Source organism: Hippoglossus stenolepis, chromosome 15 (assembly GCF_022539355.2).
Source record: "Hippoglossus stenolepis isolate QCI-W04-F060 chromosome 15, HSTE1.2, whole genome shotgun sequence".
NCBI classification, from domain to species: Eukaryota; Metazoa; Chordata; class Actinopteri; order Pleuronectiformes; family Pleuronectidae; genus Hippoglossus; species Hippoglossus stenolepis.
In genome coordinates, this window is record NC_061497.1 from 3138974 (window position 1) to 3251813 (window position 112840).

The window sequence follows — 112840 nt, forward strand, 5'->3', positions numbered from 1 at the left end:
GCTACTACATAGCTATGGGCACTCAACGTACAACCCGCAAGCCGCCTAATACCGCCAGGAAGTCAAGAGTCGCCCGGCCGGACGGTGGGTGCAATATTTATAATAATAGGTAGAACTTCAGCAGGAGGGGGAGTCACGTGGCTAGTGCACAGGCTGGTCCCAGCCTCAAGGCACTGGAATTCGCCAATGATGAGGAGCCGCTCCCAGTTTCGTCCCTCCTTTGACAGTAGCTGGGACAAATCTTCACATTCTGACAGTGTTTGGTTTGGTGTTTTAAAACAAGCCTTGAATCGGCTGACAGCTTGTGAGCTTTCAGTATGGCATGCGCATTTTCTAGACAAAACAACGCCTTTCCTATCTGTCCTTCAGACCCTAGTGGCAGCTGCTTGAATTCTTTCTAAGGGTATGTCACAGTTTTTTAAGAAAACAGTGCATTCATCTATGTGTGATTTTTGAAATAAAGCTAATGGAGTTTATGCTGTAATATAGTAAGTTAGGTATGAGAACAAGTTAAAGTACAGTGTATTGTCTGCCACAGATGTACAGTCTTCTCAAACAGGCATTATCAGACAGGTGCAAGACTGAACTGCGATGTGACGCACACACCCACACACAACAATCAACTTCAAGATTAAAACCAGCCAGCAACGGCTACTATCAGTCACTATCTAAAGGCCGCACATTTTCCCACATATTCAGCCCAAACTGCCCCTGCCCCACCCCTGTCCAACATACTGCACTTGTTTAGAGTTCAGTTTCATTGCCATCTTCACAGACACATATTCAAAGAAAAACATAGATTTTAGTCTTAACAATATTCAAAGGAAAACATAGATTTTAGTCTTAACAAATATTCAAAGGAAAACATAGATTTTAGTCTTAACAAATATTCAAAGGAAAACATAGATTTTAGTCTTAACAGTAACTGTTGTGTTGAATTGCAGCCATGCAGAATTGGTCTGACCTGTTCGTCTGGGTGTAATCACTCCACAGATCTTTTGATCTTAGTGTGGTGGGTTTGACCTCCTAGTTTGTCAAGTCTGTGTATGTTGCTGGTTTACATTATCTGTGACAGTAAGTGTGGATGTGGTTGAGGACCACTGGGTGTCCATTTTGGCTTGTGGTAGTGGCAGCTCACCCTTGTTGGGTCTTTGTGTTCTGTTTGTGAATGGCAGCAACTTTCTAGGTGGTCTACTTGTGCCCCTTTTGGTATGTGGCTGTTGCACTCCACTTTTGTGTTAGTCACCTGTGTAAATGTCTTTTAAGGTACATGAAGTAACATTTGTACACCTCATGGTGGTAGCCATTTTGTGTCAAGTGGTAGTGGAATCCACAATGAGCAGCAGGCACACACTACTTGTGTGCCTGCTGCTCATTTTTAATCCAGCAGCAGTAATTAGTTGGCCCTTCTGTATTGTGAACTGTTTGTGCCACCTCTCTTCAGCAGCTGAGACGGTTTCTGTTATTTATCAACCTGACTTGTTAACATCAGCCTCAGTAATTGTTAAATGCATTGCAATGAATAAATAGAATACAGTCCTTAGTTAGTGAATTTTGATGAAACAATTTATTCATTGTTTTGAGGGTGGGGGTGTTGCGGCTGTTTGTGTTCCTGTTCTGTGTCCCTGTTTTCTCTTGTCTCTCCTCTAGCTCCACCCTGATTAAACCGATCAGTCATCAATGAAGGGCACCTGGCCAGTGGATTGAGGTTCTTAAAAAGCTCCTGTGTCAGGATCCAGAGAGAGGCTTCCAGTGTAGGGACTGCTGGTGCTAAGCCTGGGAGTTTAACATTGTGTGTTGTGTCGTTTGATGGTAATAAATCCCATGGTTTGGGCTGTTTTAAAGGCTTTCTGTTGTTGATTTGTGTCAGTGATCTTACATGTTATTCGCCTCATAGCCCCACATAATCGTGGGGTGTAACAGTTATGATCGCATTCAGTCTTATATTTCAGGTTTTTAAACTGCAAGATCATTACTAACATTTTACTTGCACCTGACCCTCGGCTTGGAAAAAACTACATTCCCCAACTATATCAAAATACAGTTTATTAGTAATGCATACATCCAGGGGTACTGCTCATTCAAGCATTAGAACATTAAAAAGGCAGAACATATTTATTCAAATTTCACATTTTCACAGATTTTGTGTGAATTCAGCAGTTAAATGTACTATTACAGTAGGTACAGTATTCATTCAGATCTCTATCACAAATCTTTGAAATTTTAAAACATCCCGCTCCATTTTTTAATGTCACAATGCATCTAAGGATGTAGGGGTTACTGATCTGTAGACTGCATTCTTAATTATATACTGGTCCAAGTACACACACACACACACACAGACACAGAAAGAGGGAGAGTTAACTCAAACTGCATTGTTCTGCCGCAGCCCCCTCTGCTCTGCAGCCTCAGTTGGTTAAACAGCTGCTGGGGCAGGTCTGGCATGCTGCAGCAGGGAGGGGTGCAGGGGCGGGATGCAGCAGGAGTTCAACAGTCTGCTGGGGCTTCCTCCATAGCTGGAAGGCAGGGGGCAGCATTAGTGTCTGGCTGGGGGGGCTGGGGTCCTGAATAGGCAGCTGTATTCACATTGTGTGCCAGTCTTTTTACCTTTGGTTCTTTATGGAGCCCTTAAACCTGAGACTTAAGCCTTTCTGAAAGACCATTATTCACTTTGAATGCCTATAAAACTGTATTCTACTCACTTCTTACTCTCTTCCATCTCTTTGGAATAAAATACGACTTTGTCTATTGTACTTAGAAAGTGAATATTTACGCTAAAAGTGTAACTGATTTAATTCACTTAATAAATGCCTTAACAGACTGCATTTGTTTGTACTATTCCACGTTTGTTTGGATCCAAAAAAATAGCAAATGTTCAGGATTCAAAATACACTACAATAAAATGAGTTGTATTCAAATAGATTACATGTTTGACTAGATACTGTTACAGTTAACAGCCCCACTTGACTTAACAAAATATTTCTACAAACAATTGTTTTATTTTTCTAGATTTTTCATCTTTCTTCAAAACTCAACCTATAGAAAATGTCCACTTGTCACAGTAGTAGGTTGACATCTGGCAAAAAGAGACACGGATTGAAAACGACAATAAAAACGTGGAAAAAATCTATCCATCGATCTGTCCCAGTGCAAATCTATATGTAGGGTTCCTCCCCCTTTCTATTGCCCCAGTTGACCCCTGTGCCCTTTCCTTTTCTTCAGTTTTAACCCCCACCTGTTCTCATTCCCTCGTTCCTCCCAGCTCCCTCTTTCATCTCCCATCTGCCACTGAAGCTGCTGCAGGAGTCGGGGCTGGCAGAGGAAAGGTTGGACTGAAGGACAGCAGATCTGTCTCGCTGCTTGGATGAGATTAAATTATTGTCACGGCCACATTTGTGCCCCAACAAAAAGAGTAATTACACATCTGCTGCTAATCCAAACAGTTAGATTTACTTCATCATATGTGTTGTTTTAGGGAGCATTTATGGGGATTTGCATAAATGACTTAGTGACAGATTTAATTTGTTCCATATGTATAAGGCAATGATCAGATTTTTTTGTATCCTTATACAAAATGTTTATTAATCCACCAGCCCGTAAACAACCAGTGCAGAGTCTGTTTGTGATCCTTGTGTATCTATGGTACCTTATTGACTGAGTCTGTGGAGATACACAAAGAAACCATGAAAACACATCATCACACATTAAACTGCATTTTACACATTGTGTATTTTACAGCTAAAGGTAGAAAACACTTCAGTTGGTTGTTAACTACAACCAGAGACTCATGCTCTTCTAAAGGATTGTTATGGTTGCTGAAACCCTTTCCCCTGTCACACCATTTTTCATTGTTCCTAAGAAGTTTAACATTGTTTGTTAGAAACAGGGCTTCTATCGGTACAGACTTGGTTAAGAAATCAAATATGCCACACATCATGCCTCACATTGCCTACTGTGGCTCAGGAGGTAAAGCGGGTCACCCTCTAACCAGAAGGTAGGAAGTTTAATGCCAGTCTTCCCCATTCCACATGCCGAAGTGTCCATGGGCAAGATACTGATCCCCAAATTGGCCCTGACAGCTGTGCCGTTCACATAGAAAAAGTGCTGCCTGCAGATGCACAGTATGAATGTGTGTGTGAATGGCAAAAACAACCGTACTGTAAAGCACTTTGAGTGCTCATCACACTCTAAATAAATACAGACCATTTACCAATTATGATGTTATTATCTCAACCAAGGTCAGGTTTTCACCCCTATTGTTGGTTTCTAAGCATCATTGCACAAAAAGAACTGCCCAGAGCATGAATCTTGGTGGAGGGATGTGGTATGGATCAGGGTAGAACCCAATAAATTATGGTGTGGATCCAGATCTGGGGCAGATCCAGGATTTTTTTTTTTCTTAAATATTGCAAGGGCATCGTTCAACATTTTACCTTTTTCCTTGGGAATAATTAATGGATCTTGATGACTTTCAATCAGGCACATTTAGAGAACTGATATCTTGATTGAATTTAAGGGGACTGTTGGGCCATGGCATAGGTATGAGTTCTACTGAGTGCCATTCTACAGTAGTAGATGTCATGTACTCAAATTGCAGCATTCAGGTGGTTCAACAGTAACAGTACTGTATCTATTACCTCCAGAGGGCCTTATCAGCTATTTGGCTGGCAGATCTCTAAACTAAGAAAGTAACACTGCAGACATCATTATGGATCCAGTAAGAGACCCTCAATCCTGCACAGAACAGAAGTGGCTCTGATTTAATGTAAATGGTGGTAACTGATATTTTTTGCTGCAGTTGAATATTGATCATGGGGTTAAGAGTTGATAACCCTTAGTTATTATATATTTAGTAATATGTGGCACAAATGGGCTAATGTGTATATCAAATCAATCAACCAGTTAAAATCCAATTTTATATAGTCCAATTTGTAAAGTCCATAATCGAAAATCATTTATCTAATAAAATTGTGCATCCTCTGCCCTTAACCCTCAACAAGCTTGAGAAAAACTACCCCCCAAAAAATACTTAAACAGGGAAAAAAAAGGTAGAAACCTCAGAGAGAGCCACATGTGAGGGATCCCTCTCCCAGGACGCCCAGGACGTGCAATAGATGCCACGTGTAACCGAACACATCAACATTACAATATTTTCTACATTGATTAGAAGAAACAGTTTTTAAGATAATGGAAAAGTGTGTCAATGTTTAAAGTATTTAAGAAAATGTCTGTTAGTGATGAAGGGAGCAGCAATGGCAATTGTAATGGAAGAGTTATTGTCAGTAATGGTAGAACATGTGAGTAGGCATATTGTATAGATGTAATGAAGCTACTTAATGATAGAGTTAGTGGAGAGAAAAAAACTTTAACGTTATCCCTGTAGCAGGTGGCTGTGGTTCAGGAGAATGAGCGGATCAAAATGTCGCTGGTTCGATCCCTGGCTCCTCCATTACGCGTGCCGACATGTCAATGAACACCAAATTGCACCTGGCAGCTGTGCTTGCAGTGTGTAGGTGATGTGTGGTAGAAAAAGTACTGCACACAGATGCACTGTCTAAAACGTGATTCTGGGGACCTGTTAGCGCCACTAAATTAAATGCATGGCTGCAAAACAAAAATTCAAATTTATTGATTTAAATAAACTCTCTAAGTTGCAAACATTATTTTGTTGAGTTATGAAAATATTGTTGATAATTACATCAACTTAATATTGTTTGTAATTCCAGATCAAATTTCTGCATTAATTGATTTGAAATGAAATTTAAGTTGTATTAACTTCATAAAATCACAATTTACCCACAGAATAACTAGAAAACTCAACATTTATCAGTGAAAAGGATAAATGCGTGGGAGAAGAAACACCAGGAGCCAAAAGAGAGAAGAAGAAATGCCAACACCTAAAGATAAAAGCGCTTTGAAGGAGAAAGCGAATAGCATCGTGGCAGATCAAGCTAGCACTCAAAGCCAGAGCAGCCCCGGATTGAGCATGAACTCCGAGGACATTATTTGGGCGATACAGGTGCTAGTATACATGCCTGGACGGATTCAAACAGTTGAGACTGTGTCAGAGGACATGCAGGCTGAAAAAATAAGATGAGAACATTCAAGGCAAGTTTAATTTCATTTACAAGTAAATAAAAAAAAAGCTATGTATTTAGGCATTTGTATTAATTGTATTGGATTGATAACGTTGGACAAAAAGAGAGCGAACCTCTTGTGAAGAGACAAAAAGGGGAAAATCCCAAATGGTTGCCAAGAAAATGGCCACAACGTTCTCTCTTTGTAGGCAAGAAATCATATATGAGGCTCATGCAATCAAAGACTTTATGGAGTGATGCCCTGCATTAGTTGATATAACTCAAGTAGGTTTGTTTGTAATATAAGTCTATGTATTTTGAATTTAAAACAGTGATATTGGTTGTTTGTTAGCCTTTTTACTACATTTTTGATTGATTTTCCGATATCTTCAGGCAGCCATTGGTTATGCAATATTTTAATGGAAATCAGTCTGAAGTTACTTAAACAAGTTATACTATTAAAGGTATATTTCAAGTCTATTACAACTTGGGTTGAAGTCCATTTTTTTAAGAGGATAGTTCACAGAAAAATGAAAATTCAGTCATCATCTACTTACCACTTTGCTGATGGAGGGATGGGTGAAGTGATTGAGTCCACTAAACATTTTTGTTTCAGTGGTAAACAGTGTTGGAGCCAAATCAAATACAATTGAAGTAAATGGTGATTAATTTTTCAGATGTAAGAAAAACATCAGGAAAAAAACATAAAATGCCTCCGTACTGCTCCTGTGGTGTCATCCAAGTATCCGCAAGCCCTGACATTCATATACGACCTGAAACGGCATCATTTACACCATGTTTTTAGCCTAAGTGTCCTGTGATATCCTCCTCTGGAGCCGCGTTCACGTTCACACGCACACACACTGCACACAAGCTCTCGTCCAAGGGAACGTATGGGGTGCGCGTTAGGATCACTATATCCGCTAGCATCACGTCTTCCGGTTGTGGACTTTTAGTCTAAAACATGGTGTAAATTATGCCGTTTCGAGTTGAATATGAATGTCGGGGTTTGGAGCTTGGATGACACCTCACGAGCAGTAAGGAGGCATGTTATGTTTTTTTTCTGTTTTATCACGTTTGAAAATTTTCTACACTTCAATTGTATCAGATTTGGCTGCAACACTGTTTACCCCTGAGACTCCAAAAGTGTTTTGTGGACTCCAACACTTCACCACCCCTCCATCGACATAGTGGTGAGTAGATAATGAGTGAAGTTACATTTTTCGGTGAACTTTAAGTGGGCCTATTTGGTCATATAACATGCTGTTTAAATTTGGTGATAAAAGAAAAAAGCATCTGTTATCTTACAATGATAGAATATTTGTTCTCATTTTTATTGATGCAATCTATTTAGGCCATTTTAATTATTGGGTATGTGTGTTTGTAAAAGGGTTAAAATAGAATAAATAATGTCTCTATTGATCAACTGAATTCAGTAAGAGTGACAGTGTAAAAAGTCTGCAGTAATCATCTAGTTCATTATCTTGAACATGCTAACGTATCTTTTCATTTGCTTTCCAGTACACCGAAGAGTTTGAGGCAAGCCTTGGTAGGCATGTGATGAAATATGCCATCATCGATGATCAGCAGTTAACCCCTGAATCTCACCACAAGACAGCAACCATCGCGGTTGAGGGAACCAAAGGAACTTAATCTATATTCTTTGTGTCTCAGAAACTGTTCCCGGATCTCGATGGACTGAAACCAGTGCCAAAGTGCCAAATCTCAAAACACTATTTTGATATGTTGAGTTGACTTTTACATTTACACCTTGTTAAAGCCTTAGGAGACAAATTGTGATTTGTGAATATGGGCTATACAAATATAATTTGATTGTACATAACTGCAGGTCAAAATAAAAACAAGTTAATTGCAAAACAATTTTGTCGTGAATTAATTGATTTCTTCAAAGCTAAAAGAAGAAAAACTGTTAAAAAGTAAAAACTACTGAAGAAAATCAAATTGGAGAAAATAAAATTTTTAAATGGTTGTCAACTTAAAAACTAGTTTTTTTCTTAAAATTATTAAAATTAAGAAAAAAAGATCAATAATGTGGAAAAAGTAGTTGGAACAACTTAATTTGAAGCAGTATTCAACTTTAAAGTTTGTGTTTATTGTAACAATTCTTAAGTAAGTAGAAATTAAAAATACCTTTCATTGCAGAGGAAAAGCTAATTGACCTAACTCAATGTTGGTTGTTGGTTGAAGGTAATTTCTTAATAAGTTGCCATGACTCAAAAAAGATCAACGCAAACTGTTGCGTAGATTTTCTTTGTTGAGACAAGACATTAAACTGTACCGTCAAGAGCTTAGAGTGGTCATTAGGGTTGCATTAACGGGAATATACGGGAATTAATGGGAATAAACTGGAAACTTTGGGGTAATTTATACTAACTGTATTTACCGTGTCATATACAGACATAAATATAAACATTTTGTTTTGTCATAAGCAGACATGCATGCAAACATTTCTAATACAAATTTTAAAAATGACATTTTTGACTTAATCCATTTGTGAGTAGAACTCTACCGTCTCTATGTGGATCTCAGGATAGAACCCAGTCAGTGAAAACCTGCAGGAACGATGGACTTAAATATGAAAATCTGACCTCAGCAGTTTCCTCTATGTGACAGTATGTTGGAGATGAGTATTGGTGGTTTCTGAATATATTTTTACTTTAGAGGAAATTTGGTTTACAATAGCTAGCTACATTCTTTTCAAAGAAACACAGCATGTGCTGCATTCCATACATCTTTAAAATAGAGTTTTGAATGACGTTTTTATTGCTCAGCCTTTAATTTGCGGTAATTACTTTTATTTTTGATAAGTAGCCCAACTCGCGCTTTTTTGATGGACCCCAACAGCCGCGAGTAATCGAGGTGATGGTGTACTTTTGTGTGGAGATACATACATCCTACTCTCACTGCTGTAAAAAGTTAGCCTACTGTATACAAATAAACTTGGTATTAAAATGAACATGGCTTCAGTGTAACAAGTAATCAATATGCTAGGTAATGACAAAGACGTTCAAAAACAACAGAAAGTCATAGGTTTACGTTTCTGGCAGACAATGTTCCCAACTAGCTGCATCCAGGTTCCAGCTGAGCTAGGCTTGCCTAGTCTTGTTTTCAACTACATTTAAGTTCCCTGTTATAAGCTAACATTTGCAAAAAAAGTGTCAAAATTTCCCAAATTCCCGAGCTTAACTTCCCATGGAAAGTTTCCGGACAGTTTCCGGAAATGTTCCGCCCCTTTACAACCCTAGTGGTCATCAAGACTAGAAAAACTCTATAAATACAGACCATTTACCATTTTAATAAATGCATTTTGACTTTCCACGATTATTTCCACAACTTTGCGATTATTGCATTATCTTGTTCTGATGAGGCTGATGACACAATGAATGAAACCTGCTAGTCAGTGTCAGTAAAAGATCTTTGATCATATTTTTTTAAGTGTAGTATGTGGCCTCTAACACTCACCCCACTATTTATGTTTCTACATGGTCTTATCTAATTATATATTTTCTTCTCTGAAAAGCATCTTGGTCATTTGTCAAATCAACTGACAGCTCGGTCAATCTCTAGATGTCTAATTGTAAGTAGTAGGCTAAAGGGTCTATTTGTGTTGTGGCAATGGGGAAAGAAGGAGACTTCAGTGTTTGGTGGAATATGAATTTGATGAATATGAACTATAAATATTTCATTGTGTAAAGGCACATATTGAGTGAAAAAAAGATTAACAGGCCTTAAATGGTTAAAATACTGGGACATATGGGTCGTCAAAGGAAAGTACAATATATCTTCCTGTATAAGCCGACTGTCTCTAATGTCTGGAGGAGGGATAAAGGAACAGTAAATTGCCGAAGTCAGCACAGATGGCCCGAGGAAACGAGAGGTAAACGGCCTAAAAGGTTTCAAAACACTGATTTTGTGACCTGTGACCAGGGACAGTAAAGAAAAGTCATAAGACAGTATTTCTGTCTGTATTATAATTAGCCGGTGATTTGCTTGAATGCGACTCCAGACTCCTCGTGCCTCCTTTCACTTCTGTAAATCTGCTCAGTGGGGAGGTGCAGGGCCGGTGCATTGTTTGGTACCCGACAGTGTTTCTGCATCCAGCATATTAATGAGATCAACTAATCAAGCAAATGACATGCATAAATTTGAGGCTGCATATATACACACACACACACGAACAGAAGATCACAACCCACCACACACCCATTCCACATCTCCCATTGTCCCACAGTCAGACAGCAGGCTGGGCTTCAGAAGTGGCCACAACAGCCCAAACATCTCCCTCGAGGGCCTGCTTGGGTCAGATTTGCACCCCCACCACCTCTCTGTTTCCAAATGTCCTTGGGGAGAAGAAGGATCCTCAAGCTGCTGTGGGCTGGAGATGAGGCAGATGCCGGCCACTCAGGCTAATGGGAGGTCTGAGGGGGATGACATGACTCCTTTTCGGTTCCCATGCCCCGTGGCACGCTCATGTCACACTCCTGCAAGTTAATACAGATGATGACCAGTGAGGGTGCACTGTCCATCTGCTCCCCTGACACAAAGGCACACACACACACACCCTCCTTCACAGAGAGATGCAGCAGGTAGCAGGTGTAGATGGAGGCAGGACGTACATTTGGGTGCACCTCTCCCGATGGAATAGAGGGGGATGATGATGTATGGGCTATGTGTGTGACAGGAGATGTATAGAAAGATTTACACACAAACACACGCAACTACAATTCATATATTTACAAGTTTTAAAATGCTCTTTGGCATGTAGACATGATTTGATGTGCAAACAAAGACCGGAAATTGAATTTCTGTTTAGTTTTTATCCCCCACACATTCGAAGACAAACCAGATATGGGGATCTGGTTCAGTTGATTGTTCATTCATATCATTCTCAGCCCAATGATATAATCTGTCCACTCTAATCACAACACTTTCCTCATATACAACATTCATCATGATTTATATCCCCCACATCACCAATTCTATAACAAAACTTTGACTTTAACACTCTCTTACTGACCATTCCTGTTAAGCAGTCCACGAAACCAAATAGGTGTTCTCAAAATTCTGATGTAGGTTATAATAATTAAATAGATAATTTAAAAAACCCTTGTGTAAGTAAATATTCTGCTAAGAATTTTCAAAATTTTAAATTATCAGTTTATAATTTGGGAAGATGGGGGATTATTTGCAATCTTATAGCTGGGGATTGTACCCACTTATCCAGAGGCCTATTTTCACCATTGTGTCATGTGTCCTGTCTATATATTATTTTGTTATATTAAGAGGAGGATATTACATTTCAAAGTCAAGGGAATATTAAAAGCATGTTTGATTTGACTAAAATAAACAATAGCAGAGTAGTTTCCATGCCATAAAACAACAAATCAACATTAGGGTTGGATATTACTTTACTGTAAACTGATAATCATACTCTAATCTATGAGTAAATATATGGAATCATGGATCACATATTTCATTCTTGTGTGGTTGATTTGGAGGAATTGCAAGCCAATTATATGGCCAAACTAAAAAACATGTATTCTCATTTTGTCTGGACGTCCTCATTGGAAGTATTTGGTTCCACTTGTAGAAACTGCTCAGGACTTCTAAGGTTTGACATACACGATTATTGACCATTAATAACCGACAGAACTGTGAGTCTTCTCTGACAACACTTTGCTTAGTTTACATACAACTGTGTGTTTCCTCCCTCCTTTGTCCACGTTGTCGTGCAGGGAAGCGTGTCAGGATATACAGGGGGCCACTGCAGGCACGCGTCCCTCTACCTCATTTTAATATCAATAGGCCCCACCTCCCATCCTCCACCCTGCTGCCATCACATCCATATATATGCACATAATCACACACCACACATGCCTGTTGTGTGTGAGATGAATAAATAGCAGTTGCTATAAATAAACTGTGGCGATCTTGACATTTCTGATGTGTCGCATGTTTTCGTTCACTCGAGGAGTCCTCTGGATTCAGAAAATCTGGATCAAACTCACATCCATGTCGTCAGGCAGCATGTGTTGGGTTGTAAAAGTGGTTAAACCAAACCTTTAGGTGACCGTCATCATATACAGACAAATCAATGTAATCAGTTATGTATTATAGGACTCTTAAAAACTCATATAACATGAATTGTGAAGTGGCTTATTGTTCTGTTCAATTATAGGACACAGCGTCTTATATTAGTCCAGATATGAGTCGTGGTGGTTGGATCAGCTCTTCTGTCTAAATAACAGTTTAGGTGTGTTTACTCTGAACCACATCACCCCTGCTGCAGGCGACAGGTGCTGGAACCGACAGCCGACCGCACTCCTTCCTAAATCAATAAGGAGTTATGGTAGAGTGTGTGTGCGCGCGTGCTTATGGGGGGGGGGTATAGACGCTTTGCGGAGACAATAGCTGGGGTTGGAGCCCCACAGGGTCGACCATGTGCCGTTGATTACCATACAGCTGTTCCTATGAGGTCCAGACAAAAGCAACATGATAGTCCAAAGCCCGCAACCCCCTCAACCCACACTCACACAAACACACACACACAGACACACAGACACACACTTTCTTGCCCCCCCCTTCTTCAGACGCAAGAGGACAACAGAAGAGGCCCTACTATCAGTATTCGCTATAGACGCACAATGTGGACCTTCCAACTCTCCACCACCTCACACGCGTCCGAGCAATTATAATGTTGGATGTAAAGAAAGGAAGGCGATGTGCCATTCTTCCCTGCTTCCTTCTGATCTTTGTTTAGAGTGTAGGAAAGACCCAAAGTGAAAAACACTTTCTAAACAATGATCTAAATAGCTGCGAAAATTGTGATGGAAATTATTGTTTGATGAAATGCAGGAGGGCTTCATAAACGCTGTGACATGCTCATTAAGTTCACCCCGATGTTTGAATAATGTTTTTATCTCTTGGATGAAAAGTTTTCATCTTTATTGTGGTAGAATCTCACTCCAACCACAGGATCGGGCTACTATTAAAAACGTTCTTCAATCTGACTTCACTAAAACCTGGACACTTTGTTGACCATATAAGTTTAGATCGAGCCTGAGTGACGCAGGTCCATCCCCCACACCAGGCCCATAGTTAATTAAAATTCATCTAATTCTCCACATATTTGCCCTACGCCAGCTTCTAATGCATATTCCTAACTGTGTCCAGATGTACTGTAGGTTGCCTAAATCCCCAGACGGGCCTCCTGTGCCAGGCTGCTCCCCTGAGGTCTGCCCCGGCTCCACCTCTTTGTCCGTGACGCGCAGCATCGCTGGGTATAAATCCACTGTGCGCCTTTACGCACCAGGACCAAAACAAGTGTAGTGCCATCAATAGGACGGAGGAATTGAAGAAGCAGGAGGATTTAAGGGACATCAAGAGGATCATATAGCCCAGTGTTTAAACTTTTTTCTTTTTGGAGGGATTTGTCCTCTACTCTGAAGTGTTTTCCTCTGCAACTTTTGGGAATACCATTGCACACAACGAATGCGGACATTCACTTAAACAGGGAGCAAGAAATGGCACATCTACACATCAGATACCTCCTGGCTCTGGCCTTAGTGCACACAGTAAGTTGTTTTCTGTTTCTGCTAAAATAACCTTCTCACTATGTCTGTCAGTACACGTGTCTGACATCATCTCTCTGTCACTGCAGGTATGTTCCTCTGGTGTGTTTGAGTTGAAGATCCATTCATTCAACACGGCGCAGCGCATCTGCAGGAGACACAGGGACTGCCATATATTTTTCAGAATTTGCCTAAAACACCCGGAGGATGTGATCTCCGCAGAGCCGCCTTGCACCTTTGGCACCGGACACACCAACGTTATTAGGGCCGACCACACCTCCATCTCCAGCAGCGCACCCATCCGGGTGCCTTTCCACTTCAAGTGGCCGGTAAATGGAACATCTTTGTTACGCATGTCTAAAAGTGTTTTTATTTAAAATGGCTTACTGCTGTTTTTAAAGACCGTCTATGCAAACCATCGTTTATCTACTGCTGAATTGATTCATGTTGGATAAATGGTTATTTCTTTCCGTTCCAGGGAACATTTTCGTTGATCATTGAAGCTTGGAACGCAGAATCCCCCACTGAATACACGGGTAGGTGGTGCTGTTGTCCCTACTCTCGTAGTTGGACCGTATTTAATATAGTTACCCTATTACGCACGGGCTTATTTGCAAGATGCAACTTTTTAAAAAACGTTCTTTTCCCCACAGACAACCAAAACAATCTCGTGAGCCGCCTGGCGACCAAGAGGAGACTGGCCATCGGGGAGGACTGGTCCCAGGACGTGCACTTCGGCGAGCAGAGCGAGTTGCGCTACTCTTACCACGTCTTCTGCGATGAGTACTACTTCGGAGACGGCTGCGCAGACTACTGCAGACCGAGGGACGACACGCTGGGTCACTACACCTGCGACGAGGAGGGCAACCGCATCTGCCTGGAGGGCTGGAAGGGAAACTACTGCTCTGAGCGTAAGTGCTTTTGGAGTTCCCTCGAGCAAGGCACTCAGATCCTGTACTAGTGGTCCACTGACTGGCCTGATCTGTGGAGGGAGCAAGTTAGAAATGTATCCTCCCCTGTAAAACACCAGATTCATCCACACACATACAAGTAGATTTGGACATCTACAATATAATTTAAACATCCACAATATAATTTAAAAGCCTACCTCTTAATTCTTTAAAATATTTTTTATAATTTAACTTTATTTTTTAATCTTCACAAACTGTTAATTGCATTGATTTAGTAAACCTGTGTTATAGATACTTTAAATAGAATAATTAACTTTGTTTACATCACACCCTTTAAAACAACGTTACTACTGGGAAAAAACAACAGCTCAGCACTACAGTTAGACATAATCAGGTAAATAAATATACACAGTGTGAATATGATAGAATATGATAAGCAACACTAAAAAGGATGAATAGAGTAAAATAACAGGTATCCTTCTAAGAACCGTGACAGCTCTCTATAGTCAGTATAAAAACAGTGTAGATAAAACATTTTCTTAAAATGACATAAACTTCCACATAAAGGAATTGAGAGCCTTAAGATAATGAAGACAACAAGTCAGATCACAAAATATTAACACAAATGGACAATCCCAATGTTTCCTCGTCCCATGAATTCATAAATCAGACTATGGATTTGTCAAAGCATGAGGATAAAAAGTGTGTGTGTGTTTATCTTACTGCTCAGATACTATCTGGTATTTGAGGTGCTACACTGACACTTTGAGCAGGGATGTTTTCAAAGTATATAGAGTCATTCCTCTCCCTGAGTAATATCCTGTAGTGTTGTGTTTTATTCTTAAAAAAGAGACTCTTCAGTGTCCCATCTGTCTTTTGTTCTCTATTACAATGAGAGAAAGAACTGTGGCCCCATCAGATATACACATTCATTTTTCAAGGTGATCTGGGTGTCTTTGTGTGTGCGTGTGTGTGTAACGGGAAGGAGATAAAAGAAAGCATTTTTCTCCGGCAGTGTGCCTACCAGCTGCTTGGCTTAATACTTAACCAACAGTGAAGTCTGGAACAGGAGTGGGGTCAGACAGGGGGGCCAGTAGTGTGTTTGTATGAGAAGGCGTGCCCATTGTAATCACACACCCTCCCTCTCCTCTACAGCCATCTGCTCGGCGGACTGCAATGAGAAGCACGGCTACTGCGAGGCCCCAGGGGGCTGTACGTGTCGCATGGGCTGGCAGGGCCCCTCCTGCACTGAATGCGTCCGCTATCCAGGCTGCCTCCACGGGACGTGCAACCAGCCGTGGCAGTGCAACTGTCAGGAGGGCTGGGGGGGCCTCTTCTGTGACCAGGACCTCAACTACTGCACCAACCACAAGCCCTGTGCCAATGGTGCCACCTGCACCAACACAGGACAGGGCAGCTACACCTGCACCTGCAGGCCTGGCTTCGGAGGCACCAACTGCGAGCTGGAAACCAATGAGTGTGACAGCAACCCCTGCAAGAACGGAGGCAGCTGCAATGTAAGTAAACGATAAGGTTCACTTATACAAAAAAAGAATGAGAGGAGTCCATTAGGACAAGATAAGATAAAGTTAACTGATCCCATTCAGAAGCACAAGAACAGATACAAAGATAACTAAACTTCAAAAGTGATTCATGCCAAAACAACAATGCTAAGGGTTACAGCAGGCAGTGTGACTGACTTACATCCCAGTAGTTATGGTAGGCCTCAGCTGGGCAACACAGAGCAAAACTCTCTCCTTCTCTCACAACTCAACACAAACGGAGCAGTTGCTATCTAACCTCACAGTATAAAAAACTTAAGACAGTTAAAATTGTATATATTTCCTCATTAACATGTAGGTTTTTCTTCCATTCCCTCCTCAGGACCTGGAGAATGACTACTCATGCACCTGCCCTCAGGGCTTCTATGGTAAGAACTGTGAGATCATCGCCATGACGTGTGCAGATGGCCCCTGCTTCAACGGTGGCACCTGTGTGGAGGCGATGACCGGAGGCTACACCTGCCGCTGCCCCCCCAGCTACACCGGCTCCAACTGTGAGAAGAAGCTGGACCGCTGCAGCAACAGGCCCTGTCTGAATGGTGAGTGGGGAGAGGAGAGGCCCCTGTCTGGCGACCCCTTGTGGCCAAACAGCAAAACAGCCGTTTTCTTTTGGCTCAATATAAAATAAGATTAAGATTGCAATGTTACAGCAGCAGAAAGACATCACATAAGTAGCATGCAGTACTTGGGTGAAGGAATATAAAGAAATAGAAATATACAGGAATATATAGAAAAAATAAAATTGGAATTAAACCGGTATATACAGTGTAAAGAAATATATTATGTGTCAGAATATGTACAGTGAATAGATTGCACATAACCGTTTAAGATAAGATAAGATACGATTTATTTGTCACGTACACAATTATACATGGTTGGATACATTGTCTTTGAACGCTTGGATGCTGACCTCAGTATTTCTCTCTTCTGCAGGAGGCGATTGTCTGGATCTTGGTCAGAGCATCTTGTGCCGCTGTCAGGCAGCCTTCACCGGGGCCAACTGCCAGATCAACATCGACGATTGCGCCTCAAGCCCCTGTCAGAATGCCGGAACCTGCCAAGATGGTGTGAACGACTACACCTGCTCCTGCACCCTGGGGTACACCGGCAAGAACTGCAGTGTACGCTCAGACGCCTGTGGCGCCCGTCCATGCCAGAATGGTGGCACTTGCTTTACCCACTTCACGGGACCAGTATGCCAGTGTCCTAAGGGCTTCATGGGTCCAAGTTGTGAGTTCACGCTTCAGCCCAGTTTCAAGCCAGCTTTGCGCCAAGCCTCCCAGCCATCCTCCGCCACCCTCACCATCTCCTGCATTCTGGCTGTTCTGGTGCTGGTTCTGGTGGCAGGCATTATCTTCTTGAGGAGGAGGAGGAGACTGCAAGGGAGGAAGCAGCTGAACGACAGTGCAGTTTACAATGACCTGGAGACGGTCAACAATGTGGGAGGAAGCGAGAGAGAGGCCTTCCTGGGACCAAACGGCATGTTTAAGATAAGTAACAGCACAGCTCGCCTCAGCCTCTCCCTCTGCCCAGACGGCAGATCTGGGTACAGGCACAGCCCCGTGGAGAGCAGCATGGCCAGAGGTGAGCGTCCGGACTTCATGTGGAGGGACGAGGCCGGCCTGGGCTCTGGAGCAGGCCTGAGATAAAGCAGAGAGTAAACATGGACGTGGAAACAGGGGAAGGAGAAAATTAGCACTTGTTACGCCTCTCTCTCTTTGTGCACCGTGAGCATGAGCACATGACGTGAGCGTGATTCATTAGCTGAATACTGCTCTGCTCATGCTGGAGATAATATACCGTTAAAAATGTAAGAAGAGGCAAAATATTGACAAATGAACTATTCTGATATGTATGTTTTACAAAGATTATAAAACTATACAGGGCAAAGCTCTTCCATGTTTAAGACCCAAAGAGACAAATAACGTAACCCACTTTTCATAGGACCTACAACACAAACCAAATACAGGAAGTCACACCTTTGGAAAACCTGCCCAAAAAATATGTTTTAATGGGTTATTGTCTTTAATATGTTCACTTTGTTTAATTGTTGTTGTTTTTTAAACAGGGAATGTTTTGTTTCACTTTTCAATCTTCCTTTCAATCCCCCATTTTTTCCTTATTGTGCGTACCATCATTTTTTATTCTTTATATTATTTATTTATTTGAAACCTTGCGTTTATCACTTCACTTTGATTGTCACAGATGTAGAGATATATATTTATATGATGCTGAATGAATACCGATGCTTGATGTTGTTGTATGTCAACTGTTCTATGAGCTGTGCAGGCTGGTGTGAAATATCCCAAAGATATTCAGAGCAGGGATATAAAGGAAAATGTGATTTACCACACAAGAGACAGCCATTACTTTAATTTAAATATATATAGCTTATATATACTACTGATCACATTGCTCTTTCATGTGCCATTTTGATTTCATGCCAAAGTTTGTGTTATGTTCCATGTTTTCATTCACATTATTTAATTTCATTGTGTGGTGGTTGTGATGTGGAATAAAAGATTCGCTTTGAAGTGATTCTGGATTTAAGTTTCTGTTCCACATGATGGAGTCATTGATGAAGGAAAACGAAAAGAACATTTCTTCACCATGAACTCATCCTTTTATCTTGGGAGTCAATACTGAATTTATTTGTTTGGGGCAGCTGTGGCTCAGGAGGTAGAGCGGGTTGTCCTCTAACCAGAAGTTGGCTGCTCGATCCCAGTCTCCCTCATTCCATGTGCCAAAGTGTCCTTGCGAAAGATACTGAATCCTGAATCCAAATCTGAAGTGTGTGACAATGTGTCATAGAGACAGTGCTGCACATATGCAACGTATATGTGTGTGTGATGAGTGAATGGCAAAACTGTACTTTGAGTGGTCATCAAGACTAGAAAAGCACTAGGATATATAAATCGAACCGAACACTCAAGGGGCATGAACAGCTCTGTGCATAAACATTTATCATCATCATCAACAACATATATAAGTACAAATATTTAAGTCAGGTGTTCTCAAACGTTCGTGCTTCAAGGACCCCTCATACTCAAACAAACTAGATCACAAACCCCCGTTCAGCAAGATGTTATGTTTTTTATAACAGGTAGTGTATGAAATGCAGGATCACAACAGTCATGCATTCTCTCAATATGTTACTTATGGATGAAATTATAGTGAAAATAATAAACTAATTTCCCTATGAGTCAGGGACCCCCTGGAACCCCTCAGGGATCCTCAGTGGTCACCGGTCCCCACTTTGAGAATCCCTAATCTTAATGATGTCAGGAAACTTCCTGTTGAGATGAATTAGAAATCTGGAGTAAAGCTGGAAATAATAAAAAACATTTATCTGCCGACAATAATAACTGACCAAAGTAAAAAGTTGTATATCCTAGTTCTTCTACTAAAAGCATTTCTCAGGAGGAGATACAAACCCTCTTCCAACTGTGACTTAAAGGTTTCTCAGAAAGTCAAGTTGTGTACTTGGTGCTGAGGTCACTGGGTGCTGTTGGCATGTGTTGATGTTCTGTCTCACAAACAGTTTAGGTTCGGTCACATTATCAACTGATCTGATGCAGCTGAGCACTGAGCTGACACACCCACATAATCTGCTGTGATTTCCTGCCCTGACACTGACTTCTCTTGTTTCTTTCTTTCCTCTGGTTTACAGATGAGTTAGAAATAGGGACGCTTATTATTTAAAAGCTGTCAGAGTCTGCCAGTGCTCACATGAAGATGGAAAGTTGTGGTGTCAGATATAGGCTGCACATAATGTACATGGCATTGGAATTTGTTAGCATAGTGCCAAATCACAACATACATTATCTCAAGGCACTTTACATAGTTAGGTTGACAAAATGATAGAGAATAGATAGTCCCACAACAGAGCACCAGAGACACAATTTCTGTTCAATTCAATTTTATTTGTGTATCTCAAAGTACTTTACACAGTGTCGTGGCAATTTCTGCAATCCCACCTTAACAACGAGGAACGAGACACAATTCTCTTACAGTATTGTCACACTTTAATGCTCAGAGCATGGTGCATACGACAAAGGTTAGTTTGTAATATGCACCCGATGGGAAACAGTTCTTTGTCTTAATACATTTGGCTCATCCCTCCCACTCTGGTTGGGTTTGTTACAAAGTCAAAGGTCAGGATCTTCTGATGACATCAAGGCAACAATGCCTTAGTTAAAGCAATCAGGCCAAGATTCATTCAGTTGTACAGGATACAGCATGATCAAGGTTACATTGTATGAGATTCAATCATGATCAATCAAAGGGGAAATTAACATGATCATATTGTGGTCAAAATGTTACATTTCCTTACAGTCTGCCAGTGCTCACATGAAGATGGAAAGTTGTGGTGTCAGATATAGGCTGCACATAATGTACATGGCATTGGAATTTGTTAGCATAGTGCCAAATCACAACATACATTATCTCAAGGCACTTTACATAGTTAGGTTGACAAAATGATAGAGAATAGATAGTCCCACAACAGAGCACCAGAGACACAATTTCTGTTCAATTCAATTTTATTTGTGTATCTCAAAGTACTTTACACAGTCAGGTCGAAGGTCGAGACCTTAGAATATTATAGAGAAACACAAAAGTTCCCTCTTTGGTGACTGCGGAGAGGAATGTTTAAGAAACCTCCAGACACCAGACTCAATGTTGGCGGCCATCTGCCTCCACCGGTGGGGTGAGCTGAGAAAAATGGAGAAGAGAGGAGGGGTGGATGGAAAAGAGTGGAGAGAGAGAAGGGAAGACCAAGAATAGTTGTTTAACAGTTCTGTCAGAATGGTTGTTACAATGAAAATAATAAGAGTGATATTTAGCCTATAAATATAATGATGATATCAATGATAGCAACACATAATACTAGTAACAGCAATAATAATAATAATAATAATAATAATGATAATAATAATAATTGTTGTGGTTGAATAAACTTTAGGTTTACAGATGAGTTAGAAATAAGGGGTGAAAATAGTCGTGTAACCATTATATTTCAGCTGTCAGACTGGTTATTATAACGAATAAGAGAGAAATATTTGTAGATGTAATATTTTTATGATAGCAACAACAGTTAATAATAGTAATACTACTACTACTACTACTACTACTACTACTACTACTAATAATAATAATAATAATACTAACAACAAGAATAGTACTACTACTACTAATACTACTAATTATAATAATGATATTATTATATTTAAATTTGTTACATGATTTATGGAGATAATGTGATCTGATGTATAAATAGTTCCTCAGTATTTGTGGTGATGCTCTGTGAACAAACAGCAGCAGCAGTAGTCAGTCAGCCTGTCTGAGCTGTCGTCGCCTCCCAGTTCTCTCCCCTCCTGACTGAAAGACACGAGGAACCAGTCAGACCAGTCCCCAGCAGACATGGCAGAGGACCGGACCGGCACGACGCCTTTGACGGGTGACGAAGTATCGCCATCGGACCCGGAGTCGCACCAGGACCAGGGGTGTAATATCCCGAAGAGACACGCACGGGTCACGGTGAAGTACAACAGGAAGGAGCTACAGAGGCGGCTGGACCTGGAGAAGTGGATCGACGAGAGCCTGGATCGGCTGTACGCGGGTCAGGTGCGTGTCCGCGGGCAGGAGGGGGGGGAAGCTGCTGAGGCTGCTGGTGTAGTATCATCTAATCAGCAAATAACAGTCATCAGAATAGGTTCAAAGAGTCAGGCAGGAGGTGGCCCATAAGACTGTCACTGAAAAAAGGATAATTCAATCAATCAAATATTGTTTGTGTAGCCCATATTCACAAATCATATTTTGCCTCATAGGGTTTAACAAGGTGCACAATCCTCAGCCCTTAACCCACTAGAGAGAGGACAAACTACAAAACACCCTTCTACCAGGGGAACAACGCAGAGAGCTCAGAGAGCCACATGTGAGGGATCCCTCTCCCAGGACGGGCAGAATGTGCGTGGAGCAGAGCACATCAACAAAATAACATTTACAAAATTCATGAGAAAAGACAGTGAATTGAAAGTTGTTTGTGCCACAGTGAGATGACAGTGTTGAAGCTGAGGCCTCCTGTGATATATGAGGTGTTTACCGCAGAGCAGAGGTGCTTCTCCTTACAAGGCCTGGGATGGTGCACTCCACAGCTGTCCCCTTCTTCTCTGGGTCCATGTGTCTGTCTTTGGGGGTTTCTGCCTTACATGGACAGTGTGGAACTGAGACGAGTGTGAATGATGAGGAAAAGGGACAAGGAGAAGGTTATGGCGGATGAGAGCAGCATGTATATGTCCCTGGAGGAGGTGGACACTGTGCATGTGGCTGCTGAGGCAGCTGCTGGGGGAGTGGGATCTCTCAGGGGGAGACATGGGGGAGAAGAGTTCCTTTTTGGACTAAGGAATAAGGCAGCTCTGTGAGAAATAAGGACTAAACAACTTTCATCAGCCAGTGATTTATTCACATCGACCTCTTACTCAAAACATTTATTTTATATGAAGAAGCTAATGGTCTATTTAGAATATATTCCTCATTGTTTTATTAATCTGTCGTTTTTGTTGTACACAAGTACATAAAATAATGACTCAGACTTGCATAATTATTACCTCTGTGAAGGAGGTTAGGCTTTTACCCCTGTCTGTCAAGATTACACAAAATCAAATGGACTATTTTCCACGAATAGTGGATGGATTGGTTGTGGGCCTAACATGAACCCATTCAACTTTCAGTGTGAATCCTCATCGGGGGGCAGATCCAGACATTTTTTTTATCCCTTTTTTTAACATTGCAAGATACAAAGTTTTTCAATATTCCATTAAACTGGATAGTTATGAGTGTGTGCAATTTGTTGCTGATCTAAATAAAAATCAGGATCTGGTGAATTTCAATGTGGTGTCATAAGGGGACTGTTGGGGCTTCAGGGACTCTACTGTGTGCCATACAAGAGTCATGTTGTGAAACTAAAAAGTCCCACCCATTACTGCTCTGTCTTACATGACTCCCCTCATCTCTGTCGGACATTTTCTCTTGTATGAATACCTCATTTCTCATGAATTTGGTAAATGCTGGTATTTTGTCGATGTGCTCTGCTCCACGCACATTCTGCCCGTCCTGGGAGAGGGATCCCTCACATGTGGCTCTCTGAGCTCTCTGCGTTGTTCCCCTGGTAGAAGGGTGTTTTGTAGTTTGTCCTCTCTCTAGTGGGTTACGGGCTGAGGATTGTGCACCTTGTTAAACCCTATGAGGCAAATTGTGATTTGTGAATATGGGCAATACAAACTAAATTTGATTGATTGAATGATAATTTTTTCAGTTACAATCTTATGGGCCAATGCCTGATTCCACAGGCAGAGCAGTGCAGTGGTGTGGAAGGCTGGGTGAGACTGTCCCTTCACTCAGCTGGGACAATGGCTGTTTGTCCACACATAGCAGGCCCCTGTTACTGTACTGCGTCAACATTGTTGCTATTCAGCCCCCAGAGCCTAACAACACAAATGATTGACATGAAGAGGGTGCAGGCTGAAACCAAAGAGGACATTATTTTTGGTAAATGTATGAGGAAGTACTTTTCTAACCTGCTTACACAGGTTCAGCATGAGACACATGCTTAGTTTCTCTTTGTGCTTTTATTTAGTTATTTATTCATCTTGTCAAGCATCTCTAAGTTTCCGGATATTCACAGGATTTGTGTGACTTTGTGATCTCTGGGGATCTGAATGACTTATAAAGCTGCACTAACCTTCTCAGAGTCTCAGACACATGAGGGCAGCAGAACCAGTGATATTCTTTTTATGTATATCACACATGCCTCCCTGTCAAGACCTGTTTCATGTAAGCACTTGTCTTGTTTCACTTTACTTGTGACTTTATTTAACTCTGTCAGTCTTCACAGTAAATTCAGCTCTGACTAGCTCTCATCACTCTTGGTCTGTGTACCACACAAAACGGTCCCCCAACATCAATCAAGCAATCACATTTTATTTGTATAGCCCATATTCACTAATCACAATTTGTCTCGTAGGACTTATGACATGAACTAGTAACAACAATTCTATTGTTACAGGACCTGGCACCTTCATTACCCACAACTCCAACTTGAATATTTGCTTAAATAATATTGAAATATGCTGAAATATACTTGAAACCTATGTGATACATTTAACATCTATAATTTTCCATTTCATGTGTCGATGCAGCTCCTGTGGGTTTAAATATTTCAGTTAGTAAAAGTATAACATGCCACAATAGTCACGTTCTTGAATACGTGGGAATAAATGGGGAAACTGCATGAGGAATTTTTAAAGACTCAAGTGGCAGTGGGGAAATGTGTGTTCAGAGCATCCTTCTTTTATGCTGACGTGTGTGTTGATCTTGTGTTTAATTCAGGAGGGTGACATACCAGAGGAGGTAAACATTGACGAGTTGATCGATCTGCCGAACGTCGAGGACAGAGTGAAAAAGTTACTGGTAAAATGAACCGGGTCATTCAAAAAGTATGAGACGGTGCTGATTGTGTGATAGAAGATTTTCTCAATGATCCAACATTGTTAAATGTTAAGTCTTCAGTCACAGAGATCTAGCATTGGGGTTTTTCAGGTTTCAGCACCAATTTTTATTCAGAGAGTCACTCAATCATGTTTGAAAGTGTTGTTTTATACGGCACTTACTGCTGAAGTGACAATATGTGTTTTATTGTAGAATATTGATAAATAAATATGTATTTGTGTTGCTGATTTCTTACGTCTCCTTTTTTTGAACAGGAGCTTCTTCAAAAGTGCAGTAACAACACAGAGGTACGTTTCCAAGCCAAGACACAAATGTTTACCTGCATGTATAGTATACACACAGAGGGGGAAGCTGAAGCTGCAGCACCTGACTCCTCATCACACAGGAGGGTTAGGGTTAGGTTAGCAGGGAGGCTGCTATCTCAGACACTCTGATAAGGTGCATCATTAAAGTATGGGTCTGTTGTAAAACAGCACTCACACACAGGTATGCAGGTTTGGGTAGCAATAGATTACATCATAATTACATCATAATTTCAATAATAAGTTACTATAATCAGCCCAGATCAATTTAATTTGTCAAGGCTTATTAATGTATCATATGTTGGTTAGCTTTATGGCAAGTACATTTTTTTCATGAGAACCACTGATGTTTATTAATGAGAAATGTGCCTGTAACAAGGGGTTTTGTTGACAAGTGCTCCACCCTGTGGCAGGGAAAAAGAACAGACAGTCAGTTGAGCTGTCACCTCAAAAATGGCCTCCGCCCGTCACTTCAGCTTCACACACATGCAGCACAAGAAGTGCAGTTTTAATAGTTTTAACTGCCATATAAGTAGTTTTCAGTAGCTGACTAGATTCCAAAGTAATGTGACCCAACTCTGTCTATATAAACACTGAAACTGTTTGTTCTGTTTCAAAGTTTATTCCAGAGTTTATCAGAAGTAAATGAGGCGTCAGGAAACAGAGTTAATCAACCTAAGTTGGCATCTTAACAGTTTCTGTGCTGAGCGTCAAATAACTGTAGCCTTATTTTCACTTCAGATAAACTTTGAATTGTACTTTTGCAGCGTGAGGACTGTGGGTTGTTGGTGAGAAAAGTTTGACTTCAGGAATTTCTGGCCACAGTTTTCAGTCACACTTTAGGCAACAAAACTACTACTTGGTTAGGTTTAGGAAAATATCTTGGTTTGGCTTAAAATAGAAAATAGTGTAAAGTCTCTCTGGCTGAAGGCAAATGTCTCCCTTTACTTACATTGGAAGGCCATTAGAAAATGGATACATTAATATTACAGACAATAAAACTTGTTTCAGTGTTCATATGGGAATATGAGAATTTTTCTAAGACAGACTTGTTCAACTCTGGGCTTGTCCTTTGAGAGAAATCTACATCATGTGACTTAAGTTTGCTCCTAAAGACATGAACAGACGGTAAATTAGTGTCAACTTGAACGGCCACAGCCAAGACAACGCTTAACTTTATTACCCCAGATGAATGTCTCTCGAAGGAAAACAAAAGCAAGCGATTCCAGGGCGGAACAAATATTTGTCAGTATTTGGCTGATTGTTTTGGCCATTTCTTCTCCTACTGCAAAAAAATCTCACCATGAAACACAGTCAGCACTAATAGATGTGAACCAAAGGGGATGTTTAGAAAGTGTTGTGTGGTGTATACATACAGTGATACACTGTGACTTTATTTTGACTGTGTTCATAAGGAATTATGAGCATTTACAACAGTTAGATCACAACACAAAATAGAGTGGGAACTTCCTCTACTGGGCCCTAGGGCCCCCTCCTGGGAGCCAGCTGCTCTCCTAGGCCTTCTTCCATCTATGGACATAATATCACTCAAAGTCCTTCAAAAAAACAGGGTGGAAAATAACTTAACATTACTTCCACATTGTAACTGCTCTGATAACGACTCTATGAATGTTGCTTTAGACATTTAATCGTGGTTTAATTAGTGATGTAAACAGACAAGAGTGACACAGGGCTTACAGTCAGTGGCCAGTGATACAGATGCTTCCAGATGTTTCCATATAAAGTATTAGCACGAAACTGAAATACCTCCTCGGAAAATGTCCATGTGCCTCCTCTGCAACAACATGCTTTTTTAAAAAAAAAACACAGCTTCTTCATTTCTATAGAAATTTACCTTGTGTTTAATGGTCAAAATTCTCCATTCATACATATATTATAAAAGCCATAGATGCGTTGGAGCATGTCCACATCTAACATGCATATTGCAGAAACCGTCAATCTACAGTATTGTATCATGTTTATGAATGCCTTTGCCAGTTGTTTATTCAGTAACGTTTAGTAAGTACAAACTGAACTGTCTTAGTTGAAGTTAAAGAATATATTTAAATTGAAGCTAAACTCCAGAGGATAATCTGTAGATGTGTTGAATTGAGACTGGTGGTGAAAGAGAGGAAAGAGAGAAAAAAGGCATCATTGGCCAAAACTGTTAAAAATAATTTCCTAAATAAGCCAGGCTCGGCCTCTTCCTTCATTTCTGTCAGACATTTTCTTCTGTATAGATATTTTAAACATTAATACAACTCAATACAACATTTATGTTAGACACCGTTTTTTCTCATGAATGTTGTATTTATCGTTTTTTTGTTGACGTGCTCTGCTCCACGAGGCATCTGTCTGTCCTGAGGTTTCTGTGTTTTATTATTTTTTGGCAGTTTTTCCTCACTTTAGTCAGGTGTTAAGCACAGGGGATGTGGCAACTAGTACAGATTTTTAAGCCCTATGAGCTTGTGAATGTGGGCTATACTAATACATTTGGATTTTAGCAAACAATTGCCCATGCAGGAGTAAATAGTTAAGCTTTGTGGGGACTATTTTTAGCGAGTTTCAGCAGGACGGAGATCGACTCAAAATAAACTAGTGTGAGCGTTCATGGTTATAAAGGACTATATCACAATTGTAGGACACACTCAGTGTTGATCTTATTTACTCAACATGAATCGCAGTTATACACAGAGTATCTGCTGAATAGGCTTATTGGAAAGCTGTTGCCTCTGCTCCCTGTGACACTTGTGATCTTCTGCAGACTTTCATCCAGGAGCTGGTGAGAAAGCTGGAGGGCGTTCAGAAGCAGGACGAGCTGCAGAGCGAAGGCATCGAGCATCCGGTCATCTGTCACAGCCACTACCGCCACGAGCCCTACCACTTCAACAACTCAAAGCAAGACTACCACCAAACTCGAGGCCAAAACCAGACCCTCTGACAAGACCCCGACCAAAACACACACAGATGAGAAGATCAATACCACCAATAAAGGTCCCCTGAGGAGATTAGCAGCAGTATGTCCCATTGTGTTTACGTGCAGATCCCCGTTTTGTTATTGTGCATGCAAGTAATGTACTCACTGGTCTTCTAGCATCCTCTCATTGATAACACAAATCCAGGATGTTCCCGCTCTCAGCCAAGCAATAGTCTGGCCCATACATCTAGTAAACCCACAGGTGGCAGTTCTTACTCTTCATTGTTGTGAGGATTGAACAATTAGTGAACTTAGAGCTGCAGTTTTCTTTCGTCTCTCCAGACTGGCTGTTTCACCCTGTTTGTCAGTCCTTATGCTAAGCTAACTGCAGCCTTATATTTAATGAACAGATATTCGAGCAGTATCAACCTTTTCATTAAAGTCTTGGTAAGAAAGCAGATGTAACAATTCCTTTAAGCATTTATTTAAAAAACAGATTGCACATTTCCCATGTGTGGATAATAAGTCAGTAATCATACAGGAAGAAAAATATCAATTATTCACATCATACATCTCTCCTCTGACAGTATTTCCCTGAAGACCAGGATTTATTTCCAGCACTGAAACATGCGACTCACACGTTTACTCGACTGAGAGTAGATGAAGGGACGAGGGATCGAAAAAGAGAATGTACAGCTCTTCTTTTTCACATAACCTCCTGATACATATTTAACATCACGCATCATTTTATATCACTGTATGTAACAATGTAACACTGAGCTGCACTGTGGCACACTAACAGTATGTTCCACCTTCCACTGAACACACGTTACACAACTTTAACACAGCTCAATTAGATGCACTTATGTTAAATTATAAAAGTTATTTATTGTCGTGTTACAGGAAAGAGACATGGATTCTACTTGTACATCTACTTTACAGTAAAATGTAACACTGGCAGTAATCCTGTTTACACTGTAGTTTTTAATGATACTTTACTGTCATTCAATTGACTGGAGTTATTACTTCATTTTCAGTTTTTCACTTAACTTTGATTCTGTAAAGAGCTTTGAGTTTCTAATTAAACTATTTCTTTCACTATGGGTGTGTTTTTTTTCTTGCTGTATTCTACTTCTGTGAATAATATTTGTGGGTTGTCACAGTTTGGCAGACTATATACCAGAAATACCAGTTTAGTAAGTACAGCTGTATAATTCCTCCTCAAGACTAATGACATACATACATTTGTTTCGCACATTATTCCTCTCTATACTCAAGCATACTCGAAGAACGTATATATATATATATATATATATACACATTTACATTCTTGTTGACGGTATAAATATATGGGACATTGTTCGTATATACTTATACAGTGAATGGTAAATATTTAAAGTGATACTCATCTGTGGAGGTCCCATGAAATCTTAATATGTGAATTAAATATAAGGGCGGCTGTGACTCAGGAGATAGAGCGGGTTGTCCACTAACCAGAAGTTTGGCGGTTTGATCCCTGGCTGCTCCAGTCTGCTTTCTGAAGTGTCCTTGGGCAAGTTACCGAACCTGAAATAGCTCCTGAATGAATGGTGTGTGATAGAAAGTCGCAGCATATACAGGTGCATCTCAATAAATTAGAATATTATGGAAAAGTTTGTTTATTTCGATAATTCAATTCAAAAAGTGAAACTCATATATTATATAGATTCATTACACACAGAGTGAAATATTTCAAGCATTTATTTCTTTTAATTTTGATGATTATGGCTTACAGCTAATGAAAACCCAAAATTCTGTATCTCAGAAAATTAGAATATTGTGAAAAAGTTCAATATTGTAGACTCACGATGTCCCACTCTAATCAGCTAATTAACTCAAAACACCTGCAAAGGTTTCCTGAGCCTTTAAATGGTCTCTAACGCCGGGTTCACACAGGACGCGGAAGCGCAGCGCCACGGCGCGCCGCGCCATTCTCAAGCGCGCAGCCGCCTGGCGGTTCACACAGGAGGCGCATTTCTCCGCGCCGGTCAGCCCGCGATTCTGCTTTCTCCGCTTGTTGTTGTACCCGTTGAATGTCGGGGTTCGGGGGTAAATGATGATGGTCTTCATAGCCCCCCCCCCCCACCCCTCTCTTTCTCTCTCTGTCTGTCTGCTTGTGTGCTTGTAGTGGATGGGCAGAGGGGGACATTTAATTATGTGATTGTGAAAATTGTGAAAATTAAAACTCCAGGACAACAGAAGGGGAATACAAAGTATGGGAATGCATATTTGATAATTTATGTCGTATAAAATATGTCATTTATATCGTTTAAAATCATTTTTCAGTGTGTTTCCTGGCGCGATACGCTCGCGGCAAGCGGAAAAAATAGACTCGACGCCGAAACCATCGGTGCAGGGCGCGAGGCGCCCTTGGCGCTGCGCGGCGCTTCGCAGCCTATGTGAACGGCACAATTGAGTAACGGGGGCGGAAAGGAGGCGCCTGGCTTTCCTTGGCGCGGCGCGCCGTGGCGCTGCGCTTCCGCGTCCTGTGTGAACCCGGCGTAAGGCTGCTTCAGTAGGATACACAATCATGGGGAAGACTGCTGACTTGTCCAGAAGACAGTCACTGACACCCTCCACAAGGAGGGTAAGCCACAAAAGGTCATTGCTAAAGACACTGGCTGTTCACAGAGTGCTGTATCCAAGCATATTCATAGAAAGTTGAGTGGAAGGCAAAAGTGTGGTAGAAAAAGGTGCACAAGCAAAAGGGATAACCGCAGCCTTGAGAGGATTGTGAAGCAACGGCCATTCAAGAATTTGGGGGAGATTCACAAGGAGTGGACGGAGGCTGGAGTCAGTGCATCAAGAGCCACCACGCACTGACGTATCCAGGACATGGGCTACAACTGTCACATTCCTCGTGTCAAGCCACTCCTCGTGTCAAGCCACTCCCGAACCAGAGACAACATCAGAAGCGTCTTACCTGGGCTAAGGAGAAAAAGGACTGGACTGTTGCTCAGTGGTCCAAAGTCCTCTTTTCAGATGAAAGTAAATTTTGCATTTCATTTGGAAATCAAGGTCCCAGAGTCTGGAGCAAGAGTGGAGGGGCACAGAATCCAAGTTGCTTGAAGTCCAGTGTGAAGTTTCCACAGTCAGTGATGATTTGGGGAGCCATGTCATCTGCTGGTGTTGGTCCACTGTGTTTTATCAAGTCCAAAGTCAACGCAGCCGTCTGCCAGGACATTTTAGAGCACTTCATGCTTCCCTCCGCTGACAAGGTTTATGGAGATGCTGATTTCATTTTCCAGCAGGACTTTGCACCTGCCCACACTGCCAAAAGTACCAATACCTGGTTTAATGGCCATGGTATCACCATGCTTGATTGGCCAGCAAAATCGCCTGACCTGAACCCCATAGAGAATCTATGGGGTATTGTCAAGAGGAAGATGAGAGACACCAGACCCAACAATGCAGACGAGCTGAAGGCCGCTATCAAAGTAACCTGGGCTTCCATAACACCTCAGCAGTGCCACAGGCTGATCGCCTCCATGCCACGCCGCATTGATGCAGTAATTCATGCAAAAGGAGCTCCGACCAAGCATTGATTGCATATATATATGAACATACTTTCAGTAGGCTGACTTTTCTGTATTAAAAATCGTTCGTTTTATTGGTCTTATGTAATATTCAAATTTTCTGAGATACTGAATTTTGGGTTTTCATTAGCTGTAAGCCATAATCATCAAAATTTAAAGAAATAAACGCTTGAAATATTTCACTCTGTGTGTAATGAATCTATATAATATATGAGTTTCACTTTTTGAATTGAATTATCGAAATAAATGAACTTTTCCATGATATTCTAATTTATTGAGATGCACCTGTAGTAGCGCTGTATGGGTGAATGTGACTTGTGGTGTAAAGAGTGATCTATAAGCACCATAGAAATACAGACCATTTAACCACATACATGTTTCTGTTTTTCTTACCCTTAAAACCATCTGCAGCTAAATCTAAAGATAAAAAAAAAAATGTAATAAATTGAACTTATTTTAAACGTTAGAAAGAAAAACATATTGTGTAACTATAAGTGTGACACATTTAAGTCCAACATTGTTCTCAGCACACATGTATAAAAATGCAGGTTAAGAACCATAGGGAAATAGGACGTGATATTCAAGGGGTGGAACTGAGGGCCGGTGAGTTTACAGAAGCTTGATGACTGAATGAGACACACAGCACATGATGCATAGATATTTAATGAGTTAACCGATTCATTCATTGGTAACTGTCCAATGAGGTCATGTCTGTACTAGACTTTATATCCTGTCCTACCCCAAAGTGTACACTGTGTGGCAGTAGGGAGCCACAATGAGCACAGAACATTTGAGGTGTCCCACCTTGTTGACATGTTGCTTTGCTTGGTTACTTTTTTAAGTGCAACACACACACACACACACACTCACACACACGCATACACTCACACACACGCACACACACACACACACACACACACACACACACACACACACACATGCAAACACACACGCACGCACACGCACGCACGCACGCACGCGCACGCACACACTCACACACACACACACACACACACACACACACACACACACACACACACACACACACACACACACATGCAAACACACACACGCACGCACACACACACACGCACGCACACACACACACACTCACACACACACACACACACACACACACACACACACACACACACACATGCAAACACACACACGCATGCCGCACGCACGCACGCACACACACACACACACACACACACACACACACACACACACACACACACACACACATACAGCATATATCCTTCAACTGTTTCATCTTACAGCTCTGGTCTTTGTGTGACATTAGAGCCGTGCCGTGGCTGCAGTGACCTTGAAGCTGCATTTGACCAAAGACAATGTGGCAGCGGCAGAGTGTTGATTCTCACTTCAGTTCAGATCTGTCCACTTAAGGTCTTCCTCTGAGGAAGAATACTCTGCAGATGGTGTATGAATGGAATTTGGACTCAAGGCCGTTGACGCTGAATCATCCTCATTCTGTGCTTCAATATACTAGAAATCAGTCAGGGCACGCACACACACGTACAAGATCACATGCACGCAAACACACAAGTGTGTAGAGCTAAAAATCATAAAGCACTGCAGAGGAATGCTCTGTCCAACTCTATCTTCCTCCGCTGTACAGTTAATGTAATTACTGTAATTAGAAAGGTCCCTGGGGTGCGGGTGTAGGGGTGGGGACAGAGGGTCTTTGGCTTAGGAGGGGGGCGAAAGGACGGGACGGGCCTTTCCTCAGGAAAACATATCACCTTCCACCACAATAGGGCCCGTCAGGAAACCACAGGCAGCCACATTGCTCTCTTGAGCCACCGAGTACTTTCAGACACGCTCTCACACTTGTCAGTCGCACACACACATCCACACACTTCACAGCCTGGCAGCACGCACAGCCACACACTCCAGGATGAGATTGTACTAAAACACTGCAAAGCCATCATACCAGGTAGGTCCTCATCCTCTGTACTCACAGACCTGATTCCTATCAGTGTCCATATTGTTGTGTTTCTCTGTTGAGGTTTTACTAGTTGTTGCCTAATCAATGATAGCTGCTCATCCTTTTGTGTTGTTGACATACTGAAGGTTGGAAACTGGCACTTACTCTGGTATGGAATGTATAAAAAACCTGATTGTCTTGTGTGATGACTCTCTCTGCCTTTTGTGATATTGTAGTGACGGAGGCTCTAATCTAGACTTAAGTTCACAGCAGAACAGATACAACTATTGCATATCCATCAAAATCCTTTATTAATATCTGAGGTCTTCATTTCACCTTTTGTTTTCACAAGACAGTTTTCCTTTCGAGGCTTTAAACCTCTTTACAAGTGTTTGCCTGGCCCCCACCTCTGGGAGAGGCCAATAAACAGTAGATAGGTAGAGGAATAGGTAGGTTATGAAATTGTTTCAGCATCACATACGATGTTTGAAGACTATGTTCAGACATTAAAAAATAAAATTAAACATGCATGATACCAGAGCAAATTGCACAAAAGCTGACCAAATGGATCTCGATAGAGTTTATGTTCTCTTTATGACCCAAAGACATTAATTACAGCCATGATTTCAGCATAGAAGTCAGCTTGAGATCCGATAATTGTAACTTTATGTTCACAAGAAAAAATGTCTACAGATGATGTTGGTTTCATAATAGAGTTTCCAGGTGTACGTATATAACTGAAGTGCTGAGAGGTGAGCAACTTGGACAGAGATTGTGTGATAACAACAGTGGAAAGTGTTTGAGACACGGGGGCTGTGGTTCAGGAGATAGAGCGTCCACTAATCAGAATGTCGCTGGTTTGATCCCTGGCTCCTCCATGATGAGTGCCGAAGTGTCCTTGGGCAAGACACTGAATCCCAAATATGCAGCTTTGCTGGCAGTGTGTGAGTGATGTGTGATAAAGTGCCGCATTTAGATGAACTGTATTAATGTGTGTTTGGGTGAATGACATGACTGTACTGTATAGTGCTTTGAGTGGTCATCAAAACTAGAAAAGCTATATAAATACAAACCATATACTGATGGCTTATTTTAATGCTTCTGCTTTGGGGTAAAAAAGTGTCAAACAGCAATGTTGGAGTTTGTTAAAACAATACTAACACCCTTCTGTACGCTGAAACAGTGTGAAAAGATTTCTTCCTAATTAGATGTCATTGGATACAAGAGAGAAAAAGAAACATTCAAAGTTTTCAGTTGCAGTTAAAGCTTATGCGGCTTCAGCCCCTGAGTTATCCAAATATTCTGGTTATCTCCCTAGGTTACAGTGTTTTTTAATAAAAAAATCCCATAAAATATTATGTTTCCACAGACAGAGTTTCCTTGCTGAGCTGAATAGGAAGGATAGTGACACAAAGATGGAATTTTATAATATGACTCACTTTTGAAAATATCGAATTAATTTGCGTAACTTTGCTGAAGCCTGAACTTTAAGAATTACACAGAACAAGGGCTCCACCTCCTGTATCAGCCCCACCTGATGTGACACTGTAAACCCAATGTTATAGGTCAATAACAATATAATTTTGATGTAATTCAGTTTTATTTCATTACTGTGCACTAAAAACAACAGGCTGGTTTGACAGCCTCCAGTAAATAAACCAACATACCAACCTCTTTTACATTGTGTCTTCAACTTAATAACAACATGACCAATTATCCTTTTTGACTAAAAACAGAAATCAGTACAGTGTTCTGACAAAAAGAGAAACTCAATATGACAGAAAAGACATGATTTAGTTTTATATTAGACTGATTCTCTAAACTTGCAGCAGAAAATAAAATCAATACATTTCAACCAAGGGACCAGATCTTTATTACATTTAAGCAAAAGGTCTGAATGATAAATAAAAGAGATAAATCGGAAAACTGTCTAAAATAGTCCCATCACAGTGAATCCTATTCTGTATACACTCCTGTCAATCATATGTTGGTTAGTCTCAACAAGCTGCAGGTCAACCTTTCCTGACCAGGTCCACATGAGTGTTTGTTGATGAGTGCTGTTATATTTATGTAAGGCCGCAGTGCCGCACACGTAGATGCAGCAATATTATGAATACATATTTCCTATTTGCTTATTGAAGAGCATCACATAACCAGCATGTGAAAGGATGTTTTTGATTTGCTTATATAAACTGTCTGGTGACTGACACACAGTTTCCCACGTTTCATGATTAGATTTTTCAGTCACACAACTTAGTGTTTTCTCTAAGACAATAGAATATAAAATATCCTTGTTATTACTTCTCAATATTGAATAACTATCAATATTGAAGTAGACTGCTACAAGTCATGTTTTATCCCAATTAGAAATGAAGCACCAGATAGTGTCAAATATGTAGAAATTTCAAATACACTAAATCATATTAAAGTTAATGAGACAATCACATTTTCACTTGTTTGATCTGTTCTGGGAGACTCATTCATAATAAATGATTGTGCTACATAAAGCATAATCCTTTCTGCCATTCTGAGACTCACACATTGTTCCTGTCTTTCAGTTTTTCAAGAATCTAATTTGCAACCATGCCCATTCTGAAGAAGCTCCCGGGAAGGTCCAAGAGCTGCCACGAGTTCCCCAGAGTGAACGGTGATCTGATTCTGCCTCGGCTGGACTTAGACCTCAGGGAACTCAATGATCTGAAGGATCTGAATGACCTGAAGGATCTGAACAAAAACCTGAACCCCTTTGAGGACGTGGACCTGGATGAGGATGCGAGGAATGGAGGTGACATGGGGCTTATCATGGGGAAGGTCATGGGAAACCACCAGCTCAGGACCTCCCGTGATGGAGAAGAGGAGGAGAATGAGTTGAACTCAGAGAGGCACGGGGCAGGGAACCCGAAAGGGAAACCTCTCAGGGGGACCCTGGAGCGGATCTGTGGAGTGTCACCACTCAAAACCCTTGGAAAACTGGGGAAGGGGCTCCGCATATCGGGACGCAACGTGTGGGGGAACAACTACCCACACTACAGCCCTGGAGACTCGAATACACTCCCGCCAGAGAGGGAGAAAAAGAAAGGGCTGCGCAGAGGCTCAGAGGGAATTATGACCCTACTCCGGTGAGCAGGGGTGGGGAGGAAGGAGACTAAATGAATCTAATTGAATCTCTATTTGGATTTCTAATATGAAGAGTAAAAAGTTTTGTTGAAATGCTTCAGGTATTGTGGAGTACAAGAAGGAAAGGGGAGTTTTTTTAAAGTAAGATATCTTTGGTTAATGTAGTGTATAATGTTTACCCCTACCGTATAAATATACAGCACATGATGTGTAAACCCAATGAACCACATGGTTTTTTTGATTTAAAAGAGAAAGGATTAAGTGTGTTTTTATTAAAAGGAGAGTGGCACCATTTGATGGATGCAACAATCCCTCCATAAATTAAGCAAAACTAAATTTGGATTGAGTTTGTATTAAAGATAACATTTATATCTTCTTTATTCAAAACACATTTTCAGGTATTAAAAGCAAATAACATTCCATAACATTAACAGGGGTCAAATTAATTCAAAGGATTCCCTAGATAAAAAACTGTGACAAATCAGAGTCAAGGCCTTTTGAACAGCTGAGTTCTCAGAGAGATTAGTCTCTGAATCCCGGAGATGACACAGAAAAATGTCAAATCACGTTACCTTTGCTTGTCAGTAATAGCACTGCATATAGTGTGTTTATTTTATGTGGAGTTATGCAATGTGCCATAACAACCTGCTGATCTACGGAACCTCCTTTGTTTTCCAGTGACATGTGTACTTGCTTACTGAATTGAGCTATTTTTAACAGAGGCAGTCAGGGCTGATGTGTGATTGTAGCTGCTACTGGGCACGCACACTACAATACAAACCCCAAGTCTCCTTAATACCATTCATGCTGTGTACTGTACTGCATACAATCAATGTGAGTCATATTCAAGCCCTTGCAGCCACAGTCATTCACGTTCTTTGCTGCTGCTGTGGATGTTGTGCAGCTTCACAGGTCGACGTAAGGAGGAGCGCAGAGAGAGCCTGCCCTGTGGGGACCTGAGCACAGACATCGAGGCGGAGGCTTCCAGGCGGCCCTCCTTCCTCAGGATGGTCAATTTGGGCAAGCTGAAGAGGGAATCCATGTCAGACAAGGCCTCCCAAGAGGACGAGGAGGAAACGATGGAGGAGGAGCCGGTGGTTAAAACCAGAGAGCCCCTCTCAGGTAATAAAACCCTGATCACATACGCCTACATACATATTAAGACCTCAGAGAATCATTTTTTATGAGTAGCTTCCCTCATATTTGAGAACTTTTCTCTACCTGGTTTAGTCTAAGTTGTACTTGACAATCCGAGTAAACTCTCTGATGAGTTTGAGAGGTCCCCAGATCCCAGAGTCACTGGGTTCAATCACCAGCAGACTGTGAAATCAGGAAATGAGCACACTTCCTCCTATTCCAGGTTCCTCTAGATAGATGTTCAACCAGGCTACTGTTCACGGACTCCACAGGGAGCCTCTCTCTGAATAGAACAGTGTGCAGAATGAGCAACAAATAACCCAATTTGTCAGTCAGGCACACGCGCAGCTACTTAATAATGATGAATGAACACAGTTGGGATGTTTGGTTAATCCTGCATTTTCTGAAGATTGCAAATAAACAGATTTATTTTCCTCTTCTTGGTCTCCACAGTGCTGGAGATCCTACAGTTGGTCAACCACAGGGACCTTCTACTGGCCGACACACACATGCAGGAGTTGGAGCGAGAGTGTGAGCTGCTGTCTCTTCTGCCGACCCCATCTACTCCCACCCTTACTCCCACGCTATGTCCCAGCAATCCCCTCAGCATGATCCCCTTCTCATCCTCATCCATCGATGACTCCCTCAGCTCCAACGCAACGCTGGACTCGAGCCGGCGGAAGGTGAAAGACGTGGAGCTCCTGTATGAGGCCCTGCAGAGGGAAATGTGGGACGTAGTGCGGGAGTCCCTCCGCCAGCCCAGCGCTGGTCCAAACCTTGGGCTTGTGGTGCTGGTGATTCAACAGGAGGAGCATGCGGATGCTACGTGGGCTCTAAGAGGGGAGACAAAGCCTGAGCAAGACACCCCTCAGATCCACACCAGCCAGCGTCCCCGGCGATTGAAGATGAAGTGGAGACAGGCTGTGGCGGAGGCTGCAGACTGGAGCCTGCCGCATCAGGTGGATACGCAGGCAGGACAACTGGCCTCGTACCTGGAGCGTCTGAGGAGCAGAATGGTGGATGACCTTGATGCAGCGAGGAGGAATGCAGTGTCCATCTACCCAGAGGAGTTTTCTGCCTTCCAGGTGTACTTGGAGAGCTACCATCGAGCTGTGGCCAAACGTCTTCGCACTATCACCAGTGGGCCGCTGCAGATAACAGATGTCTACTCCCTGCTGGACTGGTTCTACAACATCTACAACAGGTAGGGTACCTAATTAGTCAGTGAACCTGGGTGCTCCCATGAAATAATAGCCAGAAAGCTGAAGTACTAAGTAATATTTCACCGCTTTCCACCAGGGATGTCTTAGGAACCATTGGCACAACCACACCTATCAACTACAGCCCTCTGGAAGCAATTCTGCCCCAAGACACAGTGGACAGACTGGAGCAGGACTGTATCAGTATTGTCAGGGTATGACATCTTGGTTTTGCTTCTCTGTTTCTTGGAAAATCTGAGCAACTGAGAGGTTTTAATTTTCTTGCTGTGATTTTCAGGACAAGGTGACAACAGAGCTTATTCAGGTTCTGGATGAAGAGGAGCGGCGATGGGCCCAGACTCTGCACATAGAGGAGTATCAGTCACACCTTGCACGCTCTGTCATCCAGGTACATCGTCATATGCCATTTTTGCTGTGAAAAGAAATCTTGGAATGATTTTAATCATTTTTCTAAGACACTGCTTTCTTATCAATTTCAGAGGCTAAAAGTGGATTTGGACAGATCCACATCTGTGAACCAGTTTCTTGGGGCAAGAGTGGCTCGCTGTAGTCTGACTGGATTGGCTGACTTCCTCTACAAGTGAGTACATGCGAACAAAAAGTATCAAATCAGAGAAACATTCAACCAAAGACTGAGAGTTAAGTTATAACTCAACTTTGTGAAAGTAGCAAACATGATTTAACTTGCATGATTTTCAGATGGCAAAAACTAAATAAACTTCACCAGGTATATAGTAGAGTAATAATGATAATGGAATAGTATTCTCTATTTTGTCAACACAGAACTTCATTTTTTTTATACTATAGATCACAAGATTTTGTAACAGAGAACAACATGCAGGGATACAAGGACCAGCACTAGACTGGTTTAAGTCATACTTGAGGATTACAATGTGTTCACGTCTATGACATACAAAAGTTAGTCATGGAGTTCCACAAGGTTATGTAATGGGGCCGTTACTTTTAACTTTATATATGCTTCCTTTCTGCAATATTATCAGACCTAATTATATAAAGTGCCTTGATTTGTGGCGCTATACAGATAAAATTGAATTGAATTGATTGAGCTTGAATTTTTGTATATAGCCTGAGGATATCTTGATTGCCACAGTGTATTTAAAGGACAGGATAATTATTGTTTTGTGTTAACATTTTCATACAACCTGCTTGTGTTAGTTTCCACAGGAAGGTGGAGATGTTTCATGACACTCAGGCGGAATTTGGAGACCGAGGGGACGGATATGTTTCCAGGACCATAGCTCTAGTCAACTGCTGCCCTCCTCTCAGGTAGACAAACAATTATAAAAAAATATTTTTCAATAGATGTAATTTTATTCTTTGGTGCGGGGAGCACCACAGTAGCTGAACCCACTGCTTCATACCTCCTTTATGTTCTCCAGATCATTTGTGGAGCGCTGCAGGCAGTGTGACCCACAGGGCGGCGAGGAGTCAGCGCAGAGAGCCAACTCGTCTCTGGACAGGATCATCAACCAGTCAGTGAGGGTGCTGACTGATCGACTGTTTGAGCACATCAGGGTCAGTAAGACATGATCAAGTCTCATCTCAGTCCGTAAAGCTTGTTTCCCTTTAACTAGACCCCCATGACTGTGCAGATAATTTCTATTGTCACCTTTTCCTGTACCGATGCGTGTTAGACTAGCAGACAGCAGACTGCTCAGTGGTCTCCTAACATTTTATTCAGTTGTGTATTTGCATAGTGAGATATATTTTCATATTCATAAATGAGTATGTCAGCCTTTGTTACTCTATATCAGGGCAAGTGAAGAAATCTACGAATCTTTTACTCAAGTAAAAGTAGCAATTCCACAGTGTGTAGCTAAATATAATCCATTATAAGTGATACAAAAAAGAGTATAGAGAAATATAGAGAAATTGTACAGATGGATGATGTTCGTGTTTTATTGATGCATATTTGATATTTAATTTATAAAATTGAACGATTAAAAACTAAATTGCAGCTTGAAACTGCTAACATAATATTTATCGGAAAATGTCACCATATTTTACCAGAAAGTCATATGTTTTATATGCAAAACATAAGTTTGACAAATAACTAGTATCTGCAGTAAATTTAGTGCAGTAAAAAGTATAATATTTTCCCCTGAAAATGTAGTGGGGCACAAGTGTATAGTGCTGGAACAATACATGTAAGCACAAGTACCTCAAAATTGCACTCGAGTAGAGTACTTCATTATATGTACTTTAATCTAACTAATCAGATCTTGGTCTGTCGTTGCAGCCTTTCTTTGACAAACTGATGAAGAGAAAATGGCTGAATAACACAGAGGCATTTGAAGCCATTGAAGCCAGCATTAAACAACACTTTAAGAAATTCAGACGGATGGACTCTCCACCATATCAGGTAACACCTGTGTGATCACATGATGAAGTTTAACATGTAGACATAAATGCAGTATTTGCTTGAAGGTCATATGTAGCCAGTGAGGGACTAATGTTATGATTGACTGACAGACGCTGGTGGGTGAGGTGCACCGGCGGGTCCTGGTAGAGTATGTCCGAGCCATCATGCGTGGACGGGTAATCTGCACATCCTCCAAGATGAGGAAGAGGATGGCTTTCCGTCTGCAAGATGAGGCCAAACAGCTGAAAGGACTCTTTAAAGATCTGGTGAGTTTGGTCCTCACACGAAACATTATATTTATTAAACTGAATCAGGTGATGCCATAAACCTGACTTGCTCTGCATCCACAACATAAAAAATGATTCCTTTTCGGGGACCCCACCTATGATAAGTGATTCCAAAATGCTGATTGTTCAAAACAGTGAACAGAGCTGGCGAAGGCGAATGCAGAGTGGGGTGGCTGTAAATGGAGCCTGACCCTCAAACTTCCTAGGTCAGGAATAATTCAGACAGTGTTGATACAGGAGTGAGCTCTAAAAAATGGCTGCCGTCATTGAGATGGAGATGGATGTACCAGGCTTACGTTAGCACTTGCCAGGGGGGGGAGGGGGGAAGGTATAAAACAACTTGGCCTGTCAGTGTGGCATTTGCCCCCTTTGTGTGTGTGAGTTCAAACAAGTGTCCGTCACCTCGGCTGACAACAGGAAGCCGCTGTGCTCAGGAGGAACTTCCTGTTCCTGTCAGCTGGCCGGCTTTGATGCGGCTCAGGGATGGCCTTGATGGCCTTTTTCGCGGAGGAGTGAGATGAAGTATCTGTGGAAACTGGGAACTTGGCGTTGGGGGTAGTTTAGTTTTTTTAATGGCTGTCCGAAATAGACGTTATTTTTAGTGAATGCCAAGTCAAAGAATTCTGCTTTCTTTTTCCTGAGTGTTTGACGGAAAAAGAGGACCTGGAAAAACAGAGGTGGAGTTTTGTTATTCTCTCAGGATATCACCTAAATGTTTGGCCTCTCACCTTCGGAGGTATTAATCCGTGTTTCCTCCTCTTCAAAACAGATTTATAATTGGCAGAAGAAGCCATCTGGATAAACAGGGATAACAAATAACAAGTGCAGTGAACTTTACATTTAGTCAGGCAAATTTCCAAAAGGAAGTCAAGTGAAAATATCAATTCCATCATTTCCAAAAATGGTAATAAACTCTTTCACTTTTTTTTAACCTAAGTTTGTTTGTCTTCTCTCTGCTTCAGGATTCAAGCTCATCTTGGTTGGACAGCATCATCTGCCACCTGGCTGACATCATTCTCCTGGAGGACACTCCCTCCATCCAGATGGAGGTGGCTGTCCTGGTGAAAGAGTTTCCAGATATACGGTTAGGCTCTTAAATAAATTAGCAGTGTTGGAATGTTTCTGTTGCAACCAGGAAGTGTCTCTGAACCCCAAAAGGTCATATACTCTTTTATGCTTACGGCTACACATTCAGATTGCTGTTGTTGGCTCGTAGCCAAACCAGAGAAACTGTAAAACTGTGGATGTTTTTTTGTGTGTGTGTCACAATGGATCAAAACAAGGAAAAGGAGCACGGAAACATATCTACATTAACTTTGCTATTTTCGGAGAGGAGCGAGGGTCTGTTTTGAGAATGGATGAGGCTGAGAGGCCTCGGGGAGGATGGGGGAGCGGGGGCTGTTTGTGCACAGATTAAGACTCAGGTGACGGTTGGCAACCTACGGCCGTGTGTGACGCATAGCCCTCTGCGGAGCAGACAGGAAGCTGCTGCCGAGTACTTCCTGTTCCTGCCACCCTGCAGGAGACAGACTGGTGCCACACTTGTAAAAACTCGTGAATCAAAGAGAGAGAGGTGTGGAAGAGAAGAGCAAAACACAGTAGTGCAGACATGGAGACATGCTAACTCACCGCTTGACTCATCCCTTTTGTTTACTTTATGGCATCCCCTGCTGGTATTTTAGGAGATCAGAGGCTGCCGCTCTTCCTTGAGGTTTCTGGGTGCTTCATTTAACTCCAGCACAGTCCATTCATAGACTGTGACTACACCTGGGAATGCATGTCAGTCCTTCCAACCTCCTTCCACTCTTTCCTCCGTATTCAGTCATCTAACCCAGGGCCGTGTCCGTCAAGCTGGAGTGTGACCTTTAGGGTTGCGTCTCAAATACGGTTACTATGATAACAGGAAGTGCAGTTTACATTGTGAAATAAATGGAGGAATCTCTGTCTGTCAGTTTTCTAGAGAAACACTTCGGAAAGGAAATCAACTATGAGCTGCTGTCAAGAAATACAGACTGACAGACAGGCAGACAGGCAGACAGGCAGACAGGAAAACAGGCAGACAGGCAGACAGACAGGCAGGCAGACTTCTCAATTTATGCCTCAAAAAACAAAAAACAAACTCCTTTTGTGCGACTAGCTAAGAAGCCACCTTTTATATAGAGTAAATATATTATAAATAATGGGTTTATCAATGCCTTATGAGTCATTTATTAATGCTTTGTATATTAGTTATAAGCCACAAATAAGAGCTGGCTGAGATTTTTTTTTTCCTATGATATCCTTCCCCTGTGGATCCTAGCACGATTCTTAGTTTCAATACATGAAACAATTGAAAACATTACTATCAATGTTATCATCCCATCTGCTGACAGATATCCCGAAACACTGGACCTTGAATGTCGTTACAACTTTTTATAAATGGTTCTGATTTGGAAAAGGACACCAAATATTCAGTTCCAGGAACAGATGCTATGACTCAGACAGATGTGACTGTTTCTCATAATCATTTGATGACAGCTAACAGACTGAGATTTCATTAACACTCGTCTACCTCCCTTCCCCTCCTCCTCCTCATATCCTTCCTCTGCACAGGAAGAAGCACGTCTCCACCCTGTTGAACGTACGGGGGATGATGCGGCAGGCGGAGCGCCAGGAGATCCTCAACATCGTCAAAGACTTTGAGTGCAGGAGTGCCCTCATGTGCCGTGACCACGCCCTCTTCTCTGACATCCCCATCACCTCAGAGGTGCACTGCATCAGCTTGGGTCTCCTCCGGCTCGCCATGACCGTCTCCAACTGGTTCTCTGAGCACCGTCTGAGGCGAAACCGCAGGATAAGTGTGAGGAACGCAGCACCTCAACCCTCCGAGAATGTGGAAGACACAAATAAGCTTCACAGAGAAGACTAGCTGTTGGTGTGTTGTGTTAGGAGAGCAGTCACAGATGGGCTGTGACGATTCTGATGAGATGATGAGATGTGCATGCACCTTGACCAAAAACTGTACCAAATATTGTTAACAGCCATTTAAGAAACTTGACCTCAGGTACTGCCTGTACTGTACACGCTCACTTACTTACTGACACTTGTGCATTTTTAATGGAATAGTGAAACGTTATAGCTCATTATCATTTGCAGTTGTTTCATTTTGATCCAAACAAATACAGAAATAAAATAAGTGACATAAAATAACCTCAAAATGTAACCTCTCCACTTCGCCTTTCATTCCTGCAAACTACTGCAGAAACAACTGCTAGCAGATGCAATGCAATATGATGTAGGATGTTTGCTATTTAACGTGTATTTACTCAAACATATATACCCATTCTCTGGTATATAGTACATATGTATGTGAGGAAATAGTGCATGGAAATGTATATGTGTCGAACTGTCACTGTGAATGAAATGGATCTGTTGCTGGAACCATAATAAAAACCCATTGACTGGGTGGATTAAACAGACTCAGCAGCTCTATTATTGGGACTGTTAATACTGTGTTAATACTGTATACTGAGTTTCATCTGAAAAAGAAAAAGGAAACGTGTTTGTCTGCATCTTGTCAAAGCTCTGTCAGGTCTCAGAATGGATTTGTTTTATTGTAGTTCTAACTTTAGGTGTTTTGTCCTTGAACGTGGGCATGTCCGACAATAAGTCTGGAGCTATGTTAAACAATACATACCAAACAGACATGGGCCAGAGGGTCTGACGCAGGACTGATGCTGTCAGTATATATACACACACATACTTTATGCCTTTGTTGTTTATCTTAAGGATACGGAAGCTTTGTTCAGTAAACTTGAGATCCTGAAATATCGGGCTCCACCATGGCTACTACATGGCACTCCAGAGGGGTCACGCACCCCGAGGTCAACAACGGGATGTTTTTCGATAAACAAAGATTTCCTGTTGTCCACTGAGGTGCCAACGGATGCTTTTATTGGAGCCAAGTTTACGTTATGCACTAGGAGGGGACTTCCCCTCTGCTGCTCAGAGTGAAGGTGCAGCAGCCACTGAGCTTTTTCAAGTCCGAGCTGCTCGTGGGCTTCTCAAAACAAAATCCGCCAGCCTCCGCTGGGGCCACTGTGCACACTGAGTCTGTGGGTCTATATCGGAAACTATATGACCTGCTGGTCGCTTTGAAATGTCAAAATAACTCAAGAGGTTCGTTGTCACCTACTGGGAATTTTCCACTGGCGGTTGGACCAGCCATGGAGTTGAGTGATTATTTCACTTGAGATATTTCTTGTATCACAAAAAAATCACCATATGGACATGGTAACACAATGTCTTTAGAGTTATAATTTCTTCTTCTTCTTTATTTAAAAATCCAGAATCTATGAATGGTAAATGGTTTGTAATTATATGGTGGTTTTCTGGTCTGGATGACCACTCAAAGTGCTCTACAGTACAGGGTTCTTTTTGCCAATCACGCACACATTCATACAAGGCATCTACTTGCAGCACTTTCTCTATCACACATCACTCACTCACTGCCTGGGCAAATATTGATTATTTTCAGGAATCTACTGAACACAAAAGTCTGTGCTTGGTGAAACTCGAACTTGCACAAGTTTCTATTTGGATCAATGAAGGCGACCAAGTTGGGGACGGAGTCATAAATCCTGCCAGTACATCCACCGACATTTAAGGTGAACCCAGATAAACTTTCTGTCTCTGGCACATACATCGCTCTGCACAGTCACATGAAGTCAAAGTAACACAGTTTGGAGTGGAGGGGAACAACTAATGTATTTTTCTCTCATATTTATACTTTCATTTTCAATTTTTTTTCAATTGATGATGAAAATGTACAATTTGGACATTCATCCATCCATCCGTCCATCCATTTATCCATCCTATCAATCCATCCATCTTACCCATCCCTCCATCCATGCACCACTGTGCTCCCACATGCATTATAATGAAAATAGAATAGACAGTTGGACAATATTAAGGATCTGAACATTTTTATGAAATGATAGGATATTCTCTTCTATTATTTTCTATTCTATCAAAATCTTAGTTATATGACCACATTAACTACTTTAACTGTGGTTTTATCTTCTTGACAAAAAAGACTAAAACTTTAGTAGATACTGTACATATTGATTCATTTTTGCATGGGTAGTCATGCTTATTTTTTTACTGAGAGTAAATTGTGTATATAAGAGATTATATTGCAGATGTGTGTATGTGGACTATTTGTGTCTCATTTTTTCTCCAGATTATTTGAAAGTCATGATGGTCAGTTAGTCAGAGATGAGCTGTCTGTCATGTTCCGTCCTGCAGAGCTTTCCTGTTTTTGACGTTACTGATTTATGGCTAAAAACGATCAGCATGCACTCTTGCCACAACAAGGGAAGGAAACATATATGTGTAAAAAAGAAAAGAAACCCTCTTCAGTATTTCTTCATCTGTTTACCTGGTACCAACAATAGCCCTCAGATATCTTTGACCTGGGAGTGCACCGCGCTCTTGTTTTTATTTTTAATACAGTACGTTCCACGAATTTGTGGGACAGAACAGGAAGACCAATAAGTGTAGTTGGCATTGAGTAAATGTTAAGTTTGGCCGTGTGGCTTCTGAGTCATATGTACATGGAGAGGATTGTCAGACATCCTCTCATATAGCAGGCTGGAGGCGGCTGCTGCATGGCTGTTTTCCAGGTATTCCCAGGCGGGGATTACCATCTCTGACTGAGGAGTGCAAGTAGGAACCATGGCCAAACTCCTGGAGGTTTCCCTCGATCAAGCTGCTGAAGGTGGAACGTCCACAGTATCACAATGCAATCCCTGGGAAGCACTCCCCTGCTTCCTCTCATTAACACAGCTCTGCAATGGAAAATCCAGCTGGTTGTATTCGCTGTTTGTTTTCGGAAGCAAGCCGAGCCCTGTCTTTGTTCACACTGTCATGCACTTTTCATGGTTGCTCTCTCTTTGGGGTGTTTGCTCGTCATACAGAATGTCGAATATTTAAAAGTACTCAATTAAGACATTATGTGGTAGCTAAGAGTGGCATTTCTTACACACCAGGTTTAAGCGCTTGGTTTTGTTTAGTCTCGGCAGATCTGCTCCACCAGCTTTAAAGCAAAGGTGGACGCATTAATGACAATACATAAAAGTCAATAAAACCTGGGCTACCATGGTTTACACGGCTTTAAACAACTATCCCTGTGCATGTTCCAAGTACCTCTTTTATTCCGGCCCAAAATTTGGAACGTAGAATATTCTATGCTAAATGCTTGGATGTCGCAGCATCCTCGAATGCACCACCAGGTGAGTTTTCAAAATGGCTCCCGCCCTTTACCCTCATTCATTCCATGGCAGTAGTGTGGACACAACTTCCACTGAAAATGTAGCACATTCTCATAAACCACTCACAAAGAAGTGGAGAGGCTTTAGTATCTACAAGGTGCAGCTTTGGTGCAAGTGGCTCTGAACTGAAATACATGGAAAGGTGTGAAACTGGTAACAAGCAGCAAACACTTGGCACTTATTTGCTGTCATGCAGATGAGATCACGTGAGAGCATTGATCATTTCTGTACCTGTGAAGTTACCTGAAGCTGCAGAAATTAAAAATTCATCTTACCATGAAGACTGGTAAACAGGAGGAAACATCCCGACTCAGGTCAAAGGTGAGACAATCCTCTTCCTACTAGAACCTTATTACCTTATTACGGCCTAACTATTTAATGTGTAAACAAAAAGTCATGCAACAATGAAAACCTGTAGTCTAAGAGGGAGGTATGTGCTGAAAATATTTCTTGGTCTAGCCCAGCGACTTCCTGAAGAATTTTGCCTTCACTGTGTGTTTGTCAGGAAGTGTGTGGGGAAAAAAAAGTTTTTCCTACACAGGTAACTCCCACGTCAAACCACAACTTGTCAACTTGTACAAATTAAACAAATATTCAAGTCACAGTTTTGACGCTGGCGTCAATCCTCTCATATAAGTCTAGTCAAGAAGCGAACTCCAAACTGTCAAAATACACTTTTAAAGGATTACTCACTATACTTTTATTCATACTTCTTTACAGTCATTCTCCTTCACACAGTTACAATGAACTCTCATCACTTACTTTATTCAGTAGGTAATGACGATTTGTACATATATAAAAACAGACTCTTGAGGAAAAAAATAAATGATCCAAATGTGCTCAAATTATGCAACAGATTCTCACATTTATTTAATCATCATTTAATCGGGCAGTTTGATTTCAATTTAAGAAGAGAGACCTGAGAACAGGAGACATTCACAATACATGCAACACAAGAAGGACTAAATCAAAACAGTAAAAAAAAGGATAAAAAAGATTTTAAATCATCACGGGTGTTAGTGTAGCTCTGTCTATTTCTTGAGAATGTCCACTAGTCCAAGCAAATCGCTAACGTGTGCTTCAAGAAAACTTTGTAGTCCAGGTACTTCATTTCAAAATACACAAGCATAGTAAGTACAGTAAGGGTATCAAGCTCTGTAGCTACAACAAAATTATATAAAAGTACAAGCATCATATTATATAGCATTCAACCAATCAGAAGCCAGCGTTGACTGCAGTCCTAATTGGTCCTAATAAAGCCATAAGCTGCAATTTAGTTATGGAACTATTTATCTTTAGCACATCAAACATGTCAAAAAATACATTTACAACTATTTTACAAATGGCTCTAACAAAGGGGAATGTAAGACTGCACTGTAGGTTTGCGGCTCGTTCTATTTAAAAGGTGCATCCTGTTCTGGCAACATCAGTGTGAGTTGAGGGGACATCTAAGGTGATATAGCCTAGTTACTGGATCATGTACAGTCATGGTGGAAAATGTCATTAGAAGCCTAACCTTGATTCAGTGGAAATCATCACTTTGTCAAACTATGTGTCGGTCGGTGAGCTGGCAGCTTGGCCTCTCACACTTTGTCCGGGTTTAGTTGAGGTGTGGTCCTGACAGTCAACACATTGCGTAGACACACATAAACGGCCTGTTCTGACATGACCGATCAGGGCAAGAGTGAACAGGGAGAACCTCCTGTCCTCTCCCATGTCCAGTGTACGCTGTCTGTCAGGATGGCTGCCCACTTGAACCAAAACAATGGCGCTCTTTGTCACTCCTGATGGGATATCCTGATTTATGTTATCCCAGCATATCCATCGAGTGCATCTTTATTTAGCGATGAGGGAGGTGCACGGCCCTGCCTGCTGGTGCCCGCTCACACTCCGGGTCAGATGGAGCAGACACGCCACCCTGTTTGTTATCAGCCGTGACATTAAATCAGCGTTCTCAGGCCTTGGCCACAGACGGAGCAGAGGAAGTTCACCTTTGTTTAAACAGGGGACTGCAATCTAAAATAAACTTTGACAATATCTTGAATCATTTCTCTGTCTTAAAATGGGCCAACAAAACATGCGCACGCGTCAGGTTATATTCCTCTAAATTCTGATGTATTTGATTTGTGATAACAGTTGTGGGTGGATGCACTGATATAAATATTTTTGCTCAGGTCTGTGCTGGCCTGATGCCACTTACACTGTAAACATCCCAACCTGCAGAGTTATTTGTTTTCCTTTGTTTAAACTATTTTGACATCTATATAATAGTGAGAAAAACAGAGGGGGTGACTTTGTTGCTCCTGAATGTCTGTATTTATGTGAGGACATCCCCTGGCCTCTCAGACCTGGCCTTATTACAGCAGGACACTCAGCGTCAGTGACAATCAAACAGTGATACAGCAGTAAACAAGATGGAAAACCTCCAGACCATGACGCTCTTAGAAAACCATCAGTTTGCCTCATTAGCCATGCTCACGTCATGTTGAGGGCTGTGATGGTCGGTCTTCGTCAATCAATGGTATGTGCACAGTCGTGTCATCAGTCTGTGTAGATGAAGGCTGCTGACTCTGCTGATCCTCTGACATGAAGCCTGACAGAACTGACACTGTTAAATTTTGTATCAACAGCAAGTGGATACCTTTTGGTGAATTATATTGAAAACTGTGATGATAATATCATTTTGTGTCCAAAACAGACGCACACTTCAGTGCATGTTTCCTCAGAAAGAGAAGATCCTCAGGAAATACACACAGTTTACAGAGCTGGAGCAGAAGGCTCCTTCACAAAGTCTTGCGATAGGAAAATAGGAAAAGTACAGGTTATGATCACAAAATAAAATTTAAGTACCAAAAGTAAAAGTACTCATTATTCAGAATGGCTCCTTTTGCTATAATGTATGTTCAACTAATGTTTAATATATTAATGTACATTATTATCTGATAATAATTATTGATGCACTAATGTTTGTATCACTTTAACATTTGAATCAGGTATTTTTTTTATTTACTGCTGGTTGGTTGAATCTAAAACAATACATGAAAATGTAATTACCTGTATTTAAAATTAGAAATTTGGTTGTGTTAAAGTGACTAAAGCTTTCAAATAAATCGAGTGGGGTAAAAAGATAGAGAAGAGATATAAAGTAAATAGAATAACTTGAGTAAAAATAATTCTCAATATTGTACATAAGTACAGTACTTAAATGAAATGTACGTAGTTACTTTGCACCACTAAGTAGTTAACCTGCCAAACTGTACCCGCTCAGGCATCCGAATCTTAACACTGTCATGTTGACTTTATCAGTGCTGCCTCTCAGAGTTGTTTGCATGGCTGATATGATATACAGCCACTTTTAATTTACTATTTGAATTTTAGTGTTATTCAATTATAATATTTTAATCAAAATGAGCAGCAGATTCAAACACTGTAGATGAGCCCCAGTGGAGTGTCATGTGTTCTCATAGAGTCGCTGCAAGTCCCACAATAACTTGACAAAAACAAGTGGCTAAAAATAGATGGGAGGCAACAGAAAGAAGAGAGTGGGGATGACAGTTGGTGACTGTGCTGTCAGATCTTTTCATGGAAAACAGGGTGGACAAACGGACATCCTCAGAGGCTGAGTGTTTGTGAGGGAAGTCCACGGTCTGTCCTAGAGGCCTCACCTTTACTCACTGGGAGGGATTTCTGTTGTTCTAACTCCAAACACAACCATGCTCAGTGCAGCTCCCGAGGAGGACGATGCAGGAGCTGCTGTTTTGATATACCTGAGCATGGTCATGTCATCAGGTGTCAAAAACTAAAACTTTAAATCATCCGTCTTGTGCCGTTTGCACAAATCTATTAGGACGTTTTTAGGAATAAATTCATGAATCAATCAATCATTACAGCAATCAGTTACTTGTCTTTGGGCGAAATGCTACTTTCTGTAGAATGCTAAATTTTTTAACCAACGCATATCACAATGAAATACCTTCAGTTGACATCAAGACACAAATTTTTCTTTTACAAGATTTTCTTTTAAATTTGTAAATGAGGCATTATCTGCTGTAAATGCAATAATTTACATAGAGAACTATCTGGAAATTGTATGAAGCTTCTAAAAATGATTGTTTCTTTTTTGGATGGATTAGAGCCAAATGTTTTTACAGATTTTGGATACTGTCAACAGCATTAAAGAAAATGACATTTTGCCATGTTTGTAGTAACGATATATGAACAAACCCCTCTTTAATAACCTTCAGAATGTAGATTTGAATAAAACTGCTAAATTTGGTGCATGTGAAAGACACTGAAGTGTAGATTTCTGTCTCAGACTATGAGAAAAAAACTAACTTTTAGAAAATGTGAAAAAGACACAGACAAAGTGAAGTGAAATAAAAATTGTATGTATTTGGTGAAATCCCTTGCAGTGTCTCGTCCTACACTTGAAATTGTTCCTTGATGTCAACATATTTGTGTGTGTCTGTGTTTCTGCCACTGAACAAAGGAGATGCACTGTTTGACCAAAAGCATTTCCGGTGTTCATGAATCTTTTTTTCCCGCTTTCTTTATAGTCATGAGCTCTCCTACCTGCCAGTAAGCTGTCTGTTCCCTACTGTGAACAACAAATTTACTGGCCCAGGCCATTTGCGAGAGAGGAAACTACTCTGCATGGCAAGGAATAAGTCTGCAGCTGAACAATGGTTCCTCTTGTGAAATATGGCTACAGGGTCTCACCTTTGGCTCCCCGTGCCTTCTCCCATCGGCCTCTTTACGTAAGCAGGTTGTGTTCTGTACCCCATCAGGAAGAGGTGTTGCAGGAAACCCAAATCTGGTCTAGGATTTAGAGTAAACTCACAACATTAGACACCAAAAGAGCACTTAGCTGATCTCTGAGGGAGGTGAGAGAAAGGCTAAACACAAGTGTGACCCTTGCACCAGAATCCACAGGGAGCCAGAGATTCACTTCATTGGATTTGATTGCCGGTCCACATTGTTTGGAGGTTATGCTGACCTGCAGGGCAACCTGTCTATTGTGTTAAATTTCCCAAATACCAATTATCATTATCATCATGGATGCATTTTAAACTGCACACAAACACAATCACCTCATCTCTTTATAAACTCTATATTTAAAAGACATTTTTGATTCAAATGAAAAAAGATAAAATAAGAAACATTATTGATCCCACATCGGGGAAATTCACTTGTTACAGAATCAGATAGAATAAAATAAAGAAAGAATCAAGAGAATATGTGCATAATATACACCTTTCACTACAGATGGAAATATTTGTAGAGAAACATACTAATGTACAGTGGCACAGGATGATTGCATGAGGGTGTAAACCTTACTTGTGCAATATGTATGAAATATACATATACATATATAGACTGTTACAGGCAGGTATTGTGTGTATATATATATATATATATATATATATATATATATATATATATAAATGCATTTGGTTTTGTTATCTCAACATCACTGTGCAAGTCTATGATCACATTAAGGGACAGAAAATACTAAATCCACTCGTGTCTCATTCTTCACTTTCATCAATGATTATTCTTCACTTTTGGCTCTTAAGAGCATTGGACTGAAATTCTTAGAGGGGAATGGAAAGGAGCTCTGATCCTCACTGACTTCTTGTGTTCCATTAAATCAGATTGTAGAAAGGATGGGAGAAAGATAGTGGCAATTATGAGTTACAATGGGGAATTAAAACATGGACATCAAAGGTTTTTCATCACTCTCTCAGACGTAGCTGATTGTGTTAGTGTGAGAAAAACTAGGATTTGCTAGGAGACATTAAAATAATGCTATTTCTGCCATTCTGCTATTTCTGATGCAATATTTATTTTTACAATAGTTTCAGTCTACTCCTTAATGTTCATAACAAATTTCAGTATTTATACAGCACTTTTCTAGTCCTGATTACCACTGAAAGCCCTTTACAGTACAGGTTCTTCTCATTCTCATTTTTTCATTCCCCCATTCACACACACATTCATACAGTATATGTATGTGCAGCACTTTCTCTGTCACACATCAATCACACACTAGCCTCACAGCCGTCAGGGGCAATTTGGGGTTCAGGATCTTGTCTAAGGACACTTCGGCAGGGGGGATGGGGGAGACTGGGATCAAAGCCTTGTCTTTTTTTCCCATCCTCATATGACCAGAAAGGAATAAAGGGGATTATTTATCTGACTGTAACAATATTAACATTCTTCTTGCAGCCCCAATGAGTTTAAATGATATAAAAGCGATCACCAACAAAAATGTGTTTTGAAAATGACCTTAGGCCTCAGCAGCCTCTGTCACCCTTCAGTGAACCCCCCTCGAGAATCCAAGTTTGACTCCACATCCTCCCTGGCCTCCTGCTGACGGTGCTCTGCAAACCTGCCCCCTCACACCTTTGACACTTGAACCCACTCATCTTTTTTCACGTTCTTCAGTTTACTGCATGAGCACTATGTGCTTTCTCCTGTTTGTGTTACACATCAGGTCGTTAACGCTGACTGGTGTGCATCACAAATATCAGCTGAGGGCATCGTGGCACCTGCATGACTGAAACACCCCCCGAAAGCTCAGCGGTGAAACCTAGAGGCCTGCGGAGCTATGGCATAACAACGTAGCAAGACTACACTGTCTGTTTATATGTATCTTCATCAACTTGTCTATTAGGTCCTTTTCCAACTAGACTTTTTAACGAAGTTTTACTGTTAATTAACGGTTTCGTATTAAATCAGATAAATATATCTCCAGTAAGAGCTAGGCTATGTATGTACCACAGGCTTGCAGTAATTAAACATCTGCATAAAAAGCTTACCCAGATGTTTTAGCTAATTATAGGCCCCTATCAAATCCTTGAAAAAGCTGTTGCTAACCAGTTATGTGATTATTTGCACAGATCAGGGTTTAATACTTTAAGTCAGGATTTAGAATCCATCACAGCACAGAAACAACACTGGTGAACATGCCTTGGGATAATGTATGTTGTGATTATAAAAATAAAATTGAATTGAAGATATTTGCATGTATATTTACTCTCAGCCGTTCAGACGGCTCATGGTCAGTGACATTAGTTGCAGATTGCTTCCATCTAGTGGTTTTTGTGAAGTATTACATGACCCCACTTGTAAACACGCTCAAGTGAATAGGCAGGGCAACTTTAAAATGTACACAGCATCTTTCAAACATAATAGTCCTTTACAGAAGGCCAAGGAATGTGTTGAAATGTGACAAATAAAAATATTAATCAAAATAGAATGTGATTAAATTAATTAAATGTGAAATACATGTATAGTTCAGTTGTTGTGATAAGTTGTAAATTCTGCCCCAGTTATTTGTGTTCATCATTTATAAACCTGAGGGCTTCCTACTTGCACATGCACTCAGATGCTGAGCACTTCTACAGCAAACTAGGTTATATGATGAATCTTTCAGCCACATATGAAGTGTTTCCAAATCTATTCACACCAAAGCTGCACTAACAGGAAGTCATCTGTTATGAATGCACACTTCCAAAGTGCTCAGACTTAATGGGAAGTTTAAGAGATTTCTTTCAATGGTCTCGACTCCAGCTCTTATTTGTGTCACATTTTCTGTTATGTGCCTGCCTATAGTGTTTAGGCAGGCAAATGTTAAATCAATAATTTAAAGAATTATATTTATCTTCATCGTCTTCTCATCATTCTGAGTAAAAACTCCAGAGGCTGCGTGTGTGAAGATATCAGCAGTTTCAGGAAAAACTCAAACCAGCACGTCTGACCCCAGCGACGTGTGTGCATGATTTTAGGCATTCACTGCTGCCACCTGATAATTGTATGAAATAAGCAGATCCTACATTCTTTTAGTCAAATCTACAACGCTGTAGTTCCTTTAACTTTTCTTGTCCTCTAGCACCATCAGTAGGACAAATTGTAAATTTTTCCAATGCTGCAAAACTAATGGCATTCTCACCAGCCTCAGCTTGAAATTCTTAACACGCAAATCTAACCTGGTAAACATTATACCAGCTCAACATCAGCAAGCTAGCATTATCACCTTATCTGAGGCTATCATTGGCACACTCCTGCTCATGTGGACTGTTGGTGATGACAGAAAGCACCAGTTGGAGCTGGACTACACCATCTAATCAGACAAGGTGGTGTTACTGCCTCCTAAACTAAAGGAAGTCTGGAGGAGGGTGTGAAGGGATCTGTCAGACAGACTGAGCAGAAGATCACAGTACTTATTAGAGGAGCAGTGGAAATGAGAGAGTAGGGATTCTTGGGAATGTGAGGGGAGTGAACGTGTAGAACACATAAAGGAAGACCAAGAAGTATTTAAGGTCCATGAGCATCAACAGAAGGCCTCCGTGTACTGTAAACAAGACTGACTAGTTTGTCAATTCAATTATATTTGTATAGCACCAAATCACAACATACCTTACAACCCCACAGTTCCCACAACGAGCGAACACTTTGAATACTGTGGAGAGAGAAAAATCCTTTTTAACTGTTAGATGGAGCCTAAAGGAGAATTTGTCTGACAGCAACTTAGACAGATTGCCAGTTGTTGGGGTATTATCAGGTATACACCCTCAGCCTCTGATCATCACATTAGAAGACCCCAAGATGGAGTTTACACAGTAGAAGGGCGTTTGGAGAGTCCATATCCGCTAAAGAACAACAATTCCTGGATCTGCCAGTTTAACTGGAGATCCACTGCAAACTTGAATGGGTTCTTCTTGGGTCATATAGCACCCCTCCACAAAATTTCATGGAGATCAGACAAACTAAGAAATTGCCATGGAAAATCACACCTCTTCCTTAGTGGAGGTAATACGATTTTGCAAATTCAGAACCAACCACCCATTACCTATCACAGCAGCACGCTGAGGTGACGATATGTCCATTTCTCTTCTCTCTGCCAGATCCCAGACCTGACCCCCTTGAAGTCAAGATTGGCCATTGTGAGTCCACACCAGGCAGAAATACTTGGACAGAGTGGAAACAAATGGGTCAACGGAAATATCATAATGTCAGAGGTTGAAAAAGAGGGGATTGGCTACATGCAGTTTTCCGTGTGTTGAGAAGAGGATGGGTATAAAGCTCATAGAGGATGAAGGCTGGGTTAGCAATGTTTGCTCTAAACTGATCCAATAATCTCTTACATCTTATACTAATTTCAACATTTTCTCACGGTTTAAGTCATGTTCCAGGAGATTGAATTACAGAGATACTCTGTATTGGACACCTCTGTCTTTTTAAATAATTAGCTTCACCTTGGCACCCACAGTGCAGACTACACTCCTCTCTGTGCAGAGCAGTGCCTCACCATCCACCGGGAGCACCGGATCATATAAAGGCAGAAAACACTGGGATGAATCAGAGACGTGGACGGTGAAACTCTGTACTTCGGCCATCTTTGGAGAGTTTATTATAATTTACGCACAAACCTGCGCTGCTAACACCGGCAGTGGGCTGTGTTGTGTTGGACATGTCAGCACATCTCTGATGTGGCGCATCTCAACTGCGTCAAGTGACATGGGGACAGACGGATAAGACCGGAAGTATGAAGATTTGGTTTCCAAAATAAAACAGTAATATTGGGAAACTGGGGCGTTGATCCACCGTGATCCGATCATCCATCTGGACGCTGATGCTTCGCCCCAACAGCCCAGTGCTCTCTTTTTCTTATGTAAAATATTTTTGTTACCCTGTGATTGTTAACACTTTTCTGTTTTGCAATATGTAGTAACACAAGAAAGAAAACGAAACTGAAATAAAACTGTGGGGCAAATGCAACATAATTAATAATAATAATAATTTTATTTGTATAGCACTTATCTAAACAAGGCTACAAAGAGCTTCACAAAATACATGGCAAAAAACGAATGAATAACAATGTATTCAATTCAGTTTAATTTTAAGCACCAAATCATAACATATTAAGGTCGAGACCTTGGAATTTATAAAGACACCCAACATTTCCAACTATGATCAGCACGTTGGCGACTGTGGAGAGAAAAGACTCCCTCATTAACTGAAAGAAACCTCTAGCAAAACCAGACTCAGTGTGGGCGGCCATCTGCCTCGACTGGTTGGGGTGAGCAGAGAAAAATGGGGAAGAGAGGAGAGGTTGTGCAGTGAAGGGATGCAAGGATAGGCGTGATATGAGACCTGCGGTTTATTTTGATTTAAATATGAGCAGCAGCATTTTGAACAAGCTGCAAACGAGTGATTAAGGTTTGACTAAGGCATGTATACAGTGTGTTGCAATAGTCCAGGCGGGAAAGAACAAAGGCATGTATTAGCTTTTCTAAGTCAGGGAGAGATATAACTGATTTAGTTTTGAATATATTTCGTAGATGGAAGTAGCAGGATTTAATGATATCATTGACATGTGTTTTAAAATTCCGTTGGCAATCGAATGCGACACCTCGATGTTTAGCTGTTGTTTTGATATTAGTTGCTAGGGGACCGAGAGGCTATAGGAGTTTGCTGACTAGCTGATCGGGACAGAAGATTATTATTTCTGTTTTGTTAGAGTTTAACTTAAGGAAGTTGAGTGACATCCATTCCTTAATGGCAATTAGCCACTCTATTAGCTTAGAAGACAGGTAGATTTGGGTGTCATCTGCATAGCAATTATATACACCATTAAAATGGCTGATGACGTTTCCTAATGGCAGAATGTACAGGGACAATAATAATACCAAGAATAGAACCTAGAGACATGGTTTCCAATAGAAAAAGAAAATTCTCTGTCTGAGAGATAAGACTCGAACCATTTAAGGGCAGTTCCGGATAAACTAACACACTGTTTTAGTCTTTTAATGAGAATGTTTGGATTTATGGTGTCAAATGCGGCACTGAGGTCAAGGAGCAATAAGACTTACCAGCATCGGCAGATATCATAGATCATTTGTAATCTCAAGGGGTCGTCAGACTGGAATTTAGTGAAAATGTTATTGTTGTCACACATAGCTAAAAGTTGGTTAATACCACCTTTTCAAAAATTTGGGATATGAACGGGGGTTTTGAAATGGGCCTATAATTCTGTGGGAGTGATTAATCTAGATTTGGCTTTTCAGTAAAGGTTGAATGCTGGCTTTCTTAAAATGATCAGGGACAAAACCAAAAGAAAGGGAGCAATTCATAATTTTGAGAAGGCCAGGGTTAATAGTACCAGTTACTTCTTTTGGGAGTGAGGTGGGTAGGATGTCAAGAGGACTGGAAGAAGAACGCATGTGAGACACAGTATCGATGAGCTCAGCTGAGGAGCTTTTTATTCACTAGAAACCGTGCATTGGGACGTTTATCCATTTCACATTAGATTTTTACCTTCTTTTTAAGGAGCTTTTGTTACTGATTGCCTATTCTAAAGGATTATCGATGTATCTTACTCGAAGTGTTTTTTATTATTTAGATTTAATGCTACATCCTCTGAGTAAGGTCATTGAATAAAAGTAAAGGACAACAACAACAACAACAACAACAACAATACTAGTACTACTACTAAAAATAATAATAATGATTATTGTCATTAATATTATTATTATGATTGTTGTTGTTGTTGTTGTGGTTGTTGCCGCTGGAATTATTATTATTGTTATATATGAAAAGTGAAACCAACTCAGGCCACTACAAGTAGACAACGAATAATTACATTTAATATGTATTAAATGATGATAACAATAATAATAAGATATGTTAATAAACATAACTGATCAAAATTAACTGAAAAGTAAAAATATGCGTGACATTTATTATGTATTTGTTATTGTTTCTATAGTAAATGTTTCATACAGCTGAATGACGCGGTAGCCATTGGGACTTTTACTTCCGAAGCACTGACCGGAAGTGCTGTGTCGGTGTCTTCTCTGTGGATGACGCTGGTGCGCATCTCACCGACCGGGACGCAGATCCGTGGACACCTCGGCCTTTTCCCCGCCGCACCGAGAGCCGCGTTTTCCCGGGAGCTGCAGCAGAGCGGAGCGGCTGGCCCTCGCTGCCGACGCGGGGTGGAGGCGGAGGCTGGTCGGTCGCTCAGTGTTATGACAGACGGAGATGACGGTCATCATTCTCATCCAGGAGCAGCCCTGTTTGTTTTGCATGGCGAAATGAGGCAGGGGGTGGAGAGACGCCACAGAGACGCTGGGCTCCGGCCAAACATCGCCGCATATTAGCGCTTCTTCGGTGCCCGGGACTTGCATTGCATCGCATCTGCTGCGCCGCTGATCGTGTTTTTTCTGCAAAGTGCACAGTGGAAATGCAGCTCGTCTGAGGACACCCCCCCCCCCTCCAGATGTCCGTTGCTGCTGCCATGACAGGCAGAGGTCTCCTCTCGACCGCGGCTCAGCCGGTAGGAGAAGAGGCGGATTGATTCGGGCCGGTGGGTCTCATCTGCGGATGTTATTATTGTGTGCGTGGAGCCTGCTGTAAATACCACCCGCGCACACACGCCGTGATTGTCACTCAGGGACAGGGGAGAAAGAAAGCAACATGTCTTCTCGATCTGCATTACCGTCTGGAAACGACAGGAGCACCGGAGACCATGTAAGTGCAATTACAGCCTATAGCCTGTATGTGTGTGCGTGTGCGCGCAAGAGATAAACCGTGCACGTCCCTCCTCATGTATGTGGCCTCTGGCGCTCGCTGGCTTTATTCACGGTGCACACCGGGGTCACAGATGCTGCTGCTCCTCCTCGCTAGGCGCAGGGACTGTGGACGTTGTGTCGGATGGAGGCTTCGGCAGCACCACATCGTTCAGGATGTGCTAACCTTGAGTGTGTGCGCAGGGGAAGAGCCGATGGCAGGCGAGCAGCCGGGGATGAGTCCACCCGCATGAGATAACACTCAGCGGGGATGCGCAGAAACCCCGAAAACCAGCCGTCACCTCTTATTATAAGGCTGTGGAGAGAGAGTGATGTCACATTAGAGCTTCTCCCTGCTGCTGCTGTGTGTGAGCGTGCGTGCGTGTGCGTGCGTGCCCCCCCCCTTCTAGAAATTGGATGGGTGGGACAGGAGCACAGAAGGCCAAAATAAATGTATAGAGAATATCTGGGTTGTTCGCATGAGGCGAGGGGATTACTGCGTAAAATGATGTGCAGTCCGTTGCTGCGCAGCCTACAAAGCGCCCAACCCCAGAGCCAGTGGGTGTCAGACAGAGCCGTACATTGAGTACAGTGGAGAACAGAAGCGGCCTGCAGGAGAGACAGAAGCCAGGAGGATTTATTCATGTGAGGCAGAGAGAATAACAGAGTCCACACATGCACTATCTATCTATCTATCTATCTATCTATCTATCTACTATCTGTCTATCTCTCTTCATTAATGTGCATCAAAATGGTGACATGACTGATTGACGTTGCATTATGTCATTTCTCTGCCTTAAACACTTCTGGCAAGATCCCCCCCATCTGTTTGTTAGCAGAGCTTTCAGCACAGAGGGATGGTTAAGCCAGTAGATTTGTGTGTGTGTGTCTGTGTGTGTGTGTGTGTGTGTGTGTGTGTGGTCTACATATATTACTCATGTTGTGGGGACCTTAATCTCATTACACAGTCACATTATGGGGACTTGTGTTCCTCATAATAATAATTGTTGCAGGGTAAGGTTACGTCCAGGGTTAGTGTTAAGTAACTAGTAGTTATTTTTAAAACGTAGTCTGCAGGAAATGAATGCAAGTCAGTGCAATGTCCACAAAAGTCATGAACAAGAGATATGTGTGTGTGATGTGCATATGTGTGTGAGTATCTACGACGTGCATGATTGATTATGAATGCAGATCCGTTCCTTCCATGAGAATGCATCTGGATCTGCTGTCACCACTCCACAATCGAGCGATGATGACAGCTGAGTAAATTGACCGGCTGAACCATTGTGTTGCCATGTTGGCACAGGTGAGGCCTCTCTCTCCAACAGCGTACAGTCGGTGGACTCATGTACTCGGCTGCACGCTGCGAAAGCCTCCAACGCTCTTGGTTGGGACTCGCCGGTCAGTTGAGTGGACTGTAGAGAGAGTCCAAATTGGCTCAGAGGTGGGGCGTGAGAACAGGAGTGGGAGATTGGGAAGGAGGGAGTGTCTGAAGGTGGGGCGTAGGGCTGCGTGGTTGTGTTTGCATTTCTGAGTGTGTGTGTGTGTGTGTGTGTGTGTGTGTGTGTGTGTGTGTGTGTGTGTGTGTGTGGGAAGCTGAGAGCAAAATGACATGCTGGGGGGATGGAAGTGCAATGCCTCAGGGCTTGGGACTGGCCAGGGACCACTGTGCCAGCATCTGCTCCCTTTTTCTGCTTTCCTCCTCCATCCCTCTCTCCACTATTTGTTTTTCTCTCCTTCTTTTCTTCCTCCTTTCCATCAGACATCCTGGTTTCTCCATCTCCTGTTATATTCCTCCCCCCACCATCTATCCTCTCTCTCTCCTCCTCTTCCCTCGTTTTGTCACATGACAAGAAGCCGCTTCATACTGTAATACATCAAGCTTTGTTTGTGTAAATGCATATTGTTGTCCTCCCTTTCTCTTCTGCTCTGCTTCCTGGCTGAAAATTAGCTGTGACTCAAGCTCTGGACTCTGTCGTCGCTGCACAACAATACTGTGAAGCACTGGGCTCCAGAATCGAGCAGCGTCGAGCAGCTGACTGTTTACAGGGCAGTGAAAGCCTCAGGGCTGCCTCATGTTGCAGTGAAAGCATCACCTTTATAGTCTGTCATACTGCATTCAGACATCCTCCAGCAGTCAAGTGGTCGAGCTCTGAAGACGATGATGCGGAACCCAAAATGGAAACATTATGTTCTAGTGTTCATGAGCTGGACAACAGCTGTTAACTAAAAAGTAAAGGGCACGTGTTCACTCAGCTCAGCATCCCTCCTGTTTGTGATAGTCATATGTTACTTTCTCCGTCTTTCAATAAATAATATTGTATGTAACACTGGGCTGCTTTCCGTCACTGTGTTTACCAGTGTGGTTTATGTCAGAGATGCACACACACCTGTGAGACCAGTCGCTGCTCAGTGACTCCGGATAATGTCCGGACATTTTCCGGAGGGGCTTTATGCGAGAATGCAAATGTCTGATTGAGAGTCCCCAGACATTCTCAGGGGTTTCTGCGGTCAGCCCCCTAGTAAATACTCAGCAGAGTTTCCAAATGAGCCCATGTGAGAACATGGCAGGAGATCCTCCAGAGGATTCACCACTAGTGACGTGTTAATGACGCTTCTAACACAGGGCGGATTTGAAACAGGATGAAAGGCTGAAAAAGTGGTGCCATAAACGTAGAGGACCCTGAATACGATGTCAAAAGAGCTTTTGGTGATAATGGTCGATGCTGGTGTCGATGTGCTGTAAACAAACTCACATGATCTCAGCAGTGGAGTTAGGTCCTGCCTCTGCCTGAAGTGCCACCCTCACCTGAACACTCTTCACTGACACAGGTCTGAGTGAAGAATCTCCTGCTAACTTGTTCATGTGCGAACGCAACCTCCAGAGAATGTCCAGACCCAGTTTTGCGGACATTCTCCGGAGGTCATGTGTGAAAACAGCTTCTGTGAGCAGTGACACAGTGTGACATGAAGTTCCCTGGACCTATGTCCAAACACTTCCACATTCTTCAGTGTGCAGTGTGTATAACCAGTCAGCAGAGACAGAAGGGGCTCGCCCACATCATTTTACCTCTGTGGACCATCAGTGCTCCAAGTGTACAGGCAAGCCTCCTGGAGGTCCTTTGCCAGCCCACTGCTGCTGCTGCTGCTGCTCTCTTTAACCCCCCCCTCTCTCCCTTTTTCTTCCAGCATGTGTCGCTGGGGGCCAGCCGCTCAGACAAGGCCACCAGCCAGTCCAGCCGCTCGCTGGGTGCCCGGTGCAGGAACTCCATCGCCTCCTGCTCCGACGAGCAGCCGCACATCGGCAACTACCGTCTGCTCAAGACCATCGGCAAGGGAAACTTTGCCAAGGTCAAGCTGGCCCGCCACATTCTGACGGGCAAGGAGGTGAGACACGGGGGGCTCTGGGGGTCCAGGGTGGGAGGAGGGAAAGTAGGGATGGATTAGGAGATGCTGAATGAGAAACAGGTGTTTGTTGGGTGAGAGAAAGGCAAGAATCAGCTGATGTCACTGGTGTCCTCAGGAAGTAATTATCTTACCTCCTTATTGAACCTCCTCTGAAATGTCTCTGTTCAAATTTTTTTTACCGTAACTTTCAATAGAAGAGATTTTTGTCCATTGTCCAGTTACTTACATACAACTTTAAAAAGCTGAATACAAAATGATAACCCAAATACATATCACTTTCTAATAAGTGGACTTAATGAAAGATTTATAGATTGTAACTAATTGTTTTTTTAAAGCAATTTAATGAAGCTTTATAAATCAGTTATAAGCCATTAAGAACAACTTTTGGAAAGCCACGCTGTAAAAGATTTCTTTGACTGATGGCACCGTATGACCACTTACCTTCCTAATGGATTAGTCAAATTTGTTACGCCACATATGAAGGATCTGAACTGGTGAAAGGAAGTTACAACCTCCCTGGAAATCCTGTATTATCTGTTATATAGAGCATATATCTGATCTATAAAGCATTAATTATGTTTAGTTTATTGTCTTTGAAGTCATAAATTGCAGAATAAACCCCTTTTATAAAAGGTGGCTTCACTGAAAGTGGTACACAAACATGTATATTATGTGTATTATTTTGACCTGGGTTTGGCACTATTGTCTAAAATACATTAAATAATGGAGTTTTTTACTTACAGGTTTTTTAGTCCATGTCTCCATGATGCCAGAAACACTTTGAAATCAGTTTTTCTATTGTTTTTCTGAAGTTGGCAGTGAACCATCATTAGCCTAGGTTAGTCGTGCCAATGCAAGTCAGTGGGGATTAAAACCCACTCAAAATGGCTTTACTACAGCTTGTTGAAATAACTGTATACACGGCCCTCAGCCCACATTCACCTGCTCTGGTAAACAATTGAATAATCTCCTCTAAACTATATTTATCTTTATTTTTGGATGTTGAGAAATGATTGTTGGATGTGGATCAGTGACATCAGTGGGGCAGGCTTCTGAGCATCGTGCAGGGAGGTGATTCTAAGCAAAGGCAAATGATGATGTTGATGTGCTCATCTGAAACTTGGTCGATGTCTCTCTTCCAGGTTGCAATAAAAATCATTGACAAAACTCAGTTGAACCCAACCAGCCTACAAAAGGTGAGCTCTTCCTCTTTACACTGACTGATTGTTTATGGTGGAATATGTGCATAATTTCTTCAGGTTCAAAATGAAACACACTCCACACTTTTTAACACCATCTGCCTTCATCAACAGCAGCAATGCATCAAAAACGCGGTTGATTAGGTTATGTTGATGTTATTCATCCAAGTACTGATTTGCCATAGGGGATTTGTAGAGGTTAAGGTTTATCCTCAGCTGTTTCCCCTCAGAGGGGGGCAGGAAGGAGAGAGTGGCTCATGGAGAGGGGGCAAATTGGATGTGATGCTGTTTGGCAGGTGCTAGGGATTGGATGGGAGCAAGAGGAGACCCCTGCTCCGGAGATCATCTCTCGTCTCTCTGGGGTAATCGCTGCCCTGAGAGGGGGTTGACTCATGTCGGAAGCTGTGGTCACCTAACCTATTCAGTTTGTGTGTTAATATTCTTCCGAACTACACCTTACTTTGGATAACAAAGATGCTGTGGTAATTTCTTTGTGTTCAATGTTTGGTTAAGAGGTGTCTTTGGAAAAGCTTGCGTACAGTGTGTCACAAGGAGAGCTTTTGATGGGCTGGCTTCTTTTTTCCTGCTGGTCAGCAGGTTGAGTGTTGAGCCTGAATAGTGGGGTTGGTTGTGCATGAAGGTCAGAGAAAGGCGGAACAGTGGACTCTTCACCAACTATCAAGGGAAACCTCACAGTGGTGCACACACACACTAGACTCAGATGCAGAAGCAGGAGTTGTGAGCTGTGTATGAATTCAGGGGCTGCATCCTTTTGTAGGACGCGGTCTACCCAGCCCATTTAGGCTGCCTCCTTCGTTGGCTGTTTAGACTGCGATTGTTGAACAGAAATGAGACGGTTTGTTCTAGAGAGGCTTTCCATGATCAGTATCACCAGCTTGTCCCCCCCTCTTGCCTTGCCTTGTTGCCTAGCAGTGGAGCTGAAGTTGGACATGACGAGAAAGATACCCCTCGGTTTTTAACATGTGCACTATTAGCCGTTCAGTTGAATTGAAGCCTGATACTCGCTCCCCTGCACCATTACCTCTTTGGAAAAAAAAGGTTTGTAACTGAAACGCAATGAATCCTGGGATAGGTGACACTGGGAAGGATTCAGGAGCCTGAGTTTCACTGGGATTGAAGGACGCCTTTGAAATGGGACGGCCTAGTCATGCCGCTGTGACACAATCGGTCTTCAAATGCAACCTCCGATGGTTGCAGCCACGAAATTGAGAGCTGGAGAATAGATGGGTAGATATCCAGACAGAACATGGCTGCATTGAGGTCTGATCACATGCTTACTGGTCTCACATCGTAGCTCCCAACCATAGGAATCCAAACCTTTTCTGCTCTGTCATGTGCCTCATGCAGCTGGATCACACAGGTGAACATCTAAGCTGCGGTGAAGGAATACATGTGAATACAAGCTTAGAGACACGAAGGGTGCGGACAATTTAGTCAACCCATATTTTCTGGTAATGCTGCTTATATGTACACATACGGGCCAAAGAGTCTGCCCCCCCTCCCTCTTATCTCTTTCTACCTCGCTTGGCCTGCCTGAGCTCCTCTGCCTGCGGGCGAGAAGTGAACAGACCAGAAGAATCAAATCAGGGATGAAATAATTGTGCTTTATATGTGCGTAGTGTGCGTGTGATTCTGTTTGACTGGAAGACGTCTGTATGTCCTGCTACATATGGTAAGAACATCAGTGTTTCACCCCATGAGGTGAAATGTAGAATGAAAGTAGCAGAGGATTTCTGGACCTCTTGCTAAGATCCCTTACCTTATGTGGCCACTGGAAATATTTTGTGCCCACATAATCATCTCTATTTTTCACTTTGCTTTATTGGAAGAATGATTGTAAATATGTTACAAAAAAAATTAGTTTTCCTAGAATAAACAGCGATTAAAGAAAATAATCTTTCTGATTATATTTGAGTTCCTTTTTTGTAACTAATCTTTTGCTAAATCTCTATATTGACAGTGCAGCGGTAGCAGTGACCTTGAGTAGTTATGCTATTATCAAGGCTTTAGTCCATAAATGCAGGTTCCAATTGTTTTCTTTTTCCCACAGTTGTCCGTTGCCATTTTGATCACTGGCTTCCTGTAATCCTGATACTTTGACTCATCATATTGCCCCTGCTAATACCATGACAGAGAATTGATTTTCTTTACCTCACCTGGCCTGAATATTAGATACTCTAGCAGGAACTGTAAACTCAACTCATGCCATGTTCCTGTCTGATGCTTCTCCTGGACCGGACTAGATGCTGTGAAAGACAAAAAGACATTTTAGGAGAGGGGCGAAGGATTGGCCACTGATCGGAGAGAATTCTCTACAATTGGCTGCTGATGATAGCAGGCTTCTTTACATACCCGTGGGCTAGTGAAAATCCTTAGTACTGAAGACATGAAAGAGCCTATATTAGCATAATCTAGGGGGTGATGTATGTAGAGGGGGGAAAGGAAAGAGGGAGATGTATTGTATAGCGGTGGATAAAAGAGGGAGAGGGAAATAAAAGCACCGCTGAAAAAAATCAAATTTTTGTGAGAGAACAGACAGCTGAAAGCAAAATATGTGTCAGAAATGAGATTTTGTCACATTTTAATTGTACATTTTGTTCTCATAACATGTCCAAGATGAAATTTACGTTTTAAAGCCATTTGTTTCCATCTGCTAGATTTTTGAATAAAGCCAGGAACCTTTTTGCCACAGCGTGAGTGTCTGCTTGATTGTCGGTTTGCTTTTTTTATTTGCGGTCATTAACAATGACCGGGTCGAACATGTTGCCGAGGGATCGTGTGTTGTTTTGACAGATCTGGCCACTCTGCTCTCCCGGGACAAGCAGGGAATTAATGAAATGCCAGGATGATGAGATCGTTTGAGCACTACATTACCCAAGATTCCCTCTAGCACAGCTGGAGAAGCAGGGAAAGAGCCCGGTCTTAATACCTGGGTTGCTATGGCAACAGTGACGTTGGGGGCGCTGCTAGAGGAGAAGACTGCCGGAGCAGTTGAATGAAGGAGGAGGGAATAGGGGGAGACACGTCGGAAAATAGGAGAGGGGGAGGATTGAGAAAAGAGGATAGAAAAGCTTATCGCACCATAATTTTTTTTTTTCGATAGAGTTGATGACATGAAGGAGAGTCTCTGGTTTTCAGCGATGGCCTTTTACCAATGGAGTGTACTGTTATTTACATGAAAGGGGAGCTGGCTCACAATTGATCCCCTGCTCTGCTCGGACAAATTGTACAAATGTGTCCCCAAGGAGTAAACATATCACACGCAGTGAGACATGTTCGGACACACTGGAAGTTGGTTCCGTTTTTCACACGTTTGTGTGTGGGCCATTTTCTGTGTGTGAGGAGGTTTTATTGGTTGTTGTCACCCTCGCAGATTTTCATTTGGATGAATATCAGACACAGAAAGTGATACTGTACTTTTTTGGACAGAAGTATGAATTCTGCTTAAACTGGTTTGCACATAAGTGTGCTAATAAAAGCATAGATTTCCCTCATTAATCTATCTGATCTAATCTAATCTCAAGAATATTTGTACTCCTATTAGATTGTTGGAGTTAAAATATACAGTATCAATATCAATAATTTATTCTTGCCAAAACCTGGTGCTTACTTTACTGACAGTGCAATTCTGACTCCAACAATTGAAATTATTTTCCTGTGGTTCAAATTGCTAAATTTTGCAGCTATAAAATTTGTCAAAATATAACATTACATTTTTGTGAGCAAAATTAGGTTTCTTAGATTCTGAAAGGCCTGATCCTGTCATTGATAGTAGAGCGAGAATGGAAACCATAATCACCAAACCATTGAGGGCTGGATTCAAAACCACATCGAAAATTGTAAAAAAAGTAAAAGATTGAAATCACAGGTTGATCCAACTTGCATGAATTTCATGGCAACTCATAATGTGACTGGTCCCCATGTGCCTGTATCCACTCCCAACAACGTGGCATCGGATACACGATACATAACGTCCCATAGGTGCTTAGTTGGATTTAGGTCAGGGGAATGTGAGGGCCAGTCAATGGCATCAATGCCTTGGTCATCAAGGATCCGCCTACACCCTCTGGGCACATGAGGCCATGCATTGTCCTGCATAAGGAGGAACTCAGGAACCACTGCACCAGCGTAAGGTCTGACAATCGCTCCAGGATTTCATCCTGGTACCTAACAGCAGTCAGGGTACCGTTGGCTATGACATGGAGGTCTGTGCGACCCACCAAGGACATGACTCCCCAAACCATCACTGACCCACCACCAAACTGGTCATGCTGGATGATGTTACAGGCAGCATAACATTCACCATGGCATCTCCAGACTCTTTCCCGCCGGTCACATGTGCCAACCGAGCTGCACGGTGCTGGGCTGTGAGCACAGGTCCCACTAGAGGGCGTCGGGCCCTCATGCTGCCCTCATGGAGTCTGTTTCTGACAGTTTGGTCAGAAACATGCACATCAGTAGCCTGCTGGAGGTCATTATGTAGGACTCTGGCAGTGCTCCTCCTGTTCTTCCTTGCACAAAGGAGCACCGATCCTGCTGCTGGGTTGAGACTGTGCTGGGAGACACAGCAAACTTTTTTACTACAGCACATATGGATGTGCCACCCTGGAGGAGCTTGACTACCTGTGCAACCTGATTGGGTTGCAGGTGCCACCTCATGCTACCAGTAGGGACAAGGACACTAGCAGAACACAAAACTAGAGAAGAATCAGTCAGGAAGGATAAGGACAGAGTAACAAGAGGACGTAAAACAAGAGGACGTAACCATGGTCTTGTTTATAGCTTTATTACAGTTTGCTAATACCTGTATTGTTGATGTAGAGCTACAACACACAGTGAAATCATAAACTACAAGCCACCAAAACAAAAATAATATTTTAATGTGCGGCGGAAGCATTGTTAAATCATGTTGACATACAAAATTCAATAATTATTATTATTTTTAGTTTTTTAAGACGCCAGGGAAATCCTTGGAACATTATGTTGCTGTCTCAGCAGGATGTCTTAAAATGTTATAAATTTCAGATTTGAATTAAAAAGCCAGATTGGTTTTATGAGTGATGTTGGTGATGATCCACTTCTGAAATTCAATGACCTTTTGTTTTCTTAAACTGAACAGTTAAAAATGAGATTTAGACTTACATTAAAACTTTATGTTTATAAGAGGATCACATTTGTCCCAAAAGGACTATTGCAGCTTTTTGGACATTTCAGACTAATTCCAGCTGGTGAAAATACAAAAGTGTGTCATGCTCCTTTTTACATGACAACCTGACAGCTCTCTGGGGTCATGAGAATTCTGGGACTTAAAGACGGGGTAATGAGAAACTCCTCATCATCAAAGAACATACATGATTCTATGTTGTAAATGTATTGTGATGAACACGATAACAACTTTATCTGTACAATTTATAACAGATTTACTGCAGTGTGGAGAGACAGTGTTCAATACTCAAAGGCAGTGATTGGATTTTATTTCATTTTATTTATGACCAGTATATTCATGGCATTAAAATGACATTTCTCCTTTGCAGCTCTTTCGGGAGGTACGAATAATGAAAGGCTTAAATCACCCTAACATAGGTAAGGCACAGACATACATCATGGTCTGAATCTTTGTGTGTCAGCCTGTGCGTATGTGCGTGTGTTTGTGTGTGAGAGAGATAGATTTGTTTCCATATGTGACCAGACGGAAGCCTAATGCTTTGAATAAGCTTGAGAACATTCATTGACCGAAGTCTAGCAGCCGATGTCTCAGGCCTTACACAGAGGTCACGATGTGGGATTTTCTAAAGCTGAAATGTCATATGGATCAAAACCCCCACAGCATTAACAGCGGGTTCCTCCGTATTAAGACAGACAGGCAGCCGGCTGTGCTATTATTTATAACGTGAGCAGGATTTGCTTATATATATTTGATTTTAATCTGATTCTGTTTGGGCCTACAGTGCAGCTGTTCGAGGTGATTGAGACGGATAAGACCCTTTACCTAATCATGGAGTACGCCAGTGGAGGTGGGTATATTGGCCGTCATGTCCAGGCAATGCTATAAGTATACCTGTTTGGTTGAAGTACACCTTTTTAAATTCAGTTCCAACAGGAAATGATTATGTGTGAGTATTTGATTGTTTTTTGGATTATTATGCAGTTAAGTTCTAGCATTTGGAAGAATGGTGAGGAACAAGGGCTTGAAAACACATTGCAAAATTCCTGGTAAATTTGAGGATGTATTCTTTTTTTAACGTAATTATAAAGCAGTTTAAAGAAATTGTTGGACATTTGTGGAAATACTCTGATATTGACTGATATCACTGCCATGTCTGTCTCCAAAATATAAAGCTAATGTTCTGATTGGCTTAGACTGGTACCAGTGGGAAACAGCTAGTTTAGCTGGGTGCAAAGGTATTGTTCTTTCTTTTTGAACAGGACAATATGCACTGTACACAATATGCACTGTACACAACATCATGCAAAATGCCCTATCAAGCAACATTAAATAAATTGAAAGAAATTTTCTTGATCTGCCTCCTAATCCGGATCCACAACCGAAATTGAATGGGTTCTTCCTTGGTTCACTCTTCCACAAAATCTAATGAAAATCACTCTTATATTTTTTAAGTAATCCTGCTTACTAATAAACAAATAAACGGATGAAAACTTCACCTCCTTAGCGCAGGTAATAACAGTTATTTACATAATGTAGTGTCACAGTATACTATGCTGTGAAAAGCCAGACAACAAATCATTAAAAAAAGTAGTCATTACCTGCAATACAACTCTCACTAATTTTAATATCAGATATTCAAATAATGAAAATGAAAAACCATGCCGTATATCCATAATATGAATATACCAATATAGATCATCCCACTTAAGCAAATTGATAGTGATTGTATTTATATATCATATATCATATATCAAATATCAATTGTAATTGATATTTATATTTGTATAGTCTTACCGAATTACCTTAAAGGGACATAGCATGCCCATTTTACCACAAGTTGATATGGTTCCTTGGGGTCTTAATGAAATGTCTGTAACATACTTTGGTCAAAATACCACAAGGATCATATAAAACAGCCTCCACAGAGCGACCTGTTTTGAGTGCCTGTTCCTTTAAATGCTAATGAGCCAGCTCTCCCCTCTCCCCATGATTTTAAACGATATAAATTACATATTTTATATGATATAAATTATCAAATATGCATCCCATACTTTGTATTCCCTTGTTGTCCTGGGTTTTAATTTTCCCAATCACATAATTAAATGTCCCCTCTGCCCATCCACTACAAGCACACAAGCAGACAGACAGAGAGAGAAAGAGAGGGGGCTATGAAGACCATCATTTACCCGACCCGACATTCAACGGTACAACAACAGCGGAGAAAGCAGAATCGGGCTGACCTTATATACAGTCTATGGGGCTGACCAGCGGAGAAATGCACGTCCGTGGAACAGCCAGGCGGCTGCGTGCTGGAGAACGGCGCGCTGCCTCGCGCGGCACTTCCGCGTCGGTGTACCCGCGTAACTACTGTAACCCGGTACAGTAGAGTGAACACTGCGAAGTCTTCCACACAGCTGGCGTGTGGAAGACCGCTGCAAGCAGCGCAGCGCCGTTCTCGCCGCAGCCGCCTGGCTGTTCACACGGGCGTGCATTTCTCCGCTGGTCAGCCCATAGACTGTATATAAAGGTCAGCCCGCGATTCTGCTTCTCCGCTTGTTGTTTACCGTGAATGTCGGGTTCGGGGCAGTAGCGCTGAACACTGCGAAGTCTCACACTGCTGCTGTGTGGCGCTGACACAAATTCCAGCTCACGCACGGAGAGCGGCGGTCGCTCGAGCAGCTGCTGCAGCCTCCCAGTCCCAACGATCCAGACAAATGCCACATGAGTGAATCGCAGGCTGATCAGCGGAGAAATGCTCGTCCCGTGTGAACAGCCCGGCTGCGTGCTTGGGAACTGCGCTGCCTCGCAGCTCGCTGCCTCCGGTAAACCCGGAGTAACGAGTGTGGGGGACGGGGGCAAGGGGGTCCAAGACCATGTAGGAGACTTCCAGTTCCTTGTTACGACACAATACCCAGGAAGCCAATCGAGTCGCTCAGCATGACGTTTCTGACTTAGAGGAACTATAACAAAACGCAGTGTTTTTTCCCCAGAGTTTTGGGTTGGTAGACATGCCAGATACCCACATTAACCTGTAGAAGCACTAACAAAGTGGAATTTGCATGCTATGTCCCCTTTAAACCTGTCACTTCTTTATATATCACTTTTTTCAACAGTGGTCATTTTTATTTTCCTGAAATCACTTATTCTAGAGAATTTAAACAAGTGAAATTGACATTATTATTTTTTCTATCCAAACCCATGAGTTTGGTAATCCTGAGATGTTGAGGCCATGTACAGTAAAAGGCAGTGTACAGTCAGCGTTTTTCCTGTTAATCTGATATGAAGGACAGTATCTTTAAATTAAAGATGACTGCAGACTGTCCTGTACAGTGTTACATTCGAACTTAATAGAGTGTAGAACCACAGCATAAATAACTGAGCAGTCCCTGTGCCGTAATGCTGCTGCTGTTTAAACAGACTCTTAACAGTTTCAGGAGCAGAGCCATCTTAAGTCTCCTTTTCTTTTTTTCCTCCATTAGTCTCTTTATGTTTCTATTTGTGTCGCTTTCTTGTCACCAATCCCTTTTTTCTATGTTCTGGCCCAGACCATATCATTTGCTCACCGTGACCTTGGAGAATGTCATAGACACAGTTTGAAATGTGGCTTTTTCTCTGCTCCATATTACTTTTAAGTCACAGATAAAAAGACTATAGGGACGTGTGCCTGTGAATAACAAAAAGTGCTATGTATCTTTCAGTATCATATCAGCAACAGTTTGCTCCCTTAAATCCAACAGCGAGCACATTTCTCATGTATTCAAGGTTTCATGTTGTCGATTGATATTGTTTTATGATCATTTTTACACTGGGTTTTGTTTCACAGTATGTCCTTCTATGTTTTTTTAATTTTGACACAATTTGACATTAAAGAAAGACAATATTATGTTACTTTTTTTGTTTTGTATCAATTCAAGTTACATAATAAAACTGTGATAATAATTAAAATGATCATTAATAAAGTAGAAAGAGGCATAGCATCAGTATGTCAATTACTTAGCAACTTTGCTAACATTAGCCAATTAGCATCTTAGCTAACATTAGCCACCATAAGCTTGTGGTCACAGCAAAACCAACCGGAGTACTGAACTGAGCAAGGATGCATTTTATTGTTTGTGAATTCAGAAAAAACAAGATGTAATTTCTTCCTTCCAAATAAACATTGCCTCACTTAATGATTTACCAAGGTAAAGCATAGTGAGTTTAAGATTTGCACATATGTGGATCATGTTACGTTTGCCTGCAACAGGCTAGCTGTTTCCCTGTTTCCTGTCTGTATGGCAGTTTAAGCTGACTAGCCGCGGCTTCACAGTGAATAGACAGATATGAGAGTGATATCAATCTTCTCATCAAACGACTGGCAGGAAAATGAATAAGCGTATTTCCCAAAAATATCAATCTTTTCCTTTGAAGGTTCAGTGTGTAAGATTTAGGTGAAAGGGATCTATTGGCAGAAATTTAAAGGGTGCATGCCATTTACATTGATATGGTTTGGGTCTAATGAAATGTCTGTAACATACTTTGGTCAAAACACAAGGATCATATAAAACAGCTCCTTTTCCCTGTATAAACAGCCTCACAGAGTGCCTGTTTGATGCCTGTTCTTTAAATGCTAATGAGCTGCCCCTCCCCATGATTTTAAGATAAATTACATATTTATATGATAAAATTATCAAATATCCCCCCTGTTGTCTGGTTTAATTAATCTAATTATGTCCCCTCATCCCAAACAGCAGAGGCGAGATCATTCCGAGCATCAACGCAACAACAAGCGGAGAGAGAATGCGGGCTGACCTTATATACAGCATGGGCTGACCAGCGCGGAGAATGCGTCCGGAACAGCCAGCTGTGTGCTGGAGCGCTGCGCTGCCTGGCGGCTTCCTCGGTGTACCGCGAACTACTGTACCGCGTAACTACGTACCGCTACTGTAACCGTAACTCTGCCCGCGCAGTGGCTGAACACTGCGAAGACCGGGGCAGCCGCTGTGGCTGTTCACACGGGAGCATTCGCTGGTCAGCCCATAGATGTATGTCGCCCTCTCTTTCTCCTTGTCGAATGTCTTCGGGTGAACTGCGAGTCCTGTTGGCTGTGTGGCGCTGACAATCAGCTCACGGGAGCGGTCGCTCGCAGCTGCTGCAGCCTCAGTCCCAGATCAGACAAATGCCACATGGGAATCGCGGCTGACCAGCGGAATGCTCGTCCGTGAACAGCCGGCTGCTGGGAACGCGCTGAGCCTCCGGTGAAAGCAGTAAGAGTGTGGGGACGGGGTGGAAGACATGTAGGACCAGTTCCTTGTTACGACACAATACCAGAGCCAGTCGCCAGCGAGTTTCGACACTATAACAAAGCGTGTTTTCTTTTGGTTGGTAGACATGCAGATACCATTAACTGAAAGCACTACAAAGTGGAATTTGCATATGTCCCTTTAATATAAAATAATCCTAGATATCTTTACCCTAGAATGGGCCCTTTATATTTAAATTCTTTATATTTACATCAGGAGAGGGTCCTCTCTACTGAGGCCGACATGTTACATCAGCCCAAACTGGACAAACTAAACACCTTTTGAGTTTTTATGACAACTGAAGGCTACTACAGGTTCTCTTTCCTGTTTGGAAGGGGAGGGTGAGGTTAGGGGTATTCAGCTGCAACATGCAACCTCACCACTCGATGTCACTAAATCTTACACACTGAACCTTTAAGTCTTTCCTCTTGAGGAGAATAATGTTGAAATTGACACCTTGACAGAACTTGTACCTAAGAAATATTAAGAACTCAATTGATGTAAAATTGATTATGTATTTCAGTAATATATGATTGAATAATGGCATTAACTGTAATGGCTTTATTATCTGATCTGACAAGCTGTTTCTCCTGTGCTCACTCCCAGGTGAAGTGTTTGACTACCTCGTGTCTCATGGGAGAATGAAGGAGGTCGAAGCCAGAGCCAAATTTCGACAGGTATGAATTAACCACCTCTCGATGCCCACATTGGACCAATCCTCACGTTTAACTGTCAGTTCTTCAGGTTTGTCCGTGTCCTCCTGTTCACAGATTGTTTCCGCTGTCCACTACTGCCACACGAAGAACATTGTCCACAGAGATTTGAAGGTGAGAAAAGTTCAGAAGATGTTTTGGGCTTCATTCAGAGACAAGGGATTAAGGCTAGTCCAAAACTGGGACATTTATTTTGCTGACAGATTACACTAAAGGGAAAGTTAATTTCTTGGACTGGTCCTAATCTTTCCCTTTGAGAAGGGCCCTTTAGCACGTGAAGCACTGGTGAGTGGAGAAGCACTTTTTTTTACCGAGATGGGAATGGTAAAACAGTCACAGTCTGCCTCTTGTGATAGATTATAACATTTCTCATCACATGCAGTGACATATATAAAGTATGAGTCATGTCCAGTATCTATGTTGTTGGACAACACGCTAACACCCCTCCTCCCCATCTGTCTCATTCGTGCTCTTTTTTTTTTCTTCATCACAATTCCAATTTTTGTGTCCACCCACTTTCTCCTCCCCCATCCATATATTTTCTCCACTGCTCCCCCCTTCCTTCCCTTCCTATATGTTGTTTTGTTTATGCTATCCTTCCCTCTCTCTGGCTGGCCATCCCTGCCTCCTTGTCCTCTGCATCAATGTATTTATAACTCAGGCGGAGAACCTTCTGCTGGATGCCGACGCCAACATCAAGATCGCAGACTTCGGCTTCAGCAACGAGTTCACACTGGGCAACAAGCTGGACACGTTCTGTGGCTCGCCGCCATACGCTGCCCCAGAGCTTTTCCAAGGCAAGAAGTATGACGGGCCTGAGGTGGACGTCTGGAGTTTGGGAGTAATCCTCTACACATTGGTCAGCGGCTCATTGCCCTTTGACGGGCAGAACCTGAAGGCAAGTTGGATGGGAGGAGAGTCTGTGTCCAACAGGGGGCATGGTAACATCACTTTATTGAAGTGCATAGTTTCCAACATCCATCTGACTAAGTCAATTATGACAACTGAGGCAAGTTGCTTGGTTAGATACAGAGGGTGAGACACAGAGTGTTATTTGGTTTTACTGTCTTGAATGTGAGTGCATCATACATAGAAAGCTTGTGGCCGGCTGTGGCGCAGGGTCTCAGGGCTCCGGCGCATGCCAAAGTGTCCTTGGGTGAAAAACTGAACCCTAAAATTGCCCCTTCTCAAAGTGCTGCACATCGATGTACTGTATGAACGGGTGAATTGCGATAAACTGTAAAGCCCTTTGAGTGGTCATCAAGACTAGAAAAGCTCTATATAAATACAGGCCATTTACCATTTGTACTATGAGGCAATTTTTGATTTGTGAATATGGGCTATAGAAATCAAATTTGACTGATTGATTGATTGATTGATTGAATCTGCCTTTACAGTATTCACACATGTCTTTAACTTGTCTTGTGTACAACTGATAAACAAAATTTATTTGCCTGATTTGTGTGAGACGTCCTTGTAATGTTGACATGTTATTTATTTATTTAAGTGGCCCCTAAGTGCTAATACACCTTTGCATAAAGTCTGGATCAAGTTCAGGGATATAGGAGCAGCTAGTCTCATGTCAGGTTTCTATCACTGCCGGAGCTGATTCAAATCTGTGTCTAGTGCAGTGTCATTTGACCTGGGAGTGCATTCCCATTGCAGACAAAAAACAGATGTTAGTGGGTTTTCTTGACCAGTGGAAAAGCGGCTTCAGCTTGCAATGTGTAGCTGTGGCTTTGTGGTCCTGATTGTGATGCAGGACATTTGTCTCTGTTTATGATCTTTTTCTGATTTGATAGGTCACAATTTTTCATGTCCATTAAATAGCTGCCAAATTAGATTTCTTTTAAAAATAGAATTGCATTTCTATAAATATTGGCTGTAAAATTGTGGTTGAAATTGAGATTTGAAAGGAAGGAACTACAGCCAAACCAATACTGACATTTTAAGGCTGGTATGGATTTTTGATACAAATCTGATAATGGTATTGGCGAAATCGATTCTATTTTTTACATTGCCACATAACATTAGCAAAAATATAGTACAAACTGTATTTTGAAGTGCTTTTTGTCCTTTTGGGGGCAAGAAGCTGTAAACACCAACATCTTATTGCCAGAAAAAGTTGACGTAGTGAACATGTTTGCATCACACACAAATCAAGCAGACACAAAGCACCATTAACATTCATTTAGGGTCATTTTTCTGGCCATCTGACTAATGTGAGGTTTTTGCTTTGTTTTTTTGTCTCCATCAGGAAATATCAGCCCCTTAGCTGCTTAATGCTGCACTGTACTCTCCAGCTAGTTGCTAAACCTGTTTGCCAAAGTGTGTAATGGTTATTTAAGGTTCATGCTAATTCTTTACACAGACCAAATGTAAGATAGTTGTTGAGATGTAGATATCTTCATTATTAATTATAAGATAAAAAGTATCTCCTTAATGTTTTGTTAAAACAGATAGTTAACTGTTAATCAGAATGCAGTTGATTGTTTTAACTCCAGTGTGTAAGGTTTAGGTGAAAGGGATCTATTGGCGGAAATTTAATGTAAATAATCCTAATGATGTTTTCACTAGTATGTTTGATGTAAATTGTAAGAATTGTTGTTTTCTTTACCTTAGAATGGGCCCTTTATATTTAAATACTTATATTTACATTGGGAGCGGTACCTCTCTACAGAGGCCGCCATGTTTTTTTACAGTAGTCTAAACTGGACAAACTAAACACTTTTTGAGTTTTTATGACAACTGAAGGTTTTTTCAACCTCAAACGATTTTCACCTTTGAGCATGCAGAAGAGTTGTTGTTAAAGGTTGATGATTAAATTTTAAGCCTGCTCACTATAAAAGAGTATTTTACTGCATAAAAATTTAATTTAGCCGTTAAAAGATGGAAAATCTACAGCTGGATACAGGATACACTGCCATTTAAAATGTTCAGCTGTACACTATCACAGATGTTCATAGTACTTGATAATTAACCTAATAATTTCTATTCCAAATGTTGCCTCCATGAATAATTGAGGTGTTAAAGAATGATGTTGTTCTCTCTTTGTTTGTATTCAGTAATGTTACTGCACTCTGGAGTAAAACCTGCTGTTGGACAGAAAAGTAAAAGTAGTATTTTTACTTATAATCCAGCAGATGGCAATGAATGGCCCCCTAGAGCTCGGCCAGAGGGTGGAGACAAATGTGTATTTGACCCCTCTCATATGTGACTGTACCCCAGCATACTGCCTGCAGCGAGGGACCGGGGGATTCACTTTTTGTGCAACTCATTATGATTTTGTACTGATTGGTCTTAGATGTTCAGAATATCATGAAATATGTTCATGTACTATTAGATATGTTGTCAGTAAGACCTCTATATAAATGGACAGAATAACAGTTGTGAGAGGGGAAAGTCAGAATTTCTTCCATGGAGTTCAATTTACTCTGACTGTTTCCTGACACTAAAGCATATAAAGTTTACCAGCTCTTCCTTTATAATCTGTATATTGTTGTTTCAAGCTGCCTCTGGTTTGTGTATGGCTTGTTGCATTTGAAATGTGCTTTACGTGTAACATACTTCTGATGTGACAATAGGAGCTGAGGGAGCGTGTGCTGCGGGGAAAGTACCGTGTGCCATTCTACATGTCCACAGACTGCGAGGGGATCCTTCGCAGATTCCTGGTGCTCAACCCTGCCAAACGCTGCACCCTTGAGGTGAGGAGTGCCAAACCGCACATGGATTAAAAATGTAACCTTAAATCTGAACGCAGCTGAAGCTTTTTTTTGTCTCTCTGTTTCTACAGCAAGTCATGAAGGACAAGTGGATAAATTCAGGGTATGATGGGGAGGATCTGAAGCCCCACATAGAACCTGTTGAGGACTTCAGTGATCCAGCTCGCATAGGTGAGACAGCTGCCGTGCCAATACAAACTTATCGTTGTCGAGATACACTCAAAGATGTTTCATTGTATCACCGTCTCATTCTTACCTTTGCTTGTGTTTTTCAGAGGTGATGGTGGGGATGGGCTTCACTTCAGAGGAAATCAAGGACGCTCTGCTCAATCAGAAATACAATGAGGTCACCGCCACCTACTTACTGCTGGGCCGCAAAGGAGACGTGAGTTACATAGATCTACCTAATGCAGGTTAATACAGTATTCATTCAGCAATAGGAGAATCCAGGCTCGCCGGAGTTCCACTACTTCTGGATCCAAAATGTTTATTGGCTACCAATCTCAAGTCTGTGTGGTTCTTTCTTTGAAATAGACTCAGTTTCTTGCACAATCTTTTCAAAGTCCTGATACTTATAATAATGTGGAGCTGATGTGTAAAAAAGGAAAAAGTAGTAATTCATTATTTTTGATACTTATGCGAAACAAGATTCTACAAATTCCTCATTTTAACATGGGCAACAGACTGATCTTCTGATATCCCCCCTGTCAAAAGACACATAGCCTAAAATTATGACTTTATTTTACAAATATTACCACTTACTGTTGTAAGATTGTGCCTTATTTAAAATTACAACTTTTTCATTTAAAACTCTGAAAATCTCAAGGTTTTTAGACAAAATCATCTATTGCACTTCAGTCCATCCTGGGAGAGGAATCTCTCACATGTGGCTCTCTCTGAGGTTTCTACATCCCCTCCAAAAATTGATGGCAATCTCCATATTCTCCTTTGCTCTCTCAGGGATCTGCTTCATGTGTTGATATATTGACAATGGAGCTATCTGACCAGCATCAGAGTGCTCATTCAGGAGCTGCAGGGAATGTGACCAAACATCCAATACAACAGCAGTGTTTGATACTCGGTGCTTCTGTCACATGTGGTTCAGTTCTCAAAAAGTATCTACGTTTAAAAACCCAGCAACATTTTTCAGAAAATGTGATTCAAAAATAAGACTAAACACCGGTGTGTTCAATCACCCATTCAGCCTTCTCTCTGTGATACTAAGCATATCTAACGTTATATTGGCTCAGACTTTCTGACGCTTCGCTCTCCAATGTGACTGCAACATTACAGGAGGCCAGTGAGGCTCGCTCTGCCAGTAGCCTGTCCCTGGCAAGGGTACGACCCAGCCCCATCACCAACGGGACCAACAAGCACTCCTCAGCCACTGGCTCCTCTTCCTCCTCCACCTCCTCCTCACACAGCAAGACCCAGCGCAGTGCCTCCACTTACCACAGGCAGCGACGGCACAGTGACTTCTGTGAGTCTCTTCTCTAACCTCCTAATTCATGAGGCGTTACAGTTAGAAATATAAGATAAGATAATAACTCGATCAGAATTCATGCAGATTTCATCTTGAATAGATAATGCGTTTTGCTGTTTGCAGACTCACTGCAGAATACTCCTTATATGAGTCTCTGTCTGTCTGTGCTCTGCTGTCCTCCACAACAAAGGTGGGCCTTCCATGCCCGTCATGCACCCCAAACGGAGTCCGACCAGCACAGGTGACCGGGAGCTACGGGAGGGGCGAATGCCTTCTCGTAAGGCCAGCTGCAGCGTGATGGGGAGCCACAGCCTCCCTCCCTCCAGCCCAATGGTCAGCAGTGCCAACAACCCCAACAAGTCTGAGATCCCAGACCGCCGCAAAGACATGACTGCCACCACAGTAAGTGCTTCTCAAGTGAGTTTTTATGAATTCTTATGAATTTATGTCTTACTTGCATTGAACAAAAGGGGTCCAGGCTTTTGCCATAAGGGCCCGGAGCTTTGAAACTACTTAAAAAAGCTGGTGTCTGTGGCCCTCACAGTGCTGTAATAGACAAGGACCAAATGAAATGATTGATACCTGTCTGTCACTAACCGACCTCCCTGCCTGTGACCATCCTACCCATGCTCTCACTGCATATGATCAGAGATGCCAGTCAGGAGTTAGCAAGCAAGTCACGGAAAAGTCGACTTCTTCCACTGCTCCTTTGGGGGCATAGCTTTGACGAGAGGGCTGATGGGAGGGGATGGGACGTATCGGATGCATTCTTTGAAAGTGTAGCATGCTCTTGCTAGCATGATTACCAACCTGCTTTAATTTTGACTTTTTCGCTAATCAACCCTGACACACTTCTCCACAAACACCATACCTCTTCTTCTTTGATACAAATTTGTCAGAATATAAACAAAAAACAGAAGTACAAAGATGTAGACGGCCCAGGAGAGCTTTTCAGAGACTTCTCTCCTTTATCATTGAGGGGTGGGACAGGACCCAAGGAGGTTTTCTATTTTGCCACTGTTAAAATATCCAGTTCTATTTCCACCAATCATTTCCTCCTGGATGAATAACATATACAACACATATACAACACATAAACATAAGATTGTTCTTTTGTATATTTTTGTGCATGTATTTGTATCAGAAACATAATTAGTAGTAGAAAGTGAATAAACAGAGAAAATGGAGCAATCTAGACAATTTATGAAAACCAAGACCACTTCTTGTATAGACCCATATGCAAATAGTTTTGTGAAGTACACAGATATAGATACAGATGCAGCTTTGCTGTTTAAGAGTCGGAGTAGTCTAATCTAATCTGCATCATACTTTATTCCTCTCTGTGTAGAATAACATCCCTGGAAGTGCCATGACACGCCGGAATACATACGTGTGCACAGACCGCTCGGGCGCTGACAGACACTCTCTCCTGCAGAACGGCAAAGACAACAGGTACCACTTTTTACTGAAGGTTTTAATGTTTTAACACACAGAGATTGCTGTTTTCATACAGTAGCTACCATGGGATACTTTTAAGTGAGTGCACCAACTATTTGATGGAGCTGCATCGGTACAAGTCACTAACACACACTAAGACTAAAATAATGTAAGATGGGTGCATGTTTATTATCATTTAGAGTAATAATATTTACTTGGCAGTCATCACCTTCAGTTGTTTCAAACCAAAATATACACACAGCCACAGGCTAATTATTGTGCTGAATAGGGAGCGTAGCTGTTCGGTATGCTTGTGTGTGGCTGTTGGATGTCAAATGTGTTGGGGTGACAGTTGGGGTTCAATTGTGAGCAAGAAAATGGAAGAATTCCTGTACTGAATAAATTTGGAAAAGAGTTTGCTTGAATATGGGTTAATGTAGATTTAAATGTATCTATAATAACACACATTTTACTGTGGTGAATATTATAAGACAATATTAAGACAGTTCTGCTTTAAATGGTCTGCATTTATATAGAGCTTTTCTAGTCTTGTTGACCTTGTTACAGTACAGGTTATTGCAATTCACCCATTCACACAAATATTCATACAGTGCATCTGTGGGCAGCAATTCGGGGTTCAGTATTTCTGCATACCGAAGGGTAAGATTGGGATCAAACCGCTGACCTGCTGGTTAGAGGGCAACCCCTCTACCCCCTCAGGCACGGCTGCCTTTACTGCTTAAATTTAGCATCACACTCATGTATAATTTTCAGACTAACAATTGACAAAAAGGGATCAAATTTGATGCCACAGAACCAGAAATATTGTCTTTTTTACTAAAAATATTCCTCTTCCTTCCACAATGCAACCATTTGTTTGTTTGCGGTTAACACAACCACAACACCGGCAGGACAATTTCATTCATCAACACTAAACCTGGCATTCTATTGGTTAGGGAATTTGTTGCACAAAAAAATTCTGAAGAAAAAATCTGAGAGTGAGGAGAAGAGCGGAAGCGCGGGAAATCTGCAAAAAAAAGATCTGAGTGTAAGCGTACAGTTTGAGCACAAGTAGAGCACATTTATGCCCAGGCAGGGGCTATTAGAGTGTGAGCGCAGGGTTTTGATTAAAAGCATTACAAAATCTGAAAAATTTGAAATTTTTCTGCTCTCAAACTGAATGATCATGCTCTCCAATAAAGATAGGGGAAAAAAATCGTTCTGAGTGTGCCATAGTAACAGCAAATATAAGTAGCAGGCTACTAAGGTGTTCGTTCCTTCCTTACTCTACCCTCTCAGATATTTTCTACTTTTCAAACTTGTAGTCTTCTGACCCAACCAATGCAGAAGGTGTTTTCTTAAATGAATGATTGATAGTACTGATTTTCCTCAAGACATCATTTATTAACTAATTTCTCCTGTTCCTCTCTCTTTCTTGCAGCTCTTTGAGCCACCGCTTGCCTGCAGCGTCTCCCTCCACGCTCAGCATCTCTGGGGCGGGGGCAGCCTCCTCCTCTTCCTCTTCGGACCGATGCCGCCTGACCCGAGGCTCCACAATTCGCAGCACCTTTCACGGGGGACAGCTGAGGGACCGCGGGCCTCCGGTTTATTCTGCCCCACCCACTTCACCTACCCTGTCTCACCATGACGCTAGCCCCCTGCCCCACGCCCGCACCAGGGCGACCTCCAACCTCTTCTCCAAGCTGACCTCGAAACTCACTCGCAGGTACTTCTACAGGAGCATCAGAGCACCAAACTGTCCTAGGCCTCCAAACACAAGAAGCACACCAGTTTTTGATGCTGATCTGATTAGGTGTAATAGACCTAATCAGACTCCCCAGTCACTGTTAATATATTAAATGTAGAATAATATATTTTATTTATAGATGATGATGATGAAAATGTAATATTTACTTTAAAAAGGTTAACATTGTAAAGTTAATTTTGAACTTGGGGGAATATGCCTATTGAGAAGATATATTTGTTCAATTCATATGAAGCTGGAGTGACGGAGGACAGGTTGTCTTAGTAATCTAGGACAACCTGTCCTGCCGTCACTTCATAGAAACTAGAGGCATGGGGGAAAACTACATAATCAAAAGTTGAAAATACACCGGCCAAACACCTTTAAATCCTATCAGTTGCACGTCATACGTATTTGAATCCATAAAGAAACCAGGGTCTTTTTGCTGGACTATTTATACAAGCATAGTTAGCAATAGTAAGTCTAATGAGATGTAATGTGTTTAAAGTTTAAAAAGTGAGTTTTTATGTTTTAGATGTTTGTTGGTGTATTTTGAAACTTTTTACAGCCCCAGGCTAACATTTTCCCCGTTGCTAGTTTGAGCTAAACTAGCAGTCACCTCTTACTGAACTTATTATTCATATTTGAATATGCTTTTTACTACGATTTTTCCCCCACAGCGCAGCTATATAGTCTGTCTCATTCAGACAATATCTCAAATGGGAAGATCAATACCACTCTTATGTCTGTGCCAGACAAGCTGTTTCTCTCTGCTTAAAACCATTGAGCTAAACTAAGCTAAGCTAACATTCTCATGGCTGTAGCTTCATATTTAAACTAGAGTCTGTTTGATCTGTTCCAAATCAGTCGACTTGCAGCGTTTTACACTTGGTTCTGTTTCTTTTGACACAAGAAAATTCCCTACAAACCTATAAACTTGGTTAGATGTGTCAGGGACAGGAGCATGTAAATACTAGACGTACTTGAAGAAGGTCCAGTACTGTCAGTGGTAATACTTCTGTGAAAGGAACATTGCTGCTGCTACTACGTAGGCGGCTGCATCCCAGAAAGCAAAGCAACATTGGCTAAAGGAGCTGAATAGCTCACGCTCACAGAGTAAAGCTGGTCCGATCCCATTCTCACCACAAACTAACCACTCCAAGTTGGTTTGGGACCAAACCGAGACCACCTCCTCTTGAGGGTTAAGGTGTGGTTAGTTTGGTCCACACCCAAATGTGATGACTGTCACACCTGCACAAATGAATTACACCAAGGAGGGAAATAAATTGTGCGTTCATGTGATGTCCGAATAATTGGAATATTCAGATTGGGAAAATTGACATGAACGCCATCTCAAGTCATGACAACTCAGAAAGTCGCCGGAAAAGTTTTGTTCATGAGTTGCCAAATGACTAACGTCATCACTTATAAACAAATTAACGTATTTTACAATCGTAATTGTGTTTACAGTCTAAGTTTTTTCCCCACTCCAACTTCAAAGCACTTGAACACACCAAAGTCGGAACAACAACTTCACAACTGGGAAAACCTTCTGAGGAGCATGTGAATGCTCCAGAAGTCGGATTGCGATTTAACTGCACCAAAAATCATTGATTTTCTTATCTAACTCTCAGTAAGACAGTGAATGAGCACATTTTCAAAGATGTTTAAACTATTCCCTTAACTACACATACGCTGTCAAATGTTTTTAGTAATTCTGTAGGTACTTCAGTCAGATTAAGGTTATATGTTAGCATTTTTTACATCATATCAGAATATGTAGAGGGGATTTAGTACTGCTCTCAATTTTCTTTGATTTGACAAGATAAAGCTGTGGTTGCATTATCAGTTGCTACAAACCTCCCTTACTCTCTAGACTGGGTGGTTTTTATTTTATATCTTGTCCCCACATGCTGTTGCATGGTCATTGGTGGTTAAGGCTTGTTTAGAGTTAGAACAAGATTCCCTTATTCCTATTGAATTAAATTTAATATATATGAAATTAAAACATGAAGCATTGTTGTTGTCAGCTTCTGCCTTTCAGCTTGGAGGCAGCCCGAGTATGGATCCATGCTTATCAGAGCATTTTATTCACCCAGGCTTTTTGGCAAGCCCTTGTGTGGCCCTGGATTATCCTCCACTCCCCTCTCCCTCCCAGTCGTCATAATCACACATGTCTAATCTTATCAAACCTCATCTTTATCCTTGCCAATCAGCTGCTGCGCTGCGCTCTTTTTCACCACTTGCTCTCCTGTGATTCATTTATCTTCTCTCTTACCCCCTCCCCAACGCCCTGCTCTCACCCTGTACTCCCTCTTTCTCTCTTGTTCTGTTTTCCCCCTGTCATGGCATCAGGGTCAACCTTGACCCGTCCAAGCGCCAGGGCTCAAACAAATCAGTCTCGGGTTGTACTCTTCCACAAGGATCAAAAACAGTTAGTAAGTTCCCATGTCTCACGCTTCTTTCTTGTCTACCTGTGCCGCCCCATCTGTCTGCCTCGTCATGTGGAACGTTGCTCCGGTCCATGAATGCCTGCCTGACTTTCTTATACCTCCAACTATGAATTATTGCTTGTCTGCATGCACTTGTTCGTCATCTTCATGTCGTCAAGGTCTAACACATTTGGTTTCAAGCATGGTTGCAATAAAGGAAAATCCATTTGACTTTTGTTTTGAACTTTCAGTTTCAGGAAGACATTGGCTTTTACTCCATGATCATCCTAGATAAACCCTTAGAAAAGTTGTTTTATGTTTTCATTAAGTATTTGTGGTTGATGGGATGAAACCCACTGAATGTTTATTCCATATGTTGTTGGGAACAGTGGATGGGAATGTGCAGTACCATACACAACAATGATTCAGCATGCTGTGAGTGAGAGAAGAGGACATCCCTGTGAGTGCAGGAGAGGGAGAAACTGTTCTACACATCTCATGCTTCTTGTTGATGTTTGCTTGGTCTCACTGTATTATATCCACTGCTGAATACCATCTCATCTGAGAGTTGTAGGCTGGTGGTACTGTACTGCAGTGGACTACATCTGACTGAGCCTGTTTGTCTTACAGGGTCACAAATGAATCTGAGGGAATCAGGAGATTTGCGGTCACAAGGTCAGTACATGTTCCTACTGCATTGACTGCAACTAGATGATAGTTCTTTTTGCTATTATGAGACCAATGCAGTACTTGCAGCCATGATTCATTACCAACATTTTGTTTTTGTTTTTCCTGCCTCTAGTTGCCATTTACCTGGGTATCAAAAAGCGTCCGAGCCCCGGGCCGTCGGACGTGGCTGGGATCTGAGAGGCGGGGGACGGCGGGACCCTGCGGAGGTGGTACTGGCTCTGCGGGAGGCAGCGTTCGGATGTGGCTGCCAGGTCCACCACGCCGGCCCCTTTCTGCTCTCCTGTACCCACGGCTTGGCAGGGGGCCGCGTGGCTTTCGAGGCCGAGGTGTGCCATCTTTCCACGGGCAACTCCGAGACTTCTAACGGGGTGCGCTACACGCGACTCTGGGGGGCACCGCTAGCTTTTCGGGACATTGCCACCCAAATCTCTAAGGACCTTGAACTTTGAACAAAGGGTGTGTTTGCGTAGGCTTGTGCTTTTTTTGTGTGAGTGTTGATGCGTGTGTGTGTGCGTGTGCAAATTCAAAGGGGTGGAAATAGTTGAAGAAAAAAAAAAGCAGAGAAGGGGTGAGGGGCTGGACCCGAGAGAAAAGACTTCTCCTTCTGTTTCTTTCATTACAACCCCCCTTGCACACACACACACACACACACACACACACACACACACACACACACACACACACACACACACACGCACACACACACGCACACGCACACACATCACACACACAAACATACACACACGCCTGACCCGTAAAGTCACATAGACTGATGCACCCACACTTCACCCTATCACCCCACCCAGCTCAGCCAACTTCTTCTCTGAGCTGCTGCACCCACTGGACCTGGATCAGATGGAATCTAGTTGAATATTTTTTATTGCTACTCTAGCCATAATGACTCTTAATTTTGTTATTTATTGCTCTGATAATTGTTTTTACCCACTGTCACTATCACCACTACAGGAAAAACACCATTGTGTAGTGGACGTCATTGACAAGCCAGTCCTTTTTTTTAAACTGTTCTTTTATATGTTTATGTACACTGTTAATTTGTTTCTCCTCACAATGATTACCTGCTGACGTTTCATCACCTGGGGACAATAACATGCACAAATGTGGAGATGGTCAGATTCGGTGAGAAGGTGAGCAGTAGCAGAGGGTTGCATCGCATTGATTGGTGCACACACAGCAGTGACGGCTGCACTGGATTAAGGTCAGTGGGAGCAGGGTTGACAGGCCTTTGGAACAGCCAATCAGAGGCTGACTCTGACACTAATGAACCAGTGACATGTTGAGCTTGATTATCCAGTAGAGTTCTCATCTCTCAATCACATTATGAGACAAGCAGAAAATAGAAATGTAGATAAACTTTACTGTGAAAAAAACCCTCATAAATTTGGAAAAATCATGTTGAATTCTAGATTTTTGTTGCATTAATATCAAAATTGATTTAGTTAAATAACTTACAACTTCCATCTATACTGGCGCTCAGAAAGACAACGTGCGCAATACATGCTGCTCCCTGATTGGCTAGATTCATTGCCTGTCAGTGCTGGTCAATGACAGTAACCTCCCACCTCATTCTTGCCCCTTTACCTTTCTTCAAAAGCATCGCTCTGAAGACACAACAGCAGTGACACAAACCTGAGAAAATCTTTCGAACCCGCAACCCTCGACTTTTAAAAACTGGGCGAGGTGCTTAAAGTCAGCATGAGCTCCTAACGTCATGCAGACCTGTCCCTGTGAAAGCAGTCAGTCGTCTCAAAATAAGACACACTGTAAGTCTGATGTATTTTCAGTGCAATGCAATTCTATGGTTCTGTTTTGTGCCATGTGACCTCGCCTCAGCCATCAGGTCAGTATGTCGATGGGAAACCCCCAAAAGTGGATCAGCCAAGCAATGAAAACACACACACACACACACGTCCAAGTATCCACCCTCCTGTTTTTGTGGCACAGTGTATAAACTGGTGTGTGCATTGTTGATGGCTGTGGGTATCAGGGAGGGGGCGTCTTCTGAATTTGGAAATGATGGAGGCAGTGTGGACGGTACTTTCTTCTGTTCAGTCCGTTGCCTTTAAAGTGAACAACCCCCAGCGCGTTCATACAGTGCATATTTAATGTTAAAAAAAAACAAGAAACAAAAAAAAAACAGAGAGCTTTCTATTCTCCCTCCCCATTTTATTTTAGTGAAAAACATACTGTGATATTTCTGTAGGCTACGGATCATGTTGTTTGGCTACTAATTTACTGTTGATACTCTCTCTCAGTTGTGGCTTTGCTCACAGTGACCCAAGACAGACCCCAGCCCCACCCTCATTTCCTTCCCCACTGATGTTAAACTCTTTAAATTTAACAGGCTCAGCTGTCCACACGCATATGTACCACCTACTTCTTTCCGTCGGCACAATGAGCATATGGCTTACCTCTGCTCTTTGTTGGAGGTTTTTCTCACAGGGGAGCACTCTCATCATCCACACTCTCACATTGTAAGACCCATGTATGGCATCTTCTCAGTCCTGTTTGGTGCGTGCTGTTTCCTGGAGCCCGACGAGTGGGGAGGGTGGTGTTGACCCGTCCTCCTCCTCATGGTGAGAAGCAGAAACCAATATGGGCGCTAGGAGTCTGTTGTTGTCCTCTCCCTGGACGTTTCTCATTGTGGTGTATATTAGCATTAGGTAATATAGACCTCAATGCACTTTGCTTTGACTTGAATCAGCTCCTTCCAGTGTACCTGTATAGGTAATACCCAGAACTAGCCACTGGAGGGCGCCAATGTCTTAAATGTGAAACACTTCAATTTGTGGATATTTGCACAGGTACTTTATTTATTTTTTAGAATAATATCATTAAAAAAACAGGATTTATATCAGTCAGTTGATGGCTGTATATAAAATATATGAATATAGTATATATCTTAGAGCTCAAGGTTTATTTATAGCTAGAGCAAGGGAAGTAATTCTAGTTTAAAGCAGTTTCTGTCAGTGACAATGGGGAACAAAATCAACCTGCAATCCTGCATGACTTCAGAGTTTGGGTTTTAGGGTAAAAAATGAAACATGATGCACACCTAGAATCAGAAGCTTTGTGAGATGCAGACACAGTCAGTTTTCAAGACATGAATTGATACAAAGAAAATGGTGCTAGACGTAGCACCAGGTCATTCCCCCCTTTCACAAAAACAAACAGGACGGTGTGGGTGAGGTACAATGACTTCACCGTGTTGGATAAAAGATAGGTTTAGTACATTCAAGAGGGCTTCTGAGGTCTTAGAAGTATTTAGATATGCCATGAAATGTACCACAATATACAGTGTGTAATTCAAATAAATCGCAATAGGGACATAGGGAATAAATTGTGCAATTTTTATTGCCAATTGCTACTTGACTTGAAATTACAGAGATCCCAGTTAAGTCCCTTACACGTTGACAGCCCTGGGTTGCATTCAAGCCATAGAAATGTCTCCTGATTGCAAATATAAATCAGGTTGTTTGCAAAGTAATTCAGTGGAAATTGTTGACATGAAACAGGCTAAAAAGCAAATGACTTTGTGTAAAACAACTCAGTCTTAGCATAAGACAGATGAACATTGTCTTAAGGTGAAATCTACTGTGAAAATTCTTAAAGAGTTGAGTTTTTTTTGTTGACCTGAGTGTTGAGTAAATGCTTGTGTACCTGCTAGAGACCATGTGTAACTGGTCTGGATCAGATGGTGGATGGTACAGTATTAAGACCCCTGGGGGCTCAGTATTTAACCTGCACTGTCATTTCAAAACTGATTATGGAAACTGTTGATGTTATATGCAAAAAAGACAGAATAACAGTTTTACCTGAATGAGTAATTTTACACTGCTCTACTGTTTAATTCCTCCCCTCAGAAAGAAACTGTAATGTGAGATTGCGTCATTCTGGTATTTAAGGAGAACATGGAGCTGAAGATTAATAAAATTCACTGATGTTGGCATTTTTTCCTTCATTTTGGTGTCTTGTTTTCAGTTATGACACATGATCTTAACTTGTTGATAGTTTCTGAGCATCATGATTAGTATCAACATGTAAAGAATGTTCTTGTTCTCAAAATAGTTTTTTCGAGTTTCTCAATGTTGCAACAAAAAAGACCAATGTTTCATTCAGTTGTTAAACGGGGCACCTTTTATTGAGTAATATGAACACCTTCAATAACCATTACTCTTAACTATAAAAAGTGGGTGATGCCACGTCTGCTAGGCGAGCCCAGCTCAGTGGAGGCTGATCCCAGGATGTTACCAACCAACACAGGAGAACGTGAAAAAAAAACTTATGACAGGGAAAAGAAAGAAAAAGCTGTAATGAGAAAAAAGGTGAGCAGAGTCAAGAGTCTCTAGATGAGCAGCTGTTTCCTCTGAAAAGCCATCAGCTGGCTCCATTGAACGTAAATGAATGGTCACGGGGAAAGATGAGATTGTTCCTCTCTACTTCTGGGCAGGGATCATGCTGTCGACTGCTTCTCCCTTTTCCAGCTTCTTCTCCATCTCAACCATCAGTTTGACACCATCAACCACCAGCTGGACCTGCTCCACCTCAGAGGAGCCCAGACGGTCAGCGTTGGAGATGTCGAACACACCACCCACAGAGGCTGTGTCCACACCACCTAAAGAGGACCAAGGACAGGGGATCAGGTACAGATTACACATAAGAGCTCAGAGTGCTGAGACGCCCAGCAGAGATCTTCATGAACCGGCCATGCTGATCCACAGGTGTACATTTTTAAAAGTGTGCACATGCATACCTGTGCCACGCTTCTGCAGACGCAGCCTGGTGAGGATCTCGTCGAACTTGGCGTGTGTGCTCAGCTTGGGCAGCTTGACATGGACACCACCACGCAGTCCAGTGCCCAGGTTGGAGGGGCAGGTCAGGATGTACCCGAGATGCTTGTTCCACATGAAGCCACGGTTGTGCTTCTTGAAGATATCCTCAATCTGGCAAATAAGAAAGAGGATAAGTCAGAGGAACATCCAGCTGCAATCAACACTGCTTTCTCCAAATCAAATCATGCTTTTTGGACTTTTACCGTCTTGAGGCCAACGCAGAAACGCCTGAAGACCTCCCTCATGTTGCCACCCTGCTGCATGGAGATGACACGCAGGTGATCCTCCTCATTGACCCAGACCAGGAAGGACTTGTTCTCATTGTGCCTGGATGAAAACAGATGAAAAGCATTAACATAAAGCCCACAGATTCAAAATGAATGTGTAAATCCATACTAAAGTCTGGGTTGTACTCACCAGATGCCTCTGCCATCAGGCCAGTCACGGGCCATTCCAGCACAGGTCAGCAGGGGGGAGACAGGCTTGTCAAACAGGAAGTGATCAGCGATCAGCTGCTCCTGCTCGGCATCAGTCATAGACTTCAGGGGGTAGTACTTTCCCTTGAACTCACCATCCAGGCTGGCTAGAGCTGCAGAGAGAGACGCGCTGTTAGGAGTCTGCATGTAGGACCATTTAAACTGATTTAACATAAAATCAATTAGCAGAGTGAAATATTGTTGCATTTATCAGTCTTGTGAAAAGCCTATGGTATACTAATGTACTCAATTTATTCACAGTTTACCTTCAACGGACATAGTCTCAATAGCTCTGCGCTCCCCACGGCTGTTGTGGGGGGGCAGGGTGAATCCCTTGATGCTACGGCCAGTACGAACACGGCTGGACAGAACATAGTTGGGGTCCAGGTCGTCACCACCCTAAAAACAAAAATGATCATGTTTGATTACAAAGTGAAAGTCTTATACAGTGGATATGTTTTCTCTAGTGATTTCTAAGTTTCTAAGAGCCTTAACACAATGACCCATAGTGCTGTCAGCTCTTGGCTAAAAGTACTGTACCTTCAGGTTCTCGAAGTTCAAGTCGGTCTTGTGCATGTCAGTGGGCTTGTATCCACCATGACGGTCAGAGATGATGGGGTCCAGCAGCTCCTTGAAGACCTCATAGGACTCCTCATCACCAGCGACACAGCCAACAGTCATGATGAAGGGGTGACCTAAACATCAGAAGAGAATAGGAAAGCAGGAATTAAAAGATGGAACGAAGATAATAGCTTCTGTACAGTGTGATTATTTAATTAGATGTTTATTCACAGGCAAAATTAAGAAATGTTTATATAACTGCAGCTTTGTACATATTTGTAGACCTAAATAGGGCAGAATGATTTTATGAATCCTAAAAAGATTTATAAGTCTAAATTGAAGTGTGTCTCTGGGCCTCACCAGGGTTGTCGACACCAGTCTGGATGACATCATCCACAGTGTAGCCACTGGGTGTCTGCCTGTCCCTAATCTTGCCATACATCTCCTTGGTCAGAACCTTGGCCATATGGTTGTTGTGCTGGCTCAGGTCGGGGAACTCCTCCTCAACCTTGTAGTTGAGCTTGAAGTTGTTGTGGGTGTTTCCGAAAGGCATGATTGCTTTCTTACACTGCAAAGAGAAGGAAACATTGGATGAGAAAATTTAAGCTGAGACAATTATTATAAACCAATTCTCTAAATCTGAAAGTGTCTCTGAGGGTTGTCTGAATATGCACAAAAGATCTTCAGCATTGGAAGATGTGAGATATTCTGCAGGACAGCTGCAGAGCTCGAGTGGGGTCGGCGTTGGAATCCTGGTAACAAGTGTCGCTCGATTCTCAAAAGCTCAAATGTCCGGTTGAAATAGTCGGGGGAGGAGTACATGTTGCCTGGGTATTTTTAGCACCAAAACATGTGACTCTTAACCCTGTCCTTAAAATGTCCCCAGCGTTTAAACGTAGCATTTATATTATTATGACACACACGAGCTGAGTTTCACAGTTCACATGTTAACAAGTTACACATACCAATCACCTTCATTCTATCAAACTGAGTCGACAGGATCAAACACTTACCACATCACTTAAAGTTGTCACTATGCTGAACTTCTGACTGACAAGCTGCAGATGCTTCCCCCCATCTACCAAGATCAATTTACTTCTAACTACTTATAGTTACACAGTGATACTTTTTCACTTTGAGTCTTGCTTCCATAGAATGATCACACGAGTAAGAAAGGCATGACACATACAATTACACACGAGTTAGATCACATGAAATCTAATCAGTGCTGAACTACAGTATAGCATTTTGGTAACAGGCCATATTGGTTTGTAGAGCTAACATTTTAATGCAGTTATCACTTTGCTCAGAACAGTTTTGTTAGATTAAAGCTTTAAAGTGTGACTGCTTAATGGCCGAATTCAGTAATAGGAGATTCAGGGCCTTCAGGCAATCGCTCTTAGACGTGTCAAACTGAGAACCACCTGTCTACTTGAATCGCTGTCCAAAGGAAAAAACATTTGCAGAGAGCAACAGCATATGTTATACAATTTAACAAGTGGTGCTACTGCTCTGCTAAAACAACATGCTCATCCCCGTTTTCACTTAACTAACAATAATCTGACAAAGTTCAATGACATCTGACACATAGTCTTTTTTTCAGAGAATGCATCGAATGCATTCAGACATCCCAGAATTGTTGTGTAATAATCTTTGGATTTCATCGAGGACTGCAAGTCTAAAAAGTGTTTCAATGGTTATCCAAATCCACACATCTGCTCCTCCTCCTTTAACTCCACAAAGTAATCATCGCTGTGATAAGTCTTTACCTGCACACCAGACAAGAAAAAAAAGGTAACAGTCCTTGGGATCAAATCCTGTTCACCACAGCCAAAATAGGGGCACCCGAATCTGGGGGTGCCTGCTCCCTGTTTATATAGCTGGCAAACGCTCTGTCATTGGTCAGGCCATTTTAGTGCCTGCTTAGCCCTCATTGGCCAGAGCCTCTGCAATGATACTCTGAACAGTTTGTGAAAGGGTCACATTTACATCTCAGTCATCCAAGATGGGTACTGCAGCTGTATCCTCACCTCCCCTCACCCTCCCTTGGCCCATACATAGCACCAGTTGGTCGGTGGGAGTATCCAAGTGGGTGGGGGGCATAAAGGTGGGTGAGGGGTGTGTTGGGGGGAGTTGAAGCAGCTGAAAAAAGCTGAGCTTCCCATTTGACAAACATGCTATGGAGATCAGGCGTCTTTGTGTCAGACATGAAGGTTGGAAATGATTTGTGTTCTTTTCACACATAGGTGGAAATGTTGACCAAAGACGCAATTTACCCATCAGGTGGTTGACGGAATTTTTTCTTCCAGCTTTCTGGATAAAGGAAATGCTTTAAACATTAAATTATATGAAACATTTTGGAAATCTACAATTTTGCCCTTGTTTCTTGATAAGAGAAGTAATATGGGTTGTCATGTTGCAAAAACCACAAAGACAACAAAGCTCACAGAAACAGTAAGAAAGCACTTCATTAGAAATAACTATGAATAAATGTTTGCTAATCCATTTGAATCTATAATTAAATTACAAGTTAATTAATTGCTTGATATGTTAATAACAATAAAAATGAACGATAAAAATAACTTATAAATGAAATATTGGTCTTTGAATTTTACATATTAAATGGGGGTCAATTTCAAGATCATTTACAAAGAATAACTGGATTCACAAACTGAACTAATTTTAATTGATTTAAATCAGGTATTTAAAAGTGCAACTTCCTTTTGCATGTGCATTTCCATTTCCCTGCTTTTCCTGTAAGCGATTTGATTTACTATGTCATTTAACTTTTCTTTGGGCCCTGTGCTCTTAATAATAATGCAAATTACCGAGTTAAATAGTCTATTCATTTAGAGATAGAGAAAAAAAGCTGTCAGAGCTGCTGCTGAACTTCACTTTAAAAAGCCCAAATAGTCTATTTTAAGTTTACACTTAACCACTGACACTACCTGTCCTTTCGAGGGGCGCAATAAATTCACTGGAGCCCTGTCTAGGTAATCTAGTGTTAAATTATACTAGATAGCTAAAAATGTCTTTGTACTGGGTTCAAATGGGTTTAAATGAGCTAACTGGTTATTCACAACATTACATGGTGGAAAAGGCTGATAATATAAAGTGCTCACCTCAGTAGCAGGTAGCTGTCAATGGACAAAGGAAAGTCAGTAAGGGCAAGCTCAAATCGTGGCAGCAGTAGCTCGTAGAGGCACTTCCGGTATCAACAGAAACTGCCACTGATATGTAGAGGCAGCTGCCTTTGATGCCACACTGTTTAGAGGCAGCTGCTTTGTTGCCACACTGTTTAGAGGCAGCTGCCTTTGTCCCACACTGTTTAGAGGCAGCTGCTTTGTTGCCACACTGTTTAGAGGCATCTGCCTCTGTTGCCACACGTGTTTGGGGGCAGTTACCACACTGTCTGAGAGCAGCTATGTAATGTTTCACAACTATTTTAAGTTTACACTTAACCCGCCGCCGGTCAGTGACTTTGTAGAAGAACAGTGAAACACAGAGTTTCTCTGGTCACAGCTGCGTCATGATCAGAGCAGAAGCTGCAACTGGTTTGTACCGAGCTGGAGTTTCTGTGTCCTCCTCCACTCTGCTCTCACTTGAACTAATAAACACTCATCACTAGTTATCAGGACCTGATCAGCACATGAAGTAACTTACTGTTTGTTTGATTTGCTCCAGAGTCTATGAGGCTGCATTTAAACATCATGAAAATGACTCGTCAACATGTTGTGCTCAGTACAACACGAGACGTGACGCTCACAGTCAGGACTCAGTGTTAAAATGAGCGGAGCACCACGCAGACATGATCCGACACCATAGATTCATAACCAAACACATGACCGTACGTTTGTCACCTTAATCATCCCAATAAAAAATGAACTATGAACGTGAACTATTTCATTTTCATCCGCATGAACTGAACTTGGAACTCGTTCTTTTTAAGTGTGAACTGGCTCAACACTGCTTCTACAGATGGGCTCAGATTCAGATTTCACATTCACATTAATTGTGTAAAGTTTGGTTGTTTGTTTGATTTAAAAAAGAAAAGAAAAAAGTTTTATTCAACCATCCTATATTTGCTAAAAAAAAAACGAAGAGCAAAGGCCCCAATTGTTTAGGATAAAGGTTATCTTTGAGTTTGATAAAAAAAAGAGAAAATTCTAAATAACATCATCCTATGTTTGCTCTGAGGCACAGCCAAAGACACAGCCAAATTTAATTTATGGTGTGGTATGTTTTAGTTAATTACTTACTAAATAACTATCATTTGGACTTTTCATCTATAAAAAACAAAGGTGAAATGGATGTCATTTATCTTTCCGTTCCCACAACATTACATGGTAGAAAAGACAGATAATATAATATGCTCACCTCAGTAGCAGTTAGCTGTCAATGGACAAAGGAAAAGCAGTAAGGGAAATCTCAAATCGTGGCAGCAGTAGCTGGTAGAGGCACTTCTGGTGTCAACAGAAACTGCCAATGATATGTAAACCAGCTGCCTTTAATGCCAGACTGTTTAAAGCCAGATGCCTTTGTTGCCACACTATTTGGAGGAAGCTAGAGCCAACAGGTGCCTCCAAAAAGTGTGGCAACAGAGGCACCAGGTGCCTCCAAACAGTGTGGCAACAGAGGCAGCAGGTGCCTCCAAAAAGTGTGGCAACAGAGGCAGCAGATGCCTCCAAACAAAGGTTGGAGCTGCGGCAGCGGCAGGTGCCCTAATGCAGCCTGGCAGCCCCCCAAGCTTCCCGTTCAATGAGACAAAACATAGGCAAAGCATTAACAGGAGTTAAGGAGAATCAGTACAAATATGACAATAAACAATAAACAAGCATGTTTCACAATACAAGTGAAGAAATACAGATCAATAATTCTTGGTGCTCAGAACAGTAACACGCTGATAAACATTAATAAACTACGTAAAAATCTCAGGGAATAAGTCACAAACAGCGGTAGTTGCCCCCGAACAGCTGTGGCAACTGACAGCTGCCTCAAATCGCAGCAACTGCCTTTACAAATCAGTGGCAGTTTCTGTTGCCACCGGAAGTGTCTTTACGAGCTGCCGCCTCCACGATTTGAGCTTGCTCTCTCTCAGGAAACAGCCGCCAATCGCCAGATGTCGCATCACTTCTCATCTAGTTTGATTTGTTACAAATGTCAGATTTGTATTTCTAATACATCACACTAAATTAAGGTTTCATATCAAAATTAATTATTCCCAGAAATATATATTCTTATTGAAAGAACAGAACAGCGCATGTGCTCAAAGTCCCTCAATTATATGTTTAATGGGGTAAACCCCTAAAAATAAGAAAGAAGTGATGTTTTAATTCTTTTCAGATTTTCCAGCCTCCTCCCACATCTAAAGACATGGAGATTGGGTTTTGGCTAACTGGCAACTAATGGATGTGACTGCATGGTCATTTGTTTCTGTATGTTGGCCCTGTGATATGATGGTGACCTGTCTAGGTTGTACTCAGCCTCTTGCCCAGGCCTTATTAATTCATCAACTAATTTTATGTGTTTACATGAACAGGACCAAACTTCAGGAAATATCTTCATTTATCACGGCCCAAAGTTGACCCACCTAGAAAGGGCAGCATACCCCTTTATCCCACCCACAACACAACCTAAACTGTTCCAGGGCTTCATGGTCACTTGGTCCAAATGCAATCAAATGTGCCAGTTCTCAAGTGCACACATTCAAAACCTCCACAAACCGACCCATTACTGGTCCACCTCCTGCTCACTTTGGGTTCAACAAAAACTGAACACCCACAACTTCATAAGAATAACTGTTTGCAGGGTTTTTGAATGGGATACCATGAGGTTATGCAGGTCTTAATGCTGTGTTGGTGCTGATGTTGACCCCATACGACCTGCAGAGGAAGGGACGTCAAACCAGCCATGACTCAGTTCAGCTCTGATTGATATGCCGCTTATAAGACATTGAATCTTCGATGGGAATACTGACAGTCAGATGGAACATTGAGGATGAAAGATGATGCCATGTTTGGCATTAGCTTCATTAGCACCCGTCTTTGATACGGTTATGTCTCAAATGTTTTACACTATATTACCAGTGCTTATGCCATGCAGCTGCTCTGTACACTATATGAATTAAGTTTTGCCTGGAAGAATTAAAATGGTTTCCAGTCAAGATGAGCCTCATTATTTTCAATTCTCAATATGTCATACATTTAATGTAATTACATGAAATCCCCCTCCACTAAAACTCAAAACCCAAGTTTGGAACCAGCTGTCCCTCTCAAATTGATTGACAGGTCTTTAACAGAGACAAAAAAGGACAAAAAGTACTGTGTAACTCTGTACATCTATTTTACTACTGTCATGCCCTCTGCCTCATCTGCCCCCTAGTGTCTCAATCTCTCTCTCTCTCTCTCTCTCTCTCTCTCTCTCTCTCGGTCATGTGAAGACTAAAGCCTGGTCTTAACAGTATAGTCCGGCCAAAATGGACTTGGCAGAGCAAGCTGAGGCCCTCAAACGGACAATGGCCCTCCAAGGAGCACATCTGGGCCACCACGACGAGGCCCTGCATAGCATCTGTGGTAGTGGGGCGTGGTCAGCGTCGGCTGCAGGAGGGAGGGAGTGGGGATGGGGTTCTGGGATCGGTGCCAGGGAGAGAGTCTGATTGTACACAGGTGTTCCAGTTCAACTAATGACTCTCTCCTCTTTATCAGCAGTAGCGCGCTGGGGCGCGGGGGCCCGGGAACCAGGAGATCACTCCCGGACTTAGAAACTCAGAGTAACCAAGCTAGTTGCTTTATGTGTGATTTAAGTTTATGTTTGTTGACGTGTGTGTGGAGCAATAAAGAGAGACATTGAAGACACCTACCTGATTCCCCTTTTGTTCATGACGAGGAACTCACGGTAACGCAGAGGCATTGTTACACTGGCGCCCAACGTGGGGCAAGTGATCCGGGTTGCCGGCCCTGCAACACCCTCCCCCGGTGCAGGAGCGACATACCGAATCCCGGTAAGGATTCAGGGGGGTGTACACCAGGCTATGGTGGATTCTGGCTGCATGCAGTCAATGATTCACCAGAACCTGGTTCGACCCGGGGCTTTGTTGGAGGCGGGTTGGGTAAATATTAAGTGTGTGCATGGGGATATTCACAGATACCCGATGGTGACAGTGGAAATTAGACACTCAGATAGGAGGAGAAACCACCCAGTTGCTGGTGCCTAAAAGTCGTCGGGAAATGATTTTCCAGGCGGCTCATTTTAACCCAATGGCTGGTCACCTGGGGTATGATAAAACACTAAGCCGGATAATAACCCGATTCTATTGGCCTGGCATTCGCGGGGTGGTGCGCCGCTGGTGCGCGTCTTGCCGTGAATGTCAACTGGTGAACCAACCAGCCATTCCTAGAGCGCCATTGCGCCCATTACCATTAATGGAGGTTCCATTTGAGCGCATTGGTATGGACCTCATCGGGCCATTTCCCCGGACTGCACGTGGGTATCGCTTTGTGTTAGTCCTGGTGGATTACGCAACGCGATATCCAGAGGCAGTGCCGCTGTGCACCATCTCTGCAAAGAGTGTTGCGCAGGCACTGTTTCAGGTCATCTCCCGAGTCGGGATCCCAAAAGAGATCCTGACTGACCAAGGCACCTTGTTTATGTCAGGAACACTAAGGGAACTCTACGGATTACTGGGAGTTAAGTCTATTCGGACCAGCGTGTACCACCCACAGACTGATGGGCTGGTCGAGCGGCTGAATAAGACATTAAAATCCATGATCCGTAAGTTCATTCACGAAGACGAGCGTAATTGGGCTAAATGGCTTGATCCTCTGTTGTTTGCAGTGCGGGAGGTGCCCCAGGCCTCCACGGGAAACTGTTATTTGGCAGAAAACCACGGGGCATACTGGACCTACTTAGAGAAAACTGGGAGGAAGGTCCAAGCCCCAGTAAGAATGAAATTCAGTACGTCCTGGACCTGAGAGTGAAACTCCACACACTGGGGCAGTTATCACGTGAGAATTTGCTTCAGGCCCAGGCACGTCAACAGCGCCTGTACAACAGAGGAGCCAAGCTTAGACAATTCACACCGGGAGAAAAAGTACTTGTATTGCTCCCCACTTCTAGCTCTAAATTACTCGCCAAGTGGCAAGGGCCCTTGGGGGCCCTTGCCACTTGGGGTTCTGGGATCGGTGCCAGGGAGAGAGTCTGATTGTACACAGGTGTTCCAGTTCAACTAATGACTCTCTCCTCTTTATCAGCAGTAGCGCGCTGGGGCACGGGGGCCCAGGAACCAGGAGATCACTCCCGGACTTAGAAACTCAGAGTAACCAAGCTAGTTGCTTTATGTGTGATTTAAGTTTATGTTTGTTGACGTGTGTGTGGAGTAATAAAGAGAGACATTGAAGACACCTACCTGATTCCCCTTGTGTTCATGACGAGGAACTCTTGGTAACGCAGAGTGTGGCGGGAGAGGTCATTCACATTCACGGCCCTAATTGATTCAGGGGCTGACGAGAGTTTTATTGATAGTAGGGTTTGTCAACAGTTGGGCATCGAGACGGAGCCCCTCGATGTCCCACTGGATACCAAGGCCCTAAATGGTATGCTACTGGCCAGGGTTGACTGAAGGACCGTCCCCATACCCTTACATCTATCTGGAAATCACCAGGAGAAGATCCGTTTTCATGTCATCGACTGTCCGCATGTTCCCCTACTCCTGGAATTTCCCTGGCTGAAACTCCACAACCCACATTTTGATTGGACTACAGGAAAGATCCATTCCTGGAGCCCATATTGTCACTCCCACTGTCTCCGTTCTGCCCAAACCCCCACATCTGAGCCGCCGTCTGTAGCGGAGCCCCCGGACCTGTCCTCAGTTCCCCAAGCTTACCATGACCTCGCCCCAGTCTTCAGCAAGGAGCAGGCTCTCTCTCTTCCTCCCCATCGGCCATATGACTGCGCCATTGAGCTTCTGCCTGGGGCCCCTCATCCCAGCAGCCGTCTGTACAACCTCAATCGCCCAGAGCAGCTGGCCATGGAGAAGTACATTCAGGAGTCCCTGACGGCTGGGATCATCCGTCCATCATCCTCTCCGATGGGTGCTGGATTTTTCTATGTCGGGAAGAAGGACGGTACCTTAAGACCTTGTATTGACTATAGAGGGCTCAACAACATCACAGTCAAAAACAAGTATCCTCTGCCTCTCATTGACTCTGCCTTTGTCCCTCTCCAAGGAGCCTCCATCTTCACCACCCTGGACCTGCGCAACGCCTACCATCTGGTGCGCATCAGGAAGGGTGATGAATGGAAGACTGCTTTCAATACCCTGTTAGGTCATTTTGAATACCTGGTAATGCCTTTTGGTCTCTCCAATGCCCCAGCAGTCTTCCAAGCCCTGGTGAATGATGTGCTCCGTGACATGCTAGGCCGGTTTGTGTTCGTCTATTTGGATGATATTCTTATCTACTCCCGCTCTCTCCAGGATCATCAGGATCATGTCCGCACAGTGCTGCAGCGACTCCTGGAGAACAAGCTGTTCGTCAAAACCGAGAAATGTGAGTTTCATGCCGCCACTACTTCCTTTCTCGGTTTCATCATCTCTCAGGGGGAGCTCCGGATGGATCCCGCCAAAGTCTCTGCTGTCGCGGACTGGCCCACTCCCACCAACCGCAAGCAGCTGCAGCGCTTCAATGGCTTTGCCAACTTCTACAGGAGGTTTGTAAGGAACTACAGCACCATAGCAGCTCCTCTGACAGCGCTCACCTCCCCCTCAGTCCCATTCCGCTGGACTCCTGAGGCCGAGGCGGCCTTCTCCGACCTCAAGTGCCTGTTCGTCTCCTCTCCCATCCTTGTCTACCCTGACCGGTCACTGCAGTTCGTTGTGGAGGTGGATGCGTCTGAAACTGGGGTAGGTGCTATACTCTCCCAACGCTCTCCCGAAGATAACAAGCTGCATCCTTGTGCTTTCTTCTCCCACAAGCTTGATCCCCCGGAGAGGAACTATGATGTTGGCAATCGGGAGCTACTTGCTGTGGTGTTGGCGTTGGAGGAATGGCGACACTGGCTCGAGGGTGCGGAGCACCCCTTCATTGTGTGGACCGACCACAGGAACCTTTCCTACATCCGGACTGCCAAGCGTCTGAACTCTCGTCAGGCAAGGTGGGCCCTGTTCTTGGGAAGATTCAATTTCACCTTGACTTACCGTCCAGGTTCCAGGAATGTGAAGCCGGATGCCCTGTCACACCAGTTTACGGTGGAGGAGGCCCCCGCTGAACCAGAGACCATCGTACCTCCGTCCTGCATCATTGCTGTCCTCACCTGGGAGGTCGAAACCACGGTCCATCGGGCTCAGACCACCCAGCCCGACCCAGGTACTGGACCTCCTAACTGCCTCTTTGTCCCAGACTCTGTCCGCTCTCAGGTCCTACAGTGGGCACACTCCTCCCGCCTTACCTGTCATCCGGGGATCCATCAAACCATCTCTTTCCTCAAACGACGCTTCTGGTGGCCGACCATGGACACGGATATTCGGTCATTTGTAGCAGCCTGCACCGTCTGTTCCCGGAATAAGACCTCCACCAAGCCCAGTTCTGGTTTGCTCCGTCCTCTGCCGATCCCCGGTTGTCCGTGGTCCCACATTGCCCTGGACTTCGTAACCAGTCTTCCCCATCTGGAGGTAATACTGTGGTCCTCACTATAATTGACCGTTTCTCCAAGGCTGCTCATTTCATTGCCCTGCCCAAACTACCCTCTGCTCGGGAGACTGCTGACTTATTGGTGCAGAATGTCTTCCGCATCCATGGTCTGCCGTCAGACATCGTCTCTGACAGAGGGCCGCAGTTTAAGTCCCAGGTTTGGAAGGCCTTCTGCACGGCCCTGGGGGCGACCGCCAGCCTGTCTTCTGGATATCACCCCCAATCCAACGGCTAGACCGAGCGGGCCAATCAGGAGATGGAGGCGGCACTCCGCTGCATCTCTGCTGCTGAGCCATCGTCCTGGAGTGCTCGGCTGCCCTGGGTGGAGTACGCCCATAACACGCTCCCTAACGCCTCCTCCGGTATGTCTCCCTTCCTCTGTTCTCTTGGCTATGAACCCCCTCTGTTCCCAGATCAGGAGGCCGAGATCGCTGTCTCTTCGGTCCAGGCCAATATGCGCCGCTGTCGTGGCACTTGGAGGCGTGCTCGTGCTGCCCTGCTCCGTGCTTCCTCCAGGACTCAGGTCCAGGCCAACCGTCGCCGTACCCTGGCGCCCGCTTATGCTCCGGGGCACAGGGTATGGCTCCTCTCCAGGGATCTCCCTCTCCAAGTGGACTCTAGGAAGCTTGCCCCCCGGTACGTTGGTCCGTTTGAGGTAGAGGCTGTTGTAAACCCCTGTGCTGTCCGGCTGAAGCTCCCTGCCTCCTTTCGTAGGATTAACCCCACATTTCACGTGTCCCAGTTGAAGCCTGTTCAGTCCAGTCCCCTCTCTCCTCCTGATGCTGCCCCCCCTCCCCCCGGATGGTGGACGGTGGTCCCGTTTACACGGTGCGGCGCATCATGGACATGCAGCGCCAGGGGCGTGGCTTCCGCTACCTGGTGGACTGGGAGGGTTATGGCCCTGAGGAACGCTGTTGGGTCCCCCGGCGGGACATCTTTGACCCCTCCCTCATCACTGACTTTCGCCGGGATCGCCCCGACCGGTTCCTGGGGGCGCCGGGTGGCACCCGTAGAGGGGGAGGTACTGTCATGCCCTCTGCCTCATCTGACCCCTAGTGTCTCTCTCTCTCTCTCTCTCTCTCTCTCTCTCTCTCTCTCTCTCTCTCTCTCTCTCGGTGCGTGTGGAGACTAATTGCAGATGAGGACCTGGTGTGCTGGAGTTGGGGTCTTGGCTACACAGCTGCTGTTGATCGGTCAGCTACCTTTTATAAGCTCCAGCCCTGCTCTCAGTCTTCGCCGGACTATAGACTAAGTTACCGTCAGTACTGCCAGCCATCACCTTTAGTAAACGATATTAGAAGATTCTGAAACTTCCTGTTTTGCTGTGTCCTGACTTTCCCTGTCTCCCTGCCCAGGATCAACAGCTGGACATTAGCCCTGACTCCAGCCTCAGATTTCTGCCTGCCTGCTCCACACGGACATTCATCACCCCTGACTCCAGCCCCGGATTCCTGCCTGCCTACCTGTTCCACACGGTCATACTATTAAACCCTGTTTGACTTGACTTCTGTCTCAAGCCTCTCTCTGCCTCTGCGTCCAAAGCCTGGTCTTAACAACTACACAGTGAAGTTTAATGATACAAATTCCCAGTATTTTCAATCATGCCAAATTGACAAAAGACCCAAAATGTTTATTGTCATCATTCTGACTACATTTGCTATTATATAACTGAATTAAATATATATTTGTAATGTAAAAAAGACAAAATAAAATCTATGTTTCTGTCATTGAATGAATGAAGATGAAAAATAAAGTCAAAACAGCCTGCTCTCTCTGTCAGATGAGGTGAGAAGGCTGTTCTCCACACTGTGTTGGTCCACTGTTGCTGTGCAAGCTACATCACCCCATGCATTTTAAGTATGTTAAGACGAAAGAGTAAAGGTGCATCAACCGTTCAACAGGGACGTTATCACAGGCATTGTACCAATAGGGGTTGGGGTTGGTGGGGGCGGCCCCGTCTGTGGGATGTCCCATCCAACTCTGACTGGCTCACACCTGCTCCTTCCAGTCCTCTGCATCATTACCACCCACTGTCATCCAGCAAGTAGAACCACAATCGTATCCCTTTCACACACGTCTGTGCACGCAAGACTTTCTGCTTTCTATGCATAAATGTTCTATAACTCTACTTGTGTTGTACTTTGCCATGTGCTCTCCTTTTCTGCTTTTGCAGCTGAAAGCCAGTTTCCACAGACGTAGAGGTGAGGAGAGTCGGCTGGTCACTGTGCCCTTGCCTTGAATTGAAACCCCGTCTCATGTTACCCAGCTGTCTACTGCCATGTCCTGCGAGGGGGAGTTTTCCAAATTAGTTTCTGTGCGTGTTTTCAGGTTTCTTTCTTTCTTTCATTCTTTTTCTCCTTGACAAACTCTATTTAGCTGAAGAAAAATTTACAAAAACTATGAAAGACAGAACTCAACAGTTAGCAGTAAAGGTTACATTATACTTAGAATCATCAGGAAAAAAATGTTATCGGTGCAAGTTTCCAACTCTCCATATATCAGTCTTGCCCTTTAACCCCTGCAGCATTTTATATCACAAGTATACAAGTGAACTGATTACTGCAAATACCTATAATTTGCATTGGAAGAGACTATTTCTCTTACAGTATATTTCTGATATATAAGCTACTGTTTGTAATTAATAATAAGTTTGGCTAACATTTAGTCTCTATAAGGAAGTTCTATCACCTACAAATATGACACCAGATATTGTGGCCATACCTTCTGACATTTCACCCAGAGCAATTAAATAATGATCGTCTGGAACAGTTATGCAACAGGGCAGTAATATGATGCATGCGCTTTTCGCCAATGTCACCCACATAGTTCCTCAAGTGTCGCACAACGCTGAAACATTCAGGCCACAGAAATATTCACCTGGCACAGCTTGGACATTTATTGAATGAGGATAGTTCTAATGTATTTTTGTCATAAGATGGAAGGTGTAAAAGCTTTGAGTGATGAATAATTTTGTGGCTAGTGGAAGGATTTCAATTCAGTGTGCACAAAATTGGAACTATTGTGTTTGAGCCTTTGTTTAGGGCCCAGCAGGATAATTTCTTCCCCAACCCATCTATGCACATGTGTTGCATATATTGGGCATTTTTGTATTTTTTTCTGCCTCATATACTACCCTGTTTAAAAATTACAAAAATGATTTTTATCATGCCCCCGGTGAGGACTGCAAGTGCTGGTGGAGTTTTTCCGTCTCGGAACACTCTCTTGAAACATATACAACCTGACCCTTGGAAAGGAATTCATGCCAACTGCACTGACCTGTGTTAGAATAGCACAGTGTCAAGCTGCAGCTGTGTTTCATGGTACCCTGAGTATTGGGTCAGAGCAAATTATGGGTCAGTTAAGTGGAAATGTGCAATTGCACTACCTCTTCCTGGAGTAGTGAGACCTATCAGCTGTTCCATCAATTTGGAACCATTTCAGTGATTGGAAAAGTAACACTATGTGCTTGGCAACCAAATACAATGATGTAGTTAGGGTTAGGGTTAGGGTTAGGCCTCTATAAATAACACCTTTATGGCAGACTATTTAAAACTTCTCTCCCACATTAAATTCAACACCTGTCCATAGAGAAGTTGCTGGGAGATGCAGAACATGCACACGACATAAAGTTGAAGGAACCATATTATTTACTAAAAGTTTGTTTTATCTACTGACACAAACCTTTCAAACCCTGAATGACCACTCAAAAGTTTTGAATGATGATTATATTAAATTGGCTAAATTAGTTTTTTATTCTATAATATAATGTAACAATGCAGGCCTGGGTTGGTGTTCTTGTTGCAGTGCTTGTTGAAGTACTGGTGCTGGTCTTTCTCCATTGAAAGTTAAGCAACTAGTGTCACATGTACTGTACATAGTGTGGTCACGGGGAGGCTATAATTATAGCAGGCTTACTGGTCCATCTGCACCCTGTCAAACAGGAGCCTCCGCCCACCCTGAACCCTGATTCAATTTCATCGAGTCAGTTCTCCATCAATCTCAGACTTGACTACATATCTCCAAGCTTTAGCGAAACCTGCATCAAAATGGGATCTGATCAACTTGACCTTGCATAATTACTGCATTAAACAAATGTAGCTGCTGTGGTGCTGTGCCAGTCAACATTAAGCTAGACACCTTCAAATTTTCCAGTAGCTTCAAATTTTAGGTGATCAATCAGTGGTCAAATTAAACGAATGATCACTAATGATCATGATATGCACTTCATGCATGCATTGTAAAGCTTTGCATCAGACAAAAAACACATTTTATCATAAAACTGTGGGTTAAGGGGGGGAGGGACGTGGCATTTGTCCTTCACTTCCTCCATTCACCACAGTATTAAAAAGTGAGTCATCCAGGTGCTGTTGCTAAGCAAATAGGTATGGCCCTCTCAATAGGATTAACTGGACTTGAAACACATGAACACTATGTGCTGTAGTTGGAAAATATTCATGTAAGCGTATCAAATATGTATCAGTGCATCTGAATGAATTAAGGGCAGAGGCAGGAGTACAGTATGTAATGATCGTCGCACATGTGATGTGACTGCTTAACTTTGCAATGTAACGTGAATCTACACCTGGCTCACAGCCATATATATGTATATATAGTGGTAATCTAGTTTTAAGTTCAACTTTCACATTTAAAGGTTTGTCTTCAGTTTGTGTTACACATGGGTGCTCTCACATTCATCTGTTCTTTTATTGTCCTCGTGAGTGATTATGCATTTTTTGACATATTTACTTTTACATTTCTATAAAGTAATATTTTATTTTAAACCAAACTCAAAGACAAAGCAGTAGATAAATTGGCTTTTAGTTGCCTGTATGAGACATGCTTCAAAAACACTGAAACTAAACCTGAAACTTTGTCAGGTCAAATATGTGTGAAATAAGCGGTGCTCTGCTTTAACTCAGCTTCCAGCTGCGCGCCACCATCGTTATTGGAGGGGATTCTTCTTCATCCGCTAAGTGCAGAGATAATGTGTGTATCATCCCTCCAGTGAGGCTAGAGCTGTTTGTTCATCTGCTTTACCACTTGACTGGATTAACTCATGAATTATCAGGCAGCCAGAGTTCACCTCTAACAGACGCTGGTCAGCAAACCCACAATGCACAGGGGCACGGGGGTAGTCGACAGGTGTCGTATGACTATTTGGACATCACCAGGCGAGAAAGTTCTCTCAGCCTACGTGTCTGTATGTGCATTGTTTTCGAACACTTAATGGTGCTGATATGTTTTTAAAAAACTCACTCTCCATGCTGACTTGTTACATGACTTGGTTATTTGGAATTTGAATTCAAGCTTGGATTTCCTCTATCGAGTTTATAGATATTAAATGATTGACTGCTCCCACCACAGATCCCAACTGTTATTTGACTGGGTTTAAAAACTCAAAACCTAAATTTTTTTAATGTCTGTCCATACAGTAGCACGTGTCCAATAATTAGCAGCTGTGCTCATGTCACTAAATGTCTGTTACATAATCTCACTGTGTGTTGACCCACTTTTCCGCCACAGCCTGTGGCGTCACTCAAAGGACAAACACTTCAAGTACTAAGCCCTGGCATTGCAGTTACCTACATAACATACAACACTGCTTTGTATTGAGGGATATGTGCACAGTATGTTGGGTGCAGCAGCCCGTCAGACAAACTGTCTGCCTCCCCCTGTTGCTTCACTGGCTCACTGCCATCCATGAACCCTGCTGCGTCTGGCTCCTTATGTCATTGACAGCTGAACTATAAATTAGCCCCTGGGGCACAAGTTCGATACAGTACATATGCTGCTTATGTCCAACCTGCACCTGCCTTTCCTCTGTTTAAAGAACACACAGTGTCCTGGATGATGGACACACAATCATACAGGCTTATATTCTTTATGATCCCTCAAGTGAGGCATAGAAATAATATATTTTAGTATCCTCAATCTGAACAAGTGAAACAGCTTTTGGTGTAGATCAGGTCCGGGATATATATTATGTCTCAGTCTTTAACCAGTGATAGAGATATTTGGAAATAAGGGTTTTTGTGCAAGTCAAACCATGGATGTTGTGAGTACATGCATGGTAATGGTCAATGTATTTGATTGAGCAAGAGCAAGGTAGAGCTCATTACCTTTTGGAGCAGATTAAGGTGGCGAATCAAGGATTTTTTTTCTCTTTTGTGAGCATGGTGGCATTTGTCAACATGTAATAGAATACACAGAAAGCTATTTTTTTTTTTTAATTATCATGTCATTTATTTAGTTTGGTGTTCACAAGGCTTAAGTAATACATTTCCGTAATGTTTTTTCAGAGCTGAAACACCAACAAAAACTGAAACGGAGATCATGTGGCAAGTTCCTCTGTTTAGCTTTTACAATCAGTACACTAAATAAATGGTTTATTTTGGAGTTTGATGTTGTAACCAGAGTTTATCAATGTATTAGTTAACAGCTGTATCTACCCCTATAGACAGGCTGCTGCATAAACAGTTAATGGATGACAATATAGTAAAACACAGCTGTTATAATCTAAAATGGAAGTTAGAACTGTAAGGAGGACTTACAGTAAACTTTTCCCCATCATGTCCTCTAAGGTTGGATTGTTGAGTGTCCATACTGCAGGATTTTGACGGGCAATCCATTGATTTATAGGTATAGGTATAGGTTACTTTATTTGTACCCGTAGGTTGATTTGTTTTGCAGCAATACAAATAAAAAGGCATCCATCCACAACAGTACATTATATATGTATTATATCACACAGACAGAAGACAAGACCACAAAAACCATGACAAAAAGTGCTAAAATGCATTGCACAAATAGAAAACTGGCAAATTTAGCTATAAACCGTTCAAGTGAACACATTTACAAATTAGTCTTCTGTCTTGTGAGGCTCTGGAGAGAAGTCTCTGAAATCTGAAAAATACCTTGAGTTAAGTCGCATTCTTTAAATATTTGACAAATACTGAGAGAATGGAGCTTGAAAATTAGAGGATTTCTTTAGAACAGTCAAGCTGCATTATGGGAAATGTAGGATCCCGTGTGTATGGGGCTTCACATAAAATATCTCACCCTCAATTTCTCTGATCTGGACCTTTTGTTTTTATATCTAAATTCAGTTTTTCACAATTCTCCCATCTTTATGGAGGTGCAATACAAAATTGCTACTAGAGATGAACTGTCAGGGTCTAGAAGTGTAGGCCTCTGTATGTTGCTGCTCGACTTAATCCAGTGAACTGTTCAGGAGGATTGTTCTTGCATTTGCTTCCTGGTAGCAGCTGCAACAAAAGCTTTTATGCTGAAAATACAGAAATCATGGGTTCTGGAAAATATACTGTATTTGCTCTATGGTTCAGACTTTAAATCTGCCTATGTACACTATGCCAGTATGCATGCTAGTGCATGTGAAGTTGAGTTTCCTTCTGAGTGCATCTTCCATCCACAAGATGGAGACATTTGAAAAGTATTTGCTGTGCATGTCGCCGCTGCCCTTCATCCCATGTTCTGCTCGACAATCAAACCAGTGCAGATCACATTCACATGAATGCCACTCACAAACAAGATATCTACACTGTCACAGTCAGTCAGGGCAGTAAAATAATCTGCAACAACACCACTGATACATCTACATACATCTACATGTTTCCAATTCTTAAAGGAACACATTACTCACGGAAATCTGACTTTCCACAACCGCAAGACATAATAAATAGATATGTGTGTCAAAAGAAAGAGGGTGACATTGTCAACACTAAAAGCAAAATAAGTATTTAACATGAAGCCATCGTGTCAAATACTGTGTACATACACAAGTTAAAATATATTACTACTGCACTTTCATTTTTGTAACAATGTCATTTTCAGATGAACAAAACTAGCAATTCATTTATGTAGATTAACAGGTTCATTAGTAATAAACTATTCTTTTGGGAATGTTTGTAAATTGCATGTTTCCTCATTCCTCAGGGTGATGCATTTTTACAGTTGTTGATAACTTGTTACTGACTTACAAAACGTAACTTAATGTGCAAAACACCGAATCTGTAGCAGCACGAGATCAGCAGCTTAGTTTGACCTTTGACCTTTCGGAATGATAGGAAAGAGAATAGTTTAAGAGTCAATGCCACCAGGAATCAGTAAAAGGTGAAGCCTTTCTCCTGGGACATAAAACTTGCAACTGTGCTTAGTAAACGTCCAGACATTTATATACATTCTATGGTCTAGACATGTAATCTAATGTAAACATGTAAAAGCTTGACTCATTATATCTGGAGCTGAAGTTCAAAGTTTATCTCAATAAATTAAGTTATTTTCAGGTTTTCTTCCAAATGCACCAAAGTATTAGATCAGAAGTATGTTTAGATAGAAATAAACCGTTTGATGTCTGACTGGTTTTGGACCTTATTCAGCCTGGTTGTTGTATTTAGTCATGTTCAGACATGTTGATACTTTAATGACAATGAAATGCTTTTAACTTGTTAGTATGACTTTTGACATTTGTTTTGTCATTTTTAGAGAGGAAAAAAGCAATTTGTTGAATTCAGTTATACCCATGGTG

General features: G+C 42.3%; 5 protein-coding genes across 6 annotated transcripts; 4 read left to right on the forward strand and 1 right to left on the reverse strand.

The window, feature by feature from the left end:
- Positions 1-13426: 13426 nt before the first annotated feature.
- dlb (deltaB) lies at positions 13427-18579 on the forward strand. Its single transcript, XM_035179305.1, has 7 exons — positions 13427-13672; positions 13759-13998; positions 14148-14205; positions 14323-14580; positions 15736-16097; positions 16465-16681; positions 17076-18579. The coding sequence occupies exons 1-7, from the start codon at positions 13622-13624 to the stop codon at positions 17789-17791; spliced, it is 1902 nt and encodes a 633-aa protein (XP_035035196.1). The 5' UTR covers positions 13427-13621; the 3' UTR covers positions 17792-18579.
- A 2873-nt stretch (positions 18580-21452) lies between these two features.
- Positions 21453-28970, forward strand: ppp1r14aa (protein phosphatase 1, regulatory (inhibitor) subunit 14Aa). Its single transcript, XM_035179306.2, has 4 exons — positions 21453-21767; positions 24531-24611; positions 24905-24937; positions 27717-28970. Exons 1-4 carry the CDS (start codon positions 21564-21566, stop codon positions 27891-27893), a joined length of 495 nt encoding a protein of 164 aa, XP_035035197.2. The 5' UTR covers positions 21453-21563; the 3' UTR covers positions 27894-28970.
- A 4270-nt stretch (positions 28971-33240) lies between these two features.
- Positions 33241-44997, forward strand: exoc3l2a (exocyst complex component 3-like 2a). Its single transcript, XM_035179566.2, has 13 exons — positions 33241-33404; positions 35954-36514; positions 37417-37634; positions 38103-38853; positions 38949-39063; positions 39147-39257; positions 39349-39449; positions 40046-40156; positions 40270-40405; positions 41130-41252; positions 41363-41518; positions 42502-42623; positions 44132-44997. Exons 2-13 carry the CDS (start codon positions 35979-35981, stop codon positions 44445-44447), a joined length of 2796 nt encoding a protein of 931 aa, XP_035035457.2. The 5' UTR covers positions 33241-33404; positions 35954-35978; the 3' UTR covers positions 44448-44997.
- Positions 44998-59712: 14715 nt separating this feature from the next.
- On the forward strand, positions 59713-89189 carry mark4a (MAP/microtubule affinity-regulating kinase 4a). 2 transcript variants are annotated; one of them, XM_047343494.1, is made up of 18 exons: positions 59713-60387; positions 63615-63812; positions 64976-65029; positions 70588-70636; positions 71002-71067; positions 76109-76179; positions 76273-76329; positions 76877-77113; positions 79800-79919; positions 80009-80108; positions 80213-80322; positions 81231-81417; positions 81611-81822; positions 82769-82872; positions 84299-84583; positions 86957-87039; positions 87664-87708; positions 87781-89189. In XM_047343494.1, the coding sequence occupies exons 1-18, from the start codon at positions 60334-60336 to the stop codon at positions 88170-88172; spliced, it is 2424 nt and encodes an 807-aa protein (XP_047199450.1). In that variant the 5' UTR covers positions 59713-60333; the 3' UTR covers positions 88173-89189. The 2 variants fall into 2 exon arrangements, with proteins under 2 accessions (XP_047199450.1, XP_047199451.1); XM_047343495.1 differs by having other exon boundaries at positions 87836-88034.
- A 2666-nt stretch (positions 89190-91855) lies between these two features.
- Positions 91856-95537, reverse strand: ckma (creatine kinase, muscle a). The gene is made up of 8 exons (XM_035178381.2): positions 95380-95537; positions 93971-94178; positions 93590-93744; positions 93316-93448; positions 92991-93162; positions 92777-92900; positions 92495-92684; positions 91856-92356 (listed from the first exon to the last, which is right to left on the reverse strand). Exons 2-8 carry the CDS (start codon positions 94161-94163, stop codon positions 92178-92180), a joined length of 1146 nt encoding a protein of 381 aa, XP_035034272.1. The 5' UTR covers positions 94164-94178; positions 95380-95537; the 3' UTR covers positions 91856-92177.
- Positions 95538-112840: the final 17303 nt, after the last annotated feature.

Bases quoted from the DNA above. Each gene is read 5' to 3' on its own strand.
- dlb (XM_035179305.1), top strand. From the start codon at position 13,622: ATGGCACATCTACACATCAGATACCTCCTGGCTCTGGCCTTAGTGCAC. The intron at 13,673-13,758 runs GTAAGTTGTTTT...CTGTCACTGCAG, and splicing joins CTCTGGCCTTAGTGCACACA to GTATGTTCCTCTGGTGTGTT. The intron at 13,999-14,147 runs GTAAATGGAACA...TTTCCGTTCCAG, and splicing joins CTTTCCACTTCAAGTGGCCG to GGAACATTTTCGTTGATCAT.
- ppp1r14aa (XM_035179306.2), top strand. From the start codon at position 21,564: ATGGCAGAGGACCGGACCGGCACGACGCCTTTGACGGGTGACGAAGTA. The intron at 24,612-24,904 runs GTAAAATGAACC...TTTTTTGAACAG, and splicing joins ACAGAGTGAAAAAGTTACTG to GAGCTTCTTCAAAAGTGCAG. The intron at 24,938-27,716 runs GTACGTTTCCAA...GATCTTCTGCAG, and splicing joins AGTGCAGTAACAACACAGAG to ACTTTCATCCAGGAGCTGGT.
- ckma (XM_035178381.2), bottom strand. From the start codon at position 94,163: ATGCCTTTCGGAAACACCCACAACAACTTCAAGCTCAACTACAAGGTT. The intron at 93,745-93,970 runs GTGAGGCCCAGA...TCTGATGTTTAG, and splicing joins GACTGGTGTCGACAACCCTG to GTCACCCCTTCATCATGACT. The intron at 92,685-92,776 runs GTAAAAGTCCAA...CTTATTTGCCAG, and splicing joins TCTGCGTTGGCCTCAAGACG to ATTGAGGATATCTTCAAGAA.
- exoc3l2a (XM_035179566.2), top strand. From the start codon at position 35,979: ATGCCCATTCTGAAGAAGCTCCCGGGAAGGTCCAAGAGCTGCCACGAG. The intron at 39,450-40,045 runs GTGAGTACATGC...TGCTTGTGTTAG, and splicing joins TTGGCTGACTTCCTCTACAA to TTTCCACAGGAAGGTGGAGA. The intron at 41,519-42,501 runs GTGAGTTTGGTC...TCTCTGCTTCAG, and splicing joins AAGGACTCTTTAAAGATCTG to GATTCAAGCTCATCTTGGTT.
- mark4a (XM_047343494.1), top strand. From the start codon at position 60,334: ATGTCTTCTCGATCTGCATTACCGTCTGGAAACGACAGGAGCACCGGA. The intron at 63,813-64,975 runs GTGAGACACGGG...TCTCTCTTCCAG, and splicing joins ACATTCTGACGGGCAAGGAG to GTTGCAATAAAAATCATTGA. The intron at 79,920-80,008 runs GTGAGGAGTGCC...CTGTTTCTACAG, and splicing joins CCAAACGCTGCACCCTTGAG to CAAGTCATGAAGGACAAGTG.